Below are 123636 nucleotides of genomic sequence, written 5' to 3' on the forward strand. Positions count from 1 at the left end.
TTAAATCTTCATCCCAACTAGTGCGGTTACTGTCTGTCAGCATAGAAAGATGATAACAGAAAATCATTCTCCATGCTGCACTTTCATCTCTATGACCAACTTATATTATGATTGAGAATTTCTGTGCCCCTTTATCCTCTTCACCTGCCCCAGCCCATCTCCCATGATAACCACTAGTCTCTTCTCAGTGCCTATGAGTCTACTACCAGCATTGTATTACATTGCACAGGTGCACCATGATTTAATTACATTGTACAGGACACAATTTTCAAATGTTTACGACTGTCTCTTTTATTTAATTGCCATTCTAATCCATACTTAGAAAAGTATTCCACATTAAACCACGATTATTATACATGTCATTTCCTACCAAGACTTACACTTTTCATGTTTCCAGTTTTATCATATCAGGCTAGTTGATGAAGAAAGGTTAATTGCGTGGCGTCTGAATAAGCTCAATGCCCTTAGAGGCAACCCTTTCCACACCCTAAGAGAAACAAACTTGTGTAACCTATAAAAAGTAGCTTCATTCTATTTCAACAGCAGCTCAGTGTATCTTTCCATGATCCACCACCTGTGGGCAATTTCAAACCCTCCACTCTGGCATTTCTGATTCTGGACTTCGGTTTAATGCCTAAATTTCATTCCTCTACTAGCTTTTCCCTGAATGACACCTCAGTTCCTCGGTTTGCCTGGATTTTCCTTCACCTTGAGACACTGTATCTCTGTCTGCTGCCTTTCCTGTTGGCTGGGTGCCAGTCCCAGCCCTGTCCTGTGCCCGACCTGGGCCATTCCAGGTAAAACAAGCAGGGAATCGCCCTGATAACTCTGCGGTAGATTTTATTTACTTGGATGAATTTTGCTTGAGTGCCTCGGGTATTTAAAGTTTTCAGACACCCAGGCCTCTAACTCCAGGCATGACCTTTTTGGGGGAGTTTCAGATCCTGTTGGCTAGAGATCCCTATTCCACTTGTCCTAGTTGATCAGAACTCTATTTCATGGGCTGGCATCTTTTCACTCTCTACTTTGCTTTCTTTGTTTCCAGATGAAATTCCTGGAGTTTGGGGGCTACATGTCCTATTTGACCATCAAGTATGCTCTGTATTTTGAAATCTTCTTCCCATGCCCTCAAAATACAACCCTATTTTGATTTTGGACCTTGGATAACTGGCCTTGACTAGACTGGATTTGTGTAGCCAAATTTACCTTTTGATATTTGGCCTTTATCTGGGAAACTGAAGCCTGTCCTAGGTTTCCGCCAATCTTTCTAGCTTTTCACAGATTCACCTCCTTCCCTCCAGATTAAGTTTCCTTACTCTCTGCCAGCAGCCTTTGGAGTGGAGAGGTATATTGGTTGATCCCAATCCCATGCCAACCCCGTCTTTGCAGTTTTCCCAGAGCCAGACATGACACCCAAAGCTGCTACTGAATCTAGGAGAATCACCAAGTTGATTTAGTGACTTATAGTAGACCTATCAAACTGGTCTTGTGAGGTGCCAACAGTCAGGTCAGAGGTCAGCCCTGGGCAAATCCTGACAACACCAGCCACAGCCTTCGATCAATAAAGGCATTTATTATGCAGTTACCTTTATAGCTGGCTGATTCCCTAAACACTCTAGTCCTTATCTTATTTAATCTTTACTGAAACCATAGAGGGTATGTGCCATCATTATCTCTATCTCACATATGCAGATATCCAGGTTTTGAGAGGTTAAGAATGGGTCTGGTGGTATGGAGGACTAAACTAATCGAAAGTCCTTCCTACCAATACCTAGAATGGTTAGACAAACTGAATGTATTTAAAATACCTAGGTGAAGAATGGGAAACCACCAGACATTAAGAGGGAGCTAAAACTTGGTGTGGAAAGTGAGCTGATGTTACATCTGTACAGGGGTGGTTGTAAGTTTGAAATAGTCCTTAAAGACTAGAGATTTGGACCTTCACATTGAACAGAAGCCAGAGGCAAGGTGGAGATTTGAAACTGAGACCTCCATGTGAACCAAGACCCACAAAGACCCACCCTTAGTGAAAGGAGAACTAGAACCAGTCTGCCCATGGGCCCCTGGAAGAGTTTAAGGAAGCTTCTCTCTGCCTGGCAATTTCATTCTGGACCAGTGATGGTCAGTGATGCCGGTAGAAACAAAGGGAAGGACATTATGAGGAGCACTTCTGTAAATAAATCCACAGGAAGTTTCCATAGCAAAAGCAATCCCTGATGAATTCTTGGATGTATAAGAAAATAATTGGTCATGAGGAAGAATCAGCAGATACTGTAATTGGGGAGATTAGCACCTACCCAGTGAACCTGAGAAAACAGGACGATATGAAATAGGCTATGAAAGGAATGTTTGAAAAGAAGTAAACACATGAAAGAAGGAAGAGAAACATAAGGGGGAAAAAAAGCCAAATTACAATGAGAAAAAGAATAGGTGGATTTGAAAAAGTACCAGATAGAATAACTGGAAAAGACAATAATAATCATGGAGAGGTTAGTGACTTGTTTGAGGTCACTCTGCTAAAAAGTGACAGAATTGGAGTTCAAAGCTCAGCTTACTCCATCCCACATTATGTTCTGAACATCACACCATATTAGCTCCCTACAGATCAAGATCTAAGCTAGTGAATTCCACAGGAAAACCTCACTCTTTTGACTTGGCAATATCTCTTTAGAGTAAGCATATTGCTAAAAATCACATGTAGGGGACTGAGGTGAAACAAAACTAAACCCTTGCTTTTCTATAAAGAATAACAAGTTACAACAAAAAGAGATTTGGAAATTGGTAAGTTTGGGGGAAGATTTTCATAAGTCATTATGTGAACAGATCCATCAGCAGCTTTGACAATGAATGACACAACTTATCTATTTTCCTTTAAGCTTCTGAATTGTTTGTCATTTGCTGTATGTGGTTATTTGGATGAGGGGTAGGAGTCTGGGTGAGATTACCAGGTGGAAATGGGTCACTGAGCTATGGAGGTGATAATTAAGACAAGAGTTGAAGGGTTAGTTACTGTTTCGAAAAATTCAGATTCTGTTCCAGTTAGCTCTTTTATTCTCCTACCTAACTATTCTACCAACCCTGACAAACAGGTGATTTACAGATGAGTACTAGAAACTGAACAATAATGGCAACCAAGAGTTTGGTCACAGATATTGCTGCAGAGGATGGGCAATAAACTAAATTACAGAAAACTGTTACTCACTGCCATATCCACATCATGGAGCTAGACATCTAAGCAACCTTTTCTATGAGATTTGTTCTATTGGACATTTAACACAAACAAAATTGTTTTCAAGTTATATAGTCTCCAGTGCAAGGATTTACAAAGGTTACTGTTAATGAAAAACTTCATCATTTTGACCCTCTAGTAGATTAGCATTAGTTTGCAGGTGTTTATCTCTGCATTCCCAGAACTTCAATGCAATTACCCTCTCATATTGTTCTTTCCACACTTTTCTTTATTTCTCATGAAAGTCATCTCATGCATAAGGTTCTCAAAAAGTTAGCAAACACAAGATTAGAATGTGAGAATTATATAGTTAATGCCAGATGGTAAACTGTAATGAAATGAACAGGATATATCCTTCTTTCTAACTAATGCCTAATTATAAGGCAGAATGTGTCTCCTCTCCTCCAAATTGCCAGGGCCTTTGAAAAGGTGTTTATTAAAATCTGAATCGTGCAATTCTAGGAGGTTATATGATTTTTTTATATCATTAATATACAATTACATGAGGAACATTATGGTTACTAGACTCCCCCCATTAACAAGTCCCCACCACATATTCCATTACAGTCACTGTCCATCAGAGTAGTAAGATGCTATAGAGTCAATACTTTTCTTCTCTGTGCTGTACTGACTTCCCCATGACCCCCCCACATTATGTGCTAATCATAATACCCCTTTTGCCCCCTTATACTTCCCTTCCCACCCATCCTCCTCAGTCCCTTTCCCTTTGGTAACTGTTAGTCCATCCTTGGGTTCTGTGAGTCTGCTGCTGTTTTCTTCCTTTAGTTTCTGCTTTGTTCTTATACTCCACAGAAGAGTGAAATCATTTGGTACTTGTCTTTCTCCGCCTGCCTTATTTCACTGAGTATAATACCCTCTATCTCCATCCATGTTGTTGTAAGTGTTAGGATTTGTTCTCTTCTTATGGCTGAATAATATTCCATTGTGCATATGTACCACATCTTCTTTATCCATTCATCTACTGATGGACACTTAGGTTGCTTCCATTTCTTGGCTATTGTAAATAGTGCTGTGATAAGCATAGGGGTGCATATGTCTTTTTCAAACTGGGCTGCTGCATTCTTAGGGTAAATTCCTAGAAGTGGAATTCCTGGGTCAAATGGTATATCTATTTTTACTTTTTTGAGGAAACTCCAAACTGCTCTCCACAATGGTTAAACTAATTTACATACCCAACAACATAGTAGGAGGGTTCTGCTTTCTCCACGTCCTCGCCAACATTTGCTGTTGTTTGTCTTTTGGATGTTGGCCATCCTAACTGGTGTGAGGTGATATCTCATTGTGGTTTTAATTTGCATTTCTCTGATGATTAGCAATGGACCATCTTTTCATGTGTCTGTTGGCCATCTGAATTTCTTCTTTGGAGAAATATCTGTTCAGATCCTCTGCCCATTTTTTGATTGGATTATTTGCTTTTGTTTGTTGAGGTGCATGAGCTCTTTATATATTTTGGATGTCAACCCTTATCGGATGTGTCATTTATGAATATATTCTCCCATACTGTAGGACACCTTTTTGTTCTATTGATGGTGTCCTTTGCTGTACAGAAGCTTTTCAGCTTGATATAGTCCCACTTGTTCATTTTTGCTTTTGTTTCCCTTGCCCAGGGAGATATGTTCATGAAGAAGATGCTCACGTTTATGTCTAAGAGATTTTTGCCTATGTTTTCTTCTAAGAGTTTTATGGTTTCATGCCTTACATTCAAGTCTTTGATCCACAGTGAGTTTACTTTGTGTATAGGGTTAGACAGTGATCCAGTTTCATTCTCTTGCATGTAGCTGTACAGTTTTGCCAACACCAACTGTTAAAGAGGCTGTCATTTCCTCATTGTATATCCATGGCTCTTTTATCATATATTAATTGACCATATATGTTTGGGTTAATATCTGGACCTCTAATCTGTTCCACTGGTCTGTGGCTCTGTTCTTGTACCAGTACCAAATTGTCTTGATTACTGTGGCTTTGTAGTAAGAGCTTGAAGTTGGGAAGCAAGATCCTCCCTGTTTTATTCTTCCTTCTCAGGATTGCTTTGGCTATTCAGGGTCTTTTGTGGTCCCATATGAATTTTAGAACTATTTGTTCTAGTTTGTTGAAGAATGCTGTTGGTATTTTGATAAGGATTGCATTGAATCTGTAGATTGCTTTAGGCAGGATGGCCATTAGACAACATTAATTCTTCCTACCCAAGAGCATGGGATGAGATCCAATTGCTAGTGTCCTCTTTAATTTCTCTTAAGAGTGTCTTACAGTTTTCAGGGTATAGGTCTTTCACTTCCTTGGTTAGGTTTATTCCTAGGTATTGTATATTCGATGCAATTGTAAATGGAATTATTTTCCTGATTTTTCTTTCTGCTAGTTCATTGCTAGTATATAGGAAAGCCACAGATTTCTGTGTGTTAATTTTGTATCCTGCAACTTTGCTGGATTCAGATATCAATTCTAGTAGTTTTGGAGTGGAGTCTTTAGGGTTTTTTATGTACAATATCATGTCATCTGCAAATAGTGACAGTTTGACTTCTTCCTTACCAATTTTGATGCCTTTTATTTCTTTGTGTTGTCTGATTGCTGTGGCTAGGAGCTCCAGTACTATGTTGAATAAAACTGAGGGGAGTGGTCATCCCTTCCTTTTCCCCAATCTTAGGTGAAAAGCCTTCAGCTTCTTGTTGTTAAGTATGATGTTGACTGTGGGTTTGTCATATATGGCCTTTATTATGTTGCGGTACTTGCCCTCTATACCCATTTTGTTGAGACTTTTTATCATGAATAGATGTTGAATTTTGTCGAATGCTTTTTCAGCATTTATGGAGATTATCATATAGTTCTTTTTGTTGATGTTGTGGATGATGTTAATGGATTTTCGAATGTTGTACCATTCTTGCATCTCTGAGATGAATCCCACTTGACCATGGTGTGTGATCTTCTTGATGTATTTTTGAATTCGGTTTGCTAATATTTTGTTGAGTATTTTTGTATCTATGTTCATCAGGGATATTGGTCTGTAATTTTCTTTCTTTGTGGAATCTTTGCCTGGTTTTGGTATTAGAATGATGCTGGCTTGATAGAATGAGTTTGGGAAGTATTCCCTCCTGTTCTATTTTTTGGAAAACTTTAAGGAGAATTTGTATTATGTCTTCTCTAAATGTCTGATAAAATTCAGCAGTGAATCCATCTGGTCCAGGATTTTGTTCTTAGGTAGTTTTTTGATTACCAATTCAATTTCATTGCTGGTAATTGGTTTGTTTAGATTTTGTATTTCTTCCTTGGTCAGTCTTGGAAGGTTGTATTTTTCGAGGAAGTTGTCCATTTCTTCTAGGTTTTTGATCTTGTTAGCATATAGATTTTCATAGTATTCTCTAATAATTCTTTGTATTTCTATGGTGTCTGTCATGATTTTTCCTTTGTCATTTCTGATTCTGTTGATGTGTGTAGATTCTCTTTTTCTCTTAATAAGTCTGGCTAGGGGTTTATCTATTTTGTTTATTTTCTCAAAGAACCAGCTCTTGGTTTCATTGATTTTTTTTTCATTGTTTTATTCTACTCATTTTCAGTTATTTATTCTCTGATCTTTATTATGTCCCTCCTTCTGCTGACTTTGGGCCACATTTGTTCTTCTCTTTCCAGTTTCAATAACTGTAAACTTAGACTATTCATTTGGGATTGTTCTTCCTTCTTTAAATAGGCCTGGATTGCTATATTCTTTCCTCTTAGAACTACCTTCGCTATGTCCCACAGAAGTTTGGGCATTGTGATGTTGTTGTCATTTGTCTCCATATATTTCTTGATCTCTGTTTTAATTTGGTGATTGATCCATTGATTTTTTAGTAGCATGTTCTTAAGCCTCCATGTGTTTGTGAGACTTTTTGTTTTCTTTGTACAATTTATTTCTAGTTTTATACCTTTGTGATCTGAGAAGTTGTTTGGTAGAATTTCAATCTTTTTGATTTTACTGAGGCTATCTTTGTGGCCTAGTATGTGGTCTATTCTGGAAAAGGTTCCATGTGCACTTGAGAAGAATGTGTATCCTGCTGCTTTTGGATGTAGAGTTGTGTAAATGTCTTTTATGGCCATCTGTTCTAGTATGTTGTTCAGTGCCTCTGTGCCCTTCCTTATTTTCTTTCTGGTTGATCTGTCCTTTGGAGTGAATGGAGTGTTGAAGTCTCCTAAAATGAATGCATTGCATTCTATTTCCCCCTTTAATTCTGTTAGTATTTGTTTCACATATGTAGGTTCTCCTGTATTGGGTGCATATATATTTATAATGGTTATATCCTCTTGTTGGACTGACTCCTTTATCATTATGTAATGTCCTTCTTTATCTCTTATTACTTTCTTTGTTTTGAAGTCTATTTCCTCTGATACAAGTACTGCAACACCTGCTTTTTTCTTCCTATTGTTTGCGTGAAATATTTTTTCCATCCCTACAGTTTTAGTCTGTGTATGTCTTTGGGTTTGAGGTGAGTCTCTTGTAAGCAGCAGAGAGATGGGTCTTGCTTTTTTATCCATTGTATTCCTCTGTGTCTTTTGATCAGTGCATTCAGTCCATTTACATTTAGGGTGATTATCAATAGATATGTACTTATTGCCATTGTAGGCTTTTTATTCGTGGTTACCAAAGGTTCAAGGGTAACTTCTTTACTATCTGACTGTCTAACTTTAATTCAGTTCTTACGCTATTATAAAGACAGTCTGATGATTCTTTATTTCTCTCCATCTTATTCTTCCTCCTCCACTCTTTAATAGGTGTTTTTTTCTGTACTCTTTTGTGTTTCCCTTGACTGCTTTTGTGTATAGCTCATTTTATTTTTTGCCTTTAGCTAGTATTTTTTTGTCTTCTTTCTTTGCTGTGATTTTATTTTCTCTGGTGACATCTATTTAGCCTTAGGAGTACTTCCATCTAGAGTAGTCCCTTTAAAATACCCTGTAGAGGTGGTTTGTGGGAGGCAAATACTCTCAACTTTTGCTCATCTGGAAATTGTTTAATTCCCTCCTTTAAATTTAAGTGATAATCGTGCTGGATACAGTATTCTTGGTTCAAGGCCCTTCTGTTTCATTGTATGAAATATATCATGCCATTCTCTTCTGGCCTATAAGGTTTCTGTTGCGAAGTCTGATGGTAGCCTGATGGGTTTTCCTTTGTAGGTGATCTTTTTTCTCTCTCTGACTGCCTTTAAAACCCTGTCCTTGTCTTTGATTTTTGCCATTTTAATTATTATATGTCTTGGTGTTGTCCCCCTTGGGTCCCTTGTGTTGGGAGATCTGTGGGCTTCCATGGTCTAAGAGACTGTTTCCTTCCCCAGCTTGGGGAAGTTTTCAGCAATTATTTCTTCAAAGACACTTTCTATCCCTTTTCCTCTCTCTTTTTTTTCTGGTACCCCTATTATGCAAATATTGTTCCATTTCGATTGGTCACACAGTTCTCTTAATATTCTTTCATTCCCAGAGATCCTTTTATCTCTCTCTGCCTCAACTTTTCTTTATTTCTGTTCTCTGATTTCTATTCCATTAGCAGTCTCTTGCACCTCTTCCAGTCTGCTCTTAAGTCCTTTTATTGATTGTTTCATTTCTGTTATCTCCCTCTGGACTTCATCCCTTAGCTCTTGCATATTTCTCTGCAACTCCATCAGCATGGTTATGACTTTTATTTTGAATTCTTTTTCAAGAAGATTGGTTATATCTATCTCACCAGACCCTCTCTCTGGCCGTGTTTGAGTGATTTTTGACTGGACCAGGTTCTTCTCCCTTTTCATGGAGATAGAAGTGATTGTCAGCAGGTGATGTGTGTATCAGCTGGGAGAACAAAGTCCCTTCCTGCTTGCTGGTCGCCTTGCCCTTCTCTGCTGCCTGTGCCAGTTACCTGCACACAGGGAGCAGTCTCCGGGTAATTCCCTGAGCTGCTGTGGGCTGGGCAGCCCCTCAGGATAGCCTAGGGCACTGCTGGGTGTTACAGGCGTGCCGGGTATGTTCTCCTGTGAGAACAGCACCCCTTCGTGCCTTCTGGACTTTGCATCAGCTTCTTCTTTCTGTGCTGGGCAGCTGCATGCTCACACAGCTTCTGGGTCTGTCCCAGTTAGCTGCGCACTGGGAGAAGACTGTGTGGTTGCTGTGGGTGGGGCTGTTTCTTGCCTGCAGCCGTGGTGGTTCAGCCAGTTTGCTTGCAGCACTGGCTGTGGGGAATGAATGGCAGGCTCCTTATCATCGTGAGGGACTTCAGAGCTGCCTTGCCACTCAGGGGTTTAGGGTGCCTTAAGGTCCTTAAAGTTCCCAGCCTGCTTGACTGAGTGTGCAGGGACAATTTTGTCCACCTGTTAAGCCCTTGTCCCTTTAAGACTTTTAAAGTGCCAGCTTTTCTTTTGTCCCAGTGGAGTCAGCTGTAGGGACCAATGTGCAGTCCCCATCTCAGATTTTACTTTTCCGTTTCTCTAATATCCAGTACACCATGCAATGTGTTTCTGTGCTCCCAGTATAGATTACTAGGGCTGGTTATTCATCAGTCCTGCGCATCCACTCCCTCCCCACTCTGATTCTTTTCCTCCCTCCAGTGAGCTGGGGTCGGGGGAGTGCTCGGGTTCCACTTGGTCACAGCTTTGTATCTTACCCCTTTTGTGAGATGCTGAGTTCTCGCAGATGTAGATGTAGCCTGGATGTTGTACTGTATCTTCTGGCCTCTCTTTTAGGAATAGTTATATTTGATCTATTTTCAAAATACTTATGGTTTGGGGAGGAGATTTCCACCGTCCTACTCATGCCGCCATCTTGAACACCCCCTCCTGTATGATTTTATACAGCTAACAAGGACTGGTGTTGTGTTTTCTGCTTTTTGTGTTTTCAGTGTGTAATTTGATTTTAGTTTTTCTCAGACAAGCAGAACCTGGAAGATTTAAGGGCACTAACTGAAATTAGGCCGTCTACTTAATCCAGGATGTACTCAGCAACAGGGCTGAACTGGTCGTGCAGATAAGCAGCCCTGGAAGAGTGCCTCTGCCGTCAGCCATTCAACAAGAGGAGGCGGCTGGGTCATCCTTGCAGGCTGTAATTACATTCTATTCCAGTGACCAGTGGGAATTAATTGTACTTTGCACCCAAATGTAAAAATAAACAAACATGGAGGAAAGTCTAGTGTCTGGTAGATGCCACAGGTGTTCTTGGAATTCAGGCTAGTGTCTTTAAAAGGTGTAAAGGAAGTGAAAGCCTCACTTTCTCCCAGAAAAATAGGTTGTTTAACAGGCAGCCAACCTGTAATAGCGCCCTCCCCCCAACTCTGGATGAGACTTTAAGTTTTTCTAACTTTGGTAACAAAAACTTTACAAAATGAAGCATGAACATTGTTTCTATTGTCACATAAAACAGCACCTGTACAGACCTACACAAAACTTCTACCTAGATAGGCACTTTGGAAGAAAGGCAAGTAAATGCTCAAGACCATTGAGGATGCATTGAATGTAGAATCACAGACTAAAAGGCTAGAAGACACCTTCTGTGCCTTGCTTGATTTCTATGAAACTGAATTCAAGGCAGGTATTAGGACCTGGCTAATGTTAATTCGTGGCAGGGGTTGGATCCAACCTGCAGCCCCTGAAAGTGAGTCAAGAACTTCCTCTACAATACAATAGAACCTCAGGGCAGGGAATGAGGAATAATTATTTTTTCCGTAGTCAGAACTCTAGAATCAAGAGTGTAGGGTAATTCAGAAGCAGTTAACATTGTTTTCTTTAGGAGTAGACTTTTCATTTCTTTCTTAATTCAGACATCTTCATGCAGCTAGTGGAAATAAGACTGTGGAGTCTTTTTGTGCTTTGTTTTTGTCCTTGTTTTGTTTGAAGTATTCTAGGCTTTAGCCATTGAAGTACTAATGGTGTCATTTTTGACATATCTGCATATCAACTCTACTATGTATACTTCTTGAGAAAGGCATTTACATTTTATTTTAAGAGGATATCTAGACCTGCCATAGATGTAAAATATAACAAAGCAGAATCATTTGCCATGAATAGAAGGTAACCTCAGAATACAAAGCAATGTTATTAAAGTCTTAATAGACACTATTGTCTACTAAAGATCTCCAGGCCAAAGCCTGCCCTTCTTTGTTAGAAAGGAAGATTAGGAAATGTGAGTGGGGGTGTTAATACAAATTAGCACCAATCTGAGACTTTTTTATTATAGTCAGAACAAGTGTAAGAATATTGAAAATGAAACAAAATTCTTACTCTATTCACTTATGTAACATTTCAAATAAACTCTTTAACCACTGGTTCAGTTTGGAGAAAATACCATAGTTAATGCATTTACTACCATTAATACATAGAAGTAAAGTCCTTTAGGACTCTCCTTTTCCCTGCAAGAACTATAAAGGCAGTATAGCATAATGGAGGCCCTGAATATATTCAAATATGTGGTAGCTATGCTATACTCAGGGTTTTACCTCTAACTTAATTTGTTTGGATTCACATCCTGGCTTTAAGCAATTATCTGTGTGACCATGGGTGACTGACTCATTATTCTCTAAGCTTCAGATTCTTCATCTTTAAAATCAAAGTAGTGATATACTTGTTGGGGTTGTTACAAAGATTGCAAGGCCTAATGCATATAAAAACATAGTGAGTGCATAATAAATATTAGCTTGGTTACTGTTTTGTTATTATACTGCACACTGCCCTATTATACCCTGTTATAGTGTGGGCTAAGTTTTAAGAAAATGTGTGTAAACTGGAAGAAAGAGTAAACTACCATTATGTAGAACAAGAACACTTTTAGGTGGCTACTTTGTATGCAGGACAGATCACGTTAATTTCTTCCTCCTCACAGGGGATTTCTGTTGCCTAAGAGCCACTTTCCACTTTTCCCTCCCCCAGGCAAAAGTTCTCCAAAAGGGTAGCTAAGGAGAGAACCCACAGTTAAATATTTGCACAATAATTTGCCACCCACCAGCTAATGGTCTTGTTGTACCTCTTCTGAGCCAGCTTTTCATGTTGGCAGCCTTTCAACCTGCTGATGAGGCCACCCAGGGTCAGGAGTATGTGTGGGCTTCTTCAGGTTGTTTCCCAGGGCACAGTGACAACTGCTGGATTTGGTGCAGGAGGCAGGTTAAGTAAAAGGTCTGATTACTTTCTAGAATGTTCAGTCACAAGGTAAGGAATTGAGTAGAGAAGTGATGGAGGGTGCAGGTTAGGCTTGAATGAGAGAAGAAACCACATGATGAATAAAGTAGACAACAGAATACATTTTTAAAAAGAAAAATGTAAAGCTAAACAATACTTAAGAAAATATTATGATTTAAGGAAGATGGCATTAAAATGGGTGACACTAATGTGACAAAAATAGAAGAACAGTGTGTTTGATTAGGAAACAAGGCTTTTGTAGAAGTTCCCCACAGCTAACTTTATGCTAGCCCTGGTCCATTTTGAATTACATGTGTTATATATATATATTCTATACAGTAGCTTTGAAGGCACACTTTTAGTTTTGTTGACATATCGTTATGTGAAAAACAACAAAAAACTTAACAATTTGATTTTCTTCCTTAAGTCACATTCCTTGAGTCTAACCAAGCCTCACAAAGAGTAATGGGTGATAAATTCCAGTCTTTTCCAAGCCAGACTCTGAGGTGGTGGCAGTTTGGTTTCTATTAGAAACACTAAGAGAAATAAATTATTTTAGAATCATGGAAAAATGTGTGTTACAGACATAAAATATCCAAATTTGGAAAACAGTTAAAATAAAATAAAGCAGTTATTTTAACTATTCTATTGCTTTTCTTAATTGCTTACAAAGCATAACTGAAAGTGTACCCACTGAATAGACTATGGCCGCCGTCTTTCACGTTTCAGTCTCTCATGATTACAGTTAAAGTATACTAATCACCATGCCGAGTTTTTTTTTTTTTTAAACGCTCTGCCTCCCAGCTGGGTGATAATAAATATTAACAAGCATCAAAGTGGACTCATCAAAGACAGCAATTCCCGACACTGACTGCACACTGGAAGCGACTTGGTGGCTTTAAAACATACTGACACCTGTCTCCTCCCCCATACAATTCAGATTTAATTTGGTTGGGATGCAGTTTGGGCATCAAGAATTTTCAAAACTCCCCAGGTGAGTCTAATATACAGCAAAGGTCAAGAAACACTGAAAACTGCTACTGAAAAGTGTGGTCAACAGATTAGCAGCATTGCTCTTCCCTGGGAGCTTGTTAGAAATGCAGTATCTCAGGCTCCACCTCAAGCTGATAAATTTAGAATCTGAATTTTGCCAAGATTTCTATGTGGCTTATATGCACATTAAAGTCTGAGAATCACTGCTGTAAAGAATTCTTGTCTGTGATAATTTTTTCTTTCTCTGATGTTGGACAGTAGTTATATAATCAATAAAAGATGAAGAAAAATAGCTCAACTTTTGCCTCTACAACTCAGGAAACAGACTTTCATCTCTATGACATTCTGCAGAATAATAAAAGGTGGATGATATGAAGTGAGACTGTACATGCAGAGTTGCCAGAAAAAGTATGGGGATGCCTAATTAAATGTGAATTGCAGATAAATGATGATTATTTTTCTCTTTTAGTAAAAGTGTATCACAAATATTGCATGGAACATCTGTATACTAAAAACAGTATTCATTGTTTATCTGAAATCCAAATGTAACCAGACATCCTGTGTTTTTATCTGCTAAATCTGGTAACCCTCCTTATATTCCCAGGAGTGTCTTTCTGCTCTCTAGGCTCTCCAAGTAAAAAGGGGAAATGATACCATAAATGGCCAAGCGGCTGACCCCTGAGCTGTCTAGACTGATTGACTGTAGTGTTGTTTCTCATCCCACCCAGACAGCCAGGGCTCTGTGACTTCCCTAAGCCAAGGTGGTGACTCACCCAACTGGGAGAGTAATGGGAAATTTACTTGCTGACTCAGGACGCCATAAACCTTGGCAAATTTTTCCTTCATCTAAACCAAAAGAAAAGAAAATGTCTAAAGCAAATGTTAAATACAATACAATGTAAAAACACTTTAACTTGAGGCAGCAGGCAAAGGCAAGGGATTGTAATCACGTTTTCTGTTAGCTGATTAAAAGACATTTTCATGGTTTGTTCCAGCTCAGAGACTGGTATTTTTCTTACGAAGTACTGCTATTTAACCAGCCTCAGAGGACACTTTCCAAGAATACATTTTAAATCATTTTCTCAATACTGCACGTAGTTTGAAATAAAGTAGCACATTCCTGAGCAGAGATGTGGGTGTGTATTGGACGGGCACCCTCGCTTTGTCACTGACTCACAACAGACTTTGCAACTACAGGCAAACCTGATAGCTCAGCCCTTCCTCCTGTAATGCTTGTTTAGTTTATACTCTGTACCTAACTTCTTGAATTGGCTTCAATTCTTGATTCTGTCCTACAATTTTGCCATTTTAAATAAGACCTCTTCTGTTACCAAATCACTGAAGGATGAGCTATATATAGTAGAAGAGGAACACTAAATTTACCTTAGCCAATTCTGACATTTTTAATTTGGAAAATGTATTATCAGAAAAATCTGAATAAAATAGTTGTGAAAAATTATGCAGTCTTATTATGTTAATGATTTTTCTTGAATACTTTTGCAGTTTATTTTGACTAGGTTGAAGATAGAACTATAGATACCAACTCCTTTTTGAAACTTTTGCATCTTTTCTGCTGAGGGTGGATTCATATTTAATGAGTCCTGATATTGACAGTCTTGGTTTCAGGACTTGAAAGCTAAGTAACTTTTTTTTCTAGCACATATAGGCAGAAACTTCTATTTAAGAAGCAAAGCCCACAAAAACCATATTCCAGAAGTTTCATAACCACTTCAGTCCCTGCAGGCATGATGATGAAGGCTAAAAGGATTAAGTACCTAAAATAGGCTTAGCAGTACACTATAGTGTGCTGGGGAAGACAGCCACAAATGCCTTGCAGTCGGCTTTATCAAGAAATAGGATCTATTTTCTCATACTTTGAACCTGGTCTGGCCTTATAACTTGCTCTGACCAGTCAAGTGTGGCGGAAATGACTTTGTGTCGGGAAAGCCTAGGTCCCAGGAGAGCTTGCAGCTTACTTCTGCCATTTCAGGGCACTGCCCTGAGCATACTATGTGAGGAAGCTGATCTCGGTTTCAGGAGCCAAGTGGCAGGTGAGAAGCCATGAAAAGAGAACTAAGCCCCCAGCCCTCCTGGCCGGCCGACAGCCAGCACCGACGACAAACAGGTGAGTGCCGACTTGGACCTTCTGCTCGAGTGGTGTTGCCTCAGTGAGCCCAGAATAAACTTCTGTAAGCCCACCCAGAGTCATGAGAAATAATGAATGGCTTGATGCCATTATGTTTGAAATGTGGGGGAGGAGTGTTACTTAGCAATAATTTTAGAGTAACTAAAATTCCCCAAAAGAAATTGTTTAAAAGGCAGATCACAGATCCCCACTCCACAAAATTCTGATATAGTAAGCCTGGCTTGGAACCCTGTATCACACTTTTCACACAATGACCCAGATGTGAAAACACATCCTAGTGAGATTACAGAGCAGGCCTGAGGCAGGTGGCTACATAACTGAGCATTGCCCCTGGCCTGGTGCTTCTGGATTTGTGCAGCACACGTTTGCATCACCATATGCAGTGTGCAGGTACGGACAGAAGCTTTTTTTCCTGTGTTGGTTTGGAAAGATAGGGAATATCTTACAAAATAGAAATCGAGAAGGTTATTTTTATTCTTCCCCATTTGCCTAATGGATCAATAGGCAAGGGGGTTGAATGGGGCAGCAGTAATACCATGGTCCTCCTGGGTAAACAAAGATCTAGCAGGAGATTTTGAATGAAATTGGTGTGGGCTAAAGTCTTAAAGTAAGAGGTTAGGCGTAAACAAAAGGAGCTGAGTTGAGGCAGAAGTGGAAGAAGAGTGTGCAATTTTCTTAAGCATCGTGAAAGGAGGAGACAGGAGAGCAGGGAACGCAGATGCTCAGGGAGGCTTATCTGAGTGGAGAACAATAGGAACTGCAGGTGAATATTTGAAGCCACTATAGATAGATGGTGAATCTGCCTGAGCGAAACGACTGAGTCTTTCACTTATGTGTACACCCTCCTCATATCCCCGGGATAGAAAACTAAGCTGGTTTGAGCATTTAAAGCTGTGGCTTTCGGTTGCTCCAGGTGGTGAAACTTGGAGCATCTGGGTCCTGCTTTTATCTGTCCACTAACATGCCATGAAAGAGAGGATTCCACTGCCAAGAAGCATTTAAAAACCAATGAGTTAAAGCATGAAGGAAATATTATTTAACTGAAGAGAAAGATCAGTTATCACACAAGTGATATTTTAGTTTCAGAGATAGCTGCTTCCCAGGGGTAGATGAAAAGTCAAACTTAGTCTTCTCCTGGTTTTTATTTGCTCTCAGGAGGTGATGAGAACCCAGAAAACCCTCAACAACTAGCATCTGCCCAGGTCTTTTGGTGACGTAACCTGCATTTTCTCTGCCACAGTGAAAGTGAAATACCTTGTGGTTAAGAAACAAAAACAACCAACTTCTAATACAGTAACATTAACTTCTACTGAGAAATCTCCCTTTTCGGGAGCTCTTTGTGAAACTTCAGTTGCTGAAAGAGCAAGAAAAACATCACAGATATGTACAGATAGTCAGCACAGAAGATCCTTCCTGGCTTCTATGGGTTTAAGACTCTCTGACACTCACCAAATTATAACTTTTTCCTCCCTTTTCTTGGGAAAAAGGTGGAATTAACTGTCACTCTTAGGGAAATCACACAAATATATGTGTCATTTTTGCCTAGAATACAAATACACATATCATAATGAGGGAAAATATATAATATTTACATAATTATGATGAGAAGATTTTCATTTATAAATTATGATTATATGCAACTTAACACATCTCTGTTTTCCAGGATTGACTAGAGTGTATTACAGTATCACATTAACTTACAAATCTCAGTGGCTTAACCCAACAAAAGCTTATATTTTATTCTATTGCATTTGAGACATTTAGTAAAAATAAAACTAAGTGATGCGAACATCTTGTTTTAAAACTTCTTCCTACCTGCTAAGACAGCATGAGTAAAAAATTTAAACAAATTATGCTTTCTACTCAATAAAATTCCTATAAAAAGAATAAGCTTTTCTGTCAAGGCTAAAATAGTCTCTAAATACAGTAGCAACCAAAGTGTAGTAAGGCCAAGAAACAATTTTCAAACCATCACAGCCACAAAACTAGGGTTAATTGAGGAATTGGCTTGTTAGATTGATATCATTTTCATAATATCTAAAGATAAATTTGTCATTTATCACTGCAGAGAAACAATTTTAAGCGAACACTGCATTGTGGCCATGAAATAGTATGCCAATGATCAAATAATTTTCACACTTAGTTTAAAACTAACAAAACCAGATTTATGTAACAGTAAGGCCTGGGGAGATATTTAAATGTTTTATTATAGAGTTAACTAATTAATACGGAAATTAAAAATTGGGGCACATGTGGGGATATTTTCCCACTTACGTAAGTCTAAGATTTATGTGGAAAAAAACTCCTTGAGGATAAGACATGTTACTTATCAACCCACAGTGGGCATATATCATATTTGTGTTCCTGGCTGCATCCCTTTCTTTGCAGAACCACCCTCGTCTATTCTGAACGGTTAAGAACATCCCATCTGCTACAGTGCTGTGCTGCATCCTCACCACAGTAGTGATGACCTGGCCCAGGAATGGCCAATCATAATACCTCACTCCTCTGAACACAGCGATTAAGGGGTGTGCAGTTATTATAAACAGAGCCAATATGAATCCGTGCTTGTCATTGATGTACTGGCTTGAGAAGGCTTTTTCAGCTGGGTTGGGACTGCTAAATTATGGTACATAGCCTCAGATGGCAGGTAACTGTCTTCCCTGGTCAACTTGGGGACCTGAAGAAGTAGAAGAGGATACAACTAAAAGAAAGAAGCAGGACTGGAAAAGGAAGAGGGAGGGTAGGGTGGAGGGAAAAGATTATATTCCCTAGGAACCAACCCTGAGCTTCCTGGTTATGTGAACCAACCCCTTCTCTTTTGGCTTTAGCTAATGTGAGTTGGGTTATTGTCACTGCAATTAAAAGACTCCTGACAAATCTTCCTTTCTGAAAGTCCTGTAGGCTCCACCACAATACCATGGCATCTTATATGTGGTACTGAGTCAGTAAAGGTTTTAACTCAAGGGAAGCATAGAGGAGTCTATTCTTTGACATCTTGAAAGGTGTTGTAGGCAACATGGTATATTTTGTCAAAATAATTATTATGTACTTGCTTTTCTAACTCAACTCCCAAGTTTTTTTCTTTAAAATTTCATTTACTCTGTGTAACATTGGATCCTCACAGTATCACTGAGTTCTTCTTTTTATTAATTGAAGTATAGTTGATATACAATGTTATACTGGTTTCAAGTAAACCACACAGTGAGTGATTCAACAATTACACGCATTATTAAATCCTCTATTGCCAAGTTCTTAATTAATATACTCATGTGAAATAGCATAAGCATACTTTCTCTCTCTAAATATATATATTATCTCTCATTATATCATATATATATATATACACACACACACATATATCAAGCTATTTTCAATCACTTTTTTAATCCACACAGTTTCATTTTTATATTGTTTTCCAAATGTTTGTCATGTCATTTTCTAGTGCTGATGAAATATTTCCTATTGGAGACGATATTGTAAGTGGTTGTGGGATTCTCAGACACATTTATAAAATCTTATTTAACCCATATTGTCTATGGCTCTAATATAATGGAAAGTTAATGCTCTTTAAGAACTTTGCCTTTTAGTCCACATAACACTTTTATTAATTTTATGGCCATGGCCACATCTTCTCTGAACTACTTATGAAGTACTTATTAGTAAAATATAGTTACTTAGCATATACAGGTAATATGAAAAAGAAAATTTTATTTCAAAATCTGAAATCAGAATCCCTTTCAGAGTAAGAAGTTTTTTATGTAGTTTTTTATTTAAAATTTTGAGTCTGACAATATAGGTCCCAAATATGGTCTGAAAAAATAAGGCAAGGTCTGAATTGCTCAGAATAAAAAAATGAGAGAGATTTAGACATGGCATTGGCCCAGAGGGAAGAAATTGGGGCCTGGTAATGAGAAAAGAAAAAAGAAGGCCTGGTGGAGGTGGTTGCTGACAACCTGGTGGGAGGCCTGGGGTCTGAGGAGACACAGGCAGGGAGGGGTTCCTGTGGTAGGAATGCTGAGGGCTTCCATGAACAGGGCTATCTGTATTCACCTGCAACATAGCCCCCTCTGCTAATACCTTCAAATTATCTACAGAAGTCTGCTACATGTAACTACTCCACATTTAGGTTGCTTTGTGGAATCAATGTCAAAAGGATCATGTTCCACATTTGGGTTGAGCTAGGGTGTAGGTAGGGTTGAGTGAACAGATCAGATGCAAAAGTGGGATTGAGAACCCCATGGAGGCCAGAGCTCTTCTGAGAAAGATTGGGAAGGATGCTAGCAATAGTGGAAATTATTTACAGCCCACCAGATGCACATCTCAGATGTGCAAGTAATAACATATTATTCACTTGAAAATCAAATTGAATCTGATTCAGAACCCTTATTGCTCCTACATGACCCCCATCAATTCCTGTGGCTTTGATCCATACAAGCAGAGATATCTCTGGTGAATCTGGAAGTATTATCTTCACAGCCTGCTATCTAGCCACCACATGTAAAGATGAGAGAGATGTTCCATAAAGGAAGGGTTATTGAAGGAAGAGAGAAAATCAAGAAGTTTAGAAATGTTAATGCGAGACAATATTTTTTTCCCTCTGTATTTAATATATTGTAGTTCTGTGATGACTAAATGAATGAATGAATGAATTCTAGATATTCAAAACAGAAAATCTGGTGCAGAATGGAGAAGTAAATTGAGAAGAAATAAAGTTTAATCACTCATTTTTGCAGCTATGGTGATACAAAGTTGGAAACGACTTTAGAATCCATCAAATCCAGTTCTTTCACCTCTGTATGAATAACATCTAGTCACTAGTCACATGTGGCTATTAAATAAAACTTTAAATTTAATTTATCAGTCATACTGGTCACATTTAAAGTGCTCAGTAGCCACATGTGACTAATGTAAGTAATTGAGACAGTACAATACAGAATATTTCCATCATTGCAGAAAGTTCTTTGAGACAACAGTGATCTATTACATCCCTATTAAATGATCATCCAGCCTTTGCTTATATTCTTTTTAATGATTGTCACTCATTATTACATTTTTGGTTGGGCAGAATTGTTAGCCTGTCCTTGAAGTTTTCTACTAGGATTATTTATCCTAGATTTTTTAGATGAGTGAAAAGATTTATCTCTGTAGGGAGAATTTTATTACAGTAGCTATTTTAAATGTTTGTTAATGATAAAGATATTCTACACTGAATAGAATAATATGAAATACTTAGAAAAGTTAACTGTTTTTTAAAGGATCTCATTTATGCCTAAAGAGTATCACTAATGTAAACATCTCCCTAATGGTAATTATTTTTTCAAAACTGCCAAAATGTGACTATAGAAATACCTTTATGCTTCACAAGAATGCTGAACATGCACCAAATGTTTTATTTCTTTTATTTCTCCATGAGCTAAAACATAATGCAATTATGTGATTAAGCTCTGTATCTAACTCCTTAGTGAATGTAATAATTTCCTAATTAAATCCAAATATTTAATACATGTCATGAAAATCCCCTGACACATTTCAGTGACTGAAAGGTGGAAATCTGTAATTAGTCTTCAAGTTTTTAAAGGAAGTAAGAGTGGAGAGTTTAGAAAAAAACCTAAATAAATCATCTAAAAGGAACAAAATTAGTGAAGACACCAGCCCATCTCAAAGAGTATTGCTCACAAGAACTTAATTCATACTTGTTTTATTAATACCAATAGCTAAGTGGGTTTCCATAGGACATATAAAACTCTTAGACACTAGAAAAGTGAACTTACTCTGCTTTTTGTAAATAATAATAACCTTGTATCATCAAGAAAACTGTCAAACAATGTTTCTGTTTAAGCTACTTAAAGAAGTAGGAAGAGTGGTCAGTATATTTAGAACAATTTCTGCCAAAAATAGGGTAAGAATAAAAATGTTTGGTACTCAAATTTTAAGTCTATTGTTTGAGGAAATAAGGCAGGTATATCAGTAAGGATTAGGTTAGTTGAGGTATAACTGAAAACCCTATTAATATCTACTTAAACAAAGATAGAGGTATAGTATACTTTTCTCTCACATAATACAGTCTGCAAGTTTACTGTCTAAGACAGAAATGTTGGGTCCATGATTATCAGAAAGGCAGACTTTCCACTCTGTAATTCTTAGATCATGATCTCTATTACCATGTATGCCTCCTCATGTTGCAGTGAGGCTGCTGCAACTCCAACCATCACATTCATCCCACATTTGTCCCTGCCATCAGCTGGGAATGATTGCAGATGAAAAAGGTCCCCTGATAGTTAAGCTAGCCCTCTTCTAACAGCTTTCCTAGTAGCTTCAACTGGCAAATTCTACAGACATCTTTTGGTCATCTATAAGGGATCTGGGAAATGCAGTTTTTTGCTTTTGTTTTTGTTTTGCAGCTAGACACATTATTACTACCACATAATATAGTGGTTTTATTGCCAAACAAGAAGGGGACAATGAATATTGGGTAGGTAGCTAGCAGTCTCTGTCTGAGCAAGTAGATTATCCCTTCCCTGTGCTATACTTCCAATTGTACTGGTTACATTGTATATACCTATTTATATAGGAGGCAGAGTTGATAGCAGTAAAAAGCAGAATAATTATAGAGTGATCCTATGTCCCATTTTGCCCTGAATAGTTCCAGCATATAGTTGTTATACCAATATAATTATTATCAGTATCCCTATTACTCTCTAAAGTGTCCCAATGAAATATAAATCACTTTAGCTATCTCTAGTACTTATTAGCTTTATGACTTTAGCAAATTATATAACTTCTCTAAACTCATTATTTTAGTTATTTGTTGCTGAATAACAAATTATCCTGAAAATTTATTGGCTCCAAGCAACAAATATTATTATCTCACAGTTTCTGTGGGTCAGTAATTGAAGAGCAGCTTAGATGGATAGTGTCTCATTCAAAGTTGCTCTTGAGGTTAGATGTTGGCAGGAGCTGCTATCATCTGAAGGCCTAACTGGGAAGAATGACCCACTTTGAAGATGACTCACCCACATGGCTGTTGGGAGAAGGCCTCAGGTACTCACCATAAGGGCCTCTCTCTCCTAGGGCAGCTTGAATGTTCTCACCACAGAGCATCTAGCTTTCCATCCAAGACAGAGCAAAAGGAAGCCACTAGCCTTTTATGACCTAGTCCACAAAGTTGCAGAGTCACTTTATTTTTTTTCATGCAAAGAAATTCACAAATCCAGCCCACACTTAGAGGGTGGGGAATTAGGCTCCACTTCTTGAAGGGAGAATATTTTATCACCATACTTCTTGTTATCTGTAAAATGGGATAAAATTACCCACATGCAGTAATTGTATTTTTATGAAGAAGCATAATCCAGATAAAGCATTTTCATAGAGCACTTGGCACACAGTAAAATGTGCCCCTTAATAAATGTTAATAACTAATATTATACACTGGAATCTTTTTCCAGTTAAACCATAGTTCCTGGCAAGGGTCATGTTTGATTTGTTTTGATAATTTAAGCTCCAATTGCAGGGTTGGGCATATAGGGGACACTTAATAATAAATATTTGATGAATAAATGAGTAGTGAATATATTATTTAATAGGACCAGTTAAGTGGAGTGTTTCTGTAAGTGGAAAGAAAACCAATGCAATAGTCATGTGAATTAATCTATGTTTTGTTTTAAAATCAGATTTTCATAGCTTTTTATATAATAGAGCATGAAAAAGTATGTACTAATGTAATGTGTACTGTTACATAACTCATAATATTCACTAGTATATTATGTTGTTATAAGATCACCTTATGTTCTTAATATTAAAATTTCTCCTGCAAAATTATATTTTGTAGACATATATTGGCTATGTCTTTTTGAGACAATGAGATTATTTTACTTACTAAAGAAAATATTTCAATAATTATTTAGATGACATTGCTAAAGAATGGGAGGATTAAAGCATGTATTAAGGAAAATAATTTCAGGAACTATACACACACATGTATTATACAAATGGTATATTTTGTCTTTAATGACATACTTTCTTAACATTTTTTCCAAGAAAAAAATACATGTAACTTTGTAAACTATTGTTTTTGAAGATCTTCTGATTATGAGTGTTTACAGTAATCATCAATCTGAAGGAAAAAAATAACTAAAAGTTTTGGTTTATAATCTTCAGTAACAGCAAGGCTGCATTTATACAAAATAATTAGTAGGAGGAAAGTATTAGCAGTCATCTATCAAGTGCCAGGAACATTTTAAATTATACCACATGATTCCTCTTATGACTCATGACATAAATTGAACAGTGAATTTTTTTAGTTCTATGTTTTTTGAGGTATTTTTAAAAATGTGTTTGTTAATTCTGAACACTTTGCTTTCTATATTTAAGCCTGCAATTGGACTTTTCAATGATAGAAGAATAACTCAGACCACATTACTTTCTTCCAAACATGAAGTTTTCTTGTGTTGTAAGTGCTGTACCAAGAAATGTGATCCATTTTTTAGCACCCATTAGAGCACACGTCAACACTTCAAGTCTCTAAAACAAATTAAATCCCCTTATGAAGTTATAATGTAGAAGCATGCTGCAATCTTTAATTAGTTTAAATGGAATAATACACATGATTTTCTTTTCACATTTTCACAACATGTCAATCATTTGCAGGGAAATTCTGAAAACCACCAAACATGTCCTTGAAGGAAAGAATGCCTATCTTGAGAGCACAGTGCTTTTTCACAATGAGACGCAGAGAACTCCAGGAGTGCACAGGACACATCCTGCTATTCATGATTAGTTTTTATCTACTTCATAAACCCCAAGCCCTAATTCCAAATTGCAACAAGGAATGAAAAACAGCTATGAAAGCTTATGTTCTTGGGATTTTCTACTTCTTGAAAAGTAATATTCATTCATTTATTTATGCAAAAATAAATTTTGAGCTAGTACCTTCATATGTTCAATTTGTAAAGGTGACAATTGCTTTTTATTCATACATTCATTCACTTATCCTTCAACAATACTTCCAGATCTCTTGTGGTTCAATAAATTATGCTGGGCACTGTACATTTAGTGATGGATAAGATCAACATGTTCATTACAATTTTACTTGTCAATAATACCTCAATAAAGCTGGGGAGGAAAAATAATTAACATTTGCTTCTCTTCAAGGAATTTACCAACAATCACCAACAAGTTCTTTGTGAGTTTTTGAAATGTAAATTCAGCACTGTATTCAATGTTACAAGAGAATATATAAATTAAGAAAACATCTCTTATTTTCAAGGAACTGATAATTTCACTAGAAAAGAATACTAAGATGCCTGAAAACATCAAGAATTAATATTAAACAGATATTCAAATACTGTCAAAAACACCAGGAAATGAATATAAGAATAATTAAATGCTAAATTGTGAGTGGATTAGACTTGGAAATACAAGCCATTTGAATGAGAAGGGAGAGAATGAAGCCATGTAAAGCTCCCCAGATAAGATGAGTTTTGAGCTGCATGCTGAAGTTTGGGTGGAAGTGGGATGGGAGAGCAGGTGAAAGAATAGTATTCCAGGTTGAGGAAAGAAGATGCTCAGGAACAGAAGCACAGAGGAGGTGGTGAGCGTGGTATTTGTAAGACTTGTGGAGACAGGCCCAGGTGCTCCCATTACCGAGGCTTCCTGCCCACGATGCTCTGCTCCCGTCAGGCACAGAATTCCAAAGGCGTGTTCTTCTGTTCACAGGTATGAAAGTTGCCTTGTGTTGTCATTTCTAATTTGGTGCTTTGAACCTCAGTTTTCTAGAATATCTTCTGTCATAGGTTATTCAAACCCTGAAAGGTTGTTTGAAAAAGGACTTTTATGGCAATAGGATCATAAGGAAGGTACCGAATAAATGTGCATCTCCAGGAGAAACTATGGCTCAATATTTAAAATGTAGGTTTGACTCTTGTAGAAACAAAATATTTCTTGTAGAAACAATAAAAATAATATATGCGTAGTTTTTTAATCCAGTCACTAACTTTGTCTTCATACTTGAGGTTATATTGTGATATTATTTTTAATTTTCAATTTTGGTGTTCATAACATGTTACATTCTTAGGATTTTTATGCAAAGGTTATCAATGCAGTCTTTTCAATGTGACCTTTAAATCCTATGATATTAAAATATATGCATATAAAATTAAAAAAACAAATTATGTAAGTGAAATGAGTGAACTAAAAGCATGTTGGAGGGAAAAGTAATATTCAGAGGGTGAAATGTTATCTATTAATCAAGCTACAGCTGAAAGACAGTACATTTTTTATTTGACTTCTCAACGTATCAGGACCTGAAGGGATGAAGCAAAAGGAGCTGCCTGGTAGTAAATATTTCTACTTAAGCAATTGTCATTTAAGTTAAACCCATTTAAAAAGAAAAAGAAAAATGAGACAGTATCTAGAAGGAGGGTCTGATCTAAAGGCAACAACTGATTGATTTCCTATTGTTAAGAAAATATGATGATAAGGATTAGACCTATAGATGAAGATGAGAAATACTTCTTCTTTTCATTCCCAGTATTCATGGATGAGTCAGTTTATCCTGCCTATGGATGTCATTTATTCTGCCTAGCATGGAGGAAAGATATTTGAGCATGGGGGAAAGATATCTGAACAAGACCATATGACTTTGTTTCTTGCAGTCTGTCAACAACCACCCTAGCACTTGGGAGAGGTAGCTGAGGCTCCAGGTTCTCAGGCATGGGAAAGATCTTGGAGACCATCACCTAGCTCCCTTCCTTGCCTACGAGGATATGGAGGTTAGGAGGTGTGAAGAGAATAGCAGAGGGAATATCAAATTGTCTCTTTTTGTTCATATTAGCCCAATAAAATATTCACTTCTGACTATTTTCTTCACAGTACAACTTCAGGAGATTAAGACTATTTTAGTTTTTACTAAAACTATTGTTCAATTACCCTTTAATAATTTCTTCTCTGACAAACCTGACTACTTCTCCCCCAGCATGACTACTCTTGTTACAAAGACTCCTGCATTTATAACCTAGGGTGCTTTAAGGCACTGGGTTACCCTAGTGCATTGTGTCCTAATAGAAATGCGGTCCTGAATTCACTCAAGTTTCAGTGGGTCGGGGGATATTGCCATAGTCCTGGCTTCTTCCTTTCCCTGGTCTTCTCTTCCATCTTCCTCCCCTCCTCTTGTCTGTTGGATCTCTGTCCTCCATGAGAAGTTGGGGAGTGGGAGGGCTTATTGGGTCCAGCCCGAGTTTAAACCTCCACATTCTTCTGCCCTCAGTTTTGGATGGATTTACAAGGAGATTGATCCTTAGACTTTCAGGCATAAAAGACTCTGGGTTTAGACTTCTCGGTGTTCTATGAAACTTAGTGAGGAGAAAGGTACTTTTATATTTTTGTGTAAGTATTTGTGTAGGATCACCTCTCTAACATGGTCATTTTCTTCAGGCAAGTGCTGGACCATGGCTTATAAAACATGTCAAAGGGTTTGCTTATCTTTTAGTCGAATTTAAAAATCAAAATATATAATGCAATTAAGTACTATAAAATTAGACATTACATGTCAATTTATATACATATCCTTTCACAGGATTAACTAGTAGCTATTAAGTTAATGTGCACTGTAATTGAGTTTTAGTAGTTACTTTGAGGAAACAATCAGAAATTACTCTTCTAGTACTAGTTAAGTTTTTAAGGTATATACAATGCATTTATATTTTTAGTCTTGTTCACCAAATTCTTCAGCACATGATAGACAATATGGGAGAGTCATTTGGGCAAAGTTTACTCATAGTTTCATCTTCATTCATTCAACATTTTATTGATTGCTTACCGTCTTCTTGGTGAGGTGACAGGACTTCCAGGATATAAAGAAAAAGGTCAAGGGTCTGCCCTCAAGGAAGTCGCTTCAGTTGTGCAGCCAGGGGTCTGGATGGGGTGGAATACATCAACAGCAAGTCTGACGGACCTTATTTCAATGGTGCATAATCCTTCACAATCTAAAATTGTATTTCTACTCAAATGTCCTAAATCAACGAGCTCTTTATTCTAAATCATACAACTTCACCTAATAAACTAGGAATTAGGTTTCGACTAGTCTCACTTGATTTAAAACCATTACTGTCCATTCTTTGCCTTGCCAGTCTTTGAAGTTCAGCTTTAATATCACTCGCTGGGAAAAGGCTGTGTCAGCATTCTTGAAGTTTACGATGAAGTTCAGTGTTTACGTGTGGGATAGAGTGGGGAGGAAAACGACCATTAATTACAAAGTTCCGTTTGTGAGAGCCTGCCAGGCTTTGAAGTCTCAGAAACACTAGAGCGGATAAGCGGATAAAGCTTTCTTCATTTATAAGCGAACTCGCACGCGACTTCCCGGCGGGATTGGGGGACGTGTGGTGCCCCAGGACGTGGGCGGGTGGGGCGCCCGGCCACCCATCCCCTTCCCCCCAGCATCGCCCCCCGCCGGTGCTGGGTCTGAGGCCCACATCCAGCGGGGCGGCCGCCGACCAGGGCTCTGAGGTCTGCGGCTTGGGCACGGGCACCCCGCACTCGGGACCGGAGGAGACAGTGCGCACGGAAGTGCGCCCGGCTCGTCCCACTCGGAGGCCGTCTCTCCTTCTCCACTTCCTCCTGCGCCGCGGCTCAGCCTCCGAGCCGGCTCCTCCTCCTTCCCAGCCTCCTCCCCCGCCCGCGGCGGCGCCCAGGCCGGGGGTGCGGCGCGCAGGCCCGCAGGCCCGCAGTCCCGAGCCCCAGACGCGGCGTGGAACGGCCGGGAGGCGAGGGGCCCCCGCGCTGCCTCCCCGCCCCGCGCCTAGGGTCCCACTTCCCGGGAGGCCGCTCGGAAGCTCAGCCCTCCTGCCTCCCCCGGCGCTGTCCGGGACTCTCGGGGAGCCGGCGGCCGGCAAGTTTCGGCGCGCGCAGGCGGCGGCGGGCCGCGGGCACCGTGAGCTCCGGGCGGGCGGCCGCGGCGCGGGCTCCGCGCCCTGCGCGCACTTCGGCGATGGCTTCGCCGCCGAGGCGGCGGCTGTGCCTTCGCCGCCTCCTGCTGTTTCTCCCCGGATTCCTGCTGCCTCTTTGCGGCGCCTTCAACCTAGACGTGGACAGTCCCGCCGAGTACTCCGGCCCCGAGGGAAGTTACTTCGGTTTCGCGGTGGATTTTTTCGTGCCCAGCGCGTCTTCGTAAGTGGCCGCACTTGGGGGGGGAGCCGCCCCCCCCCACGGCGCGCACCCACCCAGCGTCTCCCCGGAGGGAGGGATCCCTGGGAGAGCCCGGCGTCTGCCTGTCCGACCCTTCCACCCCACCGGGTGGTTTAGGTTCTGGGTGCATGAAATATTTGGGGAAGATGAACCCTCTGGGCACCCACCGCTCGGGTCCGCCGTCTCCTCTCCGCAGAGGGAGTGCTTTGAAGCAGACCTGAACTTAAAATTCGGAGAAAGTGAGAACTGAACAAAGGCTGGTGGGGTCAAGACTCCGCGCCGCCTCTGCGGGTGTAGGGGACTTGGTCAGTGTCCTCTCCGAGCCTCGTTTTCTCCCGGACAGAGTAGCCTCCCAGGTAGCCTCCTTCCGTTTCACAGACTTAAACACCCGTCCCTTTTCCCTCTCCCTAAAGCAGCCCTACCCCGCTCTTTCCGCTGCTCAGTCTTACTCTGTTTCTCCTTATTTACTCCTTTTCCAAACATTATCATGACTAAAATGACCACACTTTTGTAGTAAGTTCACTGTGTCTTATCCCTGGGACTGTCAGACCTTTGCCAGTTGAGGGAGAACAGATGAATTGAATGTGTCATCTGTTCTTTTTATAGTGATTCATTATTTAGGTCATTGTTCAGAAAGAACAAGGGTGTTTGCTGGGTTTTCACTCGCTACAGGTTATTTGAATACTGCAGTATTTGAAAATTCAGTTATGTTTTCAAAATGCCAACGTTTCGCACTTTAAAGACCGTCAGGATTTGTAACACTTTTGTCATTATTGGATTAAAAGTTGTGTTTGACTTTACAGAATACTGATGTCATTCACACCACACCACCCCCGTATTAGCTTTGGAAATACTGATTTAATAAGTGTTCACTGGGTGTCTTCTGATGTTTAAATCTTGTTTTCACGAGGGAGAACTGCTCTTAGGGTTTCTGCTAAGCTCTTAGAAATGTTTTTATTTCTAAATTTGCTGTATATTTTAAAGTATTGCTTTTTGGCGGAAGAGGAGGGGTAATTTTGATGGTCACTGCTTAGATAGGACCATTCTTCCAATTCACATGACTGGTTTAAAGGTGATCTAAATATTTTTCCATGACTGTTGAGAACATTCAGCAGGATGTATTCTTAAGATCGTTCGGAATGTTGCTGAATACCATTCACTTTGGTGAGAGCTTTTGCAGCAATAACTAGGTTGGAAGCAGTTAGAGGAAACTAGACATCGTCTTGTGTAGTGAACTCAGTTCTGTTGTTTCCAGCTTCATTGCTTTCTATGAGACCTGAGCACTGATTTTCCAGTATGATAAAAAAAATAATCATTAACTTCAGGCAACATTTAGTACCTTGTCAGCCTTATCTGTTATTTAAAAATTTTTTTTTGTTTCCAGACATTTTTAAGCGTATGTCTATATGGTCCAGAGCATTGTAGTTCCTTGAAAAGGTGCTCTTATGCATTTAACTTGTACAGAAATTCTGATAATTTTGAAAATACATAAGTTTTTGTCAGAGTGAGTACTTAATTTAGCAAAAGTTAGCCCTTAAATACTTGGGAGTTGATGGAGTGTTTTGCAGATGTGGCTCTTAATTCTGTGGCAGCCCTCTGAGTTTAGTGGTGTAAAGATACAGGAGAGGATAACAAACTAAGATTTTTTACTATGGAAAATGAAGCAATATTGAACTGTTGGCATGAGGTATTTACTATTTTTGGTTAACAAGGTTGGATGGCTGATTTTTGACTAGACACTGTAGTTGTTAAATATATGCTGTGACCTCGCAGGAAACATGACCACCCATGTGGGCCTTCAGTGGTAAGGTAAAATGGACTTGGTTTGGTTACATAAAATAATATGAAACTCTTCATCAGCGATTTTGTTGCTGATAGATTAAGAGCTCTATGTATAGTCTTTCTACTAAAAAAATAAGAATAAACTGAGTTTTTTTAAAAAACATATAAACAGAGGTTTCTACTTTCAAAACTATTCATATTTAACAAAGATTCATGCAATATTATGCTTAGTTTTGTAAAAAGGTAGTTTTAAATTTAACAGGCCTTGTAATTCAAGGTATACAGGGATGCCATTTATAATATTATCAGCTGCATTATTGTAGCTGTTACTCACTGTGATCATAAAATTGCAAAGGAAAAAAAATCCACATTAAGTATTTGCTAATTCAAGATTCCTTTCTTCTGATGGGAGAATGCCTAGATTAATGAGGAAGCAATGGTTATGAAGTGCCCTCCCACTGCTTCCTGTGTCTATAGGTGTTTAAATACCTCCCACAAACTAAAGAATTGTATTATGTGTCATTTTTCTTGTTACAGAAAATTGTTATTGAATTATTTCTGCACGATTGTGAAAACTAATGAACCAATGTTTATTAAAGAGAAGGGCAAATAAAGTACTAAGCAAAAATATTTAAGTGTCCCAAGAGAATGCCTCCGGAAATAAGTATTATGGCTTGAAGTGAAATGTCACAAAAATAGTATTTAAAAATTATGAAAAATAAAAAATTAAGCATTCCATGTTTATTTCATGTGCAGTAATTTATGGTGAGTATATTGCCAAACTTACATAGAATTTAAAGATCGTATACACACTAAGAAGTAAAGTCACGTATTTCTTGTGGAGTATAATTGGAGAAATTAAACCTAGGTTTAATTTTAATGATATCTTGCACCCTAGGTTTAATTTTAATGATATCTTGCATTGATTAACCTATAATTACAGAGCACTTTCACCTCTGATAGATCTCCTTTCACTCTGCAGCACAAACCACCTGTGAAGCCGAAGCCAATCGACTCGTTCTAACAGTTGAGGAAACTGGATCTAGAAGAGTTCTCGGCTTTTAGTTTGAGTGGGTTGGTGTAGGGTAGAGGGTAAGGCAGGATGAAAAGGCAGAGGGTATGCAATTCAAATTCCATTTAATTTTTATATTCAGGTTTTACATTTTTAAGAAGAAAATAATTGAACAATTCAGATGTAAGTTACACAGTTCTTATTTTACATACATATTTATTTTTCAGTCATGCTTGATGACCAACACTAGATTAGAATTTTTGCCGTTTTCCCTGTTAATGCTTATGGAGCCTTACGAATGGTTACTTTGCGTCCCTGTGACCCCAGAGGCAAGGTGTGGGTGAGAGCATGCCCTGGTCCCAGAAGGCCCTGTGGAAGAGTCAGTGGTGCTCAATCCTGACGTCCTGTTGGCAGCACCTGGCAGCACCTGGAGAGCTTTTAAAATAAAACTGCAGCCCTGGTTGCATCTTAGAGCTAAAAGCAGAGCTCTAACCTCATATTCTAAAAGCCTGTGGATTGATTCTCCTTGACCTCAATTTGACTAAAAATGAACTTTTTCACCAAGTGGTGTCAGTTGCACCTGTTTCTATTAATGGTGCTGTCATTTGCTCTGTTGCCCTGGAAATAATTTCATATTCCTCCCTCTCATTTTCTATTTTTCCTTGTCTCTCCTACTGCACTCCCCTAATATTAGTCAATGATTAGTCACCAGGCAGAAGGTACTAGAAATTCTTCCTTGTTAATGTTTCTTGCATCCATCCCTGCCTCCCACTTCTACTTCAGCCTCTTTATTTCAGCCCAATCATCACAGACGTGGTCCCTGGTCCTCAGGTCCTCGTCCCCCTGCCCATCGCTGGGCTCTTAGACCTGCCAGACACCTTACATGTTTCTAGTAGTCTTATCTTCCTGGGTGTCTTGCCAGTGGGTTTCAGCCCCAGGCAAGTTCACTATGGATTAAATGTGACCAAAGAAAATGACAGTAAAATGTTCTTGGGGTGAAACGGTTATACCCAACTTTATTTCCATGGTGGCAGGTCAGTCACTAAAATCCCGTTCACTCAGAGCAAGTATGCATGCAGCAAGCTGGTCTCTGCCTCTGGGCCTCTCAGCCCATACAGTCAGCCCACACAGCTGCCCTCTGGGCCTCTGTCCTCGGCGCTGCCGACCACTCCAGCCTCTGCTCTCCTCTCCTGCAGCTGCGCCGTCGTGTCGCCCAGAGCACTGGGCAGAACTCTTTATATAGTCAATAACTATCTATTGTCCATGTGTGTAGTGAGCTAGCCAACCAGGGCCAGGTGAGAATCCTGGCCACAGGAACCTTCACTTTATCCACACGGGGGCATCTTTTTGATCCTGGTATTCTACTGCTAAAATGTCCTCAACAGTGCTCCCAGGGCCAGAAAGTCAGTCCAAACTGCTTAACCGAAATGAGTCTCTTTCAAGTCTGTCCCAGTCTGCATGTACTTTCCAGGTTCACTTCCCATTTCTCCTCTCACCATTGTAATCATCTTTGCAACCCTTTACAAAACGATGCCAGCTCATTTTCATGAACTTACGGTGGCTCTGGCTATATTGATTCTTTTTTTCTTATTATAAATAGTATACATGCATAGACTATAGCCTTTTATTTAGGAAGCAAATCCTATGCTAATTACTCCTGATTAAGGCCTAACATTTATAGTACATTATAAAAAGGAATATGTGTAGGATTTATAGTTACTACGTCTGTTTTATGTCATATGTATGTTGACTCCGTAGCATTTTTTCTTTTTTTTTAATTGACGTAGAGTTGATACGCATTTTTTTTTTGATGGGAAGTAAATCTGGGTCTGGAATTGTAGTTCTGAAATAACATTCAGCATTATTTTGTACACATTTCTTCCTATATTTGTGTATGATGATTTTTTTCAGAAGTTGCTTTTGGTAAAGGCTCATTGGTCAACCCAGCGTCTGCCAAATATATTAAATACCCTTTTTGTCTTGGAGAAGTCAGTGCTGAAAGCAGCCAAAAAACTTAGTTCATTTGGAGGGTTTAAAAAATGTACTTGTCATTGTTTGGCTGGTGTCCTCTCCTTAGTAGTCTGGGTCTCATCCCTGAAGCAGCTGCCCTTAAAGTACATTTTGGGTAGGAAAAGCATCCGAAGGGCATCCTCCTGGTCGGTGTCTCTGATCCTCGGGTCTCTCTCTCACTTCCCCTTCCCATTCCTCTCTCTTCTTTTTCTCTCCTTGCCTCTCCTCTGCTCTCCCCCTCCTTTCCTTCCCCGCCTACTCCCTCTTTCTCCCTTTCTCTTTTAACTCCTCCCATCCCTCAACACACGCTCTGCCTTTATCTTTTAGGATTTCTTGGCAGGATAGTAATAGCCTGCCCATGTGTGTAAATCTTAATTTTGAGTCGTTTAATGGAATTGTCATTTTAAATGTCAAGTCATTTTTAAAGGAATGGTGAGGATGGGGATCCTGATATTGTTCTTGGGGGAACTTTTAGGAGGGAGATGGGGTCTGTCAGGAGAAAGTTTCAGGCACGAAGGAACTAAGTGGCTCAGCTTCAGATTTTTCTCTGCTAATTAGGGTAATCTCTGTCAGCCTCAACTAATCTCATCTGTCTTCCCCAACTCTCCACCATTGTTAGGAAATGTTGAATGCTAATAACTATTTCCCACCCTTTGTTTTTTTCTTTTGAGATATTGCCTTTGAGCTAATGGCCCTTTGTGAAAAATAAGGAAAGAAAAGCCCTTTTGAAAACAGATATTATTATTAGGAAGTATTTTATTAAGTATCGTTCAGGTTCTGATGCCATCATCTTGTATTTTTATGATGCTTTCAGGTTTTCTGTTTGCTTTTATTTATTATCCATGTTCAGAAAATTTACTTTTTAAGTAATTATAGTGGGCATTATTATTTCCATTAAATGATAGGAGAAACTGAGGCTCAGAGATTTAAAGTGACTTTCTCAGTTGATTTATATTAGGTGACTATACTTTTTAGTCCCAAACTTTCCACTAGACAATGCTGCTTCTGCAGTTTTTCTTTTTTTCTGGTCTTTTATTTCTCTTACCTTAATTAAGCTGTTGTAGACATTCATCAGACATTCTTAGATGAATTTCAAGTAACAATTATTCAATTTTTTATGAAGTGTTTCACTAGCAGGCTGTTTTTTGTTACTGTGGCAGTAAAACCACATGACATAAACTCAACCTCCCAACACATTATAACAGGCTTTTGTTTTCTTTAATATGTGCTGTTTTTCTATTCCTTTATTTTCTCATAGAGCATCTGTCAGCATCCTGTACTCTTCATTCTCTACAAATATTTAATTTTTGTCTATACAACTCCCTCTTAGGATTTAACGTTTGTCTAAGGCAGTTATACTTTCTCCATCTCCATTTTTCTCTCTTAAAAACTTCCTGTAATACTTTTAAAAGTAACTTAAATATCATGTTGACACTTTGGACAAAGAGCTTTATTCTTCAGCTTTTTCCCCAGTTAGCTAGACTAGCATTAGAAATTGACAGCACCACACATTCCCTTTATACTGTTGTACCATTTCTGGGGCATTTCACCAGTGTGCAAGATTGCACATGAAGGTATGCTTAGGAAAACTTGATGAACACCCATATTAGTAAATCTGATTACTATCATTTCATGCCTATAATGTGCAAAATGGTGTCATGAAAAGCTGCAGCTTTGTTCCTGGTCTTATCCAATGAACTTGAGCTATGTGCTGTCAGTAGAGTGTAGTTTTCTTTCAGAACTCTCCTACTGTGCCCTTTTTTTTTCAGTCTTTGCTTAAGTCTGTGTGCCCTAATAATTCCCAGACCTCTCTGTCTTATAGTGCCAAGTAAAGGAAGTATCTGAAATCTGAAATTAAGAGATAATTTTACATAAAGAAATTATTTAATGGAGAATGATTTCTGCATTCTAGAGAGGTTGGTGATAGTAAAAATGGCTTTATTATATATGGCTATATTAAGATTGAGACCCGTAATGAATTTATTTGCTACTCAGCTGTCATTTTCAAAAACATCCTTTGAGTGCTTATTATGTGCCAGGCATAAAGATGAATTAGTCTCCTCCATTCAAGGAAGCAATTTATTAGAAGGTAGGAAGAACAGCTTTAATAAAAAATTATAAAAGATTCTGATGTTCTTATGTGGTAACAGTCCAAAAATGAGTTTTGCTTGAACTGAGGTTTTTAGGCAAATTCTGAGAACCAGCTCTTCTGTCCTAATCTGGAACCTAGCCATTATCCATAACACTAAAATCTTATGCACACCTGTACTTGTATTACACTTACTAAGACTGTTGCAGGAAGGACCCTATCTATTATGCCTTTTCAGGTATAGACTCTGTAAAGTACACTTGTCTGAAATGTCACTTTTCCCTATCATGCACTCAAAAGTCATTTAATTTAGATGAAGAGAGTCAGTTTTGTGATTTTTGTGGCCAAATTTTTGACCTGTTGAAATGAGAAATTTCATATAGTTAAGCTGGTTAGCAGCTCTGTTGTAGAAAAGGAGGGTATGCTGACAAACCATGGGGGGTGAAGGTTTTCCTAGTTGGCTGTGGTAAGAAAGCACCAGCACTGGTGTCTTACTGCTGCCAAATATGACTGCATAAAGCTTTATTAAACAGGGTGTGGTTTGCTTGGGGTTTTGTCTTTGAGTATGGAGTTTTAAGAGAAGTGTCAGAGAGCAGGATTCTATAATGCAGCAATTCAGGCAGCTAGCTCTTGACAGAAAAAACTGATAAAAGTTAAAATGAATGCATTCCATATTTAAGATGTAGGTTTGTTCATGATGTCACAAAAAGTGGAAAGCAACTGTTAAGTATTTTCTTTGCTAGAATAATTTGTGACTTACTATTTTAGCAAGGAAATGAAATGATAATGGTGACATAGCATTTATTGAGGGTGTTCTGTGTCTAACTGTATCCTGTTTTTCTGTATTTCAGTCAGTTTCTTCCAGTGTCTTTTACTATATCCTCTTTCTCTACCTGACGCCTGTATGTTGCCCCTCAGAGCTCATTCTTGGGCCCCTTTCTCTCTGAAGCCTCTCCCAGCATGAACCCATCTATTCCAAGTTAACATTCTCAACATGTTATCTGTACGTCAGGACTCTCCTCAGAGCTCCAGACTACCAATTAGGCATCTCACAGATGTTTCAGACCAACACATTGAGAACTGAATTCTTGGTTTTCCTTTGTTAGCCTTAAAAAATAGAAGTTATTTTACCAGCAAAACTAGGTTTATTTGGGAATAGCAGAGAATTGCAATTTGTGACAAGCCAGTTATGGCAAATCCATACGCATGTCCTGAACAGAGAAGACTGCTCTTTTATAGAAGAAGGGGGCCCAGTGGGGAGGACTGTTCTAAACAAAAAGTCCATTGGAGTGAACTGGGAGTCTCATGTGTCATGGCTTCTCATTGGCTGAGTTGTGACAACCTCTAATTGGCTGGGCTCTTGCAGGGAGGGGAGGAGCTAAAACAGCATGGCCTCTCTGTGGGGTCTGAGATTTATCAGGAGTGGTGCCTGTGAGAGCTTCCCCTTCTGGCCTCGGGACACCATGTCGGTGAGGTCTTCCTTTATTAGGTTTCACACCTGTAAATATTTAATGTGTCTTCCGAGTCCCTTCTTTCTAGGCTTTTCTAGCACAGTAAGTGGTTCTATCCATGCACTCCATAAAGAAACCCAGGGGACAATTTTAATCTTCCCTTTCTCCCATATTAGTCACCGGATATTCCTGTTCATTCTACAGCAAACTGTTCCCAAATCTGCCTACCCTCTTTCTCCAGCTACCCTCCCACTAAAACAGCATGGCCTCTGTGTGGGGTCTCCCCCACACAGAGGCCATGCTGTTTAGGGCACTGCCACCTCCTCCCTCAGATGCTGGTCTCTTTCCTTGTTCTACTTTGCCCCACTGCCTCCTTAATCCTTCCCCCTAAGCCACAAAAATTTAGTTTTCTTTGTTAACTTATGTCATTCTTTTGCTTAAAAAAAAATCCAAATCTTTACACACACTTTAAGATAAATCCAAAGATTTTACCCCAGATAAATGGCCCGACTTGATTTAGCTCTTGCCAAGCTCGCTAGCTTTACCTTGTGCCATTCCCAGCTTGCTCTCCTGCTTCAGCCACATGCCTACGAGCTTGGTTCTGCCTCTGGTCTCTGTCCCTCTGCCTTGGGTGCTCCCCTCCACCTCTTCATGCTGCTCTCTTATCCCGCCTTTTCTGCCTTGCTGCCCACCTTCCCACACACACACACACTCTTTGGCAGCCTCCTCTTAATCCTGTATATATCAGTTTACTTAGAGATAAATCCTCATGCTACTTCAAAGGATGACTTCCTTAGACTTCCCTTTATCCAAAGGTAGTCTCCTCTCTATTCCTTAGAGATAACTTTCCTTTATCTAAAGAAGGCTTCCCTTCTCTGTTCCCAAATTACCTCTTCATCGGTTGTTGGTTTCCTTCCTAGCACTTTTAACAGTACCTAATTTTTTCGATTTCTCCCCAAACGGAATATAAGCTCCACTGAGAGCAGAAAACAAGGTTGTCTCATTAATCCTGGTGTCTCCAGTGCCCAGCACTGTCCCCTATATAAAGGAGACACGCAGTCCACGTCTTTTTCTAAATGAGTAGAAAACAACTAAAGAAAAGATCACCTTTACTTAAAAATTTGACTCCTGATTATTATGTCTTCTGCAAATTTTACCCTAATAAGAAACTGAATAGTGTTCTCTGAGCAGGGGTTGAGTAGATTAATCCTGTGAAAAGAGATTTGTTAGTCTCTGTTATTTTTAAAAATTGTTGTACAGTAGTTCTAAAACAAGATGGGTTTTCCAAATGGAAAAATGATAACATTTAGAACTACCATACTTTAGAATAATTTATTTAGAATCATATTTTATCTCATTCAGCATTTAGGGTATAGAAAGTGCATAGCAAACCACGCACAAAAAAAACCCCTACAAAAATAAAAACAAAACGTCCCTGGTTCTAAAATTCTAAAATGCATTTTAACAGCTTCGATACAATTGACATACAATAAACTATACATATTTTAAATGTGCAATTTGACCAGCATAAATTTTTAAGTAATCCTGAAGTTGGCTTATAATACATTAGGATGAATAAACTGCATTGAATAACATATGTATATAAGACAGCACCAAATGAAGAAGATAAATTATACCCTCAGAGAGCTGCTTTAAAAAAAAAATTGTGGGAAATGTCAAGAGAATGAAAGTTCTTCCCAAATCATAAGATACTATGTATGCTTTGTGCCATTTAAAACTTTGTCTTCCCTTTTATATTTTAGCAGGATGTCTCTTCTGGTAGGGGCACCCAAGGCAAACACCACCCAGCCTGGGATTGTGGAAGGAGGGCAAGTCCTCAGATGTGACTGGTCTGCTCACCGTGGGTGCCAGCCGATAGAATTTGATGCAACAGGTAAATGGCAATGCAGTGTGGTCCCTTTTCTTTATATCATTTATTTGTTTCTTTGTTTTACATCTTAATATTTGAAAGCTCTTGCTTTATCTAAATATAACAATTTAATGAAATAAGGCTTATAAGCACTTCAGATCCCCAAAGTCATATGAAGACACATGATATATAATTTTTTTCCTACAATTTTGTGACATATAAAAGCCTTAAAAATACATCGTGTTTTCCCTGCTTTGGATGGCTTCAGCTTTAAACTGAATAGTGTCAGTCTGCAGAACTCTGGGGAAAATCTATTCAAATCGTTTGCATCTCTTCTGAGAAGAGGGAGCATGGCTTTTTGTCCTTTTCATGTTGACTCACTGACAGCTGTAGATCATCTCCCTAATCACGAAATAATGTAAAGCCTTGAGTTGTGCTGCCAAAACCAGGTGAGGATCTTTTGTATTCAAGAAGATTTGGTTGACTTAAAAAATAAAATAAAATTCCTAAACCTGAAATTTATTGGGAAAATAATGTGTTATGGTTTTGATAACAATAAAATTTTATCTAGGACAAATTTCAGTGTCTGATGTAAGTGTAAGGAGAAAAAATAGCACAAGGAAGATGGAAATAAGGAATAACATAAGTTTTACATTTATATCAGTGATATAAATTATATGTACTCCTATACCCATTTGTATTAGTATGTATTTCTATATTTGTGAAAGCTTAAAGAATCCTCAAAGAAATAATGTGCATCCTTCTTGTACAATAGTTTTAAAAACTTTTTTAATGATTCTGATTTGCTGGCTTTGACAGATTATTTTCAGATAATAAGCCTAAAGAAAATTAATCCTCTGTTTATATTGTTATTTCCTGCTAGTTCTAAAATATTTTCATTATGTGAATTATAGTTATTAGTGAAACAGGAATCATGATGTGGGCTCTTCCATTTGACATCCTGATCTGTGCCAAAAAGTAAGTGCCAGTCATTAAGCCAGTTCTTCACACGAATCAGATCCTTTGTTTTTTTTTCCATTTGAAACCATCTGCATTAAACACTGTTGTTTTTTCCATATATGACTGACATTTGAAAAACCCCAAGAGTATGTACATAGGCTCAGTTTTACCACATATGGAAAAATATCTGTGATACAGAATTTTTTGGGTCAGGGCATTTATATCTTATAATAAAATATGAATACGAATAAAATGACACTACAGTTCAGTTTTGATAGGTTGAACTCTCCAGATATGTTTCTGTATCCAACATCATAGGTTTTTGTGTAGTGCAAGGTAATTTATTACTGGACTTTTTTGAAATTTGGTTTTATATAATGCTTTATTGAAAAAACAGTATATGAACCTGGTAGGAAAAATTCCAAACAATCCAAAAGGGTATAACAATGAAAATGGCCTCTCACATCACAATCACTCTAAACAATTTGTTTTATTTATCTAGAATGTTTCTGGTCCCTATGAACATATACACCTTAAAAAAATATCACTAAAAGGAATATACTAAATACTACTATTAGACATCTGACTCTCCCCACCACCCCCAAAAATATAAAGCTCTTATAGAGCTTTCCATATTGACATAAATGGACTTACCTCATTCTTTGCAAACCACTGACAGTATTCTGTTCTGTAGTATATATCACCTAATTTATTTAATTCATATTTGCTATTGATGGGCAGTTAGCTGTTTCCAGTCTTCTGTAATTATAAACCTTGCTATAGTGAAAATCTTATACACAGGTGTGAGTGCAAATGTGTATCTATAGGATAAAGTCCAAACGGGATTTTCAGATTAAAGCATATGTGTATTTAAAGTTTTGATGGATATTGCAAATTATTCTTTACAGCAGCTTACATCCCTCCATTTATGTTTCCTAAAGCGCATGCCAATACACTTAATCAGTACTGAGGCATTAGTTAATATTTGGCCAGCACACATTCTCACTGTTCTCCCCACTTGCCCTGGGTACCCGCTGACAGCTTGTTCTCTACAGCGGACAAAGTGATTCTTCTAAAATATTCAGGTCATAACACTTCTCAGATTCCACTAATACCTTCCCGTTGTCTCACAGAAGCCGAGAGGCTCTGAGTGTTCCAGCCCACTCTTTTTGTCTTTACCTTCATCTTCTCTTCTCCCCCCCTTCACTCTGTCCAACCTCACTGGGTCTCTCTGCAGAAGTGCAGAAACAGAAGACACATTCCCACCTCCCCTTGCCTGGGCCCTTTCCTCTGCCTGCAGCATTGTTTTCCCACATGTCCATTGTACTCCCTTCACCAGCTTTAATAACTGCTCAAATACCATCTTCTTGGTAATGCCCTGACCATCTTACTTAAAACTGCAATTTCGCCTTTGCCACTTGGTACTTCCATCCTCTTCTCTGCTTTGTTTTTCCTGTAGTATTCACATTGCTTGTAAATTATTTATTTTTAGTTAATGTTTTTCTCTTAGGATGTATGTTCCATGAGGACTTCTTAAAAAATGTTCTGTTCACTGTTGAATTCCACAATGTCCATTACCTAGCACTGGATGTTGCCCAATAAATTTAATAGATAAAAGAGTGAATGAATCACAGGAGCTTTTTCTATAGTGAAGAAATAACTAAAGTTCTTTAGTTACGTATGTACAAATATGTACTTTTTTGGTCTGTTCTCTCTTTTCCTTGCTCATGGTGTTTCTGTAATCATTTTGTATAACTCTGAGACTTGTCTCATAAAAAGAATGTACATATTGACTTCATTTTTTATGTTACAATTTTTGTCCAAATAGTGTTTATTTGAATTTTTTTTATTACTTGTCCTCTCTGTATATACCACCCTTCCCGTGTTCTGCCCCCCTGCTATGTTATGTGTGTTTATTTGAATTTAAGAAAAGAAGATAATATAAATTTCATTAACCTAGTCAACATAATATATATCTAGAAACAGCATTGTTAGACTATGTCTTGATTTCACAAAAGAGATGCTTCAAACTCCAGCACCTCCCTAAAAGTAACCTTACACCTCTGTCCTGAGGAGCTCTCACCCAGACACAAACATCTATTCGCCACAAATGTCTTTGAGCTTTTCTATTATCTCAAGGATGACAGTAACTTTTCTCTCTTTCCCTCATCTCAGTCCTGTGTCCAGGGAGATAGCAGCTGAGTGGGAAAGTGTGGTTTCCAGAGGCAAGATGTCTGGGCTCAAGCCCAGGCTCTGCCATGTACAGCTGTTTAACTTGCCCAGGTTACTGTCAGGCCACTGCATCTCACCAGACCTGCTCCACAGGTAGGCAGTAAACTGAGTGAGTGAATATTTATGAGCTGAGACATGTAAAGTGCTTAGTACAGGGACGCGCACGTTGCTATGACTCAGTAAATACAAACTGTGTTACGTCGTTACTACTTATTCCCTTCTGCTGTCTCAGGGACCCTGCCTATTCCCTCATTTATCTCTATGTCCCTGCTATACATGTGTCCTTTCCCTTTTTTTTTTTCAACTTTCAAGCATGTTTAAATTATTTCTACTTACACCTGAAAAACTAATCTAAGCAGCTTCCCCTAGAGTACGTATCTTCTCTTAGTCATTTTCTTTTCTCCTCTTCACAGCCAGGAGGTGGAATACTGTGCCTCTCCCCATCACTGCCGGGTTCAGCTACTGCATCTAGCAGCACCCTCATCCCTACCCAGCAGTGGCTCTAATTGGGATCATTAGTGGGAACCTTCTCCAGTGGACACTTTTGATCCCTCACCTTCTTGGACCTTTCTTTTGCAATTCCCCCCATTGACTTTTCCTTCCTTATTTAAAGTCTCTGCTCTTTGTCTGAAACCATCATGTCCCCTTATTCTTCTTGACCTTGATACTCTTGTGGGGTTTGCCCTTTGAGTCTTCCTTCTGCACTCATTCCATATTTGCTAAATACCATGGTGTCATGAAAAGGAAATAGGCCTTGGAGTAGGACAAACTTTGGTTCAAATGCAGGCTCTGCCATTTTTCCAATGTTACCCTGGGAAAATACTTACCTTTCTGCATTCTGTAATGTATTCTTGGGGTGATTGGGAAGAGTTTAAACTAATTAGTTTATCTCCTTTACTTTATTGTGTTTCTGAGTCCAGAAGAAACTTTAATACTTAAAAGGGCTCTATCCTCATGTTTTTTAATATTTAGGAAATAAAATTTATAAAATTCTGTATTTAAGTTAGGTCTGATTTATATAATGTGGTAGATAATACAATTACTCATCAGTAACATGTTTTTAAAATTTCTAGGAAAGGCTTCAAGTTTAAGTTATGCCCACATGACTTTTTCTAGCCAATAAAACATCAGCAGAAGTGTGTCATTTGTGGGGAGGAGGGTTTAGGAGGTGGGGTATTATTCTGCCCTTCCCACACATTCTAGTGAGGAGTGACAGTGTAAATGACAGAGCCTCCATGAGTTCGGGCCCCTGGCTGAGAAAGACATGGAACAGAGATGCTTCCTGTCCCACAGTGTATGTGTACAAAATAACCCTGTTATTTTTGACTAATGGACTTTGGAGGTGCTTGTCACTATGGCATAATGTAGCCTAACTGAATAATACATAAAGGGACATTAAAATGGAATATTATCAATAGTCAGCTGTTGGAAAATGATTATCAAAACCCTTTCCTATTGTACATGCCACTTTGATCTTCCGTTTGGTTTCTTGTTCTATTTTGCTGGGTCCTAGGTGGCTAAGTGACTAGATATCATTGCTTATGCAAAAAATGGCCCTTGGTTGGTAAATTGAATTTAGACTGGAAACAACTATAGACTATCAGCACCTGATAGGGATGCTGTAGCTTTGGGATTCCCTAAGTATAGTGACTCTTACAACTGGCATTTCCTTTGTGGGAACCCTGAAAGCTATGGCTGTGGAGTCATTTCAAGAGATACCATTTCTGTGTTGCATGAGTCTTTGAAGCCAGGGTAGCTCCTAAATCCACCAGATCTTGTTTCCTTGTATCTGAGCTGTCCCTGATGAGGCCCAGAGAGGAGCTGTGGACATCTGTGTGTACTGCTCTACAGGGAAGTTCATGTAAGGACTTTCACAAGGAGGTATGTCTGCTTCTATCCTATGTCCTTTAAATAATCTGGTGTTACATGTGGCCTTTGGTAGTTCTGAGAGACTGAAAGTTGAGTTGAGCCTTGAGAACCCTCCTTATCGTTGCTGCATCAACATGTGAAGTTTGTAACTATATAACTTCCTTTAGGCTCATTTGTTTCTTGCCTGTCTCTCCTTAGGAAAAACAGAAGAGTGGCTTTATCTCTTCCTGTTAAAAGGACAAATGTCAGCTAGCCCCAGAATCACAGTAAAGGTTTTTACAGTAAGGTGCTTTTTGGAGATACCATAAATGTTTAGTGTTGCATAGTATATTAGGAGCCGTCTTTTGCCATGCCTACCCTCATCCTTTAGGTCAGGTTCTGCTGTACACTCAGTGCACTAAGGACAGCTCCTTTTCTTAATTAAAGTGAAATTTACTTTGACTTTCTTTTTCTTTTTTTCTGGTTGTATCTTTGTTTTTCTGACTAGACCATAAGCTCTCCAACAAAGAAGGGAACAAAAATTTGTTTCTGCTTGCTGTCATGTACTAGGGCATGGAGTGTGTAGTAGTTTGCATTTGTATGTATACTGCCTGCAGGTGTTGGGTTCTTTGTGAAAAGTAGTAAAAATAGACTCTGGCTAAAGGTAGCTGAACAGGAATTTATTGGGACTGTATTGGTGACATAACAGTTTTCTGAAAAATGGACAAAAACCAAGAGAAGCTCACCAAGGACCCACTGGGGCTGAATGTTAACTGCTGCTGAAATTGCTATCACTGACCATGGGAGAACATCATGAGAATACTTTCTTATCCATCAACACTGCTCTATATCATTTGTTAGTCAAAGCTTTTATGGTAGTATCTGGTTGGCTGAGTCTCAGTCTCATGCCTGTGGAAGCCAGGAAAGCCTGTCTTTATCTCACATTACCAAGAAATGATAGATTATAAGCTTTTATAGTGAACTCAAACTTAGGATCTTTCAAAAAAAGAAAGAGGGTAGGAGTAAGAAGGCCCCTTTCCTGGCTGGAGAACAAGGTAATAGAAAGAAAACATCCTTTACAAAGTGTGTCTTTTACTCATCAATAATTCATGAACTAATTTTACTTTGAGTGTTTACCAAAGATGTACCTGGATATACAAAGTGTATAATTAGAGGACCGTTCACTGTGGCTTATCACATGCATTAAGACATGTTGTAATAGCTAAGGAAGAAAGTCTGGATTTTGGTTTTAAGAGAGCATAGCCACCCCTAGTGTTTTATCTCTTAAAGAAGAAAGGTGAATAAATACTTTCAGCCTTTGGGCATGATATTGCGTGAGGAAGGAGAGAAGATTTCGAAAGTATGTTGGAAGACCCATCTAAGTTTATTTCACTGGAGCAGTATACACACATAAATTTTTATCAAAATTAAGGGGCATCACTGGAAAGTAACTGACTCCCCAGGGCCTTTGAGTAAGGCTTCTCAGGTTGGTTGGTGATATTTGGGCTGGCTGGTGAAAAAACAAGATGGAATCACCAGATGGGCAAGAGGGTTCCAGGCGAAGGAAGCAATAGGTGCAGAGATGAGTGAAAGATGTTGATGAATGAAAATCAAGACCCGTGTATGTGTATCTGTATGTTAGAATAAGGTTATATATGCTGGGTGAGGGTGGTGAGGGTGGTGAGGTGTGAGGGCATCAGGAGTGAAGCTGGGAGTAGGTTAAGGAGGGACCTAAATGAATTTTAAAAAGATACTTTAGCCGTCTAACCAAAAAAAGTTCACCAAAGAGCCTAACACACAAGAGCATTGTATTGTATTGAAAATAAAAGGATCTAGAGCTCAGTGGGCAGATCTTGGTTCCTAGCCATGCTGAGTAGATTTGGTGTGAACATTACAGAGAAACTAACTTTCAGTACCCATTCTATTAATTTTCCCAGTCATTTTTCTTGGTACAATTGTACAAGTTACATGAAATAATATTATCATGTGATTATCTTCAAAGTATTGTGGACATGCCTTTCAACCAATGAAGGAAAATGTGGGGTTCTGGATAAATAGGTGAATTTAGTAGAAAGTTCAATCCAAGATGGTAAGCTTACTTGCTACTTTAATTTGTGAATGAAATTCATGCATTACTGAGCCTGCAGGAAACAAAGCAAAACCTCAAGTCTAAAATTTGTTAATTCTTGGATTTGAGAAATTTAGCTCCCAACATACTTTGTTTTTTTCCCCCATGCTATCGACTTTTGCTTATCTTCTTTTTTTCTTTGTTAATGTAAACTTTATTACATATCTAGTTGTGTCCTGTTGTGTGATTTCTTTGCTCTTCTTTTTTCCTGCTGATTTTTCTTGACAGAATGTGTAAATAAAGCCACAGCTAGGATGTAAAAAGGAAAGCCTAGCATCCTATTTTACATATTTGTATAGCAATTGAAATATTCCAACTTGTTTTCACAAAGTGGTACCCTTTTGGATTTTTAAACCCTTTCACCTAGTGACTCCATACAATTTGTAGATTTTAACCAATGTCTGCATAATGGCAAAAAACTGATTTGAACAGTTTGACAGAATTGAAAGAATAATATGTACTCTGAAACACTATGAATTAGCAAAAATTCAGAGGTCATTTTGGGATATGATTTATTTGTTTTACACTAAGGTGTTTAATATGTAGAAAATGCACTTAATTTATCTGAATATGGGTGTGGAAAGTGGAACTTAAGCAAAGATGAACACATGCTTTAGTTTAAGGATTAATGATCTATGTATTTTAAGAAATAAAAACATTCCAAAATTATTTTGTTGCTCTGTAGAGCAATATTGAGGATATTCATGTAGCGTGGTAGGGGTAGGCTGTCTCCTCAATTTTGTCCTTATGCCTGAATTAGTTTCTTATTGCTGTTGTAACAAGTTGTTATACACTTAGTGGCTTAAAGGCAATACAAATTTGTTATCTTCAGTCTTGGGGGTCGTATGTCCAAAATGGGTCTCATTGGGTTAAAGTCAAGGTGTTGGCACTGCTGTTCCTTGTCTACAGAGGAAACTTTATGCCATTTCCATCTTCAAGAGGCCACCTACATTCCTTGGCTTGTGGCCCCTTCGTCTGTTCAGCTTTCTCAGGCTACCCCGTCTGACACTAACTCTTCTGCCTCCCTCTTTTGATTATGTCGGGCCTCCTGAGATGATCTGGAGTAGTCTGCCATGTCAAGGTCCTTGATAATTGCATGTGCAGAGTCCCTTTTGCCAGGTAACGTCACATTCACATGTAAAGTTTTGAGGATTAGGACTTGGACGTCTTTGGGCAGTGGGGCATTATTCTGTTACCACAGTGCCCTTTTCTATATTTTGTTGTTTGACATTGGTTATACTGAAAGTTGCTGTAGGGCCAGAACAATGCTTATATAAATAGGCATGTTCCCTCTCTTGTTTTTGCTTTGGCATTATAGTTACAAGAAATGAAAATTAGACTTAGGAGATTCAGGCTGTCACACTCACTAGATGTGACCTTAGGCAAGTGACTTCAGTTTGCCAGCCTCGGTTTTTCCCATTTGTCAAATCAGCATAATACCTACCCCCAGGGTTGTTGTGCGGAGCAAATGAGATGATGTTGTGAAGATACTTTGTAAACAATGAAGCAGCCTACAAGTGAAGAAAAGATTGTAGCATGCCCATATTACAGCTGTGGGGAAGTGAATAATTGTGGAAAAGGAAATAGAATGGATTTTATCTTGGTTTGCATTTTAACCTCTTTGATGATGACATTTAGGAAAATCTTGCAACATGATTTTCTAGGAAGCAGATGTTACTAACAGACTAATCATGGCCCAGTTTTCTCAATAATACTTTTCAGAAAAGATAGACTGATTCTCTGTGCTGAGGGAGGAGTAAACGGAGCACCTAGTCCTGTTAAAGTCTCTTTCTTTAGAAATACGGGCTTGCCTGCATGACTGTTAAATATGTCCTTAAAAAAGGGGAGGTTCCTATGTTTATATTCCAAATTAAGTTAATGGATGTCACCTATTGCCAGCAATATCTGTTCTAGAATATGTCAGAAGTCAGATTACTCCCCTGCCCACCCAAAGCGACTTGTTAGGAGGAGCACTTAATACTTTTTTCCACAAGGGCTTGGCTATAGGCTGTGGGCAAACCCAGAGACTGGCCATGCTAATATTCTGGTCAAGAAAAAACCTGTATAGTATATTCTGGATATTATTATTATTACATTTGATATTTAATTGAAAATATAAAACTTTTAGCTACTCTCTGGCCTCTGTGCCATACAGTTTCCAACTCATTGCAAGTAAAACAACCAGGCAGACTCAAAAACAGCATTTTAAGTTTGACTTTGTCTTCTTGGTGAATATTCTGTCTTTCAGAATTGTGTCCAAATAGCTCTAGTTGGATAGTACAGCAAATTAGAAAGTTAAAAAACAGAAAAATAGTCTCTCTTCCCTTGTTAATACAAAATAAATGTATTCAGAGGAACTGTTTTACTTTTTTTGTAATGAAACATTTTTCCTGATAGAATGTCATCCCGTGGTCCAGTTATACAATTGGAGAGCTAGTAGGCAACCTAGAAATCAGTTAACCCAGTTCCTTTATTACTAGTTGACTAACATGCATACATTTAGTCAGTATTTTAACTCTTAAATGTTTTACCAAAACTACAAATGATCCTTTAAAACCCATCCTCTCCCCAGTCCTCTTTGACCTAACTCACACTCATTATTTTAAGACTTAGCATTGACTTGGCTCTTTTTTTTTTTTTTTCTTTAATCTTCAGTAAAGAGTTTTTGTTTTAAATGTTAGATGTTTTCAGGACCATTTCCTTCTCATCACTGGGAGGAAACAAGCCCGCATTGATGAAGCGGTGTGTGTTTCCAAAGGGCTGCATTCCTTGTACTGGCTCTAAAAGAACCATCAGAATGACTCATGGAAGAGAGGGGAGATTTTGATTCTCTGTTGTTCCCTGTGGTAGGAGTGATTCAATAAATAAGTAAGTACCATTCCCAGTGAAATAAGCTTTGTCATGTTTTCCTCTGGCTCTACTTTTCTGACTATTCTTGTTTGCCTTTGGAAAATAGTACATCTGGTTTTATATAAAAGATGTTTCTGGACAGCTCTATGTAATGTAACACATTTTTGTGTTCATATTTTTATATTCACGGATAATTAGTGTTTCAGTGGTCTGTGACTCCAAACCCTTTGGATTTAGGGATCTTTATCTCTTGACATTTTAAACCAATAAAATTATGCTTCTAGAAACATTTTCACACATTGAAGTTTATAAAGCAAATCATCCTTTCACTAATACTAATATCAAATGACTGCTTTTTGTCTGAAACAGTTTAAGAAACGGTATTTTCCTATGAAGTCAAATCATTAATTTCCTTTAGGTCTTTGGTAATACCTGGAATTTTAATTTTTTTAATGAATTCTTTTTGCAATATTCTACTCTTAATAGTTTGATTCTAAGATATAGAATATAGGAGTAGGAAGGATAATGCTTATAAAAATTGCTAGAGAAAGCTTACTTAATTTAGATGGTCTTAAATTTTATAAATGAAAACGTATATGGGAAATGAAAATGTAAACATAAAGTTAAGTGTACAATTCAGTGAATTTTGCCATGTCTATAGTTTTATAGACATTATAATCTAATTCTAGAGCATTTCCACCATCCTACTAAAAAGAAATCTCATGTTCATTGTCAGCCATTCTCAATTTGCAGTCCCATCCCTAAGCAATCACAGATCTGCATTTTATGTCTATATATTCCCTTTTTTGGATAGCTTCTATCACTAGAATTACACATTATGCAGGCTTTCGTGTCTGGCATGTTGTTGCATGTGTCAGTGCCCTGTTCCTTTTTTACTGCCCAGTGGTATTCCATGAACCTTTTGTTCTTCCATTCACTAGTAATCACATATTTGGGCTGTTGCCATTTTTTGGTTATTATAAATAAATCTGCCGTGAACATTCATGTGCAAGTCTCTGTAAACATATGTTTTCATTTCTCTTGGATAGATACCCAGAAGTAGAATTGCTGGGTCATATAGTAACTCTATTTAAACTGTTTAAGAAACTGTACCATTTACAAAGTGGCTGCACCATTTTATATTCCTACTAGTAGTATATGAGGGTTCTGGTTTCTCCACATCCTTAACAGGTACCAGGTACTTCTTGTTTTCTCTTTTTATTATCATTTCTATCCTAGGGAGTATGAAGTGGTATTTCACTGTTTTTGATTTGCATTACCTGATGGCTAATGATGTTGAGCACCTTTTTCCCATCCTCATGGGCATCTGTATGTATCTCTCCTTTGGTGAAATACCTACTTACATCCTTTGTTTATTTTTAATTAGGTTGTTTTTTTAATTCTTGTAAGAGGGAGATTTATATATTCATTCTAGATACAAGCCTTCTATTGAATATATACTTTGCAAATATTTTCTCCTGTTCTAGGGGTTGTCTTTTCATTTTCTTCATGGTGTTTTTTGAAGCATATACATTTTCGATTAATTTTATTAAGCCCAGTTTAGCAACATTTTTTTAAATCTCTTGTACTTTTGGTTTCCTATATCATTGTTTAACCTAAGATCATGAAAGTTTATTCCTGTTTTCTTATAAGCATTTTATATTTTTAGCTCTTAGATTGAAGTCTGTGCTCGAGGTTTAGTCTTTTGTGTTTTGTTTTGTAAGATCAGGTACCAAATTAATCTTTTTGCCTGTGGATTTCCAGTTGCCCCAGTACTGTTTGTTGAAAAGACTGTTTCATTCCCATAGTCTTTCCTTGGCACATTTGTCAACAATCATTTGACTATAAATGGAGGAGTGGCACTGATGTTGAAATGTACTATTTATGTACTACTGAGGAATGCTGCCAGTTATAATTATTAGTCACCATTAACTATAATACACATTCAGATTTCAAAGATGTTAATATCTGAATATTTGCAGCTCCAAATCAGTGAAATACATTATTTTGTGATAACATTAGATTACAAATATGTGATACTAGCGGCTGTCTACCTCTTCATCATTTTCTCTCAAATTTCTTTTGTAGCATTTGTGATTCACTGAAAATATATAATTACTTGTTTATTATTTCTCTCCCTTGAAAGCAGGGACCTTTCCTGTCTTATTTATTGCTATTGTCCTTACATTTAGTTACAGGAGATACACATGACTTATTTATTTAAATAAGTGATCAAAGAGATTTCTTCCTCTGGCCTGCTGATTTTCACATAAATAAGGAAGCAATACTGGGAAGTTTGTTATAGGAAGTACACCTGAGCAAAAGTGGTAGTTGAGGTAGAAAGCTGTTTGAAGAAGCCTGCAGATTGTCTGTTTCATTAAAGGATGGTAGCGGGGTGACATGATTTTTTGTTTTTTTTGAGGTATAATTGACATATAATGTTAGTTTCAAATGTACAATGTAATGGTGCAATATTTGTATATACTGTAAAATGATCATCACAGTAAGTCTAGTTAAATATCCATCACCATGCATCGTTGCAAAAATTTTTTTTGGATGAGAACTCTTAAGAATCATTCTCTTAGCAACCTTCAAACATGCAATATAGTACTAATTATAGTCCACATGCTATACATTACACTGCTTTAATAGCCACACATTTGAGTCCCAAACAAGTTCTCTGAGGACTTAAGTCATTTCACTATTCCTAAAGTCATATGGTAATGAATGGGAACCAAATGACTAAAAACACAGGTAACTTCCAAAAAGAAGTTTACTGTCTTGCTTTTCTAATGCTTTAGCATTCTTCTTGACTGGCCTTTAGAAAGAGGACATAATCTTGTTGCTCCAAAGGATATTCTTTAGGCATGAAAAGAAGAAATATAAAATTTAGCTTTAGTGTGGTAAGATAACTTTGTCTTTACAGTAAGCATCCCCTGTAACTCTCCAGCAAGCTGAATGTTCACGTGTCTTTTGAACTCCAAGGAAATGAGAAGAGTTGGCTGCTCCTCAGGGGCAGAGTCTAAAGCTATAACAATTTGCTCTGCTCCATGTGCTTCTGTCCTGAAGTATTCAATAGTAGGAGCTTGATAAACGTACAGATTTAAAAGCTGGCAGAAATAGACATGAAATTTTCAAGTCTCTAGTGATTTACTTGCTAATCGACTTCAAGTTTCTCTAGCAACATTTTCCTCTACTTTTGAAAGTGATAGTGTAGAGTCTTAGATTAATTTCTATAACACAGGGCAGTTTCTTCTCATTTTTACCATTGTGTGAGATACCTTTTTCTCTTTAAATTATTTGGGAGGTCAGAGCTAGTCTTCCAAGGTGTTTACAGAATAATGAACAGAAATCTTTGTTCTTCCATGACTGTTGCCCGAGGAAGCATTTCCTCCAGCACTGGCATGTCTGCAGTTGCCTGTGTCTGAGTCGCTTTAAAGGTCGGTGGCACCGTCCAAGCAGCCTCTGGAGTTCCGGCTTTACTTGAAATGGTGACTTCAGGGCTGTGACTCAAAATATTTACTTCTGTCATGGCCCTGAATAGCTGCCAGTTTCAGCCAGGTCATGAATGAACTTATTGTCAGTGTTTGGAGAGCAGGCTTCCCTTTCCTTTCTCCCCTCCCCCCCCCACCCTCTACTTACACTTCCTCTGAGTGATCTGCCTGCTGTGGGAGTCAAGTATTTTAAGACTTGGTCTCTGGGAAAAAAAGTTCCGATTGGTTAAGAAGAACTTCCTATTGAGCAAACTTCTTGAAAAGATTGTAATTTGAGGTTATGACGCTGTTGAAGCTGCAGGCATTCAAAGCAATGACTGATAACATATTTTCTTGCAACTGTTGACTCCAAGTTTCAGATGCCAACACAGTCAATGCATTATATCCAAATACATATGAATTCCTTTGTTTGGTAATGTAATTGAAAACACATTCAGTCACATGATGCTGTAAGACATGGCTGTTGATTTTGAGTTTACTAAGTTTTATTAAGGCTTCAGGTTTTCCAAACATACTTTTTTTTTACCAAAAACCACCACATTGATGTTTTTTCACATTTGCCTGGGGCTCCTTCGTTCTTATTAAATACTGTTGGTAAATGGTTTACCATGTGGAAAGAACTATGGATTTTTGTGCTCCATAATATTTGATGATGAAAACAAAACCAAAAAATCGTAAAGCTTATACTTATTTTCTATGACATTTTCTAAATTAAGCTAAACCTGATATCCACAAAGGCAGATATCATAATCATGGCAGGGGATGTTTTCAATTTTCAGCCTCTTTAAAAAAGGAAATAGAGCATGAGAGCAATAAGAAGCATATATGCTCCTTGGCAGTGCACAGCAGCATCCCATGCGACCACCTGCAAATTTAGAGAGAAGTATTTTTGCTCAGAAAAACAAAACGAAACAAAACAAAACATGCAATTTTTCAAAGTTGTGGGAAGAGAACAGGGTAAAATTTTACAAAAAGGAAACTCCCCTTCAATCTTTGAGGAATATAATTAACACAAAATTGCTTACCGTAAAGGCCTCTGCAAAAACCCATGAAGCCTGTTCTTAGTATGGCATAAAAGCTCTTAAAACAACCACTCCCCTCATGATCCTTCTCTTCTGTCACAGAGAACAACTTACAATTCTCTAAAACATCCAAGAATACTCTCTCAATTCTTTGCACAGGATTTTCTCTTGGTCCAGAAAGCATTCTCTCCGTTTTACTCTGCCACACTTTTCCCACAACTCCACACATTCCCCTAACATGACTATGATTGCTTGCTCCCAGGATTATCTGTGTGTTAGACAAATGTTTCCTTCGGGGCAGATGACCATTTCCTCATGTGTTAGGGGTATAAACGGGCAGCTACAGCTAAACTTTTAGACAGGGTGAGAATCAAGAATGGAAGAAAAAAAGATTTCCTGGTTAGAGAGCCTTGGGTACGAAGAGGTAGGATGGGCATGACTTGTTTGAGGAACTGGGGACTGAGAGTACGGAAACTCTTAACACGCAAAAATAGTATATCTTGAAGCCTTTGATGCCAGAGTTCTTGTTCACGAAGTCGAAGAATGAACTTCACAAACACTCAAGGTAGGAGAGCAAGATACAGGCTTTTATTTAGAGATAAAGTGAGAGGACAGAGCTCCTGGCTCATGCCAGGAGGGGACAAGAGAGTCTATGGTTGGCTCATTGTCTAGGGGTCTTATGCACGGTTGAGAATTTTCAGGAATAAGGGTAAAGGGTTAGGAGTGCAGACTTGTAAGACTGCCTGCCCTGCCCTCAAGGTGTGCTGGGCTGTTGTCTGTTTGCTTGGGTTGTTTATAGTTGAGATTGCTTACCAAAGTAGTCTTTTGCCAAGTTGCAGATTACGATTAGAGAAGGGAAATAGCACAGTTACAATTAAAATAAACTGGGCCTTTTAGCAGGATAAGGTACATTTTACATTGTCATGATGTAATTGATACAATAAAGTGATGGTTTGTGCTGAGATACCCTTCTTTATCTGCAGAACACTCAAACATTCCAGGCCAAGTTGCTCCTAGCCTTTTGAGTTTTAAGTGATTTTACTGAAGAATGTCTATATTCCTAGTCATGTATACAAATCTTTACCCTAGAGAATTAGTGTGACTTTGACTTTGCATAATGCTTAACACAGAGTTTTGACAGGGACTTCTTTGCATATTGTTACATTGTTCTGACTGTAATTATCTTGCTCTGCTTTTTCTCCAGAGGCCCTCACCCTACTCTGCCTAATCCCATGGTCCCTGTCTCACCTTGATGAAAATTTATCCATTAGAATAATCTATATAACATACCATTTTCTGGAGTGTTCATCACATTAATTTAGCAATGAGCCTGTGTCTCAGTCACCAGCAGTGTCTTAATTGAGTTTCTTGTGTATATTGGAAGAAGAAGTAGATGTGACTTTGAGGGACTATGTTAGGTGTCTTAAATCAAAATAGAGATACTTCCTAAATTTGAAACTGAAGGAGATAACAAGGGATTAATTAAATAAACTACTGTATGGCTGTATAATTTCATATTGTACAACAAAGAAAATGATGTTTTAGGTCTACCTTTACTGACATACTGTTAAGGGGAAAAAAGGTACATATATTTATATATGATAAACAGTGTTTTAAAAATATGGGCTTAAAATATATATTTGACACATGAAGGGATGTAAGTCTTTAGGGTAGACATCCAGAATACTAGCAGAGGTTATTTCTTTATGGTGGGGTTGTGGTATTTAGATTAGTCTTTACAAATGGCTTTATTTCATGTTTTATGTTTTCATTTGTTTTAGAATAAATACAATGAAGAGTTCAAATAATGAGCAAAGATACCCTGTTTTGGCCTTGTAGTACATGTTGTATGTACCTGTTGATTACTGTACTTTTATTTTGGAAATTTTCAAACTTATGAAAACTTGAAACTGTAATACGGCAAATGACACTACAGTCTTCATCTAGATTCACCACTGCTGCAGACATTATGACACTTTACCCTAAATACTTAAGCATTTTCTCCTAAGAACTAGGCCTTTCCCTTATATAACCGCAGTACTACCACAAACTAGAAATGTGTCATTATTACCGTACTAGTATCTGCTATACAGTCCATATTTAAATTTGCATAGTTATCCTAATAAAGTCCTTTATAACTTAAAAACTTTTTAGACCAAGATTTCATTTAGACCAAGATTTAATTAAATTTAGACAAGATTTCGTAGAAGATCACATCTCGCATTGGGTTGCTGTGTTGTCTCATTGTTCTCTTTTCATCCTTAACAGTCCCTTACTTTGTCTTTTATGATGTTGATTTTGAGGACTCTATGTCAGGTGTCTTCTAGGCAGGAATACTTGTATTGGCAAGAATAGTGGTATTAATTCTACATAATTTTGTTTCAAAATTGGAAGTTTTAGAGATTATGCAAAATACATGGAGACTTAATTTGAACCTTTTTGATGCTGTTCAACCTAAAATTTCTACTATAGAAAAGCCTTGCTTCTGCTTGGACAGCTTTAGGGTTTTGATGAAAAGGCTTTGTTTTAAATGAAAGCAGAGGCAGGAAGAAGCAGTTTTGAGAATGTTGCACTTTTTGTTCAAATGTATTAGCTTATGAACTCAGTTCCCTAAGGCTGAGATTACCAGGGTTGATCGTGATACTGTGGTCTCAAGGGACACTGAGTGGATGGGAATCTTTCCAAGCACCAACTTTCACAGTCTTACTGTGTTTTTCTTGCCTTATTAATGTAAGGGGGGAAATGCCTTCTATGCCTTTGTAGAAAGGAATAGAGTAGAAAGCTAGAAGCAGTAAGACAACACAGTTAGCTTGCAGTGAAATTTTAAAAATTCCATTAGACAGTTTGTAACCATAAGTTTTATGGTTTAAATCCTTGAAAAACTGTCAGTAGAATCCACTTCTTCCAGGGACTAAGCTTCTCTGTAGTTAGTTGTATGTCAGGGCCTTTCGGAAATAGCATTGTATGTTTTTTAGATATATATTACTCAAGCTGTGCTAGGCTGTCCTTTAGTAGCAATATACATTATTGATGAACAAAACTCCAAATCTCACTTAAGAAAAAAGAGATTATTCCTTGCTCATGTGATCATCTAGTGTGGGTCATTTGGCTGTTGTTGTAGTTTAGAAAGTTGCACTGAGGCTGCTTCTGTCAAGCAATTCCACCATATATCTTCTAGCCTCATGGGTGGGAGAGAGTAAACATGGAGAGCTCATATCCACTCTTTGTTTTTTACTGAGGTATCTTAAATTCTACATGTAAGAGATGTAATGAAGTATTTGTCTTTATGTGTCTGGCTTATAGCACTTAGTATAATGTTCTCCAGAACCATCCATGTTGTCTAAAATGGAAGGATTTCCTTTTCTTTCATGGCTGAATAATACTCCATTGTATTTATATACCACATCTATTGTATTCATCTGGCAAGAGACATTTAGGATGCTTCTGTGTATTGGCTATTGTGAATTACATGGCAGTGAGCATGGGAGTACAAGTATCCCTTTGAGAGAGTGATTTTCTTTCCCTTGGACATATACCCAGAAGTGGGATTGCTGGATCCTGTGGTAGTTCTATTTTTAGTTTCCTGAGGAACCTCCATACTGTTTTCCATAGTGGCTGTACCAGTTTACATTTCCACCAACAGTGTAGGAGGTTTCCCTTTTCTCCACATCCTCACCAACACTTTTTATCTTTGTGATAATAGCCATCCTAATTGGTGTGAGATGGTATCTTATTGTGGTTTTAATTTGCATTTCCTTGATGATTAGTTAACTCATATCCACTCTTGACTGCTCTTAGCTTGTTGGCAAGAACTAGTTGTATGTGGCTATGAGAGGGTGGGAAATGTAAGGGAATCCATGGGCTATTTGCTGACCTGTAGGTCGGTAATGTATGTTGTTTCCAGTGGCGACATTATAGTAAACATAGGCTTTAGAGGCTAGCCAACCACTGTTGAGAGTCCCTGGTTATCATGGTGAAAAGCATATACTAGCTTAGTTCATTTCTTCTTCCTTCCTTGTACTTGTAAAAAGGCACCTGCTGACAAAGAACAGTGGTGTTTTGACTGTAGACAGACAGATGCATTGGAGATTGACACATTAACACTTTTTTTCCCAATCAGTGAAGAAGTTAATACTACAGTAACAATGTTGCACCCTCTGCTTTGCCTGTAAGGTACTTGGCATTATTGAAATACTCATTAATTATTTATAACTCTTCATTTGGTCTTAAGTCTTCAGAATAGAATTGAATAACCATAACACTACCTTGGATAGGTGAGATTTACGGAACATATTTAACCAAACCTTTTGGTGATTCCTGCCTATTGGCTGTCATTCTTGATGTTGACCCTTGTCTGCTGTATTTGTCTAATAAGATATTAAAATGTACGTTTACATTTTATTGGATTATTGTTATAAATAGATTTTAACAGGAACAAACTAGAATTAAAAAAGTCTCTCTTTCCCAAAATACTTTATACATTTGTTCCTATAAATTTTTCCTTGACCAGATTAACAGCTTTTCCATGGAAATAATTTTTATCTTTTTTTTTTAATCTACAGTGTTTTCATGAATGCCCAGTACATTGGAAATAATTTTCTCAATAATGTAGGCTGAAAAATAAATCTTTGCATGTAGCATACCAAATCTAATTCTTTTCCCTGTCAGACAAATCTAGTCTCCTGGATTCTAACTCTTGTGTTTATTTATAATGTCATAGGCACTGTCATAGTCTTTTACTACTGGTGTTCTATAAAGATGTTTCATAGTCTTTTTATTTTCATAAATATCTTCATGCCACAGGAAGAACTTCTGGGAGTACAGTAGGTAATTATAAGTATTTGCTTAATAATTGATCTTCTTACACTTCAACAACCAGAAGGTTTCATTCACTGTTACTTTTTCACATCTCTGTTATGATAATTGATGGGGTTAATAAGAACAGAGACTTCTAAGTCATTTGTACTTTATATTTCTGATGGAAAGTCCCTAATGCATATAAAATATAAGGTAAATAGCCAGTGTGATATTTGATTAATCAAAGGCACACTATTCATAAACCTGGCTAGGTTGAAATAAACTCTGCTATATTAAGAATATATATTTGGTTTTTCACCCCCCTTCACAATATTATTTTTTTTAGGCAATAGAGATTATGCTAAGGATGATCCATTGGAGTTTAAGTCCCACCAGTGGTTTGGAGCATCTGTGAGGTCAAAACAGGATAAAATTTTGGTAAGTCTTTTGGATATTTACTCATATGTGAGTCTATCAATTTATGTGGAAACAGGAAATTTTTTGTTTGAAAGCTGATGGTAAAACTCAGTGTGTTCAAACACACAGCCTCTAACAAAATAGGCCACCCCATCGAAGGGAAGGAAGGGTTCCATCTCTCTTGCCTTTCACAGACTTTCCACTTTTATTCCTACATTGTTCATTTCTCCCACCCCACAGGATGGTTGCCATTGGTTTGTTTCTGTCCAGCCAGGTTTAGGAATACTGTGCCTTTGATTAATCAAACACCCTACTACTTCCTCTCTTTAAAATATAACAGCCTATCCCTAGCTGCTTTTGCCCCTGTTCTGTGTCCCCATTCCTTTGTTCCTCTTTTCAATAACTTTTTGACAGTTTTCCATAGTAACTGTCTCCACTTTTTCACGTTTTCTTCCCCACCACTCCAGCCAGGCTCCAGTAGGCATGGCCAGGGTCACCCTTGACTTTAAGGTAACTGAAATCCACTAGTGCTTTTATTTTTCTTGCCCCCTCAGCACCATTCAGCAAGGTCACTTGACCCATTCTCTTTGAAACACTTTTCTTCTTTTGCCTTCTGGGACCCTCTACTTGCCTAGTTTTCTCCCATCTCTTTACCTGCTCCTTTGCAGTCTCCTTTAATGGTTTCCCTTCTGCTCAGTTTCTAAATGTTGGGCTGTCTCTGGGCTCTGTCTGGGCTCCCATTTTCTCTATACCTTTTAACCAGCTGCTCCTGTCCTGTCCCACGGCTGAAATATGATCTATATCTCATAATCTCCAAATCTACATCTCTGGATCTTAATTTTCCTTGAACATTTAAAGTCATAGTTCTAAACTTGCTGTCTGGCATTTCCACCGGACATCTCATAAATTAAAATGAACATGGCCGAAGCAGAACTCTTGTTATCCTCCATCAAAAAGGAAAAAACACAAAATAAGTTTCCATACAAAACTTCCCCAGTTAGTTAGAGGCATGACTCTCTACCCCACCCACTAACAAGCCCTGTAGTTCTGTTCTGCTTCCAGAATGTATGCTGTGTTCATCAGTAAATCATCGTCTCTATCATTTCTAATCATGAAGCAAGCCACCATCGTTACTCTCCTGGGCCAGTGCTGTGGCTCTCTCTGCTTCCCCTCTTGCCCTAACTGCAATCCATCCTCCATAGAAGGACCATAGTGAACCAGATTTACGTTCTTCATTAAAACAGTCAAGTGGCTTTCCATCAGTCTCAGTAAAAATCACATGCTTATCCTGATTTTTAAGTATCTCCATAATCAGATCACTAGCTGTTGCTCTTTGTTACCATGTTGCTCCAACTTACGTGCTTTAGCTATACTAGTCTTTTTATTCCTTCCACATGCCAAGTCACTTTAATTAGTACCTTAGTGTTTCTGTTCCTTCTGCCTGTGTTACCCTCATCTTGTTGATTTTTCACTTGGCTAGCTCCTTATCATGATTTCAGCTTTAATTTCCTCAGAAAGTTCTTCCCTGTTTTAATTACCTCTATAGTATTTATTACTAAGTTTTTTTTTTTCCATCTGCTTGTGGGGCTTTAGAGAAGATTGTTTAGCAGGTGGAATTTCAGAAGAGCTTTAAAGGATGTGTCAAATTCTAGCAATTATGTGTGAGGGGTGGGGTTAAGTGAGGGCTCTCTAGACAGAAAGCAAAGAAGTGCAAATAAGCAGAAGAACAAATAATCCACTCTGAAACATTAAGTACATACAGGGAAGTAGCAACAATTGTCTACTTTTAGTTTTTCCTGGAAGAATATAGAATCACCCAGTGTTCATGTCTGCAGTGTTTGTGTTAATGATCTGCTTCCAAAAGTATTATAGAAAATCCATTGTTCTTTTCTCCAGCACATTAAATTGTTGCTCTTGGTATATTACTATGCTATTAAAACATGCATTATTCTGCTGCTTACACATGATATTGAAATCTGTAACTCTGAAAACAGAAAGGTCACAATTTATTTGGAAAGTAAATAAAATAAGCACTGCAAATTCTTTTACTCTTTTCTTAGTAAATGTTTTGCTTTGTAATTTAGGGGTATATCCTACATATATGGAAATGTTACTTAGTTAAAATGTTGATTTGGTCAATCACCTTCAGCTTACTGCATAACATTGAGAAAGGTGCTACCTGAAATAATTTTGTTATTTTGGGGAAAAAAAACAAAAACCTGAGATTACAAATACAGCTTTCAGAAGAATGTGAGAAAGGTACTTTTTAAATATTTATTGACTCCTGTGATAAGGAATTTAAGGTATAGGATAGGCTTAATTTTAATTAATGCTTAGAAAGTGATGTCATATTCTGAGGTAGTGTAGATTGTGTGAAACAGTAATTTCTTCAGAGAATTTTTATGTTGTGAACGACACCGTGTAATTTCAGGCCTGTGCTCCCCTGTACCACTGGAGGACTGAAATGAAACAGGAGCGGGAGCCTGTTGGAACATGCTTTCTCCAGGATGGAACAAAGACTGTTGAGTATGCTCCATGCAGATCAAGTATGTATAGGAAGTTGTACCAGCTTTTCAGAAGGGGGTTGGGAAGCCCAGTTTGTTACAGGTGTGTGTGTGAGCACATTGCATGTGTGCATGTGTTGTGTGCTCAAACTGATTGTAGTCATGTTTGATGACAGCAAAATGAAAACAATCCTATTCATGTAGTGAAATTACGTATATGCAGTCAACAGGCTTATCATGTCTCCCTAAGAATTTACTTTAATCTTAGTAAGGCTCAGCTGCTTAGAATTTTGAGGACTGAGTAATTCCTGCAAATAATTTCATTAAACACTTATTTCTTAGCCATCGCATACTCATTAAAAGTGAGAGGTAAACACCAAAAGAATGATACCTACCCAGACCCATTTGTATTAGAATAGGTCAGAAAGCACTGTCTGCTCCGGACAGAGAGGCTTGCAGCTTACCCTCAGGGCTTGATGCCGTCCACATCACCGCTGTATGTTTGTGGTGTGGTCACAGCGCTGTTGTCTTTGTGGTGTTTGGAAAACATGAGGACTAAATTTGTGTTTTTAATTTCTGTATTTCAAAAATATTCCTATTATGAGAAGTTAATTTTATAGTTATGAAGAATGAGCTACCTCTCCTGCTCCACATTTCTAACTTACCATTTATATGGTGGACCCACATATAGGATTGCCTTTATTCTCATATGATAGATATGGGAACTGAGACACAGTTGAAGTAGTTTTTTCATGCATCTCATGGTAGTGAGTCATCCAATGAGGATTTTTTTACTGAAGTATTGTTTTTTTGTTTTTTTGTTTTTTAAATAATTATTTTTTATTGAAGGGTAGTTGACGCACAGTATTACATTACATTAGTTTCAAGTGTACAACATAGTGGTAGAACATTTATATACATAATTCTAGGTTCCAGCTATCACCCTACCAAGCTGTTACAATATCTTGACTATATTCCTTATGCTTTACATTACATCCCGGTTACTTATTTATTTTACCATTGGAAGTCTGTCCTTTTTTTTTTTTTTTTTTTTTGTGAGGGCCTCTCTCATATTTATTGATCAAATGGTTGTTAACAACAATAAAACTCTGTATAGGGGAGTCAATGCTCAATGCACAATCATTAATCCACCCCAAGCCTAATTTTCGTCAGTCTCCAATCTTCTGAGGCATAACAAACAAGTTCTTACATGTAGAACAAATTCTTACATAATGAATAAGTTACATAGTGAACAGTACAAGGGCAGTCATCACAGAAACTTTCGGTTTTGCTCATGCATTATGAAGTATCGTTGATACATAGTTTGTATTGGTTTAAAATATACAGCACAGTGGTTCAACAGTTACCCATATTATTAAATCCTCACCCCACTAGTGCAGTTACTGTGTGTCAACATAGAAAGATGTTATAGAATCATTGGCTATATTCTCCATGCTATGCTACCATGTCTGTAACCAACTTGTATTATGATTGAGAATTTTTGTGCCCCTTTATCCCCTTCATCCTCCCACCCACCTACCCAGCCCCTCCCCTGTAATAACCACCAGTCACTTCTCAGTGTAAATGAGTCTACCTCTGTTTTGTTCATTCTCTTTTGTTTTGTTTTATATTCCATAAATAAGTCAAATTATGTGGTATTTGACTTTCTCTTCCTGGCTTATTACACTTAGCATAATACCTTCTAAGTCCATTCATGGTGTTGCAAATGGCAGGATTTCTTTTTTGTTATGGCTAAATAATATTCCATTATGTATATGTACCACCTCTTCTTTATTCATTCATCTACTGATATACTTAGGTTGGTTCCATATATTGGCTACTGTAAATAACGTGGCAATAAACAGGCATGCAATGTCTTTTCAAATCAGAAATTTTGTTTTCTTCAGGTAAATTCCTAGGAAGTAGAATTATTAGGTCATATGGTGTTTCTATTTTTAGTTTTCTGAGAACCTCCATACTGCTTTCCACAGTGACTGCACCAGTTTACATTCCCACCCACAATGTAGGAGGGTTCCCTTTTCTCCATATCCTCACCAAAACTTGTTATTTCTTGTCTTTTGGATAGTGACCATTCTGACTGGTGTGAGGTGACAGCTCATTGTGGTTTTGATTTGCATTTCCCTGATGATTAGTGATATTGAGCATCTTTCCATGTGCCTGTTGGCCATCTGTATTTCTTTCTTGGAGAAATGTTCATGTCCTCTGCCCATGTTTTAATCATGTTATTTATTTTTTTGGTGTTGAGTTGTATGAGTTCTTTACATATTTTGGATGTTAACCCCTTATCAGATGAATCATTTATGAATAATATATTCTCCCATACTGTCAGTTGCCACTGTTGGTGGTGACCTTTGCTGTACAGAAGCTTTTTAGTTTGATGTAGTCCTACTTGTTTATTTTTTATTATGTTTCCCTTACCTGACAAGATGTGTCCAGAAAAAAATTGCTCATGCCTATGTTCAAGAGATTTTTGTCTGTGTTTTCTTCAAAGAATTTTGTGGTTTCATGGCTTACTTCAGGGCTTTGATCCATTTCGAATTTACTTTTGGGTATGGAGTTAGACAATAATCCAGTTTCATTCTCTTACATGTAGCTGTCCAGTTTTGCCATCACCAGTTGCTGAAGAGGCTGTCATTTCCCCATTGTGTATCCATGCCTCCTTTATCATACATTAATTGGCCTTATATGTGTGGATTTATATCTGGGCTCTCTATTCTGTTCCATTGATCTGTGGGTCTCTTCTTGTGCCAGTGCCAGATTGTTTTGTAGTAGAGCTTGATGTTAGAGAGCGTAATCCCCCCAGCCTTGTTCTTCCTTCTCAGGATTGCTTTGCCTATTTGGGGTCTTTTGTGGTTCCATATGAATTTTAGAACTATTTGTTCTAGTTTGTTGAAGAATGCTGTTGGTATTTTGATAGGGATTGCATTGAATCTATAGATTGCTTTAGGCAGTATGGCCATTTTGATAATACTAACCCTTCCTATCCATGAACCTCGGGTATATTTCCATCAGTTTGTATCTTTAATTTCTCTTATGAGTGTCTTTTAGTTTTCAGAGTACAGGTCTTTCACCTCCTTAGTTATGTTTATTCTTATAACATGCAATTGTGAATGGAATTGTTTTTCTGATTTCTCTTTCTGCTAGTTCATTGTTAGTATATAGGAGTGTGGCAGACTTCAAAGTATTAATTTTGTATCCTGCAACTTTGCTGAATCTAGTTATTTGTTCTCATAGTTTTTTGGTGGAGTCTAGGGTTTTCTATATGCAATTAGTGACTGTTTGATTTTTTCCTTACCAATTTGGATGCCTTTATCTTTCTCTTTTCTGATTGCTATGGCTAGAACCTCCAGTGCTATGTTGAATAAAAGTGGGGAGAGTGAATATCCTCTGATTCCTGATACTAGAGGAAAAGCTTTTAGCTTTTCACTACTAAGTGTATGCTGACTGTGGGTTTGTCTTATATGGTCTTTATTATGTTGAAGTGCTTCTATACCCATTTTGTTGAGAGTCTTTATCATGAATGGATGTTGAATTTTGTCAGATTTTCAGCATCTGTTGAGATGATCATGTGGTTTTTATCCTTCTTTTCGTTAATGTGGTATATGATGTTTTTGGATTTATGAATATTGTATCATCCTTGCATCCCTGGAATAAATCCCACTTGGTCATGACGGATGATCTTCTTGATGTATTTTTAATTGCAGTTTGCTAATATTTTGTTGAGTATTTTTGCTTCTATGTTCATCAGGGATATTGGTCTGTAATTTTCTTCTTTTGTGGTGTCTTTGCTTGGTTTTGATATTAAAGTGATCCTGGCCTCATAGAATAAATTTAGAAATATTCCCTCCTCCCCTACTTTCTTGGAATACTTTAAAGCTTTGGTATTAGCTATTCTTTAAATGTTGGTAGAATTCAGATGTGAAGCCATCTGTTCCTGGACTTTTGTTTTAGGTGGTTTCTTGATTACCAGTTCAGTTTCATTACTGGTAATTGGTCTGTCCAGATTTTCTGTTTTTTCCCTGGTCAGGCTTGGAGGTTGTATTTTTCTAGGAATTTGTCCATTTCTTTTAGGTTGTCCAATTTGTTGGCATATAGTTTTTCATAGAATTCTCTAATAATTCTTTTTATTTCTGTGGTGTCTGTTGTGACCTCCTGTTCTGTTTCTGATTCTGTATATTTCTGTACCTATTCTCTTTTTATTGATTCATCTTGTTAAGGGTTTGTCTATTTTGTTTATTTTCTCAAAGAACCAGCTCTTGGCTTCATTTATTTTTTGGTTTTATTTTTTTTTTATTTCTGCTCTGATCTTTATTATATCCCACCTTTTACTCATACACCTTTGGGTTTCATATGCTCTTGTTTCTCTGTTTTTCTTAATTCTGAGTTTAGACTATTTGGGATTATTCTTGTTTCTTGAGGTCAGCCTGTATCTAATGAGGATTTGAATCCAGGTCTGTGTTACTACAAAGGACCCTTTCACCTGTATTACTAACTGTAGAAAATGTTTTCTGATCACGGGAAGATGGCATGGCGGCATGAGTAGTTCAGAGGAAATCTCCTCCCCAAAACATATATACTTAGGAAAATACAATAAATACAGCTATTCCTAAAAGAGACACCAGGGATGCAGTACAACAACCAGGATACATCTACATCTGCGAGAACTCAACATCACATGAAGGGGGTAAGATACAAGCTGTGGCCAGGCGGGACCCAAATGCTCCCCCAACCCAGAACCCGGCGGGAAGAAAGGAGTCAGAACAGGAAGGGAGTGAAAGCCCAGGACTGCTAAACGACCAGCTCTAGAAATCCGCACCCGGAACGCAGACACAAGGTGCACGGGGTGCTGGATATTAGAGAAACGGAAAGCAAAACATGTGGGCAGGTCCCTGCAACCGGCGCCCCTGAGACAAAAGAAAAGTGAGTGCTTTCTGCAAGTCTTAAAGAGACAGGGACCCCATAGCTAGACGAAGTCATCCCGGAACACTTAGCCAGCAGCTGGGAATCCCGGGGAACCTTAGGTGCCCTAAACCCCGGGGAGGCAGCGAAGCTCTGAAGCCCCTCACAGCACTAAGCAGCCTGCCAGTTGTTCCTCCAACTGGCGCGGACCCCGATACACTGGCCCAGTAGCGGGAGAGTGGCAGTGCATGCCGGGGGCGGCGGCACCGGAAGGGACCAGGAGTAGATCGCGTGCGCCAACGGTGCCAGAGGGACCAGGAGAGGCTTGTGCAAGCCCGCAGCGGCGGCAACCGAACAGCCCAGGTGCAGCTCGTGCGCACTGGCGGCAGTGGAGCCAGAGTAGCCCGGTAGAGGCCTGCGCGGAAGAGCACCGCGTGCACCTGCAGCGGAGCCAGAGGGAGCAGGCACGCTCCCAGCAGCTGATCAGAACCCCAGCCAAACGCACAGTTACCCGGGCCAGACCCAGAGACCACTGCTGGTACACACCTGCCCGACGGGCGCCACTAACACGGAGGAGCACACCTGGTGTGCCTGCCACTTCCTGCAGGGCACCATGCTGCTCTGACGGAGACCCTGCCCACAGCAGGTTAGGGGACTAACCCGGTGGCCGCTCCAGGACTGCGGGTAACCGACACAGGCAGTGGAGAAGGGCAAGGCATCCAGCAAGCAGGAAAGGACTTTCTTCTCCCAGCTGACACACCCGCAACCTACCTACAGCCACCGCTATCACCATGAAAAGGCAAAAATATTTAGTCCAGTCCAAGATAGTTCAGACAACCCCTGAGAGAGGATCTGCAGAGACAGACCTAACCAGTCTCCCTGAAAAAGAATTCAAAATAAAAATCATAAACATCCTGACGTTGCTGCAGAGAAATATGCAAGAGCTAAGGGATGACGTCCAGAGTGAGATTACAGATGTTCGGAGGGAGATTACAGAAGTGAAAAAAACTGAAAGGATTTATAAGCAGAATGGATGAGATACAAGAGGCCATTGATGGAATAGAAACCAGAGAACAGGAATGCATAGAAGCTGATGCAGAGAGATGAAAGGATCTCCAGGAATGAAACAATATTAAGAGAACTGTGTGACCAATCCAAAAGGAACAATATCCGCATTATAGGGGTACCGAAGAAGAAGACAGAGAAAAAGAGATAGAAAGTGTCTTTGTAGAAATAATTGCTGAGAACTTCCCCAAACTGGGGGAGGAAACAGTTGCTAAGGGTACGGAGGCACACAGAACTCCCGAGAGACGGGATCCAAAGAGGACAATACGAAGACACATAATAATTAAAATGGCAAAGATCAAGGACAAGGACTGAGTATTAAAGGCAGCCAGAGAAAAAAGGTCACCTACAAAGGAAAACCCATCAGGCTATCATCAGACATCTCAACAAAAACCTTACAGGCCAGAAGAGAATGGCATGATATATTTAATGCAATGAAACAGAAGGGCCTTGAACCAAGAATACTGTATCCAGCACAATTATCATTTAAATATGAAGGAGGGATTAAACAATTCCTGGACAAGCAAAAGTTGAGGGACTTTGCCTCCCACAGACCACCTCTACAGGGTATCTTAGAGGGACTGCTGTAGATGGGAACACTCCTAAAAAGAGCACAGAACAAAACACCCAACATATGAAGAAAGGAGGAGGATGAATAAGAAGGGAGAGAAATAATCATCAGACTGTTTATAATAGCTCAATAAGTGAGTTAAGTTAGACAGTAAGGTGGTAAACAAGCTAACCTTGAACCTTTGGTAACCACGAATCTAAAGCCTGCAATGGGAATAAGTACATATCTTTCAATAATCACCCTAAATGTAAATGGACTGAATGCACCAATCAAAAGACACAGAGTAATAGAATGGATAAAAAAGCAAGACCCATCTATATGGTGCTTACAAGAGACTCACCTCAAACCCAAAGACATGCACAGATTAAAAGTCAAGGGATGGAAAAAGATAATTCATGCAAACAACAGAGAGAAAAAAAGCAGGTGTTGCAATACTAGTATCAGACAAAATAGACTTCAAAATAAAGAAAGTAACAAGAAATAAAGAAGGACATTACATAATGATAAAGGGCTCAGTCCAACAAGAGGATATAACCATTATAAACATATATGCAACCAATACAGGAGCACCAATATATGTGAAACAAATACTAACAGAATTAATGGAGGAAATAGAATGCAGTGCATTCATTTTGGGAGACTTTAACACACCACTCACTCCAAAGGACAGATCCAACAGACAGAAAATAAGTAAGGACACAGAGGCACTGAACGACACACTAGAAAAGATGGACATAATAGACATCTATAGAACTCTACATCCAAAAGCAACAGGATACACATTCTTCTCAAGTGACATGGAACATTCTCCAGAATAGACCACATACCAGGCGACAAAAAGAGCCTCAGTAAATTCCAAAAGATTGAAATCCTACCAACCAACTTTTCAGACCACAAAGGTATAAAACTAGAAATAAATTCTACAAAGAAAGCAAAAAGGCTCACAAACACATGGAGCCTTAACAACATGCTCCTAAATAATCAATGGATCAATGACCAAATTACAATGGAGATCCAGCAATACATGGAAACAAATGACAACAACAACGCAAAGCCCCAACTTTTGTGGGAAACAGCAAAAGTAGTCTTAAGAAGAAAGTATATAGCAATCCAGGCATATTTAAAGAAGGAAGAACAATCCCAAATGAATAGTCTAATGTCACAATTATCGCAATTGGAAAAAGACAAACAAATGAGGCCTAAGGTCAGCAGAAGGAGGGACATAATAAAGATCAGAGAAAAAATAAATAAAATTGAGAAGAATAAATCAATAGAAAAAATCAATGAAACCAAGAGCTGGTTCTGCGAGAAAATAAACAAAATAAATAAGCCTCTAGCCAGACTTATTAAGAGAAAAAGAGAGTCAACACACATCAACAGAATCCGAAACGAGAAAGGAAAATTCACGACTGACCCCACAGAAATACAAAGAATTATTAGAGAGTACTATGAAAACCTATATGCTAACAAGCTGGAAAACCTAGGAGAAATGGACAACTTCCTAGAAAAATACAACCTTCCAAGACTGACCCAGAAAGAAACAGAAAATCTAAACAGACCATTTACCAGCAACAAAATTGAGTCATTAATCAAAAAGTACCCAAGAACAAACCTCCTGGGCCAGATGGATTTACCTCGGAATTTTATCAGACATACAGAGAGGACATAATACCCATTCTCCTTAAAGTTTCCCAAAAAATAGAAGAGGAGGGAATACTCCCAAACTCATTCTATGAAGCCAACATCACCCTAATACCAAAACCAGGCAAAGACCCCACCAAAAAAGAAAACTACAAACCAATATCCCTGATAAATGTAGATGCAAAAATACTCAACAAAATATTAGTAAACCGAATTCAAAAATACGTCAAGAGGATCATACACCATGACCAAGTGGGATTCATCTCAGGGATGCAAGGATGGTACAACATTCGAAAATCCATCAACATCATCCACCACATCAACAAAAAGAAGGATAAAAACCACATGATCATCTCCATAGATGCTGAAAAAGAATTCGACAAAATTCAACATCCATTCATGATAAAAACTCTCAACAAAATGGGTATAGAGGGCAAGTACCTCAACATAATAAAGACCTTATATGATAAACCCACAGCTAACATCATACTGAAAAGTGAGAGGCTGAAAGCTTTTCCTTTGAGATCGGGAACAAGACAGGGATGCCCATTCTCCCCACTATTATTCAACATAGTACTGGAGGTCCTAGCCACAACAATCAGACAAAACAAAGAAATACAAGGAATCCAGATTGGTGAAGAAGAAGTCAAACTGTCGCTATTTGCAGATGACATGATATTGTACATAAAAAACCCTAAAGACTCCACTCCAAAACTACTAGAACTAATATCAGAATTCAGCATAGTTGCAGGATACAAAATTAACACATAGAAATTTGTAGCTTTCCTATACACTAACAATGAACTAATAGAAAGAGAAATCTGGAAAACAATTCCATTCACAATAGCATCAAAAAGAATAAAATACCTAGGAATAAACCTAACCAAGGAAGTGAAAGACCTATACCCTGAAAATTACAAGATACTCTTAAGATAAATTAAAGAGGTCACTAACAAATGGAAACTCATCCCATGCTCCTGGCTAGGAAGAATTAATATTGTCAAAATGGCTATCCTGCCCAAAGCAATATGCAGATTCGATGCAATCCCTATCAAATTACCAACAGCATTCTTCAATGAACTGGAACAAGTAGTTCAAAAATTCATATGGAACGACCAAAGACCCCAAATAGCCAAAGCAATCCTAAGAAGGAAGAATAAAGTGGGGGGATCTCGCTCCCCAACTTCAAGCTCTACTACAAAGCCACAGTAATCAAGACAATTTGGTACTGGCACAAGAACAGAGTCACAGACCAGTGGAACAGAATAGAGACCCCAGACATTAACCCAAACATATATGGCCAATTAATATATGATAAAGGAGCCATGGACATACAATGGGGAAATGACAGTCTCTTCAACAGATGGTGCTGGCAAAACTGGACAGCTACATGTTAAGAGAATGAAACTGGATCACTGTCTAACCCCATACACAAAAGTAAATTCTAAATAGATCAAAGACCTTAATGTAAGTCATGAAACTATAAAACTCTTTAGAAAAAAACATAGGCAAAAATCTTATGGACATAAACATGAGTGACTTCTTCATGAACATATCTCCTGGGCTAGGGAAACAAAGGCAAAAATGAACAAGTGGGACTATATCAAGCTGAAAAGCTTCTGTACAACAAAGGACACCATCAATAGAACAAACAGGTATCCTACAGTTTGGGAGAATATATTCAAAAATGACAGATTCGATAAAGGATTGACATACAAAATATATAAAGAGCTCACACACTTCAACAAACAAAAAGCAAATAATCCAATTAAAAAATGGGCAGAGGAGCTGAATAGACAGTTCTCCAAAGAAGAAATCCAGATGGCCAACAGGCCATGAAAAGATGCTCCACATCGCTGATCATCAGAGAAATGCAAATTAAAACCACAATGAGATATCACCTCACACCAGTAAGGATCACCACCATCCAAAAGACAAACAACAAGAAATGTTGGCGAGGTTGTGGAGAAAGGGGAACCCTCCTGCACTGCTGGTGGGAATGTAAACTAGTTCAACCATTGTGGAAAGCAGTATGGAGGTTCCTCAGAATGCTCAAAATAGAAATACCATTTGACCCAGGAATTCCACTTCTAGGAATTTAACCTAATAATGCAGCACTTCAGTTTGAAAAAGACAGATGCACCCCTGTGTTTATCGCTGCACTATTTACAATTGCCAAGAAATGGAAGCAATCTAAGTGTCCATCAGTAGATGAATGGATAAAGAAGATCTGGTACATACACACAATGGAGTATTACTCAGCCATAAGAAAAAAACAGACCCTACCATTTGAAACAACATGCATGGAGCTAGAGGGTATTATGCTCAGTGAAATAAGCCAGGTGGAGAAAGACAAGTACCAAATGATTTCACTCATATGTGGAGTATAAGAACAAAGGAAAACTGAAGGAACAGAGCAGCAGCAGAATCACAGAACCCAAGAATGGACTAACAGTTACCAAAGGGAAAGGGACTGGGGAGGATGGGCAGGAAGGAAGGGATAAGGGCCGGGAAGAAGAAAGGGGGCCTTACAATTAGCATGTGTAGTGTGTGTGGGGGGCACGGGGAGGGCTGTGCAACACAGAGAAGTCAAGTAGTGATTTTACAGCATCTTACTACATTGATGGACAGTGACTGTGAAGGGGTATGTGGGAGGGACTTGGTGGAGGGGGGAGCCTAGTAAACATAATGTTCTTCATGTAATTGAAGATTAATGATACAAAAAAAAAAAGAAAATGTTTTTCCATTGCCTCTGTATTAAGCACAGCTTTTCTACAAAGAATACATACTTTCACTAGTAGAGGTTTGGATAACAGAAGATGTGTAGAGTCAAAGAACCCTTCTGAAAACAAGTTTCAAATGATGATCTGTTGTGGATATACTGCCATTTTAGACTAGCGGTTTTGTCATTTTGCCTTCAGTGATGACCAGTTCTTTTCTCAACATGTAGTTAAACTGGACTAAGGTAGTGTTTGCATGATGTATCTGTTGTATAATGCTTTCACTTACTTGGTTAAGACACAGAAATTATAAAATCTTTTTAAACCTTATTTTCTGAACTTTAACTTCCAAATCAGGTGAACAGACTATGGCTTGTGAACTAGTTTTGTAAATAAAGTTTTATTGGAATATAGCCATGCATACCTCTTTGCTTACTTACATGTTGTCTATAAAGGGAGAGTTGAGCAGTTTGCTGCAGAGACCTTAGAGCTTCTGAGCCTAAAATATTTCCTTTCTGACCTCTATAGAAAAAGTTTGCAGGTCCCTGATCTAAACAATAAAATCTTAAATCTTAGAAAAAAATGAGACTATCCTAAAAGAAATCAAAGTAAATGCTTTTCTCCTAGTAAATCCTGCTTTCAGTATCACTTAAAGTTGTACATGCTTTTCTGTTCAAGGTTTGAAATATTAAGCTACCTACAGGCCCAAATTGTGAGGGGCAGCCTGCCCTGAGGAAAAATGCACAGGAGTGGGAATCTGGGAACCTGGGCTACAGTCTCACATTCTTTTGAAAAGTTGCCTGTAATTTTGGGTTATTACCTTAACCACTCTGGGCCTTTGTTTCATCATTGGTAAAATACTGGTTTAGACAAAAGGCTTAAGAGGTATAATTTTTGTATTTTGTATCTTCTTCGTACTTCAATAAACTGCATCCCAGTGATTGGTTTTTACATGGGGATACCAGTTCTGTAGGGAGTTTACACAGGGATAATGTTTGCAGGGCTACAGTGCTAACTTCTTGGTAACTTGGCTTGTTTCAGTACTGGTAATTTGTGGGGGTTTTGTTGTTTTTTTGTTTGTTTGCTTTTGTTTTCAACACCATCTGCATGGACACCTTGGGCAAGGAACTTTACTGTCTGTAAAAATTTACTTTTTTGCTGGTTTTGTTTGCTTTGGGCTTTTCATAACTCCATCTGTTACCATTCTTTGCATTACACAATAGGCCAAATGTCTTTCTGTTCTAAAAGTGCCTGAGCAACAAATGATATGATTTTCATACTCTTTCACCTCCATGCTCAGACTGAGTCCTTTGTTCTTTCTGTGTACTTTGTGATTATATTATCTGTGCATAGAGTTTTCTTAGCTTTGATTTCTAGTTGGCGTTTCCTTCCCCTTGATCGTTACGCAGGGTATAATAAATACACTGTTGATTTGCATTATTGCATCCTAGTGGTGTAGGACATGCCTGGGCTCAGACCCCTGTTCTCCAATTTACTAGCTGGTTGACTGTGGTCAAGTTACTTAATTTCCATAAGCCTTAGTTCCGAGTCTGTAAATTGTGAATAATAATAGTATCACTTATAGGATTGATGTAAGATTTTAAAAGATAATGCCTCAGAAAATGCCTTAATACAGTGCCTGGCTCACAGTAAGGGGTTAATAAACATTAGTTGCTCTATCATAATAATATTATTATTATTTATGATATTGTCAGGCCTAACAAATAGGAAAAATATTACTCATCTCTAGAAACAAGAACAAAAGCCTTCATTGAAATAGGTTATAGTCAACATAAAATTCTTTACATTGAAGAATTGATGGCTAAACACGCAGTTTAATATGTACCTGTTAAGAATATTATCAAGGACAGCCTTGTTCTCTAGCTGGGCTTTCTAGAAAACTAAATAAAGCAAATAATTGTACAGTGTGGTAATCAAAAAAGGATGTCTTTATAAATAACCTGAAAATAGTTCCCCAGATACAACTTGAATAAAGGAAATTAACGGCAGCTTGAGGTCACAGCAGAATTCCTTAGTATGATTCATTAGACACTGGAAACCCCAGCCCCATATTTTCTCATTCCCTCTTGGTTAGAAAAATTTACATTGAGGTAACATTACACTCTTGAAGTTATTTTCTTTAAAAAATTCTGAATTTAGGTATTTAGTGTGTAACCTTGGGGCAGTTCCTAGGTTTTTTAAATGAGTTAAAAATTTTTGATGGGAGTATTTGACAGAAATTCTTAGAAGCTGTCCTTATGACTGAAAGTAGTTGTTTTTGGTTCCTGTGCTTTGGTAGCAAATACAGTAATACTGTAGCATAATTATTTATATGCTGTAACACTAGCTACAAGAATTCCTTGATGGCTAGAGAGTAAGCATTTTTCATTGTTCTTTATTATCTTCAAAATAAACACGGGAGAGTCTTCAGGTTCTTCCTTAATTCTCTTCTGTGGGTAGCATTGCTTATGAGTAGGGTTAATTTAAATTAATTGGCTAATTATCCAGAAATTATCCCCTTTTGTGAGAATTACAAAAAAAGGGGGTAACTAAAAGAGTAAAACTGTTGAGTCTGTTATCATTTGGAAAATATTGCAAGTGTCATGTTTAAAAACGTTCACTTTCATTAGACCCCCAGTTCTAAATGTGTTATGAGGATGGCTTTGTATTTTGCTCTTTATAGAACATTAAGTCAGGGTCTGGCCATCTCCTGAAATTCTGAGCTATGTTTTTATAGTTTTGTTATTGTTAGCTTTAAAATGAATGTATAAGAATTGTGTGTATTAGGAACACATGTATCTCTTTACTAGTACTCATAATACATTAGAGAACACCTAGCAACTACAGGGTATTAATAGGAATTGTCGATTCGAGTTTTTAACTCTCAGATCACAACTCATTGTTTTATGAAGTCAAAATAGTGGGTCATTGTAAGTCCAGGGAAAGGAAATCCCGGGGCAAAATACCCCTAAAAACCAAAATCAGTCGAAGGGAGAAATAAAGTTTAAAACTTGTTTATTGCTGACAAACTGCAGTCCCAGGCCATCTTTTTCTCTCTGCCAGCAGCCACAACACACTGGCCCTCCCCTCACCTCTCAGGTACAGATAAGCCCTCTGTTGGCCAGGTAATTACCCACTGATATGGAGATGAACTTCTCCACCCCTGAGGAAAGATGCAAATGCACTAAAGCCATACTTCTTTCCACCTCTTAGTGCCTATTGATATGCAGATATACTAAAGCCAGGCGAGATATTCTGGAAATGCTGCAATTTTACCCACAGTCCACCCCTTCCAGAAATCACACCTTACAATTTACTCTATCTCCCTCTTCCAACCAATCTAGTGACATGCAATAGCAACAGCAATAAAATCTTGATAATCCTCAAGCCAGAGGATTCAGCCTATGCAGATTAACTAAATGTACCTTACAGCACAATCTCTCACTAAGCACAAAATACGTTTCTACACTTGTTTACTCATTCTTAACAATCATGGTAGATTGCTCACAAAACTTTTACCAAACATGAGACAAAGTCAGGCCTCTCTTTAAACATTATTTTCTTGACAACAGCAACACAATCATAATTTTCAAGCCAGAGGATTCAGCTAGGTTGCTTTACAGCACAATCTCTCACTAAGCACAAAATACGTTTCTACACTTGTTTACTCATTCCTAACAATCATGTCAGATTGCTCACAAAACTTTTACCAAACATGAGACAAAGTCAAGCCTCTCTTTAAACATTATTTTCTTGACAACAGCAACACAATCATAATTGGATTCAGCTAGGTTCAAAGTCCCATGCAGATTAAGTCCAAAGCTGCTCCATTCCAGCCATCACGCGGCAGCTGCCGCCAGGGGGCGCATCCAGGAAGCAAATAACCGTGATTGTCAGGGCCCAATTTGCTGTTATTACAGGAATACACAGAAGGCCAGCTTCCAGCCCTTACTCCAAGGTGTCAGAAGAGCCAGCCATTGCCGATCCATGTGTTGAAATGTCCAGGGCCATGTCCATTTTACTCCTAATTGCTGCACCCATCCTTGCAACACATGTCCAATAAAGTGGGTACCTCAATCGCTCTCAGTAACTGGCGACCGACCATAGGCTGCAGAGAGACGCTCTAGGCCCCTCTTGGTGGTTTGCTGATCTTCACAACGTGCAGGGCACTCCTTCCGGGCTTGGCTGACTTCTTCAAAGGTGAAAGACAAGCATACCAATGGGCCTACATTGTCTTTTGAGGTGTCTGTGCCACACCACTCCGTGGTCTTTGGGTCCAGGCTTGCACCCACCCCGTGATGGGATAGGAGGTCATTACCTTGGTTGGAGCTGTTCTGGTGATGGGCTCTGTAGCCAGCAAGGCGTGGTACACAGCAGCCAGTTGCTTTAAGGTGACCCGGACCTTTGCTCCTTTCCATGGCTGTGGCCAGGCTCCAGCTGGCAGCAAGAGCAGCAGCAGTGGCAGAAGCAGCAGCCTTAGGCTCAGGCCACGGACCAGGGTCAGCGTGGCCAGCAGTGGTGGTCGCGCCTCCACGACCACACAAGTGTAGACACATGTCCCTTGGCGCGAGCGCCACTTCTCCCCATCATTTCTAGGGGCGGCCCTCCCAAAGGTCGTACCCATTATGACAGATTTCGGGTTCACAGGAATCCTGCCAATACTACGCCAATTGTAAGTCCAGGGAAAGGAAATCCCGGGGCAAAATACCCCTAAAAACCAAAATCAGTCGAAGGGAGAAATAAACTTTAAAATCCGTTTATTGCTCACAAACTGCAGTCTCAGTCGTCTTTCTTCTCTGCTCCAGTAGCCACAACACACCTGCCCTCCCCCTCACCTCTCAGGTACAGATAAGCGCTCTGTTGCCCAGGTAATCACCCATTGATATGGAGATGAACTTCTCCACCCCTGAGGAAAGATGCAAATGCACTAAAGCCATACTTCTTTCCACCTCTGAATGCCTATTGATATACAGATATACTAAAGCCAGGAGAGAGATTCTGGAAATGCTACAATTTTACCCACAGTCATAAACCAGTAATTTTTAAAAAGTGGAATGGAATGTAACAAAATAGAAAATACCAGAATATATTGTACATAATAATAGTGATACTGTTTTGTTAAATTATGACTTATTTATATACCTATTATGAACACAAAATGTGTGTATGTTGGGTTGTATGGGCTGTGACATAAAATATATCTTGCTGTGGGTTGTGGTTAAAAATAAGAAGTTTGAAATACACCATCTTAGGTGATCTTTCTGTTCCCTAGTGACTAGTCCAGGTACTTTAATCTTTCTCTGTTGCCGTATCAGAGAAAGTGGTAAATGCATACGAACTTTTTTAGAATGCAATGACAACTCAGTAAGTGCCTGATGAATGACCATTCCCAGAAACTAGTATATTATCTTATGATGACTGTGATATCAGCTTTTTCTCATGTTTTGTTTTGTGTTATTTGTTTGTTTTGGGTTTTTGTATATGTCCAATCTTTTTATTTTAGAAAATATTGATGCTGATGGACAGGGATTTTGTCAAGGAGGATTCAGCATTGATTTTACTAAAGTAAGTTCTCATTTAAGGCTGAATGAGATCCAGATCTATATTATTACGTAAACCATGGTTAAAAATTAATTGGTCAGTACTTCAGCTTCTCTGTAACTGTTAACTGTTCTAGAAAACAGCTAATTAAAATGACCCATGCATTCTTTGCTTTATATTATTCTCTCCATAGTTGACATTTCTTATTTGAAATAGACATCAAAATGGGATTAGAGGACAACAGAAAATCTCAGTAAATGGAAGACAACTATTACGACTTAATGTTAAATTTCCAGTTAGGTTAATTTGTAGAAAATTGAAATTTTCTATTTTTGAGGGACACGATTTTTTTACAAACATTATTAATAGGAGCTTTATTACAAAATTAGAGTTTAGTTACATAAAAGCTGAGAAATATGCATGTTTGCTATCTATTATGTGTCTCAGGCACCAAATTTGAAGCAAATTTAATCCTTGTAAGAAATCTCAGATGCAGGGCTCAGTGTATTTTTAACTAAGCTTATCTAAGCTTATGTGCTCTCTAGAGTTGATAGTTTTATCTATTTTTCTAAAATAAGAATTCCTTTTATATTTCCAAAGGAAAATTTTCTTAAGTACTTTTCTTTCTATCATTTTCTTCTGTGTGGGGAGGTTTTTTTTTTTTGGTGGAATATATGAACATTTTGATTATCAAATTGAGATTATTAATTTACTCTTAGAGAGGTCTCAAAAATATATTGATTGATTAAAAGTAGAGCTTCCTTAGAAATCTAAATATGGCTTTCTTGGAAAATGTGAGCAAACAAGAATGTCTTAAATTTATTAAAACAACAGAAACTATAATCATGTAATTCATAAAAATTAAAACATTTTCTTATTTTTAAATTTATATTTTAACTTTATTAATGGTTTTTTAGACTAGTGTTGATATACTCTCCTTACTAAGTAATTGACTTAAATTTTATTTGAAATTCATAATTCAAAATTACTCATACTTATAATTCAAAGTTGGATAAGCAAAAGAAAGAAAGGGAAAGTATATTAAAATAAGAAGTTTGAACTTTCATGATATATTTTCAAATGGGTGTTGTATTTCTTTATAAGAGTCCATGTTTTCTGTGCCTATGCCTGTACAATCATACCCCCAGAAATAGTCTCATACTCTGAATAGTCACTGCTGAATTAACTGTTTACTTACTTTAACTCATTTCTGAGAAAAGGTGTCATTTTAAAGCAGACAACTTGGAATATGTTTAAATAGCCAGAGTGGGAGATTTGTGTATTACATGCTTGAAAGAGCTGTATGTACATTTGCAGGGAAAAAATTTTTATCTTACCTCCAACAAGAAGTTTCCAAAATATGCTCAAACACTAAATACTTAGATACATATAGTTTCTTACAGATATAAAAAATAATAAAGTATAATTTGTTATACAATGTACTCTGAAAATTTACCTCCTAACTTCACTCCTGTTAAGATCTGCATGACACTAAGAATCATTTTCCTTTAGCCAAAAAAATTTTAACGAAATTTGCCTATGTAGTCACAAATGTAATACATAAAATTAAGGAGTGACTTTTTTCCTTATTGTAAACCAAAAATACTTTGCATTAATAATTCATGACAAATGTGTAAAGCAGCCAAGAACCACAGGATCAATGTGTGTATATATATATTTGTGTATTTTCATATACTAAATGAGTGTACTGTAACTTTCCTTTTTGATTTTTATTGTATTTTAGAAAAGGTGCAATGAAAATTACTGAAGCAGCACTAGATAAGTTTGAGATTTATAATTTTGCCTTAACATGTGTTATATAATATATATATACATGTGTATATATAGCTTTTATGTTTATTACATTGCTTTCAGTTTTTAAGTCTACATATTTTTTTAAGTGTATCTTTTTTTTTAAATTTAATCTAGGCTGATAGAGTACTTCTTGGGGGTCCTGGTAGCTTTTATTGGCAAGGTAGGTTAATATTTTTTAAATTACCCAGTAATGATTGTGTTTTCAGACGCACCTGGCTTATAATGTGCCTATGAGATTTTTCAAACTATTTAAAAAATGAAATGGAAAAGCACAATTTAAATGTATAATCAGTATCTGTTACACAGTATTCTATTTTTAAAAAGAACTATAACATCAATTTATAATGAAATATATATAAAAAAATAACATTTTATAATATATTTTTTTTCTAGTAAAAAAATACAATATTTTAAAAGTAAACTTACAAAGTAATTTAAAGTAATTTACTTTTATTGCCTGTGGTATGTACTTCTCCATCTCTGTACTTTAGAGTTTGTGATTTAAACATCAAAAAGTATGTGGGACTGACCTGTAATGGGCAAATTCTGGCATTCTGAAAGCTCATGGTTTCGAAAGTATTTTGAGTTTGCTCGTTAGAATATTTAAATGTTTATTTTTTCATTAATCACTGACATCAAGAATGATTTCTTTGTGTTTTGGGGAGTTTTTAAAATAGAGGATCTTACTAAGTTTCAAAAGAATGTAATTAAACTGGCATTGATGTAAAGATAAAACACTAGATTCTTCAGGCATTCTGGGAGACCTAATAAAATTGCCATTTGAACAAGTGAATAGTATAGATCATTATTTGCTGCAGTTTGAAAATAGGTAACTAAATCTGCATATTTACTTACTTTATATTTAATTTATGATTAGATGTACACCATTATTTATGTAACTAATACATTCACCTGTTTATTTTCTGCCAAAAAGTGCTGTTTACAAGGTCAGAACTCTTATTTATTGGCATTCTGATATTCAAGCATTATGAGCATTTGGAAGAAATGGAAAAAACTATGACTATTAATTTGGAAGTACTTTCTAATTATGAATTTTATTTCTGTATTTTACACTATGCTTCTTTGTAGGAGAACCCATACTTTTGCTTTTTAGAAAGAAAAGCTAAAGAAAGAGATTTGCTGAAGGAAACTAAGAAGGAACGAGAAATGAGAATTTTACTTATAAATTGAAAGGGGTGGCAAAGGAGAGAAAGAAGAGAAAAATTAGGCAAAGATGTATCAGGATGTGAGACATACTAACACTAAAATTTGAATTTCTATGAATTATACATCGGTTGGAAAATGAAATGATTTGGAAAATTATAATTGAGTTCTACAGTTTTAAAATGAAACCAAAAATAGCAGTTCTAATTGTATATGAGAAAATAGATATTAACACTTTCTAGTTAAAAAACATGGATTTATTTTTCTTCCTTACTGCAAGGTATGGCATTCAGTGGAAGAAGGGAAGTGTCTGATGAGCGTGCCTGGGAACCAAAGATAGGTTTTTGTGATTCTCAGTCAGGATTGCTTGTTAAAGCTGTCATTTTAAGAGACACAGCAGTGAACATATTTAAATGACTTGTTTTTTTTTTAACACCTTGCATATTATACAATGTATACATTCCTATTTATTATAAATTAGGACAGCTATTGATACTATGTTCACTGGAGTTTTGTTATAATGGTCTAGAATATGTAACAAAGAACTCAGTGGTTGGGCAGAGGAAATTTTGTTTTAATATGATTAAAACCAGGTAGTGTTAGAATGAATTTTTCATAGATCTCAGAATTGTTTTTGTAAAAATAAACTGATAACGTTGTTTTATTCTAAAGAGATAATGACTTTTCTTATGTTCTTTCATTCAAGAAATACTTAACTGAATTCCTTCTGTGTTAAGTACTGTTCAGTTTAGGCACAGAGGATAAGCAGTGACCCAGATAGAAAGTGCTTTTTCCTCTGGAGAGTCAACCTGGGTGACTGGACAGATTGGAACATAACTGAAAACTTTAGCTATTATGAATTTCTTTCTAAAACAGCAGAAATGAAGAAGTTATTTTCCCCATGTTATGGAGATGGTATTTGATAAATCAGCAACCTTTCTTGGGGTAGGGGACAATATGATTTTATGTAGTTATCTAGATTTCTTGTGTAATAAGGTTGTGAAGAATGGTGAACTCAGCCATTCAGGCTGCTTCATAAAGGTATCCAAGTAGCTCATTAAAAAGAAATTCAGTTGAACCAAATTATTCTTATTCTAAAGGCAAAAGCATTCAATTATTTCAGTAGATTTTTTATTTTTTAATGGATTTGGTTGGGAAACAGCCCTTGATATTATTACTAAATTTAATTAACATTGTTTTTTTACTGTATTATGAGATATCGTATATTCATAAATTTTTATTAGCAGAGACTAATTTTAAGTACTAGCTTGAAAAGAAATAATTGCTTAAAAATAATATTTCAAATTTAGTATTATGAAGAGTTATTTAAGGCTGAAAATTAGAAATACTAATATCTAATGCTGTTTTCTTTCATGCAGGTGCCATCCATCTGCATCATAAAATTCTCATTAGAAACTTATTTTATATGTACTTTTTCAGGTCAGCTTATTTCAGATCAAGTGGCAGAAATCGTATCTAAATATGACCCCAAAGTTTACAGCATCAAGTATAATAACCAATTAGCAACCCGGACTGCGCAAGCTATTTTTGATGACAGTTACTTGGGTAGGTAAAACCAAAATAGGGATTCACTGTATGAAGTGGTGGTGTATTAGTCCTGTACTTTATGTGCTGCTTCAAGTAGGGAACTGGTTTCTGTGAAATTGATTAAAGTTTTTTTAAAAGATAAAGAACATGCAATTTCACATTGTTAATTGCATACTTTTTCAGTAGCTGAAATTTAAGAGATTATTTATACAATGATAATAATAGTAGATTATCTTTAAAATATGTTGTTATTCCCATTTTGTAGGTAAAGAAAATGAGGTACATTGCCTAAAGTCACTCGTTTAGAACTTACTGTTCTGAGATTCAAACCCAGGCTGTCTGACCTTGCACTTTTATTCACTGTTACTCACCTTGTTAAACTTTGGTCTTTAGGATTTTTTAAGCTTTTGTTCTCTCTAAATTTCTCCTATCCATAATCCAAGTAACACGTGACAGAAGTAGTGCTTTGCTGATTGAGAAAATGTTTTATGTTTTTGCTCCTTTATTGATGAATTGCTAAGATGCCTTTTTAAAAAATGACCTATAACATTATATTAGTTTCAGGTGTACAACATGATTCAATATTTGTATACATTGAAAGATGATTACCACAAGTAGTTAAAGTCCATCACCACACAGTTATAATTTTTTTTCTTTATGATGAGAACTGTTAAGATCTACTCTCCAGCAACTTTCATTATATAATACAGTATTATTAACCATAGTCACCATGCTACACATACATCCCATTGTTTATTTATCTTGTAACTGTAAGTTTGTACCTTTCTCCCCCCTACCACCTCTGGCAATCACCAGTCTAGTCTCTGTATCTGTGAGAAATTTACCCTCTTTTTAAGTGACTCTTGTAAAATTGATAAAACGTTCTTGTTTTTCTAATAGAGATATACCGTTTGAGGACTAGGCTCAATTATTTCCTTTAAGATTCATTTATCTCATATATATATGAATCTCTTACCACTAGAGGACAACATACTGTGTAACTAAAGGAATTGCTTGAGAATATTTTCGAGCAAAGCCAACTCAGCAAGTGTGTGACGGTAACTAACTGTTCCTGCCCTGATGGAGTTTCACCTTTGGTTCCCTGTTTAGGTTACTCGGTGGCCGTCGGAGATTTCAATGGTGATGGCATAGACGGTATGATGCACTTGGATATATTTAATCCCTTTTTACAAGTGTAGACTAAACATTTGAAACGTTGCATTGAGGAATTTCAGGAGTTAAAGAGTTTTGAAACTACTATTATGGAATATAACAGGAGAAATAAGGGAGATGTTCGTATGTGGATGGCAGCTTGGTCTCCGTTAAAGTCTAGCAGCTGCCGCTGCGGGGGCCGTGGTCTCCTCCCACCTGTTCTTTCCAGCCGCTGCTGTCCCAGTGTCTTCAGCTCCTCCTTTTGCTTCCAGTAAATGCAGTCTTGGGGAGGCTTAGTTTCTTCTTTCTTTAGATATAATTTGTGACTTTCTGGCTTCTGTCTGTAAGGTGACCCCTTCCTCTCTCTGTCCATCCATCTTCCTGTAGAGCTCAGTTTAGGAATCATAAAATTTATCTGTTCTGATCACATTCTTGTGCCACTGACACCTCTACCCTGGTTCAGTTTGTTCTGTATTATGTGTAACTGTGAAGCAGAGCTTTTCTTTGTCCTTGGGTCACCTGATCTAATCTGCTCTCCTTTTAGCAAGATTACACATTCCTTGAGGGCACGCATGCATTTATTGGAGGGTCCTCATAAAGCTTTCTATATTTCATAAGCATTTGATTTTGTGATTAAAAACTGGAGTACTCCATTATTATAGAGTACCACTTTTAAAAAAAATCTCTCACTTATTTGCTACTGAAATAACAACGCAAGACTTAAAGCTTTCTGACATATCTACTGCCTCCTGCAATTTCCAATGTTGGTCTTAAAAATGAGTAATTACGTGTTTTCTTTTCAGACTTTGTTTCAGGAGTTCCAAGAGCTGCAAGGACTTTGGGAATGGTAGGAAAATTAAAAGGTGTTTTTAAAAATTTCTTGGGTATCTTATATTTTACTGTATCTCATATATTTTCATTTTTCCTATATAGGTTTATATTTATGATGGGAAAAACATGTCCTCCTTACACAATTTCACTGGTGAGCAGGTATGCTTTTAAAGTGTGTTTTTTTTTTTTTTTTACTTAGCAGTTTAACACCAGCATTTCCTAATGTCTGAAAACTTCTTCATGGCAATATCATAATGGTTTAGTATATAATATATAATGAATACTGGTTTTATATTCAATATTATAGATATTAAGTGAGCTTTAAAAAGTTCACCTTGGTTTTAACCGTAACCAAAATAATTTGCTTAAGCAAAGCCTTTTGTAATTGCATATTATGGCTTTTTTTTGTTTTTTCAAGGAAATACTCAAATTGCACATGAACATGTCACACACACACAACCACGGAAACTTTCTTATACTATGCTGATGACATTAAAATTTCCTTTAAGGAATGATTTATGCCTTTTAATTTTACTAGATACAAAGCAAAGCATGGCAGAGATGCATGTATTATAGATACTATAAGTAAACTTCATTTGTACATGAAATAAAACATTCTTTAGCTAAAAAGTCAAGTAGTACTAGACATTCTCTATATATACAGTTATTTAATAATATCCTGTATTGTATGTCTCAGAATTAAATGACAAGTTAGAAATAATAAAGGAAAAATTAACCAGGCACAATAAAAACAAATGTCTCCTAGTTTGCAGATCCAGGATTCAAGTCCACTTGCTGTTCAGTAGAGATTGTTGGGTTTCGCGAGAGAAGTGATAGAAATAAGGACTTGGACTGATGGTCCCTGGAAATCTCTTCCCATTTGTGTGGCAGTTTGAGTTGATGCACAGCATGGAGTGGCATGTAGTTGACAGGCCAGTAGGGTTGCAGGGGTGGTTATTCATTTGTGTGGCTGTGACTTCTTCATGTCAGGCAGCTTCTTGTGTGGGTTCTGGATCATGGTGCATGCAGTCTGTGAGGCTTTCTCTGTTCCCTCCAAGTTATTTTATGGGGCGAAAACATGGACTTTGCAAAGTTAGGACAGACCCAGGCTCTCCATACACCATTTCACTGCAGTGGATGAGATATTTACCACTGTAAATCTGGTGGCTCATTTATAAAATGGGGATACTGGTAACCTCCTCATGGGGTTGAAGTAAGAATCAAATATTTCAGTCATGGTGGCCAGGTAAAACTTCCTCAGTAAATGTCTTCCTTCCTTTACACTTTCAGGCAGCCCAGGAAGAGTATTTATTCTGTTAGATTCTGGTCAACACATCAATATGTGATACACTTTATCACACATGCTGTCATCTTATAATTGAATACAGACTGTGCCTTTCATTTTCTCAATTCTGCTGTGTCAACCCAAAGTAGATAATGTAGGACCCTCCCTTACATTTCCTCCTGATAGCTCAGCTAGTCAAATTTTGGAAGCTCTGCTAACTTTCCTCTCTTTGGTTTGTTGACTCATTTTTCACCTTAGTTCATCTTTAACTTGTCATCTTTCCTAGTTTTGCTTTGAATTTTGGGCTATCTATGTTTAGAACTTTACTTTTTCACATTTATTTCCAGCCAGGCTGCTCTCTCTGTGATGGCCAGCATTCTCCTGTGGTGGGAGAGAGGACATTCCTTCTCTGTCCACTTACTAAGCCTGTCATAAACCCAGAAACATTCGTACTATGTGTAATTCAAGAACAGACCCACAGGAAGTCATCAATTGAGATGTGAGACAAAATGAGCTCATTCCATATGGTCCCAAGCAGTAATTGCTTTAGAGTAGCAGGAGTTTCACATAGGGAGCGCCAGTTGTGATCTGTTAATAATTATTATCTATTATCTTTATTGCATAGACTTCCATTTGTAACTTCTTGGGCTCAACTAAAACATCTGTCTGTGCCTCTGTGTCTTTCTGATAGTGTGTATCTGGCATCTTTTGGGTAGCAGAGAGGAAAGAATAGGTTAGGTCTAGGAAGGAGCATTGATTGTATTTGGACTTACATGGCATGTTGTTGAAGACACTGAAATGGTAAACATGGGATTGCCCAGAAAGTAAACGAGCTTTATCACCTGATTATCACTGTGTTGGTAGAGTAAACAAAAGAGAAGAAATTTAGATTGAAGCACTATATGCGCCGAAAACAATAACCCTTTCTACTTGATAAATATACTACAAATATTAATTGTCTGAACTAGTTGGATGAAATGTAAACATTTCATTTTCATCTTGTTATCCAGATGGCTGCATATTTTGGATTTTCTGTCGCTGCCACTGACATTAATGGGGATGAGTAAGTTTAAAAAAATACTTCCAGAAACAATTTTCCTTTCATGTTTATGAACGTTTTACTAAAACTAAGCATTTTTTCCTCGATTTTTATGTCCCCTCCCAGCTAATCTTTCTACTTAAGGAACCACTTTGAAGCAGCTTTATCAACTGCTAGAAAACTTCTATGTTGTTCATAATTCCTTTCAATAGCTTTTATAATATGAAGGAATAAAGTGATTTTTGTGAATTACTTACAGTTTCTTAAAAGTGTTGCAGGAAGGATTAAATTTGAAATGATCATTTTTTGCTTTGGTGTGGCTATGAGAGATGTGGAACGGGGGAAACTGACTTCTATTAAGAAAGGAAATGACTAATAATCAGATGGAATTTAATCATGCTTTGGTGAAAAAGATTCTTTTCTTTTAGTTTTGCAGATGTGTTTATTGGAGCACCTCTCTTCATGGATCGTGGTTCTGACGGCAAACTCCAAGAAGTAGGGCAGGTCTCAGTGTCTCTGCAGAGAGCTTCGGGAGAATTCCAGACCACCAAGTTGAATGGGTTTGAGGTCTTCGCAAGGTTTGGCAGTGCCATAGCACCTTTGGGAGATCTGGACCAGGATGGCTTCAATGGTAAGATCAAAGTTCAGCAACTGTGAGCCGCTAATTATCCGTGTTCAACTGTAAAATCCTGTACCCTCATCTGTAGAAGTTTATGTGAGCAGACCTCCTTCTGGAAAGGATTTGAGTGATAGTGAGTGACATCTCCAGTTAAGTGACAGGTTGCTCTTTTTTTTTAACAATTGGAGCAAAAATGTCAAAACTCCATTCGTATTATTCATGCAGCCTCGTTAGGTTTTTGGCTGGTTAATTTCTGAAAGGAAACCTGCATTCCCGGGGAGTCCAGGTGACCTGGTCATTTTGTCTCTGTCCTGCCTTGCAGGAGTGCCCTCTGCTGTCCATTTAGATACAAGTGTAAAAAACGCTTGGAGGCACATTGTCAAAGTGATGCCAACTCTAAGGTATTAAAGGTATGAATTGCCATTAATAATTTTAAAGCTGTAAGTCTGTTATGGCTGTCTAAGATATTCTAAGGGAAGTGATATCTCCCTTCATGGGGGCATATCAAAAGTATAATTGTTTTATAATAGTCCCATGTAATAATTTAATTAATAGCTGTAGATAAAAAATCAAAATTGGCTTTTACTACACAATAAAATATGTATTACAAATTGCCAAGTTTTTTTTTTAAAAAGAATACTATTAAAAACCTTTCTAGAGATCACAAAATAGACAGTTGATAAACTCATACATATAAATGATATATAAATATATATTATAAATAAATATAAATACCATAATATAAATTTATATATTAAATACACACAAATATATATTTCTATAAATACATGATATGTATATGATTCATAAATATATACATATATATATTTATATATATATATTATATGAATATATATGATTCTTTTATCTCCCAAGTAGTAGTGGAAAAGGAAAATGCATATTTGACCTCAAGACTCCACTCCTGCCTCATGGGTAGTTTTAGGTCATGCACTGGAGGTATGATCTTTTAAGATTAACCCTAGAAATTTTTAATGTTAGTGAAAGACTACTCAAAGGGACATTTTATTTCCTAAAATACAGTCTTAAAGCTTTTTATTGCCAAGAGAATTTAACATAAATCAAATGGAACTCTGGTATGAAGTTCAAAATAGAACTTGGAAAGAATACCACAGAACAGATCAAACCATTACTTATTGATAACAAAAGCTACCTTGCAAACACAGAGCCAAATGTGAGGTGCTACCTTGAATAAGTTTAATGAGCTCTTACTGTATAGCTGGGCCTGTGTGTCCAGATTTTCTTGGAGAGCCTGGACAAGTTTACTGTCACCTTGTTTTGAGGATATTTTAGCCACTTTATAGAGGATCTTCTCAATATCCTGATCCAGCCAACATCTCAACCTGCTTTCTATATTTTAATTAAATGTATTATTTGTGAACATAACAATTCTAAACAACAGCTGAAAAACATTGATGTTTTACGAAGAGACTTTACTTTTAGAGAGAGATACCATAGAGGCTAACTTTGTTCTCCCACGGTTTCTCCTAGGGTCTCACTGATTGTTCCAAACAGGACATTGTGAATGTAATGTCTTCAGTGGAACTTGATCTAAGCCATATTTATATATGTATGCATAAACTCATAGTTTATATATAGGTATAGTTTATATTCAAAGTGAACTATTATAACCCGGGTCTTTTCTTTGTTTGGAGCTCATGAGATTTACCCTTTGTTATGCTGTTGCTCCTATATTCCTCCCTTCCACTTAATGGAAAAACCCTAGTTATCATCAAGAGAGATACTGAAAAAACAACAATAAAGTTGCGTTCCACAGTTATGTGCCCTTTTTGCCAATACCCCTGCAGAAGGGCAGAGGGGAAAAAAACATAGCAGAAAGCAACTGAAATGATCAAAGGAGGAAGTTATTTGAATGAAAAGTAGGACTTTCCAGACTGGACAGATGCTAGCTAAGAGAAGAAATTACTAAAATGTATGAAATAATGAAAGTTTTAGAAAAGTTCAAGATAATTTTTACTTAGTGATTTCTCGACATTAGAGCCATCTTCTGTTGGAAAATTGTATTTTAATAAATACTTAACATATGTGGTCAATTTAGAAGTTATGCTTTTCTTTTGAAACTTAAAAAAGGATAAAGAAGGACTCTCACATAACTTAAATGTTACTTTCTTTTTAAGGAAAAATGGATTCTTACTTGGTGCTTACTGCAGGCCAAGCATTGGACTGAGTACTAAGTTAGAGCCTTTCCATGTCTTTAAGGAATTTAGCATCAGTAGAGGCAACTTTTATGTACAAGTGAACACTAGAATGTAATCATTGCAGTATTTAAAATACCCCTGGGCATAATGGTCTTATATAAGAGATGAAAGTGTCCATGATGTCTTAGAGGATGTCTAAGGAAATTGAGAGTGTTGGGAACGGCTGGTATCTCATAACTGATGTTTTGTGGAGGAACCATAGAGTAAACACATAATGGGGAAATTCAGGTAGTGATAAAGGCTGGGTTAAAATAAAACAAAAAAGGTCAAGGTAATGGGATAGAATGCCTACAGAGAGTGTGATTGAGAGAGGAGAGTCATTGTTTCATAGTGTGGCCAGTGAAGACTTCTCTGAGAAGATGACATTTGATCTATGATTTGGACAAACAGAAGAAGCAAAACTTAGACCCCTGAGCAAGAGGCATTAAGGCAGAAGGAAAAGCAAGCATAAACCCATAGATGGGAACTAGTTCAATGTGTTTAAGAAACAGAAGAAGGCCAGGATTGGTAGGAAGAGTGAGTAAGGGTAAGAATGGGAATGGGGGGCTGTGGTGTATGGAAGGGAAGGAATGAGTGGACAAACTAGGTAACATTTAGATGCTTTGGGAAACAGTGGAAAGATTTTTAAAGGGAGGTGATGTGATACTAACATTTGGCAGTTTGGAGGAGAATGGAATATAGGGGCAAGAGTAGAAGTGGTGCAATGTGAACTTTCTAACAGCAAACCTGTATTAAGATAATCTCTGTATACATAAGTACTAAGACTTCCTTATCTCTGCCCCCGGCTGCCTCCTCTCCTTTCTGCTTTCCTCCCCTTCCCCTTTCTTCCTCTTTTTACTTCTCACCGTCTCTTCCCCCTTCCCCTCCTCCTTTTTCCCCACAGATATTGCAATTGCTGCTCCATATGGAGGTGAAGATAAAAAAGGAATTGTTTATATTTTTAATGGGAGATCAACAGGCTTGAATTCGGTACCATCTCAAATCCTCGAAGGGAAGTGGGCTGCTCGGAGTATGCCACCAAGCTTTGGCTATTCAATGAAAGGGGCCACGGATATAGACAAAAATGGATATCCAGGTGCTTTCCTAGAAACACAAAAAGTTTCTTAGATTTTTTTTACTCCTAATGGCAAATAGTCCTACTGCTCTCTTGACTTATGTTATAAGTCATTTCAGTTCAATATTTCAAGTATTGTGCAAGCCCCTACTGTACTCTTGTTACTAAAGGGGATTGAATCAAAGACAGCTCCATTTCCTGGGAGTTTCTAATATAAAACACATACTCTGAGTTTTTCTTTTTTTTTTTTTAAGTCTGTAATGAAATGTCAGAGGAAAATACTGCAGAAGCATAAGCAAAAGTAAATGCTCATTCTAAGTTATTAAATGTCAACAATTGTTTCTGTGTTTTGAATGATCTAGCAATTTTTTGGAGTCGACTTAATCATTTTTAAATCATATATTATCTCATTTAAATCTCCCAGTAAGGTTGTTGAGGAATATAATGTAGCTCAGCTCATTATATACCATTTTCTGGATGAGAAAGGAGATGGAGAAAAGTAATTTGCCCAGTGTTGCCCATTGGTTTGAGCCAACACAGGAAGTGAGGCCTGTTTTGGCTCTTAAGTACTTTGGAGTATTATAATGGATCTGGGATCATAGTGGATCTATTCTGTAAATGAAATGCAGTGCAGAAAATGTGGATGACCTTTGTTGTTGAAACAGTTAATATGAGCTCAATATAGATGTTGAAGTGCTTTTAGAAATGGGATTTGAGATTGATTTTTATCTATGTTAGTATTATTTCAAGAGATTTTTGGTTATAAATGCAATATGTTTGTTACAGAACTTTTAGAAAACACAGCCAAGCATATGTTTGAATCTTTTTTTCCAGTGCATTCACACATTTTTTTAAAACAAAGTAGAATTATGTGTTATGCACGGTTACTGTTAAAACCATATTTTATTCACTTAAAGTATAAGACACATTTCCTATATTAATCATTCTTCTTCTAAAACATGTTTTATATTTTCCATTCTATCAGATGACTGTGTTGTACCTTATTTAAGTTTATTTGGGGCATTTATGTCCTTGTATATGATTCTCATGCAAACCCCTTTTTCCTTAGGACAAGAATTCTAGAATTGCTGTTAGATATGTGCCTTTGTTTTTTTTTAAGGCTATTGATATATACTGTCCAATTACAATCTTACTCCCTCCAAAAGAAGGTTTTGCAACTTTTTTAGTCACCACTAGTGAGTGATCATTTTCCCACATCTGTGCCTACACTTGTCATCCTTTGTTACTTTTAAGATAACTTTAAACTGTGTGAGAGCTGGATAATGTTATTTTAATTTGAAGGTTTTGATTATTAGAATAAACAATTTTATTTGCATATATATATTTTGTGAATTTACTTTTTACATCTTTTTTTCTCTATTTCTATTGGAATATTGTTTTTCTTTTCTCTCATTAATTTTATTTTATTTTACTTGTGAGAGTGCCTTAAATATTGAGGACATTAACTCCTTAACACCTACAGGACATATTTCTCAGTTTGTCACACTTGCCTTTTTGGGCATGAAGAAGTTCCTAATTTTTATGTAACCTAATCTACCTGTCTGTATAGTTTCTCACGTACTTTTCTACTTAGAAAGGGCTTCCTCAAATACAGCTTGCATATACTGTGAGAAAACTCTGATTTCATTTTTTCTTCATTGTGAATCAGTTGTACCAGCTACATATGAAAACTAATTCATTCAGTTCTTGTTGAGTTGAATGCTATCCGCTCTCATTCTAAATACTCTAAGTACATGTAATGTGCCTTTTTGGTTTGGTTTTGTTTTTGAAACAAAATGATTACATTTTTTTTTTTAAAGTTTACAATGAAATTGTGAAATCCACAGGCACCTATACAGCTTTGTATATGTGTATGTGTATTTGTGTGGTATTTACTTATTATTGCTGATTTTGACTAAGTATCCATCCAAAAGATTAATGTCTGATTGGTTGAAAGATTCATTTTATGATGAGCATTTGCCTTTGTTGATAGATTATTTGGAGTTTTCATATACTTTAACCTTTTAAGTGTTATCTTTAGGATGGTATGTGAATTTTAAAAACCATAGTAATTATTATTATTAACATGCTTTTCCTACTGTCTTTTAAGACCTCATTGTAGGAGCTTTTGGTGTAGACAGAGCTGTATTATACAGGTGAGTGTGTTTCCATATCCTATATAGAAATATTCTGAATTATTTGAAAGTTTTATAGTTAAGCACAAGTGTTTGAATTTCAGTTTAGTTTTCTTTAAGTAATGACAAAATTTGTTCTTTCTCTTCAAGATTTGCTATAGGAAAGTAGTAAGGCAGGTATAAGTAGATCCCAAACTAAAGAAAGCAGATTTTTAATTTAGAAAAACACTCAAAGTTGTCCCTCTTTGTTCTTTAAATTCTGTTCAAAGATATCTGTGTTTTAAGTCACTCTTTAAAAATTATATGAGTTTACATTTTTCTCTGAGAGGCAAGAAATTAACTTGGTGTTTGTGCCGCAGTATTCTGTGACCACAAGGGTAATATGTAATATCTCCCCAAATGAGCGTTTTCATTAAAGCAATATACATAAATGCAGATTCATACATATTTCCAGTTATTCCCCATATTCCTCAATAACTCATGCCTTAGAATATTTCTGGCATCCCAAGTAGATTAAGGTATTCACTCTTCTGTGGGCTGCATTTATGCACGGTGGAATACCTAACCCTGGCACCATGTAATGGAGTCTACGGTGGGTCAAGCTGATGGTGGCTTTCGGGGCAACATGTGTCCATACAGATTCCTGGGTTTATCATGATGACACAGCCACATTGACCCGAGACCACTGTGTTTTTGTACAGAGTTTAACCCTGTGCGTCTGAACTCTGGAAAACTGTGTTTATTTTAATTTATTGTTTGACTTTTTAAATTTGCTATTAACATAACATATGGATTTAGTAAAACAAAACAATACAAAAAGGGCATACAATTTTTTAAAAAACTTCTTTACTAGTTTACTAGTATATCCTACCAGAAATAGTCTAGTCTATGCATTAAAAAATAGTGCATGTGTGTATATGCATCCTTTGTACTTTGTACATTGTAGTTTGGTTGTTTTTCTCTCATATTAAAGTTGTATCTTGGGTATATCTTAGAGATCCTGTATCACCACAAATGGATTTACAGCACTCATTTCCCCAAACTGTATTACATTACATTAAGTAGATATATCAAAATTTGTTGAATGATTCTGCTTTAATGGATTGAGTTCAGATAGTTTGGCCAGTTGTCCTGATTTGCCTGGAATTAAGGAATTTATCAGGATGTGGGACTTTTCATTGCAAAATCAGGATAGTCCCAGGCAAACTGGCATGATTGGTGGTTTTATATTTAGGTTGTTTATTCTTTTTGGTATTATAAACAATGCTTTAGTAAGCACTGCACTGTATATGCAATGAATGTGAACCTAAAATGCTTAGATTTATCTAACATTTTAAATAACTATTTTTTCCTTTCTCTTTTTTTTCTTTACTAGGGCCAGACCAGTTATAACTGTAAATCCTCTTCTTGAAGTCTACCCAAGCATTTTAAATCAAGACAATAAAACTTGCCCATTGCCTGGGACAGATCTCAAAGTTTCCTGGTAAGGTATTTGTTTAATAATAGTTACTGTAATTATTGGTTCAATCATTATAAAAACAATTGAAGATGAAGGAGGTGCTGAAGTATTGCTAAAACAGTTTCTGTGGGTGTAATCTACTTTCATCTCAGAGTTTGTAGTAATGTTGTTCCAAAGGAGATATGTAGAAGACTCTACAAATAAACTAGTATAAATTAATTTTTAAAAATGATGCATACTCAATGAATACATTCAAAAAGAAGAAAAACTAATAAGATCTCAGAAATTACTTATGTTTAATTATAAATAAGCCCATGAACATTTTAATTTTTAAGAGATATGATCTTTTTCAGATTTAGTATCTATGAACAGTTATAGAAAAATACTGTTTTGTTCTTAATACTCTGGTCTTCTACTTATTCCTTTACTAGTTTCTAAAGAAAAATAGAAATTTTTTCTTGAGTTTAATGCCCAAATTCTTCTCTAGTCCATTGTTTCTCAAGTCTCCACTATTTATATGCTACTTTTTGCTATCTTTTATAAATGTTTTTATTATATGATTCCTGCTATATTTTCATTTTACCTGTTATTTATATTTTTCTTAACATTTTTTCTTTAAATTGACATATTTTACTTTAAAACATTTAAAAATAAAATGGAGATACCAGTATCTTTCTCATACATGTTAAAATAAGTATAAGTTTAATAATGAAACATCTTAACTTATATACTGTTAAAACCACCATGAGTTCCCCACTTTGCAAAATACTGTTGGTGTTTGTCCTAACTAACACAGGAAAATCAGACAGAACATAGATAAAGGGTAGAATGACTGCAAGCTGGGAAAATTTTACTCAAAAGAGTTAATGACAAATATTTTTTCTGATTCTGTTTTTGAACTATATAGTTATAATTCAAGGTTTGAATTGTAGTTATTAAAACATTTTTCAAAGTTTTATTTCTTTCATTGGATTACATTAAAAATTCAGTAACATTTGGTCTTCATTTTTGTTGATTGGCAAGAAAGTTGTTTTCAAGATTTTGGCTTTAAGTTTTACTGCCTTTCTTCCATTCACTCGCCCTACATATCCCTGTGAAGTTGCTGATAATATGGTTGTAATTATGCTAATAATTCAAGGGCTTTGAATACACTAACTAGAGCAGTAGCTTCATATGTTTTTGATTATTGCACATAATAGGAAATACATTTTGCATCACCATCCAGTAAACACATGGATGTAATTTAAAAGTTTCATGAACTTTTGCCCTTGATGCTTAAATCAATTTTTTAATTTATTTTTTTAAGATACTAGATACAACCCGTTAAACTGATTTCATGATCCATTAATAAATTGTGAGAATAGTGTCCTAGAGGGACTTGCTAATTAAAAGGAAACTTTGGTGGGACATTTTTGGTAAATGAGACATTATTTTAAATCTGGTCTGTCATTTCCCTCATTAGGATTTGTCAACAGGTTCTATAAACTTGAGGTTAAGAAATTCTTTTTCTTTTTTTTTCCACATTAAGATACCATGAAAGGAAATGTGCTTACATTACTGAAGGATGAGTTAGGTTATTCATACAGTTTTCATGTTTCAACAATAGTCTGAAGACATGAAGAGAGATTTAAAAAAGGGCTTCACAATGTAAACTATGTCTTAGAAATGTGAGTTTTGATGGTAATATTTAAAGATATGCCTAAACTGCTTTATAGAATTTAAATTTTTTCAATTTTTCTGCAGTTTTAACATCAAATTCTGTTTAAAGGCAGATGGTAAAGGAGCACTTCCCACGAAACTCAGTAAGTGTTCTATGGAAAAATATTATTTTAATGGTGCTGTATATACATCATTTGAAAAATATTTTAGGGTATTTGAATTGTTACTATAGTTGTGTTTTATTAGGATGTTTATGCTTAAAGACATTTAAAATTGCAACATAATTACTTTGGCAACTCAAGCCAATAATACATTTATTTATTGACATTATAAACAAAATAATCCATTGAATGGTAAATATGGCCTTCAGAAAATTAAGCCGTGACCAATGTGAGATAAATGAACTCTAGGGGAAATGAATATCATTGTAAATATGATCTACTGAAAAGTTTATATTTTATGTCCTGGAGAAACCCCCAGCAATCTTATGAGAAGAGCTGCTTTAGATATAATGAGAAGGAGAAAAGGTTTTAGCCACTAAATTTAAACCACGAAGCAAAGTCTTAACTTGACTCTTCCTTTCCAAAAACATTGTTTATGTGGTCCTTAGAGCAAGATTAAAGTTAAGTAATTGTTGCAAAGATATATCAGTATGTGACAGGTGCTGAGGAGTAATAACAAAGCAGAGGAAGAGCGCGGAGCACTGAGTCTTCTGGGTGTGCGTCCTCAGAGCTCCCATAGGGCAGCAGGCAAGGTGGCCCTGCAAGATAGCTTCTCCTTGAGGACCTGAAAGAGGTGAAGGAGCCAAGGGACATCTGGAGGAGTCAGACAGAGGAAATGGCAATTTCAAGAGGCCTGAGGCAGGAGCATGCTTAGTGTGTTCGAGAAACAGCAAGAAGGGCAGTGTGTGTGGGCAGAACAGAACTGGTAGCAAAGGAACCCTGGGTTTTCACCCACATTTGACATGAAGTTCAGTATCTAGAGAAACTTGGAAAGAGATTGTGGTTTTTAAAGATAGGCACTCATCTCTTTTGAAGAAACTACTCAGAGAAGACCTGAATCTTAGAAGGAAGTCATACTAACCACTGTGCTTCAGACCCCTGCTGCACACTCATTTTAAGATGATTCATGCCCTGGTCAGCTGTATTTGGTCACTTGGTTCACGAGGACATGTTCACCTCACAGTCTGATGTGGTAGCTTCATTAGAAGTAGGAGTTGCAAGTGATACAAACTCTTCTTCATTCATCCTGGTGTTTCCTGGAATGGATGCATATTAGTAAATATTTCTTAATCACGATTATCAAGAGTTCTTCTTAGTGGTGGAAGCTTAGTTCACATATATTTCATGTTCTGAACTTCCTCCTCTTAGCATAAATTAAAAAACAAAAATTTCCCTGCCCACCGGTAGTTGTTTTACTACCATCGTTATCTGTTCTCTGAATTAATATATGACATTACTTTGGAGATAGTTAATTATTTATTAATTATTAAATATTTATTCAGAATTAGTATGTTTGGCCTCACTACAATGTATAGACATTTTTAGTGACTTAGAAGCACATTACTTCTTAAGGACCAAATATCTCTCTTTACATGAAAACTCTCGCTGTCTAGGGCAGATAGGTGTCCATAAAGATGATTTTGGTTATAAATCCTTTGGTTTGTCTAGACTTCCAGGTGGAGCTTCTTTTGGATAAACTCAAGCAAAAAGGAGCAATTCGACGAGCACTATTTCTCCATAACAGGTCCCCGGGTCACTCCAAGAACATTACCATTTCAAGGGGGGGACAGATGCAGTGTGAGGAACTAATAGCATATCTCCGGGTAAGAGGTGTTTTCTGCTCCATTATCTTTTTATTTATTATTTTTTCTTTTCATCTAAATGATTTTCACTTTCTGTAAATTTTTTGGTGTTGAGTCAAAAAGAAAACAGAAAAGTGCACCTGACACAATTTGGCTTTTTAAAGTATCAAACCTGAGTAATGAATTTATACTCCTCGCAAACTGAATATTCCAAATGGCCTTTCGACAATAATGCTACTGAATAAATTATGACAAGTATATTTCTCAAATATTTCTGGACTCTCAAGACAGTACAAGAAATCTCCAGGGTCCAAAAAGAAGCAATCAAAATAAATTTAAAAACTCTACTGGCAAAATTTGACTTGTGAGTTGTGTGCAAATGTATGATACAGTGTTGCTGGGGAGAGGATGAGCAGCAATTGCAGATACCACCAGCACAGGGATTCAGACTTGCCTGGGGCCTTCCACAAACCAGGAGTCTGACCTGAGCCTGCTGCATTCAGTCCAGACACTTGCATGAAGCTAAAGTGTTACTATACAAAGTTGCACCCTAACCCCAGTAAGAGCAAATACAAAGCCTCTCTGCAGCAGTCTAGTATGGGATTATGGCACAGGTTAATTACAATCAAATATGAACTCACTTAAAAAAAGCACTGAATGCCTAAGGAAACCAGCTATTAGAAGAAACAAATTTTAAACCAGCCAAGGCTTGGGATGTTGGAATTAGCAGTTACAAAATATAAATTTGTATAAAATGTTTAAAGAAAGAAATTTTTAAAAAGACAAGTAAAGGTTTAGGAAATGTAGCATAATTAACAAGCTTAATTTAACAGATTTATATAGATAGACCTCAGCACCCAGCAATTAGAGAATTAAAAACTTGATCATGTAGGTTCATAGAGGAAGTCTAACAAATTTCAAAAAATTGGAATCATAGGAAATAATTCTACTTGGTCATGGTGCAAATTTTAGAAACCAATGCATAAAGATGAATAAAGAATTGTGGCTTTAAATAACTTACGGATCAAAAAGAGATCATAATAGAAATTTACTTAGAAGTGAATCATATTGAAAATCCTATATATCAAAATGTGTGGAATGTCACTAAAGCAGAATGTGAAGGTAAATAAATAGCCTTAAATGCTTTTCAATTTGAATAAAATATTCAGAAAAAATGAAGAAAAAAGAACTCCACAAAATTAGGAATTGAAAAGGGACATAACTACAGGTAAAAGAGGGATTAAAATAATAGATTATGAATAACTTTGTACTAAAATAGAAAACTTAGACAAAAATAGAGAAATTCTTAGAAAAACATAACACAGACACCTCTTAAGAAGTAGAAAACCTGAATAAATCACTTAGCCATATACACCATTTAAAAAATTGAATTGACAGTCAAAAATCTTTTACACAAAGGAAGCACAAGGCCAGGTGGCTAAATTTACAGGCATCGTCTACCAGACCGTGAAGATCTACAAGACATTCCAATACTAAACTCTTTAAAAGAGTAGAAAAACAGAAAATACTTCCAATTTATTCTGTGAAGCTAGTATAATTGATACCCAGACTGGTCAAGGATATTGTATAAGGAAGGAGGATTTCATACCAGTTTTACATGAAGACACAGATGTAAAATTAATAAATCAAATACAAGCAAACTAAATCATAGCTGTTAAAAAGATGAAGTAATCAGACCAACTTGCATTTATCCTAGGGTGGTTTAATACTAAAAATAGAGAAGTGTAACTTAACACAAGCATAGACTAAAGAAAAAAAACCTGCCATCTTATTTAAGTGCAGGGAAAGCTTTTGATTAAATCAAATAACCACCTGTGATTTAAACAAATAAGTATCTCAAGTTATAACTGTGAAGAAATACCATCTTACATTCAGTCGAAGTCTGCCAATACCTGTTGATTGGTCAAGGTTGAATTAATGAGAATTCTTACACATTGCTGATGGCAGTGTAAGTTGTTATGAAGATTTGGAAAATAATATGGTCTTACAGAGCAGACAAATCTACTTACCACTATGGAAAAGAAGAATCATTATATATATATATATATATTTTGTAATAGCAAAAACAAAAAAAATGCTCTAAACCAAATAACCTTTGATAGGAGAATGGATAAATAAATTGTGCATTGGTTATATGGAAAATCACTCAACAGTAAAAATTAACTTCAGCTATGTGCAACAACAAGGATGAATCCTAACAAGAGTGTTGAACAGAAAGCAAAGCACAGAAGAATACAAATGATCTCATTTTTAAATAAAAAAGGAAAAGCAAACTTTATAAAGAACATAGTGTTCAGGGACATATGCAGTATAATAAAACTACTGAAAGCTAGCCAGAGAATGGTGAACTTCAGATTCAGGATAGTGGCTACTTCTGGGAAGGAAGTGGTGGGGGTAGAAGGAGCATGTGGGGAGCTGGAACTGGAGAGATACTGGGGATGGGCTAGTTGTTACACTGGGCGTGTGGTCAAGTGCCTATTTTTTTAACATACCCTGTATATATTTGTGTGAATCAAATATTACATTTGAAACAAAAATTGATTAAGGGTTCTCACTGGATAAGGTTTTTTTTGGATCCTCTGTCATTCTCACGTAAGTGTAGATTTTCAGAGTTGGGAGGATTGGATTAAGGGATGAATACCGCTGGCTTTGTATTGTGCACTCAGGGATTTCTCCAGATAGTTTGATATCATAGATTGATGTCATCATTAATTTGAGGCTTTTCCATTTCTAGGATGAGTCTGAATTTAGAGACAAACTCACTCCAATTACTATTTTTATGGAGTATCGGCTGGATTACAGAACAGCTGCTGATGCAACAGGCTTGCAACCCATTCTTAACCAGTTCACTCCTGCCAACATTAGTCGACAGGTACTGTGCTTTCTCAACTTATCACTCATTTTATACCTTAATTTTTTTTAAGGTCTTTCATTTCATATTTTTAAGTGTCCTAAGGGGATTTCTTTTGTTATGTTGAGTTTTTAGTCAGGAGTCAGGGGAAGGAAACTGAATTTTTCAGGTCAGAAATACTTAAAGCTGCTGAGAACTTAATGATATGCAGAGAAAGACAGAGTCACATTTTATATGCATAAAACAGTAAAATAATTCATGTAATTCAAAACAGCAAAGTGCCAATGTATTTGCGTAATATTTTAGTATTTTGCTGAACAACTTTTATATCAATGTTATCTTTAACTTAGATTTTAATTGTAAAAAATGGTATATGTGCACATGCATATGCATATATAGTACATGAATCATTTTCATAAAACCAAATAAAACAGCATAACATTTCTTAAAGACTTGTAATATTTTTAGAAAATCCTATGTAAAACCCATGTATTCAAATAGTTATTGAATTTATTATTTCTTTTCTATTACATGTTCGTATTTTTAAATTAATATTTCTGTTCTCATAGCATGCTTTACCGTCAATTTAGGTTGTTATTTCTTCTTGGTCTAACTTGCTAGATCTCATACACATTTTTTTTTGGAATTTGAAAAGACTGTATGACAGCAGCATAAGGTAAATTAAAATATACTTTAAAATCTTTTATAATTTTTATATTTTAATAACTTACTTTATATTGTATTTTACACATGAATGGTCATAGTAAATGTGCCATTTTCTTCTATGCATTAGTATAGAGCTTATAAACATAGTTCCATTAGTTCATATTCTTGGTATTTTTTATTTTTAGTGGATGCAAATATTATGTTGATTAACATTTTAATAATGAACATTTGTGGCCCTCAAGGTCTGTTTTTTTTTAAAAGTTATTTGTTACTTGTTCCTTTACATTGTTTATTTTGATAGAGGTTTATGATTATTTCTCATTATAGTCATAGAATTTTTTAGAAATTGTTAGTGTTAACATTACTTTTGATTAACTTACTGAGACCACCATCTCTTTAATATGAACATGGTTTTAAAGCCAACTAATCTAGTAGGTTAACTTTTGAAACCCCTTTGAGGGAAATAACTTTAGTGATATTTGGCTTCCTTTCTTCTCCTCTTGTTCTTCATTAAGTCAAACCTTTTTTGTTTCCTTCGTGTCCTACATTTGTTTCAATAATGACATTATTTACTTTTAGGCATCTTTGCATCTGCATTCTTACCTTTCTAATATACTTTCATTTCTATGTTAACAATCCTGCCCCATCATTCCTTCTAGTACTTTCTAAAATGGGTCCTTCATTTCACTAATCATATTAAAAACTTTTTCACTGCCCTTTATTGAGTACCGCTGTCTAGTAGAAATATAACGTGAGCCACATTGGTAACTTTATATTTGTTAGTTAGCAACTTTTTTTTAAAAGATAGAAAGCAGGTGAAATTAATTTTAATGATATACCTATATTAGTTGCCAGGACTACTATAACAAAGTACCACAGAATGGGTGGCTTAAACAATAGAAATCTGTTTCTCACTGTCTGGAGGCTTGACGTCTTGAGATCAAGGTGTCAGCAACAGTGGTTTCTCCCGAGGCTCCTGCTTGGCTTGCAGCCACCTTCCCCTTTGTCTTCACGTGGTCTTCCATCTGTGTGTCTGTGGCCAGTGTCCTTATCAGCTCCAGGCATATTGCATTAGGGCCCAACCTACTGATGTCATCTTAACTTAATTCCTCCTTAAAGACCATATCTCCCATGAAATCACATGTGGACTTCAACATATGGATTTTGGGGGCACATAAATCAGTCCATAACAATATCCAGTGTTATCATTTCAGCATGTATTCTATTTAAAAATTATTAGCAACATTTTGCATTCTATTTTTTACTGTCTTCACAATCGACAGTGTATGATATATTTATAGCATATCAATTCAGATGCAGAAGCTTCATCAGAATTTTTTTTCTGTGTTTGGAATTCATATAATTTAAAATTGAAAGGTAGATTCACATACACAAGTTGTTTAAACATACTAAAATTTTTCAATAACAGAATCCAGGATCAGTTTTTAGATTTAAATTAATTAAAGTTAAGTAAAATTTTAAAATCAGTTCCTCAGTCACACTGGGAACAAGTCAAGTGTTCAAAAGCTGCCTATGACGTCGTAGTGGCTATTGGACTGGACAGGACAGCTCTAGAATTTCTCTTTCTGTACCTTAATCCTTTGGAGTTAGAAATTTAGTGCTTTCTGCAGAGTTCTTCCCACCCTCCATTTAGCATCCAAATATGTATTAAGTTTTCACTCTGTACAAGATGTTAGGTGTGTAACTATAGATATTTGGCTCTCTGTGAATGAAAGACATTGCTGTGTGCTTTTCCACTTGTGACACTCTCCTTCCTTACAGTATATTTTAATACCTTGGTTCCACCAGTCAATGCCAGCTAACTCCTTTTCTTTTGATGTAGAGTGGAAGTTAGCCAGATATCCCTTGACCACAGTTTTATTAATATTTCAAACATACTTCTCATTCTAAACTTGAAATAATCGTCATTCTAACTGGAACTGTTAATACTTAGCCATCGCACTAGTTAATTTCTTATCTTTGAAATCCACTCTATATTCCTGAAGTAGATTGGCAGTGATCATGCCTCCAGAATCACCACAAAGTTCTTCTAAAGGTCCTGGGTTTTTTCACTCCCTGTTTGAAGTGCATGGCAACTGCTTATGTCTGGGTCATTGAATTAATTCATCTAATGTTGTTGGGTTTCATCCCAATTAAATTGATGGTTAAGATCTCTATCATATAATTTTATTCTAGGTAGCTGCATATTCCTTGTGACTTGGAAGCATACAGTCATCTTTTTTTGTTTTTAAAGGAAGCCTTTCATTGTTTGTGCCCTTCAAATCTCTTTTCTTTCTGTCTGTCTCTGGACTTGAAGTCCGTTGGATAGTAACAATAGACAAACCAAGAATGGCTTCCTCTTTTTTTCTTAACTTTTTTCTTAATTTTTTATATGCCTTCTTTTGCATCTTGCCAACCTATTCTGCTGCCTCCCACTATTTCTTTCTCTCGGGTTTTGCATACTGCTCCCACTGGCAGATTCTTACAGCCAGATGTAGAGCAGCGAAGTTCAGGTTCTTGCTTGTTTCATCTATCCTGGATTGGCTAACTTTAGTGCTTCTAGTTCCTTTTCTTTCATTTCTTTCTGAATGGCCATTCTTGTGGCTGGACTCATTTTGTCCAGTTTCTGCTCCCTTTGGCCTGCCTTCCAGAATTGCTACTGTATATTCACATCTCCTTATTCTTTTACACTCTGCAGCTCTATTTCCGTGATGTTGGCAGAGGCATAGTCTGTAATGAGAAACTGTGAAAGAGAGTTTATTTTGCCCAAGGTCACACACCTTAGCTAGCTGCAGCAGATTCAAGCTGAACCCTCATTACTTGACTATTACTTTCCCTTCCAAACAGCACTTCAAAACAAACATAAAACTGGAATCATAACATAATTGTATGTATGATATGGAAAACATAAAACTTCAAAATTATAACAGCTTAATTTGAGATAGAACTAAAAGGTTCCAATTAATTGTATTATATATATCCTGTGAATCTTTCTTCCTTTTCATTCTTGACTAGCTACACTGACCTGTTTAAAAATAAGCCGTCATGATCCCTTTTGCCTTCAAGTGTGAAAACAAGTTGATGAGTCTATATTGTATATAAATATAAGCGTGTGTGCGTAAGTACATGTTCATGTAGATTGATACACACTGCATGTGTGTCCTGTATTGGTATGTTTTCATGTAGGAAAAACAATTTTCTTTTCTAGGCTCATATTCTTCTTGACTGTGGTGAAGACAATGTCTGTAAACCCAAACTGGAAGTTTCTGTAGATAGGTAAGTTTTCCTCCAAACAATAAACAGTATAATAAATATAAGTGGACCAGAATATTTTTCTATTCAAAGTAATAGTATATTTTAATGTATTTAATTGTACTGGAGGATAATGCACGATTTTCTACAATAAAATCATCATCATTGAGCTCTAAAAAAATGTACAGTCTTTTCACTACTGGCCCATTAACTGACCAGTTTCCGCTTTGCATTAAATAGTGTCACAAAGTAATGTTACATTCTCCTAAAGATACTCCTCATTGTAAATATACTCCTAACTAAAGGAATATGATTGACTATTTTGTATTATATAAATTGTAAAGAATATGTGGAAATCAAGACAAATGATTAATTTGGCTTTTAGAAAAAAATTGGGATGCAAAGAGAGAGCAAATTCAGTGGTAGATATGAATGATATGCCAGATTTGTACCCACTATGCTCTTTTCCAGTTTTCTATTGAGCTGTGAGGTTGTCTTAAAGTACCTTGAGACACCGTTGAACATGTTAGTGCTAAGTATTTCTTTTGTTTCTTTGAACAGTCATGCTCTCCCCATGCAGTCTTTCTTCACTGTCTAGATTTGTATTAACTTGCAGTGATCAAAAGAAGATCCATATTGGGGATGACAACCCTCTGACATTGATCGTTAAGGCTCAGAATCAAGGAGAAGGTGCCTATGAAGCGGAGCTCATTGTTTCCATCCCACCACAGGCTGATTTCATTGGGGTTGTCCGCAACAGTGAAGTAAGCAAGCTGCCTCTTAAAAATCAAAATGCACTCATAGGTCTCCTTAACATTAATGTGTTACTCCCCTATTTAGTGTAGTATAAGCTTAGCCATTCTACCTAAGGTGAAATTGTTAGAAAGCTTATTTTACATGGTTCCTTTCAAGCCTTTGCATGATGCATCCATAGGACATCTTTAGAATTGCTAGCTAAGTGCCTGAAATGAGGTCAGATAGATAAAGTGTCTAAGCCTGTTGAGGTAATATGATTATGTATCTAAGTCTTCCAGGGATCTTTCGGAAACATTTTTACATTTATATGTGGCAATTGAGCACAGTTCTGGCTTCTCCCATACCCCTGATTTACTTAAATAGATGTATATGCTTTGTAAACAAGGAACAAACATCCATGTGCATAACATTGTCTAGGAATTTTATAGTTTTAGACTTCTGCTTTTTTTTTTTGTCATTAATTTATTTTCCCCTAAATTCTACTTATTTGTCTTTCATAGGCCTTAGCAAGACTTTCCTGTGCATTTAAGACAGAAAACCAAACCCACCAGGTAGTATGTGACCTTGGAAATCCAATGAAGGCTGGAACTCAAGTAAGACATTTTAATTAAATAGATTTTTTTATCTTTAAAAGAAAATACCAAATTTTTCTGTAGCTTTGTCCATAGTAATTTTTCTTATAAACACTTCAAAATAGTGTCTTTACATTGGTTTTGATTTACAGCGTAACAATTAGTAGAGTTTTGCTTAGTTTTGACTAAGATACTAAAATAATGAATTGTACTATTACACTGTATGCAGTAAGTGGTCTTTATACAGCCTTCAGTTTGGTAAATAGATGAGAATATGGATTCAGTGAAGGACTGAAATTGACTTTGATATTTGAAACTATGCTTGAATGAATCCTCAAAGCTGCTCTGACAAATACCAAAGTATTTGTAGGGGGGATAGAATTATCTCATTAACTTGAAGTTGGAAGGTCATCCCAAATCAGATCAAAGAGCTCCTTAGTTGGATCAGGCTCCTCTTCGGGTGGTAGAGGAGGGAACCCAGGAGCTTGAGAGGAAGCTCACTCCGCAAATCCTCTGAAAAGTAAATAAGATATACCTTGTAGAATTCCTAGTTTTAAGGGGAAATAGCTGTATATTTCATGTTACAATTTCAATGGAATTTAACTTAATTGCACATAAATATTTGTAACTTGAACATCTGTGATAATATGGGGCTAATTCGTATTTGCCCTCAACATCTCTCCTATTAGACTGTTAAAAGATACAAACTTGAAACCAGTAGTAAATAAGTCTAAGAGATCTAATGCATAGCATAGTAAATATACACACCAATGTTGTAATCATCTAATTGCCAAGTGACTATATCTTTATTCCAACCACAAAAAAGAAGTGGTAATTATGTGACATGAGGTGCTATCACTACACTGGGAATCATATTACAGTTTATAAATAAATCAAATGAATACTTAGTACACCTTAATATATAGTGTGATATGTCACATACTACAATTTTAAAAATCCCATATTTAAGTATATTTTCCATTAAAAGTAATTATTTTTAAATGCATGATCTCTTAGCGAAAAGTGCTTGGACAAAGTACCCTCCATTGAATTTTCCCACATGTGTTTAACATAATGTTTTATTAACAAATGAACATGCTTTTTATTTTCTCATGTCCTCTAGCTTTCTCATGCCCAGGACATTCATTATAGATGATTTCAGATTGTTTCAAGTGGCCAGCTCCAGGCTTTGTAAAGTGGGAGGCGGTTTGATGAGGTTCCTAAGAAGTAGCATTTTTGTGTGTCATTTGTATGATCCCCGAGAAGCCTACTTTCTCTTACCATGTAGCTCATCTGTTTTCTTTAAAATAATTATTTTCTTTAAAACAGTATGGTTTTCACCTGCAGGAGTTAGGATGATTGTTTTTGGTGGAGTTGTGAAAGCTGTGGAAAAAGTTGGGTTGTTGCCCTACTTACGTCTTTTTTAACCAAGTTCTCTCACTCTTGTAAATTACCCATTTCTTCCTTCCTGCTCCACAAGTCCGGTTGTTAGCTGTCACCCCACATAATTGTGCATAATTGCTGTACTTTCATTGGACCAACAAATACTTACTTTTGCATCTTTTATAAAGTTAATATTATAAGGAGATAATTAGTATTTAAGGAGATATAATTATGATTAATAATTGTTAAGTAGCCTCCGTTATGGATTGGCCCAAGTATCTTAAAAGAAATTCAGTAGAAAATCAGATTTAATTTTCTTTGTTAGAAGTACTTTCAGTTTATTGTAAGCTCAGAAAAACCTTATTTTAAAATATTCTTTTATATTTGGACATTGGATTTGAAATTTCACTAATTAGACATTGTTTTAACTAACATTGCCATATTTTCCTCTTCCTTCAGCTGTTAGCAGGTCTTCGCTTCAGTGTACACCAGCAGTCAGAGATGGATACCAAAGTGAAATTTGATTTACAAATCCAAAGGTATGGAAAACAACTTTTTTTCAGTTCATAATAACTCTTGAGGAAATATTATTTGTTACAAATATATATTATGTAATATATTTTACATTAATATGAAATAAAATAGACAAATTTCAGAACTTGATTATGCCATTTAAAATTAGTATTTATAACATACAACGATTTTATTGTTGGTATTGAGTTTGTAGAACAAAACCAAAACTTAAGTAAAACAGTCATTATCTTGGAATTAAATGCTAATGAAAATAATTATTTTAATTTATAAGGTTTTTATTTCTTTATTGCTTTCAATTTGTTCAGTTTTATTTTCACTGCATTTGCCTCTGTATGATTTGGATGGTGATTATGCTCAATTCAGTTCTAAATGTATTTTTTTCTTTTTCAGCTCCAATCTTTTCAACAAAGTAAGCCCAGTTGTATCTTACAAAGTTGATCTTGCTGTTTTAGCTGCTGTTGAGATAAGAGGGTGAGTATGATTACCAAGGTGAGTATCTCATCCTCATGATTTAAACTACTTAAAAAGTAGTTTGAAAAGTAACTGCTAGGACCTCTTGATTCTTTTGGATAGTAGGCACACCAAGTATAGCAATTTTACTAGTAGCTTATGTAGAAAGATAGGTCCTGCATGAGTTCCAAAGCCCCAAATATTTATTTGGTAATCTGGAAATAGACATAGCAACAGCAGGCAGAAAATAAGTTTATTGAACTTTTATGCACATGGGCTTTTCAGTTCACCTGCTAACACTAGATTCAAGAGTATTTTGTGTGTATGTGTATGTGCATGTACCTATACACATACATGTATAGTTTTTTCCTTTTAATATGTGTTTTTGATTCTGATTTTACTCATTTAGATACAGGGAACTTTGAAAGTGAACTGACAATATCATTTTGATATTCATGGTTGGTTTTCTTTGGTCATGTTTAGAGTCTCAAGTCCTGATCATATCTTTCTTCCGATTGCAAATTGGGAGCACAAGGAGAACCCTGAGACTGAAGATGATGTTGGGCCAGTTGTTCAGCACATCTATGAGGTTTGCAGTTGTTGGTTTTAACTTAAAACCTGTTAGGGAGCAAAGAGAGGAACAGAGGTCAAAAAACAAGTCTAATTTGTATATAACTTCTGCATAGTTTTAATTATGTACCAGAGAGTTGTTTAAACTTTTCCCTATTCATAAATTGCCTTTTTTTTTTTTAGAGAAGAAGCCCCAAGTGGCTAAGGAAAGCAGTTTTTACAAATCATTCTTTAAAGCTGATTATTTCTACTTCAGTAAAAATCATAGGTCATTGATAATTTTCACATGGACATTTTGCAATTCTGACTAAAAGTTGACAATGCCTCTAGTAGATCATTAAAGACTTTGTTTCTGTAGGAAGAAAATTTTCTATGTCATCTTCATCCAGAACTTTTTCATATTGTTCTCTTGTTTATATTTTCATCCTAATACATACTGCCTACACTAGAGGCAAATGTTTGATCTGTTTTTTGTAATAACAATCATGTTGTAACTTTGGAGTAACTATGGAAACTGCTGTTATTCAAATTCTGTACTGATTCCTAAAGTTGCTGAAGGGGAAGCAGTATAGAATAGATTTTCACCCAAAGTATGCACATTTTCTTTTCCTCATTAGCTAAGAAACAATGGTCCAAGTTCATTCAGCAAGGCAATGCTGAATCTTCAGTGGCCTTACAAATACAACAATAACACTCTGTTGTACATCCTTCAATATGATATTGATGGGCCGATGAACTGCACCTCAGATATGGAGATCAACCCTTTGAGAATTAAGGTAAGGTGATTAATAGCAGCTCTTCATATATTTTATTGCTTTTTTTTCTAAATCTATAAAAAATACATGAAATAAAACAACTATTTTAATACACAAACCCACTCTGCTGAAATATTTATAACCAGTGCACTAAAGACTAAGTTGTTTTTTTGCATAATGTATAAGGATCAATTCTGTGAAGTTCTAATGAACCATATGTTTATGTAGTGGTTAGTGAGCCTCAGGAGATATTTTTTTTTATTAAGGTATCATTAATATACAATCTTGTGAAGATTTCACATGACCAACATTGTGGTTTCAATACTCACCCATATTATCAAGTCCCCCCCACCACCCACCCCATTGCAGTCACTGTCCATCAGCATAGTAAGATGTTATAGAGTCACTACTTGTCTTTGGTTCCATCCTGTTGTGGTTTATGCACATGTAATACTGTATCAGAGGTGGGCCTTTTTTGTTGAAATTTTTGTCTTTGAGGCAAAATATAACATTTTGACTTACATAACCTAGAAAAATGTCATTTTATGGAATTGTATATACTTTTGGACATGCTCGTCTTCATTCTAACACATATATTTGGATACAAAGCTATTGTACAATTTGTATTAATGAAAATTAGGAAAACAAAAAATATATACTATGACAGTTACTACAGCACTATGAAATTTCAGGCTGTTCCTGTGTGTTTTGTCAGTTTCCGTTGTAGTTATGCAAAGGGAGAAAATCATGGCTAGGCAGAGATAATATTTTTCTGCATATTAAAGACTCTAATCTCTATTTTCTGTGCTTAACTTTTCACCATGTATTATTTTTTCTGTGAATTTTCCATTGTGCCAAATTTTCAGTCACTGTGTTTTAATCACGTATAACAGTTTATGCCAAAATGTCAATGTAAAATGTTTTCTATCACTGTTTACCACTGTTTATCCATGTAATCCTAGATCTCGAATTTGCAAACAACTGAGAAGAATGACACAATTGCTGGACAAGGTGACCGGAACCATCTCATCACCAAGCGGGATCTCACCCTCAGTGAAGGAGGTATTCACACTTTGGTAAGTGCCATTTCAACAAGCACTTTAAACATTTAAAAATATGTGATTTTAGAACTGATGCCAAAGAACATTTCAAAAATAACAACAGCTGTGCTTGAGAGAACTACATATATTTTTATACCATTCACTCCTCTTTCCTTGTTCTTAGGTCATTTGAAAAAAACCTGGTGTTAATCTGACTATCTTTGTAGATTGCTAATAAAAATATTTAATGCTCCAACTTACTTTACTGACTGCTCCTTTAATTGACCTCTTTCTTGGCCTCAACCTAACCTAATCTTTGAGACTTTAGTGCAATACTGCAGGAAAAACCCAGAAAGCCTCAACAAAAATGTATCACAAGAATAATTAGCCATTACAATTAATCTTCTTTGAGTCAGCTTATATAATGACCATAATGTTATAAAGGGGCTTATTTAAATGTTTGAAATTTAATAGACCTGCAAATCATCAACTAGTAGAGACCCTGGTGTAGTGTTTATGTTCATTAGTCACCAGTTACTTTCACATTTTTCATCAAAAGTGTGAATTTCACCAAATTCTGTGACTCTTCTTAGTATTGTCCACTGCAACTGCTCAGGGACTTTTGGCACAATTAACCACTTTCTCCTCTGTGAAACACTCACCGTTCACTTCTAGGACACGACTCTTTTGGTTCTCATGCTACTACTTCTTCATAATCTCCATTTCCAGACCTTTAAACTCTTACAGAGTATTCCAGGACTCAGATCTCAGATTTCTTGTCTGCTTCATCTGCATTCATTCACTAGATTTGTGCTGTCCAATATTGTAGACACCAGCTGCCTTTTAATTATTCAGTTGTGCCATGTGGCTAGTGGCTGCTGCTTTGGGAAGTGTAGGTACTGATGATTTCTATCATTGTCGAAAGTTCTATCAGACAGTTCTGTGCTAGATTATCGTACTCACTCTCATGGCTGTAAATAACATCTCTGGATGACTTTGATTTATATTTCCAACCTGATCCAGACTCCATTATGCAACTGCCTACTAGAACTCCTCTTAAATATTTAATAGGAGTCTTCAACGTAATTCTAAGAACATTCCCCTGAGTTTTTCCAACTCTGCTCTTTCTACAGTGTTCCAGTTTTAATAAATGTCAACTCTGTTCTCTGTCCAAAACCCAGGCATCATGCTCAACTACTGTCTCTCAAGCCTCACATCCTATATGTTAGCAAGTTCTACTTTCAAAACCCCAGAATCCAGCCCCTTCTCACCAGCTGTACCACTGCCACCCCCTAACCCAGCCCACCTTCCTCTCTCACTTGGACTATTGCCAAACCTCGAGTTGGACTCCATATTTTTGCCCTTTTCCCCACTACAGTTTATATGCCTCACAGAAGCCATCATGATCCTTTTCAATATAGATCAGGTCAGGCAGTCTGGTGTCCTCCCATCTAACTCAGAGAGAAAGCCAGAGTCAGCCTAATATCAGTAAAGCCTAACAAGATCTAGGCCCTGCTGCCTGCATTTCCTTTCCTTACCCTGCTCCTCCCATTTTGGCCACCTTTCTTTTCACTGAACAGACATTCCCAAGCATGTTTCTACTTTCAGGCTTTGAAAATTGCTCTTCTGTCTACCTGGAATCCTGTTTGTCCCGATATTCCCATAGTTTATTTTCCCATATTCTGCTGTCTTTAAATGTCAGATTATGATAGGGCTTCCCTAACCAACCCATGAGGAATAGAAATTTCTTATAACCCCTATCTTACTTTTGATTCTGAACTCTCTACCATCCTATATTTTTTTAAGAAAATGAGATTAAACTTACATAACATAAAATTAAACCATTCTTACCATTTTATAGCATAAAATTTAGTGATTTTTAGTATATATTCACATAGTTATGCGATTACCAGCATTATCTAATTTCAAAATACTTTCATCACTTCAAGAAGAAGCGCTGTACCAGTTAAGCAGTTGTTACCCTCTCTCCTACCATCAGCCCCTGGTAACCACTAATCTATTTTGTGTCTCTAAGGATTTGTCTGTTCTGGGCATTTCATATAAATGAACTCATATAATATGTGGCCTTTTGCATTTGGCTTGTTTGACTTAGCATAATGTTTTAAGGTTCACCCTGTTATAACAAATTAGTACTTTGGCAAAATTAGTACAGATTAGTACCTCAATCATTTTTTATAGCTGAATGATATTGCATTCCATGGATATACCACATTTTGTTTATTCATTCATCAGTAGATGAATATTTGGGTTGTTTTCACTTTTTGTCTATTCCGAATAGTGTCACTGTGAACATTCATGTACAAGTTTTTGTGTGAACATATGTTTTCAGTTCTCTTGGGAATAAACCTGGGAGTACACTTGCTGGGTCATATGGAAACTCTCTTTAACTTTTGAGGAACTGTCAAACTGTTTTCCAAAGAGGTTGCACCATTTCACATTCCCAACCAGCACTGTATGAGGTTCCAGGTTCTTCACATCCTTGCTGTTTTTTACTATTGCCTTAAAAAAATTTTTTTTCTTACAGTCACCTTTGTCAGTGTGAAGTGCTATCTCATTGAAGTTTTATTTCTATTTTCCTATTCACTAATGATGTTGAGCATCTTCATTTATATACATGTATTTTTAAGAAATGTCAGTTCAAATCCTTTTCCCATTTTCAAAATGGGCTGTTTGCCTTTTGATGTTGAGTCATAAAAAATTCTTTATATATTTTGGATACCACCCTTTTCAGAGCTGTTACTGCATACTTTCTCTCATTCTGTAAATTATAGCATCTTTTTACTTGGTAACATCCTTTGATGAAAAAACTTTAGAAATTCAAAGAAGTACACCTTTCTTTTCTCAAGTCTATATCTTTTGTTGATTATACTTTTGCTGTCATATTTCAGAAACAGTTGTCTACCCCCAGGTTTTGGAGGTGTACACCTAAGTTTTCTGGTTTTCTAAGTTTTATACTTTCAGCTCTTATATTTATATCTCTGATCCATATTGAGTTAATTTTTATATGTGGTGTGAAGTAGTGACCCAGATTCATTCTTTTGTATGTGGCTATCTAGTTGTCCAAGTATCATTTGGCCTTAAATGATCTTGGCATTCTTTTTGAAAATGAGTTGACCATAAATGTATGGGGTTTTTTCTGGATTCTTAGTTCTATTCCATTGATCTGTGTATGTATCTTTAATGCCAGTACCAAATTGTTTTGATTATTGTACCTCTGCAGTAAGTTTTGAACTTGAGACGTGTGAACCCTCAAACATTTTTTTATTTTTCAGGTTTGTTTTGGCTATTTGGGATCCATTGTAATTCTGTATGAATTTTAGTATCAGGTTGTCCATTTCTACAACTATACCAAGTAAGAATTTTGATAGCAGTTTTATTGAATCTTTCAATTTGGGAGTATTACCATCTTAGTACTAAGTCTTTCAGTCCTAAACATGAGATATCTATTTATTTAGGTCTTAATTTCTTTCAAAAATATTTTGTAGTTTTCAGTGTACAAGTCTTACACATTCTTGGTTAGATTACTTGCACATACTTTATTCTTTTTGGATGCTATTTTAAATAAAATTATTTTCTTAATTTTATTTTCATATTTTTCATCACCAATGTGTAGAAATACTACTCATATTTGTATATTGATCTTATATTCTGTACCTTTTCTATATCTGCTTATTAGCTCTAATGGTTTTATTGTGGATTCTTCAGTGTTTTCTATATATAAGATCCTGTCATCTGTGAATAGTAATAGCTTTACTACTTCCTTTCCAATCTAGATACCTTTCATTTAATCTTTTTCTTTCTTAATTCCACTGGCTAGAACCTTCTGAACAATGTTGATAGAAGTGTTGTGAGTAAGCATCATTGTCTTGTTCTTCCCTTAGGGGGAAAGCATCCATTCCTTCACCATTAAGGATGATATTAGCTGCAGGTTTTTCATAGATGCCCCTTACCATGTCAAGGAAGCTCGCTTCTGTTTCTCATCATCAACTGGAAGTGCCATTTACTTGGTAGCATTGTTGTGACTATGCATGTGACACTTCTAACATGGTTTGACCCACACATGGAAGGTGGTGGATATTGGTTACCTTTGCCTGACTGCCTTTAAGTTCGCTGATAAAAACACTAATGCGATAAAGACCATGAGCACACCACTTGATTTCTAAAGGTCTGGCTTGGAATAACTGTTAAAGATTCACTGTTTCTTTTTTCCACAGGCATATTGTGATCTGATTTTTATGTCTTACTAAAAATTAATCATGCTCTGGGTTTGCCTGAATAATGTTGAGTTCTAGGCATAAAAATAAATCTTTTAATATTATGGATCTTATCCTTCTATGTAGTACATCACATCCTTCTATAACAAATCACATTAAAACATATAAAAATCCTTCATAACAAAAAGCATTCATAGACTCAACTACTAACCTGTTCATTTTAAACATTATACTTGTAAGGCAAAAGTATTAGGTCATCTCTTTAGCCTCCACATAAAACAAGTAAAATGTGTAATTTTCATATGTTGGAGAGATGATAGAATTCCCTTTTCTTGTAAGTAAATAAATTGTTTTGGCAGGGTTGTGGAATTGCTGAATGCTTGAAGATTATCTGCCAGGTTGGGCGACTAGACAGAGGAAAGAGTGCGATCCTGTATGTCAAGTCTCTGCTGTGGACTGAGACCTTTATGAATGTAAGTAGACAGATGCAGCATTCACCAAACTTACTCATTTATCAAAGAAATGTGAAAGACCTCACATCTAGGAGATCATTCATTGTTATTTCCATACAGAAAGAAAACCAGAATCATTCATATTCTCTGAAGTCATCTGCTTCATTTAATGTCATAGAATTTCCTTACAAGAACCTTCCAATTGAGGATATCTTCAACTCCACATTAGTAAGTCATTGATTTGGGTAAATAGAATAAGGGCAGTCAGTTCAATGCCAGAGATATTAATTTATTTTAAAGAATGGCAGTTTAACTATTTTGATGATTTACAGTAATTAAGAGTTACTTGATAAGGATTATAACCTAGTTTTAAGATTATTATTTTACACCCTCCACTCCAGACTTGCTAAGGTTATTATTTTAGCATGTCTTTTGTAAGAGATGCTTGCATTAAACTAAATTTTGTAAAAAAGTTGGAAATTAACTATAATAAGCAAGGGCATCTTAAAGTTCTTTAATTTGAGGATTAAGAATGGGACCAACACATCATAAACTGAAATGGGTTATTTAAAAATCATTTCAGAGGCAATCAGAAGTTAACCTGTTGTTGTCAAGTTTTGATTGTGCATGCTATCAATACCAAATACACAATCATAAATTACATATACAAGGAAAGAAATAATGTGAATACTGTTAACATAAAATATAGTAGGCATTCAGGTATTTGTTGAATAATTCAATGAACTATTTTTAAAACTCAAAGACTTTTCTCCCTCAACAGGTTACCACTAATGTCACCTGGGGCATTCAGCCAGCACCCATGCCTGTGCCTGTGTGGGTGATCATTTTAGCAGTTCTAGCAGGATTGTTGTTACTGGCTGTTTTGGTATTTGTAATGTACAGGGTAAGTAATGGGCTTAGGAAGAAAGGGAGGGGAGGGGAAGCAGAAGAAAAGGCCAAGTGAGTCGGGGAAAGAGGGAAGGATGGAAAAGGAAGGGGAAGAAGAAAGGGGCCATCAGTGATACATCATGAGCATTCTTGGAAGGAAGGAAAATTATACTGAGTGTCATTTAAACTTTTTTGGTGATAATTCTTCACTGGTGTGGCAGTAATGTTAGTTGTTCTTCAACTGACAGATGGGCTTTTTTAAACGTGTTCGGCCACCTCAAGAAGAACAAGAAAGGGAACAACTTCAACCTCATGAAAATGGTGAAGGAAACTCAGAAACTTAACTGTGATTTTTAAATTATGCTATATCGTGACCCAGTAGAATTACCAGCTTCACTATAGGTTTCAGTTTTCTTCATGAGGAATAAAATTCCAAGACTGTACTGCTGATGGTGCCCACTGGTATTAACCACAAAATGAGAGCAATATTTGTCAACTTTTCATTACAATTAAGTTTAGACATACATTTAATACACAGCACTGACTTTTGTTTTTAGGAATTTAAATAATAAAATTTCAAGTGCTAGTTCTTCTTCAGTGTATATAGACAGTAGTGCCTGAGTTACCACTTTATATGAAATAGTACCTCCTACAATAACTGTTTGTGATTTCGAATGTTGGATTTTGTTTGTTTTTTTGGTTTTAAAGCAATCCAAATTGGGACCTTAGTATCCACATCCTTTGTACAGAGACTTAATGTTAATACACATTACACTACAGCTGAGTTTTCAAGCTATTAACTTTGTAACTGCATGAGCTTGGATTTTGATATTACATAAATGATAGAACTTTAAAAAAAAAGTATGATCCCATCAAAATCCTTTCCTGCAATAAGGAAGGTATAGTATTTTATTTTAATATGAAAATTGGATGCAGGCTATTAAATTTTTATTTATGTTTAATCCACACTCCATTTTATTACATCCTAATTTGTGTAAGTTTATTTCAAATCCTTTAAGCCAACTTATACTAAAAAATTAGTTCTGTAATCAGAAATGCATCTTTTGTGTAATAGTTTAATTTCTGCTAAACATAATGATGCTTAAAGCCATATAGAGTTGGAAATCATTTCCAAGGTACATTTTTCCATGTATTAGTCTGGCTATTTACAATACAAAAAAAAGTATTTTTTTTAAATTAAAAGAGTGTTCATAGTTTCTTTATAATAGAGTTGCTTATTAATAGTATATTCTTAAATTAGAGCAAGGGTTCTTAGTTGGAATTAATTTATTTTTCTCCTATGTATGCATTTTTCCTCATATTTCCAAAACCATTACTGAGAACAACAAGATCAACAAGGAATCTCTACAACTTACAGGAACCTGCATCCAGCCGCTCAACCCTGTGAGAAATGCTTGGAATTGAAAATTTTAAAGTAGCTCCCTGGTTTATTTCTAGCAATAGCATGATGCTACTCACATGGATAGTACCTCAGTTTAAGCAGGGTATAATGTGTAAAATCAGTCTCAGCTCTCAAAATGACTTCTAAAAGTTACTTTTGTAAGTAATTCAAATTCTTAGAAACCCTTTAAAACTTTCTTAGGTTTATTAACATAAATTATGTTTTCTGGGTTTTTTAAATAAAATCTGCACAGGTGGCAAGTGGTAGTTTTATATGCCTGTAGGGTGATAAATCTTCTAGAGCAATACATGATTTATTCACAGGTCCTCAAGGCCTGAGGATGACTATTAATTATACCTATTTTTGTGCAATTACTTCATGTTGTGCATTAGAAATTGAAAGTTTAATAGCTTTTTAACTGCTGTCTTCATTAGACAATGATAAAGATTTCCCTTAAATAATTAAATATTTTTCTATATTTTAAAAGTAATTGAAATTTATCTTACCATGTCTTGTATAATTTCCTACACAAATGACTTAAGCTCAAATATATTCATAACAGAGGCATAGGTAAGTTAAATGAATTAGAACATAGACAAGACCCTGTACTTAGCTTTAGTGAATTTCAAAATTAATAGTTTTATAGTATAGATTTTATTAGTAACTTAAAAGATCTTAGTCATATGCAGTATTTTTATTAGCAATAAATCTAAAGTATTTTAAGAAAAAAAATTTTTTAATCCTAGGGCCTGCCACCAGACTAAGTTGGTCTATAGCAAATTTCACCTTGTTTTCCCACGTAGTAGTAGTCATTCCTGAAAATATATGTAGGGTAGAAATTTACTCTTTGAAAAAAAGTTACTATTTGCTTTTTGTACCATCTATGCTTTTTATGGCTTCTATCTCAAGGTATGATCTTGTATAGGTGATTGAAGAATATTATTAGAAATTAACATGATGCTTTAAATTGCTTTATGAAATGTAATTTTAAGCAATAGTATTTTCTTTTTAAAAATGAAATTTTATATCCCTACAAAAATATGGTAGAAGTAATCATTTAAAAGCCAACTCTTTGAGGAAAATATTGGGATTCTTTGTACCCTAAAGTAGTATGTGAATGTATGTGGTTAAAATGTCAAAAAATAGTCATGTGAAAACTATTTTAATCTTCAAATATTTTAAATATTACTGTGTTTATGGTTTATTGAGAATTTGACATCCATTTTGAGTGTACAATTCTTATAATCTGATTTAGTTTTAAACAGGTGAGTGAGGTACTGGTAAGAAATATTGAAACTTGTTTTCTTATATAGGCATTTATTTCAGAATTGACATTTTGAGAAATACTTGTGCGAGGGATATCTTCCCTTTCCCTTGTAATTATTTATTACTGTAATTCTAATTAAGTTCTTTAAAATTCCAAAGTGTAAGACAATTAATTAAATATGTGCCATGATTCTACCTGTTACAAAAGTACTTATTTCTAGAAAATTCTCACTAATACTTCATATACAGAAAAAAATTTAAGTATTAGTAAAAGAGATTATACTGGCTTTGTAAGAGGGCTGTGGAAGACTTTTGACAGTGAATTGTAACCCTAAGAGATTTGTGTGGCAAAAGTATAGTATATAATAGATAAGCTGGTTTTTCTAAGGCAAACAGAATCTGGAAGTTGATAGATGTTCCTTTGCTGTAGGCTGTAGTGCCAAGCGTGGGAGGAAGAAGTCATTCTTGGAATAGTTGTGTGTGACCATTGCCCATCTCGGTGTCACCTTGTTTGTGTTCTTGGATAGCCTATGTATGTTTGGTAACTGAAAAAATGTATAAAATTTGAAAATGAAATATATCAAAAATGGTGCATGAAATGACTGTAATACTCAGTGGACAGTATCTTTTTTAACTTGTTGGTAGACTAGTTCAAATGATGAACCTATCTGTGGACAGGTAGCATACATATATGCTTATATTTCACTCTAATTTCCAATACATAATGAACTTCTTCAGAGAGGTACAGAATCTTTGATTTTTGTTGTCTTTACTCTCAAGTGCAATATAACAATATAACCAAACCTAGATAATTTCAGAGTTGTTATTAATCTAGTAAACCTAATCTAAGTGGAGATTTATTAGTACTTTTGTTAACAGGAAAGAGTAATTCTGCTGTGGATATACAAACAAAGTTATTTACCTCTTCAAAGGTCCATTGTACATTTTATTTCAGTCTAGACATAAACTATTCCTGACTAGTTTTGAAATACTTCGAAAAATCTTAAAGTAACTTGGAAGCCTTGTATATCACATTAACTTGCTACCTAAGCAACATAGAAAGTAATTTGCTTTGTTTAGCTTCTTTTGTGATCACCCACATTGGGTGAAACATAAAATGTGTGTGTTCTAAAATTTGTCATGTGCTAACTTGATTTGAGTTAGTGAAAACTGGTACGGCATTCTGCTTAGTTTCCAATGTGTAACTTGTGTCTGTTCAATAAATTTGAGCATATGGTGCCACTTTTGTGTATTTCATATTTTCCTTTATACTTCATTTTTCCCTATTATTTTGCCTTGTTTGTTTTTCAGTCACTAAAAGGATGACCTCAGAGGTAACACCCCTCTAAAAGTCCGAATTTCTTGAGTGTTAGTTATTTGAAAAAAGGTAACACAAAAAGAACAACAGGTACCTAATGTTAAAATAGAATTACAAATCATAGAATCACAGACATTGAAAATTTTAAAGGGGTTTCCAATTCCAATAATGGCAGAGTTGCTTGTATCACATAATGATGATAAATGATGAAATAGGAAGGAAAAAAAAGAAACTTGAAGACAGTGAAGTTACCAAAAGCAGACTGAAACTGGAGGGAATTTGACTCCCAAAGAAAGGAGCCACGCTTTCCCCTGAGGCTGCTCTCGGTTTGCTGTGCGCATAGAATGCAAGCAGCAAAGTGCCCTCTCCCTTCCTGGAATGATAGACCTGCCATCACGGCTAGACACTGAGGGGGGAAATCCAGGAAAAGAAGGAGTCACACTGTGGGAGGGAGAAATATTTTTCCCTCAAATTCTTGGTTGGCCCTGGCCCTGCTCCAGTGAGACTCCAAGGAACCCACAAGGACAGCAATAGATGGGCGGCTGGAAGAACTGAGCAGTTATTTCAGCTCCTGTACAAGTCCTTGGAGTTCAAGTCCTACCCAGTCACAGAGGCTTTGAAACACCCCAGTCCTCCCATTGAAACCCTGGAGGATTTGTTTTTCAGTCACATGAGCCAGCAATAATGTGCTAAAAGGATGACATTCAAAGAGATGACACACTTCTCTAAAAGCCTGAATTTCTTAACAGTGTTAGTTATTTGTGAGTGAACCACCTAACAAAGCATAAAACAGAGCTTCCACAAGTTTAAGGTGATCCACCTATAATTTAATTGTCTGCTCAAAAAGCTTACTTTTCAGAGGAATATAACATGACCTAAAGATTCTACAGTATATCATCCACAATGTCCCAACTGTGTGTGGGTGTGTAAATGGGAAAAAAGGAAAACTCACCCAAAGTTTTAAGAAAAATGAGTCAAGAGGAACAATTTAGCAAATGACTTTTAAATAACAGAAACATGTTAAAGAATCTAGGAAAACAAAATTATGGGTAAAGAGATGGGCATTTCAGGAGAAATTTGGAAACTAATAAAAGAAACACAAGTGGAAATCTGAGGACTAAAAAGTACAATACCTGAAATCAAATTCATCAGAGGGGGGAAAAGAGTGGATAGAACAGAAGAAAGGACCCGTGAACTTAGATCAATAGAATTCATCCAAACTGGGGGGGAAAGGATTAAAAAAATAAACAGCCTCAGTTACTTGTGGGACAATTTAGGTGCAAAGGAGTCTTAGGAGGATGATGGCACAGACAAAATATTTGAAACCAAAAATTTATCAAAACTTATCAGAAACGGCAATTTACAAGTCTGAAAGCTCAGAGAAGCCCAAACAGCCAGGACCATCACCACAAACAGCACTGGTGCCCATCGTGGTCCACCTGCTGAAAGCCACAAGTTAGAAGGGCTTACCTCACTCAACTTCGTGCTATTGATGATGGATGCCCAGGGGGCTTATTGTTTGTCCAGCAATTACGGGCAGGATTGGGACTAAGGCTACACATTCAAAGTCCTTCTGTATGCCTTGTACGATGCCTACATTACTAGTCATGATAGATTTGCTGTTATCTAGTGAATAGGCTGGGGTGCCTGAGTATCAGTGCAACACCAATACTCTTCCAGATAATATTTTTATTCACTTTCTAAACTGTTCTGAGTTGCCTAGAGAGTTACATGGTTAGATTTCCTTTTACCCCCTGGTATACTTTTTATCAGTCTCATCCTGAAGCATAACAAATACATAAACTGGTGGTGTTATACTAAAAGGAGGTTTAGATTTTGAACTTGAACTTTACACAGTAGTTTTAGCCTTGTTATTAAAGAAAAACCTGATTTGTTTCAAAGTAATCTCAAACTTTTACACCATTTCTCAGATATTAGTGTGGAAATGGAATCTTTAAGAGATTCTTCGAGAGTCAATGTTGTATTCAGATTATTAGTTACTGCAAAGTTACAAAAAAACACTAAATGATGTATATTATTAGTTGCAGTATTTAATTTGGAGAATTATGCACCCCACCTCAGTAGTATAAATTATTTTTTATCATTTGTAGGGTACCTAGTTTCCCATAGGATGCAAGAAAGTTCTGGTGGCTTATGAATTTTCTTATCTTTGAACAGTGCAGTTAAATCAGCTTTTTAGATTATAAATACATAAACATCTTTAAAATTCAGAGGCATTATTACCTAATTGGGAGAGAAGTGAATGATTTTGAATTTTTTAGTAAACCTTAGAAAATGAAAGGGAAGAGGTTATTAAAGAATAAGCAAATTTCCTACTTATTAGTAATAACCAATTTTGACTTTCCAACTTGAACCTTTATTAAACTAGTAATCAAGCATTTTACCACCATGTGGTGCTAAATTACTAGCACCAATTGAACCTTAAGGATCTTTTCTTTATCATCCCACAGGTATTCAATGATTCCCAAGTAATAGTTAGAGATGACATAGCAGTAAGTAATTGCATCTTATTCCCACTGGGCTGCCCTAGCCTCTCAAGGGAACCATAAAGTAGCTGCAGTATCTAGCAGTGAGTCAACACAGCTGAGAACCTGGTTTACTCACCATGCAGATGTAGTCCCTTCTCATCTCCACTTCCCCAAATGCAGTTTCCCATCCTGCCTGCTCCATATCCTCTCCTAGATCCATGCAGGATTGGTCTGTGGGTGAGCCTCATTACTGTATCATGCCTGGGATAATGAAGTAGCTTTAAGTTATTGTGAAGTCCTTTTGCCATGAAGGGTTACTATTACAGATTCCAGGTATCAGTTCTTGAACATCTTTTGGGAGGTATTACACTAACCACAGTCCACCTCTGGCCTTCAAAGATTCACATCATACTCACATGCAAGATCAACCTATTTGAAAGTACTCAGAAGTCAAACCATTGTAGCATCAAATCAAAGTTCAAAATCCCTTCTTAACTTCATCAGCTCTAACACTGCAAATCTCATCATTAAGTAATTTAATTAGATATGAGTGAGGTTTGGGTTATGATCAATCCTGATGTGCAATTCCTCTCTCTTATGTGGACCTGTGAAACTGGAGAAACAAATTTATCTGCTCCCAACGTACTAATATACAGGCATATGATAACAATTACAGACATTTTGGTACAACAAAGGAAGTCACTGGTCCCAAGCAATTTCAAAATCCAGCTGGGCAAATTCGGTTTGGTTTCGCAATCTGTGAATAATTCTTTATGGTTCATGGCTTCATTCTCTAGCCTGCTTTTTTCCCCCATGAAATGTCACATGTGTTTACAGTTCAGCTTTGTTATCATCCTGTACCTACTAGTAAAATTTTATAGGTCTCTAATATGCTTTTTTACTTTTGTATGCTATCCCTTTTAGACTAAGCTGGTGGTGTTTCTGCTGATGTAAAATTCACAAGAACCTTTGGATCTCCTGTGTATATCAAGGAGCACCAGAAGCTACTTACTCTACAGATCTTTCTTAAATAATCCCACCTCTATTTTTGGCTGCTCTTGAGATGTCTGTAAGGAGCTTTGAGTTACACTTAATTTCTTCAAAGAAAATTTTCTGAGAAATTAGTGAAAGTTTGTACATTCTCTTTATTCTATAGAATAAACTTCCTTGACAGTGACTCTCTTAATTTCAGCACTTTTGGAATCTCAACATGTTGACAATTCCCAAATCATAATGTTCTTGTTGCCTGGGTTCTATCTCTTTTTTTTTTTTTCCTTTTTTTAGCATTCACATCTATTTAATGGGTTTAGATCATTAAGGTCAAGAAACATAAGAGTGGGTTTGA

The 123636-nt window shown here is 36.6% G+C and overlaps 1 protein-coding gene across 4 annotated transcripts; it reads left to right on the top strand.

The window, feature by feature from the left end:
- Positions 1–28301: 28301 nt before the first annotated feature.
- On the top strand, positions 28302–119726 carry ITGAV (integrin subunit alpha V). 4 transcript variants are annotated; one of them, XM_036924885.2, is made up of 30 exons: positions 28302–28648; positions 38774–38904; positions 58558–58649; positions 61060–61174; positions 77553–77614; positions 79520–79565; positions 82010–82135; positions 83228–83272; positions 84073–84116; positions 84203–84259; positions 86396–86448; positions 86853–87055; positions 90164–90355; positions 92445–92490; positions 93845–93952; positions 95672–95730; positions 97258–97412; positions 100147–100284; positions 104138–104205; positions 104798–104945; positions 105438–105530; positions 107352–107431; positions 107817–107897; positions 108360–108465; positions 109064–109222; positions 110164–110277; positions 114836–114949; positions 115049–115156; positions 115710–115832; positions 116065–119726. In XM_036924885.2, exons 1-30 carry the CDS (start codon positions 28470–28472, stop codon positions 116158–116160), a joined length of 3141 nt encoding a protein of 1046 aa, XP_036780780.1. In that variant the 5' UTR covers positions 28302–28469; the 3' UTR covers positions 116161–119726. The 4 variants fall into 4 exon arrangements, with proteins under 4 accessions (XP_036780780.1, XP_036780781.1, XP_036780783.1 ...); XM_036924886.2 differs by having other exon boundaries at positions 28335–28648; positions 38777–38904; XM_057503800.1 differs by lacking the exons at positions 28302–28648; positions 38774–38904; positions 77553–77614 and having other exon boundaries at positions 58555–58649.
- Positions 119727–123636: the final 3910 nt, after the last annotated feature.

Source organism: Manis pentadactyla, chromosome 6 (assembly GCF_030020395.1).
Source record: "Manis pentadactyla isolate mManPen7 chromosome 6, mManPen7.hap1, whole genome shotgun sequence".
Classification (NCBI taxonomy): Eukaryota; Metazoa; Chordata; class Mammalia; order Pholidota; family Manidae; genus Manis; species Manis pentadactyla.

Excerpts from the sequence above, each read along its gene's own strand:
- ITGAV (XM_036924885.2), top strand. The coding sequence starts at position 28,470 with ATGGCTTCGCCGCCGAGGCGGCGGCTGTGCCTTCGCCGCCTCCTGCTG. Across the intron at positions 104,206-104,797 it reads CTGGAAGTTTCTGTAGATAG|TGATCAAAAGAAGATCCATA; the intron begins GTAAGTTTTCCT and ends ATTAACTTGCAG. Across the intron at positions 109,223-110,163 it reads TCAACCCTTTGAGAATTAAG|ATCTCGAATTTGCAAACAAC; the intron begins GTAAGGTGATTA and ends ATGTAATCCTAG.